Raw genomic sequence first — 143,092 nt, 5'->3', positions numbered from 1 at the left:
TATGGTTATGCCGCTCCAGAGTATGTTGCCACTGGTAATTTTTTGTGAAACCTCTTGAACTTTCAGTGGCTCAGCAAAATTTGGGCCACTCAACCTTGATCCTTATAGAAGCTGTTGACTGACATTGTCTCGTGCTGCTTAAACAGGGCATCTATATGTAAAAAGTGATGTGTATGGTTTTGGTGTTGTTTTGGTCGAGATACTAACAGGCTTAAGGGCACTTGATACAAATCGTCCAACTGGGAGACATAATCTGGTGGACTGGATCAAACCATATCTATCAGAAAGAAGGAAGTTGAAACAAATTATGGACTCCCGGTTGGAGGGAAAATATCCGTCCAAAGCTGCATTACACATATCTCAGCTTGCTCTAAAATGCCTTGCAGCTGAACCAAAACACCGACCATCAATGAAAGAAGTATTGGAGACATTGGAGCGGATTGAAGCTGCCAATGAAAAACCAAGGGAGCCTCGAATTCGTTCTCATCCTATGGCGCACCGACAAGGCCAATCGCCTATGATTCATCGTTCACCACTTCACCCAAGGCAGGGTGGAAGTCAGACCTACCAGTACCAACACTCCCCACTAGTGAGGTGAATTTGATACAGCTGCTGCATACAAGCACAGGCCTTCGCTCTTATGCAGACGTTTGTTTTTTCCATGAAAAGGATCCCCCCCCCCCTCCCCCCCCGCGTTTTGTTTTTTTCCTCGATTAATTTGATCTCTTGTAAATTACATTGAGTATTGCCATTGTAATGTGACTTGTATCAACTGAATGAGTATGTTAGCAGCAAGACTGTAATTATACAGTCGGTCCGGTGAGTAGTGCTTGGGTATGTTAATAGAGTCATTACTAATGTTCTTGTAGTTGGGGAAGTAATGGTTGTCAATTCTGGAGCCTGGGAACCGAACTGGGGGGATATCATATTGGTAGCCAATAGTTTGGTTATCAAGAATTATTTCCTATAATCTATAGAGCACCCTGTCACTGTGCCTGTCTATCTATATTGAACATTGGGCATGGAATGGAATACTTTCGAAGAAGTTGATAGGGCATTGTTTGAACAATGATGTTTATGATAGATTTTTCATATTTGTTCTTCAAGATGCCAGGGGGTGCAATTTTATATTGAGGGTGTGGTTTAAAAGTAAAAGTCTTTGTTTATGTTTAAGTTGTCATATTTTGCTGGCAGGCATATCTACCATTGTAGAAACTGAATCATATTTATTTATTGGTAATTCATGATGTCTTGATGTAGATTCCATTTACTTGGTCATTCATATCATATTTATTTAATTTTTTAAAAGCTTATTGAATTTAAAAAAGAAGCATGAAGAACACCTGTTCCTTATCCAACAGAATCGCTTTCTACGTTCAAACCCTTCTAATAAAAGGAAGTTGGCTGAGAACTAGATCAATTAGATCATGACACGTGTCCCCTAATAAGACAAAATACATTTGTTGGTAAATACTAGAAGAAAATTTTACACCGTATAATTCTATATAACTAACATGTGATTTTTTATTTTTGTCTTTTTATTTAAATATTCACATATTTAAACATTAAGATAGGATGATAAAAATGTTAAATCACATATTGATCAAGTGAAGATGTGTGGTGTAGGACTTTTATATATAATTACAATGTATATATATAATCAACATATGATTTGTCATCTTCGTCATTCGTTTTTAATGTTTAAATATATGTTTAAATAGAAGAGCAAAAATGAAAATAATTATTCTATTCATCATCTTTACATTATACATCAATAGAGGTGTGCAGTGTAAGACTTATTTGTAGCATTTTTCATTTATCATTATAATTTTTATTTTTTTTTTGTAAATAATCGACATACCAATTCGATTTCAAAAATTCACCACCAAACTCAGAAGAAAATGTGACAACTTGTCTTCATTCCTTGGCCATCTGAGCAACGGGTATCAACTTGTCTTCATTCCTTGGCCATCTGAGTAACAGGTATCAACTTGTCGTCTTCGTTCCGTCGAAACTGCACCGCTGTGTCAGAAGAAACTTCGCCGTTGTGCCATCGAACCCCCATCTGCGCACGAATTTTGGTGGAAGGCATGAATTTTTGTACATTGGCCTTGTATTTTCAGCTTAGAATTTTGGTGGAAGGCTTGAATTTTGGCACTGTTTTAGTTGTATTCCTGGGTTGGGGCTCCCATTGAATCCCAAGTATCTATCAGTACTATCAACTACCAATGGCTTTGTCCCCGTGCCAATGTTGAACACATTGCCCAATCGAGTTGCAAACTTATGCCCAGTGGCATCCTGAATACGAGCACATAGCTCTCTCTTGTAATGTTTGGTTATGAAAGCTACTCTGTCTCTTGGGTGTCCAGTAAAAACAGCACCCCTCCACATACATTAACATATTAGGAAAAAAAAAAGAAAACAACTACACGTTCAGAAAAAACTGAAAAGAAAAAAAAAAAATTCATATATTCAAACTTAGACACACATTCAGAAAAAAAAAAAACCAACTAGGTAAGCACAATATAGTTGATCCGTATACACATGCATATTCTAGCAGGCCTATGTGTAGTTCTGTTTTTTTCTTTTTTATTTTTTTAATAAGAAATAACTTGTGGAATTATGCAGTTCATCTTCTCTCAGCATGGGAAAATGGGAAGAACACCCATATCCGCTAACATCATTTAGCTCAAATTCGTAGCCATATGCTTGCAGATCTTTAAGTCTATTGAATATCTGTTATAAAATGATTACTCATGCAATGGGTTCGAAAAAGCATACTGAGGATGCCACACATAAGTTATAAGCAATGATTGACTTATATTATGAAAATCAAGAACCCCCATCGATGACCCTCGCTGGTTCTAATGTTGGTTGTACGACAAATGATACAACCACAATGGGTAGTTCAAAACAAGTACTCAGTCCACTAGTTGCCAAAGGGAAAGACAGACCCCCATATATGAGGAGAGCATCCAGGATGGAGAAAGACATTCGAAAAGTTAAAAAAAAAGACAAAAAAAACACCAGCAAACCGTAAACGTAAACAGGTGCACATTAATCAATTTAAAATATACATGTTCAGGCCTATTATTTTGTTAATGCAAACACTTACAAATGACCAATGCAACTTGTTTATTAGAGAGATGGAGGAGATACACCAGTGTCGGACACGTGCAGAAATTTATTTGGTCCATCAGAGATAGATATGTCCAATGTTAACTACGTGCAAGTATATTATTTTTGTTATAGGATCATTTGAATTGCTATATTTATTTTTATGTTTGTTATTTATTACCAGCATGTTCAAGACAGCTCAGCTAACATCATTTGTGGAACTCAGCTCTAAGAAACATTGATTGTGAGTCAAGAAAGTGTAATATTTTTGCACTTTTCAGATTAATAGTAATTGATGTAATATTTCTACACTAATATTTGCATATTAATCATTTAAGATGCAATTTGAGTTTGATGGATCACAACCAGTGCAGTTTGGGTTTGATGGATCACAACTGGTTCAATTGTGGTTGGAAGGCCCAGAGAACTAATTTACGATCCAAAGTTGCATGTATAGTTTAGATATGACCAAATGAACTAAAGGCCAATGCCTCGAACTTTATTTTTGCTGTTTTTTCTTTTTATGTTTAAATTGGATATGGGGATGGTGCTCAGGTCTATGATTTTGTCAACTTTGGTGAACTTTATTGCATATATAGTTTAGATATGATGTTTAAATTAGGAACACAAGACTTCCTGTACATAAAGATGCAGAAGTCCCATTGACAGTTTTTTGAAGATGATTGAATAGAAAGCTCATCTCTTCACTCTTTATCGTCATGACAGGATAAGCATAGAGAGATGTTAGTGTAATCCAGTGAAAAAAGCCAACTCGATATCCCAAAAGGAAATGATAATATTGTTATGCACAGCTCTTATTTCTTGCTTCCCAAGCTTCTATATATTGTGCTCGATCGATGAGACGAGAAGTTAAGAACTTCGGACCTGGTGAATTCAATATTACAAATATTTGAGAGTTGGGATCTCAAACATAGAGTTCTCCAATCGTTTGGAGAAAGAATGACAGTATAACCACTCATTTTGCACAAAATTTAATCAACACCTAGCAATGGGGAACTATCTTTTGTAGCAGCTATGACTTTATATATGAATTTTTATTTGGGGGTAAATATGATGACTTTAACATTGCAAAGACCTAAAAGACAAAAAATGATGACTATCAAAAGTTGAAAGATCAGAAAAAGATAGATTCTTTGAGATCCATGGTGTTAGTTACCATTGGGAATGCATTCATCGAAGCACAGACTTGTTGCATTTGAGGATTACCATAAAAAACCGAAAGGGCTTTAAAATTGAACTTGTAAATGTTATACTCGATCGTGTGACAGAGTCTATATCAGCCAGCATCTATATCAACCTCTTCCATGTATATGGGATTGGGAACCCATTCCACACTACCATGTAAAATAAATTCTGAGTAGACTAAGTGAGTAACTTCTAACACTAATCCGAAATCACTTATGTACTACCAAGTAAGTAACATGCTACGACAAATGCAAAAGTCCAATACATCCAGAGTAGTGTGTGTAAACGTTTTATTTCAGCTTCGCGTACAACAAGCACTAGCTCCTAGTTCAGATTCTCCTCATTTCTATTGGATAGCACCATCTCTCTCGTCTCGATCTCATCCGCTCTCTTACGGAGATCAATCTTGCTCTTTTCGATATCATCGAGTATCTTCTCCAGCTCTTTCTTAGTTCTTAACAGTTCATTGTGAGTTTCTCGAAGATTAGACTTTCTGTATTGATCCCCCCTACCCATTTGAAATACTTGTAGTATGGTAATCCCTAATCATTTTAAATATATTTTGGAAATATGTTAGATGCACATAATATTGCAAATTTTATTAAACATGAATGTAATTACCTTTGTGTTGTACTTTGGACACTCTAAGAAGGATCGTCCTGGATTTTTTGTAGTAGATGAGTATCTCAGTTGGATGTGCAGTTTTGTCACCTTATTACAAGTAACGTTTTTCAATAGTATTTGGGTACAGTGCATTTTCATGAAACTTATAGATTATGATAAACTTGAATAGGAATACAAATGAAGTCAGATATTATTTGTGCCTGGTTACAGGCCAGCATCAAGACCCCAATGGAATTTAAAAGTGCAACTTTGAAAATAATAATGAAAGCAAATTGCAACAAGTTAGGTTCTTCCTGATCTTTGATTTGGGTCCTGCCATTTCTATTATCTGAGATGGCGTTGAGTTTTCTTATAGTTGTATAATTCATCGAAGGACCAAGTCTTACATAAAATCAATGTTTAATATTTTATGAAATCTGTGATGAATTTTAATGTGCACTGTGTATATTGTTCACCGATACTTTAAAGTCTTAAAAAAGGCTGATTGACTAATGATATCTTCATACTCTAACAAAACCGTTAAAGCAAAACAAAGAGGAACCCTAATGGTTTCCAGAAATTCGAAATCAGTTAATAGTGGAAAGCACTCTGTTTATGCACTCTGTTTATGCACAGGAAGTCAGATCATCTTTGCGTGAAATTGCTAAGCATGCAAACGCCTTGTTGTTCACAGAGAAGCTGTCGATCTTTTCTTGTGTTATTTAATCTCATTTACGTTAAGTTGACTTTTTTTTTTGTGAGTTGACTTCAAAACATTGCATAATTTTATGATTTATCTCAGAAGTTGTCAGTGTTGATTGCCTTAGCCATCTATAATATATGATATATATATATATATATATATAAAATATTGTCTACATATAACACCTTCCCCTTTGTGCGTCCCCAATTCCCCTCTTACACAGTCTACAGGTGTTCGGAGCAAAGGAAAAGGTTTGAAGATGATCAAGTTCAAGGAAACTGATCTAGCTAGTGTTGTGTCGTTTTTTTTTTTTACCCCAAACTGCCAGTGTTCTCGATTATCATGTGTCGCCCACCTTACTAGTCCTCGAATATCATTGCCTGCCATGGGTTAGTTACCATCATAATAATGTCTACGCAGTGAAATGAGCTATAGTTCGGTAGTTCCTGCATAGAGTTGTGGACGTAACGTTAAAATGCAAAACTACGTCCTCCTGCATGGAATCTGAAAACTCACCAAGTTTTTAGAAAGTATTTGCATTGGCTTCTTGTCAATGCGCTCCCCAACCATTCAGTCGGTATCAAAGGTCCCTAATTGGCTATCAAGAATCGAAGTGTCATCATCTGATGGGAAATGGGAAAGAGTACTTTTCCACTATCGTGAAATGAAGAACTCCGGCGTTAGCATAGCTGACCCTTCGATTTTCCCTTCCATTCTTAAAGCATGTTCATTCCTCTCCTTTAGACGTGGAAAGTCCATCCATGCAGGTCTGATCAAGCAGGGCTTTGAATGGTTCACTTCGGTTGGCAACTCCACCTTGGATTTCTACCTGAAATGTGGAGACCTGGGTTCTTCATTGGGCGTGTTTAACCGCCTGAGGAGCAGAGATTCAGTTTCTTGGAACATAATGGTACATGGGTTTTTAGTTCAGGGATCTTTACAAGAAGGGTTGCAGTGGTTTTTGAATGCAAGGGTTGCTGGGTTTGAGCCTAATACTTCCACCTTGGTGCTTGTTATACAGGCTTGTCAAAGACTTAGAGCTAAACTTGAGATAATGAAAGTACATGGGTACATAATTCAGGCTGGATTTCTGACCATTGGTTCAGTTCAGAACTCAATGTTGAGTGCGTATGCGGAGGATGACATGGAGAGTGCGCAGAGAATGTTTGACGAAATGTGTGACAAAGATGTTATCTCTTGGAGCGTGATGATTGGTGGTTATGTTAGAAGTGAGGAAGCTGAGATTGGCTTGCAGGTATTTTTGGAGATGGTATCTGAGGTTGGCATTGAGCTTGACGGTATGGTTATGGTGAGTGTCCTTAAAGCCTGCACTAGTTTGGGGGACTGGATTATGGGAACTGTGATTCACGGGTTAGTGATCAGTAGAGGTTTTGGGTTTGATCTTTATATTGGGAATTCTTTAATCGATATGTATTCAAAGTGTTATGATGCTGATTCTGCCTTCAAAGTCTTCAATGAGATATCTCAGAGAAACAACGTCTCATGGAATTCTATTTTGTCTGGATTTGTCCTAAATAAGAAGCATTTGGAAGCTCTATCGCTGGTTTATTCGATGGTGAAGGAAGGAATCGAGGCAGATGAGGTGACTCTTGTCAATATTCTTCAGGCATGCAAGTTTTTTGTGCAACCATTTCTGTGCAAGTCCGTCCACTGTGTAATAATGCGGCGGGGATATGAATCAAATGAACTGGTCCTAAATTCTCTAATTGATGCTTATGCAAAATGCAATCTTGTTGAGCTGGCGTGGGAACTTTTTGATGGGATGGAGAGAAGAGACGTGGTTTCTTGGAGTACCATGATTGCGGGGTTCAACTATTGTGGCAGAACTGATGAAGCAATAGCTGTTTTCCATCAGATGACCCTTGCACAAGAGAAGCTCAATGTTGTTACCATCATCAATCTTCTCGAGGCCTGTTCAACTTCAGCTGAACTGAGAAGGTCGAGGTGGGCTCATGGAATCTCAATTCGAAGTGGCTTGAACGCACAAGTGGCAGTTGGGACTGCAATTGTCGAGATGTACTCAAAGTGCGGTGCGATAGAAGACTCAAGGAAGGCCTTTGAACAAATTTCTGAAAGGAATGTTGTTTCATGGAGCGCCATGATAGCGGCATGTGGCATGAATGGTTTTGCTCGTGAAGCCTTAGCTTTGCTCACTGAAATGAAACAAGAGGGAGTGGAGCCAAATGCTGTGACAGCTCTTTCGGTGCTATCTGCTTGTAGTCATGGCGGGTTAGTTGAAGAGGGGCTCTCTTTCTTCAGTTCGATGGTTCAAGATCACGGGGTTGAGCCTGGGTTGGAACATTATTCATGCATGGTCGACATGTTGGGTCGGGCAGGAAAACTTGATATTGCAATGGATTTAATCAGCAAGATTCCTGAAGGTTTTGAGGCTGGTGCAAGTGTTTGGGGGGCACTTTTGAGTGCTTGTCGAAGCCATGGGAACAGTGAGCTTGGTGCGGGAGCTATCTCCCATCTTCTTGAGCTGGAGCCATTGAATTCCTCAGGTTATTTGCTTGCATCGAACATGTTTGCATCAAATGGATTATGGATGAATGCGGCGAGGATGAGAAGGTTGGTGAAGGAGAGAGAGGTGAGGGTTGTTGCTGGTTACAGCTTGGTGCATGTTAACAACAGGGCATGTAAATTTTTAGCTGGGGAAAGGTACCACCCACAAGCCGGTGAAATACGTAGTTTAGTTGACCATCTGCATTGTTGTATGAAGATTGATGAGAATTTACCAATCATTGAATGCTGCAGTTAAGGTCTAACAAAGAATTAAGGGCTATTGTCTTCAATGAAGGCTATGCATTAATAAAATTATATTGCACTGCCCTCTTGAAAAAAGAAAAGAAAAGAAAGGTGTGCAACTTGAATTAAAAAGGAAGGAACAAGTAAATAGTCGAACTTGAATTGAGCAATATCATGTGTCAATAATAATCTCTGCATTCCATTGATACTGACCAAAGAAACACATCCGGTTTGATGTCAAGGGTAAAAGAAGGTGGTGCTGAATTTAGTTGTTGAGGCGACATCAATTTCTCACGCAAGTGCGACGTATCATTCATAGATTCTTTTGGTAACGCATGCAAGGAAAGTCATTGCCAAATGTGTTTTGGGTCGATGCTTGTTGTGAAGGCGACGATGGAATTGGTAAGCAGCACAGTACCATTTAGGCGTTCCGAATTGTGTTTATTAAGGCGACTAGTACGTTAAGGCATCAGTTTTCACTTTTGGAAAAGCTACAAGTCGTCTGCGGTACACACTCTAATATACTATACAAAATACAAATACTTCAATCAGAAGATTTAGAACAGCAACGGTGCGTTTGGAGATAACATTAATGTTGCTTGTCGGTTTCTCATTAATCTGCATTAAAAACGGAGCTTGTTCTCTGTGCGTTTGGACTATCCGTCACTCATTTTCTTCAACACGAAAGCACCCGCAAACTCAGTAAAGCAGTGCTAGTAACCCACCAAAATCTCATTTCCCATTTGCTCTTTCCACCTCTTTTAGTTTGCTTCTCATGAATTGAACCGTACGAGGACCACCGTTCTGGTTTTCTCAGAAACAACACGATTTGAAAAAAATATATAACAAAAAGAAAAGAGTCATGGTCTCATCTTCAGGTTTGCTTGTTGTTATCGCTCTATTCCGGGTAAGAAATCTTTCTTTTTTCATTCTTTTTTTATTTATCATTTATGTTTTGGTTATGTTTAATTTTCACGAAGAAAAGAATCTGTCTTTTGGATTTCAAGGTGAGATCTTGAGTTCTTTGAGGTTTGATGGGTTCGCGTTGTCAAACATGAAGTGTTGAATAAAGGATTGGTTCATTGATTTTTGTTTTGAAATTTTTGGTCATCTGTGGTGGGATAGCGAAACTCTGTTTTACGTTCTTGTTTGTTAATTTCGCTAAGAAAAGTGGTTATCTAGGGATATCTAGTTGATCGGAAACTCTACAAAATATTTGTTAGTGTGGGTGTATTTGGAGAAAAAAATGAGAATCCATCTGTGTGCTTGGATTGTGGGTAATAGTTGAACATGTAGCTTTGCTTCATGACTTCAAACATATTCATTTTTTTTGGTGCTGCTGAAAAAGTTATTATACATACATGCCGTAGCTTTGCTTCTTCCTTATAAAAAAGTTACCTACATGCTATAGTTGGCCAAAGTTGCGCGCTTTATGCTTGTAATTCAGTGAGTAATTCTTGTTCTTGTAGGTGATTGTTTTCACTTCTTTGCTGAGTGCTGAGAAGACTGATTCAGGGATTCTTTTGGTCTCAGACGTAAAGTCTGGGTAAGGCAACTTTGCTCCGCCTAACTTATGCAAATGGAACTCACCTATTAAAAAAAATATGCAAATGGTTTTCAGTTTTGCATTATTGAATGACATTTTTTTTAAGATGAATGTATTTGGCCCGTTATCTTCTTTATTGATATATTCTCGATTGCTCACTGAGCAAGGTGTTTATTAATTTCTGTGTAACTTCCAAGTTTTCCCACTTCTCTTTCTTTTACACTAGGATTAAGATGGCTCTGGTTTGGTGGTCAGGGAAAGGCATGCTAGAGAATACTGTGCAATGTATGATATATGTGGCGAACGCAGTGATGGGAAAGTTTTGAACTGTCCTTATGGCTCCCCATCTGTTAAGGTATATGATTCCTATCTAGTCTGTTAGACGCCAACACGTGCATCAGGAGTGAAAAATCTCTCTTCCTCTGTTTTCTTTGAAAGTAATTCAACAATATGAATGCACTGTTTTGGTGGGTGTCATAACTCATTATATGCTTTGCAGCCGGATGATTTACTTTCTTCCAAGATTCAAAGCTTGTGTCCAACAATAAGTGGAAATGTTTGTTGTACAGAGGCTCAGTTTGATACATTGAGGGCACAAGTTCAACAGGTAAGACTTCACCACACATACCCATTTACACAAACACACACGCACAGATATATATATATTTATGAAAATAACTTAATTATTAACATTCATTTTAGTTAATTTGTAATTAAAATGACTTTATCCCTTATAATCAATGGCCAACCTGCACTCTTATCTGCTTATTATACGGGAGTGGAAGTTGCATATACTTTTAACTATTGCAAGATATAGGTTAAATTGATCTATCTCATAATATGGCTATCATATAAGGCCGTTTTGTAAATGGATGTATATCTCTTAGATTGAGTTTCTTGCTTGTGCTTTAGGGATGGTCAATCTGTTTGCTTCACTTTTTACCTCTTAGATTTAAAGGTTTTACTTTTTATGCTGTCCTCCTAAAGTTAAATTTCTTAGTTCATCAATTTCTATTTTAAAATAGATAACGCGGTCCAATATATCTGTCTAAAACTTGTGTTATTTAATTTACTTTTTTAGTGTTATTCTTGAAGCTGAGAATGCTTGTTGATTTTTTTTGCTTGTTGACAAGGAAAATCTGGTCATTTTGAGAGCATTAAAATCTGGAAAGTTTATTTCTGTTCCTACATGGATAATTTTGAGCGAAAGAAACAGTCAAATCTTTTGAAGGGGCTGAACACGTGAACTTTCATTGATTTGTTCAAATCTTTATTTTTGCTGCATGATTCGATGTCTGCGCTTCCCCTTCTTTTGTGGAATTTGTTGGTCTTTTAATTCAGGTTGTAGGTAAATTAACTTTTTTTTTTTGAACTCACACTAACTTTTATTAGGTAAATTTCTGGCTGGATCTTTAGGAGTTCTTTAGCATTCTTATCTATTTATTAAAATAATATTTACTTATCAAAGAAGGTTATTCTTGAAGGAATTTCAGTTAGGCTTGCTTGTCCAAGATCATTGTACCTTTTTCTATATAAACCTGCGTTACAAGTAATTTGTGCACCTGGTAGTTGTAATGTATGCTTCTTTGCAGGCAATACCATTTCTTGTGGGCTGTCCAGCATGCTTGAGGAACTTTTTGAATCTTTTCTGTGAGCTTTCATGTTCTCCAGATCAGAGTCTATTCATCAATGTTACTTCTACCTCTGAGGTCAGGAATACTGATAAATGCTATCCTGAGCTTTAGATTTACTAATTGTAGGAAACTTTTATTTTTCCCATAAAATGCTTTCGAACATATTTTATTCTTACATGCCTTAAAAATTCCTTCAAATAGTTGCATTTTGTTGTGATGTTTCGAGCATTATACATGGTTTGATGGATTCCCACCCTCCCCGAACCCCAATACCTCTTTGCAAACAACAATCACCTATATAAAAAATAATGGAATGCCTACCGCTCATAAATTCATTAGCATTTTCCATGCAAGTTCAGTGTGAGACCAGATTTATATTTAATTATGATCGTAGCGCCACCTTTTGATTTTTGGCAAATCACATCCTTCATAGATGCCATGCAAGTAGACCATGCTGTCCTATGACTCACTAATGCAGGCTGGTGTCAAGCTATCCTGTAATTGTGATGGTTGCCTTTCATAATTTGATATAGTCTTTTTTTATATGTATAATTTGATATTTTTTTTTATAGTCTTTATGGAACTTCCATGCATATCATTCTCATGGTTCATCACTATTTTGCTTCAGGTTAAAGGTAACATGACGGTTGATGGCATTGATTTTTTTGTAACTGATACCTTTGGTGAAGGGCTTTATGACTCCTGCAAGGATGTAAAGTTTGGCACAATGAACACACGGGCCATAGACTTTATTGGTGCTGGTGCTAAAAATTTTAAAGGTGAGATACTTGGGCATGTTTGGTTTCAATATTTTTGAAAACATTTAGAGAATTTTTGAGATTTGTTGTTCATTGGGTTTTGTGCAAGGAGACGGAGGAAATTTTGAATATTTTTTTTTTGAAATATATTTTGTATTGGGGTTTGTGAAAGTGGATGGTAGAGTTGAAAAGCTGTTTGAATTTAATTTTTTAAATGTGGTTTTTGTTTGATTTTTGTGTATGAGTAATGATTGGATGACGAGTTGAAATAGTGTATTTTTTGAGATTTTAAGATGTTTGGTTGATTTGAAATTTTTTTTATAGAAATTTTATAAGTGGAGGTTTGGATAGTGAGTTGAGATGAGATGAGATGAGTTAAGATGAAAGTTGAATAAAATATTGTTATAATATTATTTTGTTAATATTATTATTGTTTTGAGATTTGAAAAAGTTGAATTGTTTATTATATTTTGTATGAGAATTTGGGAAAGTTGTAATGATTAAATGAGATAAGTTGAGATGAGTTGGGGGGGACTTTTGTATCCAAACCGGACCTAAAACTTTTGAAATAATCCCCTAACCAAACAGGGCATAGGATTTGGAGGGTTTATCAGCATGCAATGAACAGAGTCGCAATCTGATTGTTTTTGGCTGTTATATGTTATTTTTAATCCCTATTAGATACAATGAGTTTGCGATGATATTTGTTTAGACATAGTTGGGTTGGGCTATTATTAATCAGTAAGGGTGATTACCTAACTTCATCTGGCCTGTTGTCCTGAGGCAGAGTCGCAGAGTATAGACCTATGGGTTAGGGGTACAATTAATTTAAAAGACTAATCCATAACTATGGGTTTTTTAACTACTTTGTGTGAGGGGTCATGTGTGGGGTTTCAACTATTGCTTTAAACTGGGGATATTAATCTGTAACAAGCCTTGTTTTTATTTATTTATTTTGCTGTTTAAGGTTACAAAATTATGAAAATGGTATACTTGATAATCTACCCACCTGTGTGGACCATCCGGATCTTGTGCAGTTACTTCAACAATTGTAGGGAACCCGAGTCCATTTACATATAGATAAAGCATCAAGAACTCAGCCCATGACTACCCAACTATATATATATTTTTTTATAAAAAAAATCTTAATACCAACTTCATTATCAAACTTAAAGAAAACCTTTGCATCCTTTTTACTTGAATAAGGTGTCCATTAGGGAGCTCCAATTTTCCATTTTTGTATGTATGCTTGAAACTGAATTCAAGTTGCTGCTGCTTATCTTATGGCCAAGTGATGTGTACAAATTAGAGTGTGCATCTCTGTTGCACTTTGTTATTATTTACTTGCTCCAGTTTTAATGCATTTATTTGCAATGATTTTTGCCAGAATGGTTTGCATTTATTGGTCAGAAAGCAGCCCCTGGTTTTCCTGGTTCACCTTATGCCATTAATTTTAAGTCAAGTGTTCCTGAATTGTCTGCTATGGAGATAATGAATGTGTCTGTATTAGCATGTGGTGACACTTCACTGGGTTGCTCTTGTGGTGATTGCCCTTTATCACCCGCGTGCTCCAGTTCAGAACCTCCTTCTCCACATAAAAAAGATCCCTGCTCGTTTAGAATTGGATCGCTTAAGGTAGATGCAATAAAGATTGGTTCATTTTCTTTAACTTTTTTGTTTCTCTCTTTCTATTTGTACATAGGACGTTGAGATTTTGTATTTTTAATGACTAAATAATGAACGAAGTACCAATTTACCGATCAAGAAAAAAGAAGAAGAATGAAGTACCAATTTTGATGATTAAATAATGAATGAAGCACCCAACTCATAGGTAATGAATTTTATGCAAATGCAGCCTTCTAATGCATTGCATCAACTTGATTTGATGATGCTTGCAGGTCACCTGTGTTGAACTTTCTTTAGTGATCCTGTATATCATTTTAGTCTCTGCTTTTCTTGGATGGGGTTTGTTTAATCAGACGAGAGAAAGGAGGAGGCATGCACCAACAACGGAACCATTGTTGAATGTTGCAGATGATGGTGAAATTAATATTGTTGACCTACAGAAGAATGGGAAGCTTGCTCCAAAGGTAGATTTTAATAACTATTTCTGTATATCTTATGATGCAATGATTTTATGATCTCCTTTCTATTTGCATTGCTTTTATGTTCAGTATTATATTTTATGTAGTGTTTCAGCTTCACCAAGCATGCACCTTGAAAAAGGAATCCGTTACCTGACATCTGTCAGTTAAGATTAAGGCCTAAGTGAATGGAGAAAAGGGTTATTCTAGTTGCAGCGGAATTGACCTTGATGTGTGATTACATTCCTTTTAGCAATCATATTTAGGATTCTTTGATTCAACTTGTGATTTTATTCTTTACATTGCGTAATACAACATGATCATCAGGTGCAAGGGATGGTCTCTCAAGCGTCACATGATGTGCAAATTTCTGTTATTCAAGGGTATATGTCGAGCTTTTACAGGTCAGCAGCTCTACCATTCTCTAGCATATGTAGTCTGTATTCTGTGGTCAGAAGCTCTACTATTGCTTATAGCATGAATAATAAGACCACTAAATCATTTTTTCTGTCGTTTCCAGGAGATATGGAATTTGGGTTGCTAGAAATCCTACTCTTGTGCTCTGTTCCTCATTGGCAGTTGTTCTTCTGCTTTGCTTAGGTCTAATGCGTTTCAGGGTGGAGACCCAGCCAGAGAAGGTATCTTATTGTCATCTCAATTATTCCATAGAACACAGAAGGGATGCTTATTTGTGACTCCAACTCTTTTGAATCTGGGGTCTATTTAATGTGTGTTTCGATTGGTTAATTAGGATAAAATATAGCCTCTAGCATAAAAGCCTCAAGTCTTCATTTCTTGGGAGATGTAGAAGAAGTTTTAAGTCCAATACTTGAGATTGTAGGTGTAGGGGCATTTCTACGCTTACTATGTTTCTAGTCTATGTTCTGCATGTTGTCAGGGGCCTGTTCCATGATCTTTTTCTTACAATCAACTGTATATTCATTTGAGCTTGGCCTTGCTCTAGTCTCTTTAGAGATTGTTGCTTCCCTAAGATTTCAGCAATGGACCATTTACCTGTGTAAGTATCCACAGTGTTGGTCCTTACTAACTAGGCTGCTTTATATGCTTACCACCAATATATTGTAGGATTATCATTAGTCATGACATGAACGTTTGCTTATGAATTACTGATAATTATCCAGAAGAACACGAGGATGGTGTATTTGCAAATATTAGTAAGTAGGGAGCTATCCATTTATGTTTGGTCAGTCTTATGGGTCTATACCCTGGGACTTTGTGATCATATTGATGGCATGCATGCTTTAGTGCCCCAGAGAAATAAATCTTGGTTGAGCTTATGTTTGCCAATGATGGTTCTATTCTTATAACATGAAGATTTAAGAACCAAGTTTCTTAGTTGTCGTTTTAGCTGATGATTTATTTTCAGAATTTTGTCAGGATTGAACTTTTTGTGTGTAATTCTTATAAAAAAAAAAACTTTTTGTGTGTAATTTTGAACAAAAGTTTCTGCACACTGCAGTTGTGGGTTGGCCCTGGAAGTAAGGCAGCAGAAGAGAAACAATTTTTCGACAGTCACCTTGCCCCCTTTTACAGAATTGAACAGGTCTTAGCATTTCGTGCTTACTTTCTTTAACCATGACCTATTGCTATTTCTTATGAGATACTTGCTAATGTGTATTCTTTCTCATTTATTTTAAACAGAAAGAAAATCTTCTTTACCCAATTCTCATTTATGTATTTTTTTTTATCGATAAACAAAATTTTATTGAGAATAAAGTAGACAAAGGCCCGTGTATACGGGATATATACTAGAGCGTCGCTTATATATGCGAGTTTAGCGATACAAGGAAGTCATGAAAAGACATTCCATTAAAATCATTTACAATCGACCAATGGAGCAAGGTATTGAAAAATAAACTTCTGAGCGCTTCCATTGACCGCTCTCGATCTTCAACACTTCTTGCATTCCTCTCCCTCCAAATACATCACCATAGACAAATTGGTACCATCTTCCTCACTTTTACGATCTGAGGGTTACTCCGGATGCCTCGCCAAGAAGCTAGGAGGTCGATTATCCTTTTTGGCATCACCCAAGCTAGTCCCACCTGAGCAAAGAAATCATTCCACAGGGTTGTTGCAATCTCACAATGAATTAATAGATGATCTATGGATTCTCCTCTCATTTTGCACATACAACACCAATCCATGAGTATGATGTGGCGTTTTCATAGATTGTCTGTTGTGAGTATCTTCCCTAATGAGGCTGTCCACACAAAGAAATTTGCCTTCATGGGTGCTTTTGTCTTCCAAATACTCTTCCATGGGAATGGTGTTGTATTATGCATGATCATGGCATGATAGTAGGAGCAAATTGTGAACTTCCCTTTCTTAGAAGGGTGCCAAAAGATCGTCTTTAGCTCCCCTCTTTATACGGGTAGATCACACTAGATCATAGAACTCCGAGAAAGCGTCAACTTCCCAATCTTGTGCGTCTCTAAAAAATGTAATGTTCCATTGGGGAGTACCATTAGAAATAATTAAGAGGTCTACCATTAGAAATAATTAAGAGGTCTGCAATTGAGGCTTCTTTCATTCGTGCTAAGCCATAGAATTCTGGGTAAGCTTCCTTGAGTGTTCTATCGCTACACCATACATCATGCCAAAATTTGATTTTGGACCCATCACCTACCTCAAAACGGATATTTATTGAATATTTGTTCCATCCTCTTCTTATGTGTTTCCATAAACCAACCCCATATGTCCCATTTACCTCATTTGAACACCATCCTCCCCATGGTTCACCATACTTCGATTCTATAACGACTCTCCATAATGCTCCCTTTTTTTTTTGATAAGTTAAAACTTTATTAAGCACAATGTAATAGACGGAGCCCGAGTATACATGAAGTATACACAAGAAACAACTAATTACATTCTAAAACTTAGAAAAACGAAGACAAGAACTCGTTTACAGCCCCACCCTTGAGTACAATAGCAGAGAACCAGCTAAGTAGAGTGCTTATAAAAAACTTCCAAAATGCATCTCTATTGCGTCCCCGATCATTAAAGCACCTCTCATTTCTCTCCAACCAAATACACCACATAATATACAAAGGCATCATTTTCCATGCAGCTGCCACTTGGGAACAAACATGCATTTGAAAGTTGGTCCAGCTTGTTAGGAAATCGATCATTGCTTCTGGCATAACCCAGCACAGTCCAACCCTTCCAAACACACCATCCCACAGCACTTTAGCCATTTCACAATGAAGTAGTAGATGGTTCACTGATTCCGCTTCTTTTTTGCACATAAAACACCAATCCAAAACAATCATTCCGCGCTTCCTCAAGTTATCTATAGTCTGAATATTCCCTATTGCTGCTGTCCATACAAAAAAAGCCACCCTTGACGGAACATGAGCCTTCCAAATCCTCTTCCAAAGAAAGTCAATATGGTGCTGATTTAGTAACACCTTATAAAATGACCGAACTGTAAATTTTTTAGAGGCTGTTTGTCTCCAACATAGTTGGTCCCTGCCCTGTCTTCTTATCTCCACTGAATACAACTGTCTAAAAAAATCAGTAACCTCCTCTACTTCCCAATCCTGGGCAGATCTGGAGAAGCCTACATCCCAAAGCATCCCTCCATGGGAAAAACCCATCACCTCGGAAACTGAAGCTTGCTTATTAGTCGCCAATCTGAAAACAACTGGAAATGCTCGAGACAATTCAATATCCCCACACCAAACATCAGACCAAAATCTGATTTTTGAACCATCACCAACCGAGAAGTTTACTTGTTTCAGGAAGCGACCCCAACCTTTCCTAATAAACTTCCATAGACTCACTCCATACGAATCCCTGCACTCCTTGGTACACCATCCTCCCCAATCACTACCATACTTACGATCAATCACCCCTCTCCACAATGCTTCCTCTTCCCCATGGTATCTCCATAGCCACTTCCCCAACAACGCCTTATTAAAACTACATAGACTATGAATATCCAGACCTCCATCAGCAATCGGGCAACAAATTTTTTTCCAACTCACTAAGGGAGTTTTAGTCTCCTCTCCCAGGCCTCCCCATAAAAAATCTCTATACAATTTTTCAATACGGTTGGCCACACCAATTGGTAAAGGGAATAAAGAAAGGAAGTAGGTAGGGATATTAGAGGTTCACTTTTAATCCCGAGATAGCTTGAAAACATAGTAGGACAGCCCTCAAAATTTGAATTTGTTCCCCAACAGCCTCACAAAAAATGAGGGTATCATCAGCAAAAAGCAAGTGTGATATAGTAGAAGGGCCACTATAATTAGTTCCCACTGAAAAACCTGAGATAAATCCTGCTCCTACCACTGCCTCCACTATGCGACTCAAGGCTTCCATAACAATATAAAATAAGAAGGGAGATAAGGGATCCCCCTGCCTCAAACCTCTAGAACTCGGAAAATACCCACAAGGCTGCCCATTAACAAGTACAGAAAAGCGGACAGTTGAAATGCAGTGACTTATCCAGCCACACCACTTATCTCCAAAACCGCATCTTCCAAGCATATACAAAAGAAAATTCCAGGTTTACATGATCATATGCTTTTTTCATGTCCAGCTTACAAAGGACCCCCGGAGCCCCTTCCCACATGCGGCTATCTACACATTCATTTGCAATCAACACCGAATCTATAATTTGTCGTCCTTACAAATGCATTTTGAGATTTAGAAATGATCTTCCCCATCACTTTGCTTATTCTATTTGCTAACACCTTTGAAATAATCTTATAGACACTACTTACCAAACTAATTGGGCGAAACTCCTTCAACTCCGAAGCACCCACTCTCTTTGGAATCAAGGCAATAAAAGTGGCACTCAAACTCTTCTCAAACTTTTGAAACTCATAAAATTCATGAAAAGCCTTCATCAAATCGTTCCGCACAATCTCCCAACAATCCTGAAAAAATGCCATAGAAAAGCCATCCGGCCTGGGAGCTTTGTCTCTCCTCATCCACACACCACCCGATGCACCTCAAGCTCTTCGAACGGCCTTTCCAGCCAACTTGTTGAAGAAGCATCCACCGCTGCGAAGTTCAATCCATCTATCTTAGGTCTCCAATCTTCCGTCTCACTAAGGAGGGAACTAAAATACTGCACAACATGCTCTTGGATCTCGGCAGGTAAGGTAAGCAGATTATTTTCAGTTCTTAACATCTCAATAGCATTGTTACGTCTATGAGAATTGGCCATTTTGTGGAAGAAGCTAGTACACTTATCATCCTCTTTAAGCCAAAGAACTCTCGACTTTTGCCTCCATGATATTTCTTCCCTCAAAAGAACCCTCTCAAGTTCTATTTTTACTTCGTTCATCCTAGACAAGCTCTCCTCGCTATCCCCATCAGCTTCCAAGGATTGAAGCTCTTCTCAAAGGGCTTTTTTCTGCTGCTCAACATTCCCAAAAATCTCCTTATTCCATATCTTCAAATCAGTTTTTAAAGCCTTGAGTTTACTAGCCAAAACAAAACTAGGAGTCCCCTCAAACTGGTACGACAGCCACCAACTTTTTACCTTATCAACGAAGCCCTCCACTTCTAGCCGCATATTCTTGAACTTAAAGTACCGTTTGCCCTCATGAATACCCCCACACTCAAGAATAATGGGGAAATGGTCCGATCCTATCCTTGGAAAACGTTTTTGGCACAACTTCGGATAATGAGCTTCCCATGACGATGATACTAAAAATCTGTCCAATCTAGAACTACCTCTAGAATTGGACCACGTATACTCACTCCCCACCAACGGCAAATCCAGCAGTTCCAAGTCAAAAATCAGCTGTGAGAAAACCTCCATTGCTGTAGTTATTGATAAAAGACCCACCCGCTCACTTGGGAATCGAACTATATTGAAATCCACATATGCACCAAGGAAGATCCCACATAGAATACAACCCTGATACTTCATCCCACAACAAGTGCCTATCCCGATCCCTATTGGGACCATAGACACTTGCTAATGCCCACGACCACCCATCTTCCACGTTCCTTAATACACATGCCACCGAGTAATTTCCAATGCACTATTCTACCATCTCGACAACTCTACTATCCCACATGACTAGTACTCCACCAGAAGCACCAGAAGAGGCTAAATAAGTCTAGCCTACAAACGAACCTCTCCACAAGCTACTAATAACATTCCTGTCAATACTTTCCAATTTTGTTTCTTGGAGGCATACAACATCGATCTTCCAACTATGTATAATGGACCTAATGCGAAGGCGTTTATTGACATTATTGATCCCCCTTACAGTCCAAGACATAATTTTATGCTTCATTAACTGATATAGCTTCCCTCCCCTTAGATCTATTCCTCCCCGAAGTGCCCTCCTTATTGTCATAATTAATAGAACAATGTAATCTTCTCAACTCCTGCTTCTTTTTCACAGATGACTGCTCGGCTGTGGATCGACCAGCTTCAATAGCAACTAAAAGTGCCCTCAATTGTTCTTCATAACCTTTATAAAAGAGACCCACACAGTTTTGAATTTTCTCCACTTGTTTAAAAACCCAATCTGAGGTTTCCTCCGACACAATCTGAAGATGAGTCATCTGTAATGGAGATGAACTATCCATCTCCTCCTCATAAACAGCTACTTCGAGCTCTGGATCCGAGACCATCCTATCCTGCTCTTCCATTTCAGACCGTACAAACTCAACCTGCTTGCTTCCTTCTAAATTTAAGAATTGTGACAATAAACAATTACCCCCTTCCACCATAGAGGTCAGAACCTCATTTTGTCCCTCAGCAGCCTCGACAATTTCCCCTGCCTCCCTTGTGTGGGTGACCACAGAGGTCAGAACCTCATTTTGTCCCTCAGCAACCTCGACAATTTCCCCTGCCTCCCTTTCCAGAACATGGTGGACCAACATAAGCTCACCCGAAGCTTCCATTGTGCCTATCGACTCTTTCTGTACCATTGGTGGAAGCATCTGTGCTAATATCGGCTCCGTTACATTGTCTCGGGACTGAGCCGAAACTGTCTTGCCTTTGCTCACGAGAAAATCACCTTTACTCCTCATGATTGACGTCGGGATCTCCTTATCTACTACATTTGACCAAGTCTGTGCAAGAGCCGAGACGTTTGTTTTTGATCTTACGGAAAAACTGCCTGAGTTCACCCCTCCATGATTCACGGACCCTGCTGCCAGCGGCTGTTCTTCCATCGAAGCTTCGAGGACCTTTGACGTCACTGTCTGAGGCTTCGCCGGCGACGGTGGCACTGACCCACCCACCTCTGAGTCTGCCCCGACCTGCGACTTCTTCCTCCATGCTAAACCTTTCAGCTGGTTGGGCTCGGATCCGATATTCTGTTTGGACTGGGCCTTACCTTTAGGTCCCCTTTCCTGGCCCACACCCAAAGCCTCAATCCCCTTCTTCATAAGATCAGGCTCTGGTCCACTCCCCAGGCCTAAATTCGACCCCATAACTTCTTTACCCAAAACGCACCGTATCCCTTTGACTTTAACGGCCATCTCTTCCAAAGCAACCTGCATATCCTGCAAATCCTTCAAAATACTTACGTCATTTTGCTTAGACGCGCCTCTGCCATCACCCTCCCAACTCCTACCAAAACAGGAACTTCACCTACTCTATTCAGGTCTGTCGAAGCAAAATTTCTCCCTTCTCGAGGTGTCTGCACAACCTCCATGTACGACCGAGCCAATGGGAGTGCCACTGTCGACGAAGGTGGTAGACCTCTCCCCTGAGCACATTTGTTACCCACCTCCCTCACGACCACTGCAAGCTTCCTCCACCCCATTCCATCATTTTCCCCAGGGATAAAGATAAAACTCCGGCGCCCCCCTCCACTATACTCCACTAGGGCCAAGAAACTGCCCCGGGAGTTGGAGCCCTTCTGCGCGATGTATCCCCTGTTACCATCCTTGTAAGCAGAGTAGTACACCTTTCTTCCATGCTTAGAACATTCCTCCAAAGCCCTTAAGACCCAGCGTGTTGTGTCCCAACCCAACCTCAAAGTTTGCGATCCTTTCCAACCCCTCTCCGTGATAAGCACTTCACGCCCCTCCGTCCATATATCAAACACCTTTGATTCTTTGATTCAATTGCTAAATTTCTCATGGAGGACATTCTTCCAATGATGCAACAGACACCCCACTGTCAAGAGCCCACAACCACCATGTACTACGTGAACTTTAAACAACATAAAATATAATGAAGTTACCCTTAATCTCTTCTCAAGCTGCAAACGCCATGTCAGTTCTTCCACGTGCTTTTCTAGTTTGTCTTTTGCTTCTTTAAGGGCCCCCAGTTTCTCTTGAAGCCTGAATAGATTTACAGAAATGGTTACCTACCACCTAAATTTTATTCCTCATAGACAATGTATGATGTAATACATCGTACTGGAGAAAAAGAAGCAGATTGTGGTATCTCCATAGCCATTTGCCAAGCAAGACTTTGTTAAAAGATAGCAAGTGTCAGATTCCCAATCCTTCTTTTGGGATAGGGGAGCATGCCATGGCCCATTTTACCTGGTGGAATTTAAATTCCTCATTCATTCTCCCCAAAAAAAAAAAAAAAGAAATCCTGTTGAAGTTTCTCCATGCATAGAGCCACCTTTGTGGGAAGCAGAAATAGTGAGAGGAAATAGGTTGGCAAGTTGGATAGGGTACTTTTGATTAAAGTGACCCTACCACCTTTGGATAGATATATCATCTTCCAATTAGCTAGTTTTTGCTCCATTTTTTCTAGTACTTCATCTCAAATAGATTTTGTTTTGAACGGGGCACCCAAATGAAGATCCAAATATTTCATCGGCAGTTGGGATATCTTGCATTCCAAATTGTTAGCAATACTCTCCACATTCGGAATGTTCCCCACTGAGACTACTTCTGATTTAGTCAAGTTCTTATTCAACTCTGAAACAGCTTCAAAGCATAAAAGGAGTGCCCTCAAAGCTCTGGTTTGACCATGACTAGGGCCAATTTGTGTATTTTGCCAATTTGTTTTTGGAAAAACGGCTATTTTGGTTCCTGAAATTTACAAAAATTCCATTTTGGTTCCTAACATTTAAAACATGGCTTTTATCAAGTTCATGATATATTTAAATAATGTGGAAATTACACCTTTTGCCCACAAACTACTTCCTATTTTCGCTTCACCCTACACCACAAAATGGTTCGACTTGCACACTAAACTTCCAATAGGTTTCATTCATCTTAATTCTCTCATATTACCCGAGCGTGCAAATTGAAAAATATAGGTATTTTAGGATTCAAATTGAAACCTTTTGTAGTTTAGGGGACAGATAAAAATAGGTGGTAGTTTGTGGGTGCAAATGTAGTTACCTTTCAAATACTTCAAGGGCTTGATCGTGAATTTTGGATGTTTATAACCAAATTGGGACTTTCTGTAAACTTTTTGCACCGTCTTTTGGTGGATACCTAGTGAGAGTCTGAATTACAAGGACGTAGGGCCAGTTTAGGATTACTGTCGGTAATATAGCTTTTAATTGTAGAGCTTTGGTCTATAGAGCTTTTGTTAAAAAGTTCTACAATTGAAAAACTGTTTGCTGTTTAGTAAAGATGTCTAAAGTACTTTTGTCACGGTTGTTATCAGCATCTCCCGTAATCTCTGTAGGAGCTATTCAACAAAAGCTTCAGTTTGGGGCTTTTTTAAAAAGTGGGGTTTTGGCCTTTTTTTAATGATTAAAGCACTTTTTATAAATTTACCAAACATACAATTTTTCTTCAGAAGAGCTTTTAACTTCTAAAAGTACTTTTCAAGCTCAAACTTAAAGCCCAAACAGGTACATAGTAAATAGAAAATAGCATTATAGTTAACTAGTGAATTTTGACTTGACTTGAGTTTCTTGTGTGGACCATGAATATTCTTCCCCTTGCAATATAAATGGATGTGTCTTGTTGTTATTTTCTTTGAATACTTGACATGCAGTTGGTGTTTGATAGTATGTGTATGTTTCAGCTCATAATAGCGACGATGCCTGATCCACAACATGGCAAGTTGCCTAGCATTGTGACGGAGGATAATATTCAGTTACTCTTTGAAGTTCAAAAGAAGGTAAATGATTTGGTTCTACTTTTCAATGAGAATCTATATTTGTGTAACTTGAGTTGATTTATATTGCATTGTCCCATTGTCCCCAAAACCAAAACAAAAAGAAAAGGTTCTTATCTGTTTTATACAGTGTAGACGATAACCTCTTTGTTCATTGCTTTATTTTGATAGGTTGATGGAATCTCTGCCAACTATTCAGGTTCAGTGGTGTCTCTAAGTGACATTTGCTTGAAACCTCTTGGCCAGGATTGTGCCACTCAAAGTATTTTGCAGGTTTTCTCATGTTCTCTTTGCATGTATAGTGTTTTGTGTGTGGAATGCCTATGTATATATGTAACCCCTAGGAGTTGACTTGTGGTAAAGGCCTTGGTCTTGGTGGTATGCTCCCTCCAAGGTCCAAGGTTCGAATCCCATTGGGTGCAACCAATCTCAAGGGGCCATTGGACTGGGGATTTTCCCATTGAATTACCTGAGGTGCATTTGTGAAAAACTCCTTGTCGAGGGCCTGTGCACTATCGGGATTAGTCTGCCAATAAGAAAAAATATATATGTCCATGATACATTTTGGTTTCTTTTCATTTTTCCCTGAGATATTGACTTTGTAATATGTGTTTTAAGTAGATATGGCCACCTGTATACTTGGGCTATGCCTAATTATGAGGATCAATAAATTTTCTTACCTATCTCCAAAAAAAAAAAAAAAAAGTAGATATGGCCAATTCATATTGTTTACTTTTCAACCATTACTTTTTTTTTCCTCTCATTTTGCTTACCTTTTTTTTTTTTTTTTTTTCCCTGATAGTATTATAAAATGGATCCTGATAACTACGACAGTTTTGGTGGAGTACAACATGTGGAGTATTGCTTTCAGGTAACATAGCTACCTTTGTTTTATAATTATATCACATAAATATTTGAGATTCTAAAAGCTTTTTGTCTGTTGACGCTGGATTTATTTGAGTGGTTACATGTTCTGTCAGGGAACTGTAAGTTTTTACTTTTTGGGATGGGAACTAAATGGCCCATGTCTTTGGAAATCATTGACTAATGACGTGGCCTTATGTTGGACTGGATTTGTGAGGAAGATAGGAAGAAATAAGATGAAGAATAAGAGAGCAATGTGGGATCAAATTGTCAGCCTGACCCGTATTAATTTTTAAGAGGAAAGTTTTGCATATATGGAATTAGGGCTGCAAATGAACAGAGCAGCTCGAGCTCGGCTCGTGTATACTCAGTTCGAACTCGGTTCATTTAATAAATGAGATGTTTGTAAACACTAATATAGGTTCGAATATTAAAAGAGCAAAACTCGTATAAACTTGGCTCGACTTGGTTTAGACTCGTGAAAAAAACTCGTATAAGCTCTACTTGACTCGTTTGAGCTTGTTTTGAAGCTCGTAATATGTTTTATATATGTATGTGTTATATATATACTTGGCTCTTGCCTACTCTGAAGGATTTTTTTCTCTCCATACAACTTTTCTCTCTGATGAGCTTTATGTGTGGTTAGTGAGTTTAGGTGAGTTTGAGTATAATGGGAGTCTCAAAAAGTTAGTTATTGAATCAAAAGACTTTGTTTTGATTCGCGAGGGAGGCTCCTTGATCATTATTGAGAGGAGTTGGAAGGTTTTGAAGGAGATACGTCTGGGGAAAACAATGGTACACTGGTTTATTAGAGTATTGGAGGAATGTCTGAGGGGTGGGATGAAGGAGATGTACGCTACGACAAGGGAAGGTGACAGAAGCTTCATAGCATAGAGGTGCTCTAATACTCGAGGCAGATGTATGGCACTGGTGGAATATGGTGGGGGTGGAAGGCGTAACTTTATCTTCATTCTAGAACATGTGGAGGGGAGGGGCTAGAGGTGTTTGGTTGATGTGATGAAAAACCTTATCTCAGAGGAAAAATGTGTGAAACATTATGGAGGTGGGATTCTGCAGAGGTTACCGGTGATGAAGTTTAATACGCAGCATCAGTCGTATAGGGAGGCGTTGGTGCAGTCTAGGGAACAACTTAGGGGTGGAGGCAGTGGCGGTAGGGTACCTTACCAGAAGTTAGTAATGGTTCCTAAGCTCACGGATACCGTACGTATGCAGAGGGAAGGAGATGATGGTAGGTCCTCTGATGGCTTGTCGAAGAGAGGCGTGCACGCTACCTTACAAAAAATGCAAACACAGGTGGAGGCACTACAGGAGCAAATCAGTTTATTGATACGGTGCGTGGAGGAACATGAGGAGGTGGGCTTGGGCTTGGGGGCACAGGGATGTGGGCAACCTGAAGCTGTGGACTTATCAGATGGAAAGGGCCAAATGGAAGGGCCTAAGGGCCAGTTTTGTTGGCCATTGCCCACGGGGCTCGACAAGGGCAAATCCAAAGTAGGAGCCCAACTTGTTTGGAGAATCAGGAAGGGAGGAAAGGCTGGCCCATCTACCGGCGGGAGGCTGCAGGGTGCACCGGTGGAGAAGATCCCGATAGTTTCGTCCTCGACCGAGAAGCTGTCGATGGTGAGTAACCAGGTGGAGACGACGGCGCTGGAAGAGGTCAAATATGTTCCTACGACTGTTGCATAGTTGACTGTTGATGCTCAGTCCCAACAAGGACAGACAAGGCCGACAAACAGAGGTGGAGAGCCCCCTCTTGAGATTCAATCGGCAGCTTCGCCGCAAGTGACTTTTACTCACTGGATGTAGCCTGTGTGCTATTTTAAGAGTCTGGTGATATAGCACGAATGAGTGTCGATACTCAGTCCCAACAAGGACAAATAAGGCCGACGGACAGAGGTGGCGAGACTTTTACCCACTGGATGTAGCCCGTGTGCCATTTTCAGAGTCCATGGGGCCTTCAAGGATGCTAGTTGTTACAAGGGACTCCTCTGAGTGGGGGGAAAGGCCTATCTGTATAAAGAAAATCTAGAAGTGCCAATGAAGACACATTGGGCACCTAGGGATGCGATTGACATGAGGGGGGACTCGATTCCGCTACAATACCTGCTTCCAAATCAGTCTAGTGTTTCCGACTGGGTGTTGCATAAGGTAAAGGAAATCCAGCATTGTGTAGGAATTGAGTGTGAAGGTTTTGAGGAACAATTTATGGCTTTACTAACAGCCATTGAAGTGGGACATGGTCAGTTAAAGAAATCAGATTCCAAAAAACAGCGGGAACTAAAAAGGCTAACATGGTCTCTAAATTATGAAGGCAGTTCAAGCTCAAGCAGAGAAAGAGCTAAGGGGAGGGGACACGATCCACATTTATGAAGCCCAAAATAGTATCTTGGAATGTCCGAAGGCTTAACGCGGCAAGTAAGCGCCTTCAGGTGTAAAACCTATTTCGTGAGTAGAAGGCGAACTTTGTGTGTTTACAAGAAACTAAACTGAAATTTATCCCAAGGAAGACTTCGGAGTTTATGGAGCTGAACATATGTGGATTGGGTCTATCTTGCTTCTGATGGGGCATCAAGAGGTGTTTTGGTGATGTGAGATAGAAGGGTGGTGGAGAAGTTGGAGGAGTTTATAGGGGAGTATACAATGGCATGTTTTTTTAAGAGTGTAGATGATAATTTTGTATGGGCCTTTGCTGGCATTTACGGGCCAAACCTGGACTACAGTAGAAGATTATTGTGGGAAGAACTTGATGGAATCCATAGCTGGTGATTTCAACGTTATACATTTCCCAAGCGAACGTTCAATAGACAGCAAGATGCGACCAGCTAATGACAGAAGTCTCAGAGTGTATTCTTGACTTGGGTTTGGTGGATATCCCCCTCATGAGAGGTGCTTATACATGGTCCAATAATAACACTAGTCTAGATTAGACAAATTCTTAGGCTTCGTTTGGAATCACAACTTCTCTCAACTCATCTCAACTCATCATTACAACTTTTTCAAATCCCAACACAAAATATAATAAACAATTCAACTTTTTCAAATCCCAAAATAATAATAATAATAATAAATAATATTCTAACAATATTTTATTATCTCAACTCAACTCAACTCAACTCACTTCAACATCCAAACGCAACCTTAGTCTCATCGGAGTGGGAAACACACTATCCGGACCTTTGCCAAAAGAGGTTGCCTCACCTTTGCTTGGATCATTTTCCACTATTACTAAATTGTGGGGGCATTCAACGAGGGCATCAGTATTTTAATTTTGAGAATATGTGGCTGAAAACCGAAGGTTTCGTGGAAAAGGTACGACAATGGTGGTCTTTGTATCAGATCCATGGTACCCGAAGTTTTATTTTTGCAGGTAAAATGAAAGCTCTAAAGCATGATTTAAAATTGTGGAACACTCAATCATTTGGTGATGTAGGTGACTGTAAAAAGACCACGTTGGAGGAGCTTCAGGAGATAGAGAAGACACAAGAGGGTCGGGCTCTCTCCCTGGAGGAAGTTTCTCGGAAGTTTGAATTAGTGGCAGAGCTAGATAGGGTTACTCTATTGGAGGAGATCTCGTCGCCAAAAATCAAGAGCATTGTGGTTGAAAGAAGGAGACCGAAGTACAAAGTTCTTCCATAGAGTGGCCAACTCTCATAGGAGAACTAACATCATTAAGATGCTGAAAATAGATGGCAGGGACTGTGTGGAGGCTCCTGTGATTAGGGAGCATGTTACTGACTTTTTTGAACATCTGCTCTGTGAGCAAGTGGGATGGCGGCCAAAACTTGATGAACTAGCTTTTGAGTCTATTGATACACAACAAGCCTCGTGGTTGGAGAGGCCCTTTGAGAGACGGAGGTTCACAACGTGGTAAGGAGAATGGTCAAAGATAAAGCACCTGGCCAATATGGTTTTTCCATGGGATTTTTTCAGACTTGTTGGGATGTGGTGAGGGACGATCTAATGAGAGTGTTCCATGAACTCTGTTGGAAAGTCGCCAAAAATCTGCCTAGTCGACTAGTGTATTCTAGGAGATATTGGCTGTAAATGTGTGAATATTCTAGGAGATTGGTAGGTTTGGAGATTGAGATGAGAATTTTTGGTTTTAAATGAAAGTTTATAATATTATTTTTAAATATTATTATTGTTTTGAGATTTGAAGAAGTTGAATTGAGATTTGAAAAAGTTGAATTGTTTATTATATTTTGTGTGAGAGTTTGAGAAAGTTGTAATGATGAGATGAGATGAGATGAGAATTTTATGTCTCATCCCATCCCCCAAACATACCAGTTTCCTTATAAGTTAGCATTTAATTTATTCTTTTCTACTTTATTCTTTCCTTTTTTTTCTTCAGCTGTAATCTATATATACTGCCTTGTACCTATATTATGAATTTAATGAGAATAATTCCTACAAATTACTCTCTCATTCTAGATGGTATCAGAGCAAGGTTCATTTTCTGATTCATCTAAAAACCCTATTCCCTCTGGCAGCTCAAATCAGCCACTAATATCTTGGGTTTTTTTTTTTTTTCCTTCCTTCTTCATCTTTGCCTCTCTTCTGTTGTTGTCATTTACCATGGCTGATACTTCAAACGAGGCCAAATCCAAAAACAAACCAGAACCAAAACCTACTCATTCTGAACCCTACTCTGTCCAAACCACAAACATACGACTAAATGAGGCTAACTTCCTACAATGGTCACAATCAGTCAGGATGTATATTCGAGGGAGAGGGAAGATAGGGTACTTGATTGGTAAAACCAAGGAGCCCGAGAAAACAGATCCATCCTATGCTGTATGGGATGCAGAAAATTCCATGGTGATGGTGTGGCTTGTGAATGCTATGGATGAAGAAATTACTGCCCACTACATGTGCTATTCGACTACAAAGGTGCTCTGGGACAATGTTAGTCAGATGTATTCTGAACTTGGAAATTACTCAGATATATGAATTGCAGCAGAAAATCAGCAATACTCACCATGGAGAAGGTAGTGTGACCAGGTATTTCAATATTCTTAAGGGACTTTGGCAGGATTTAGACTTATTCAATGATTATGAATGGAAAATTTCTTATGATTGCAATCATAATAAGAAGATGGTGGAGAATGCTAGAATTTTTAAACTCTTGGCTGGACTTATGATGAATTTGATGAAGTTAGGGGAAGGATTCTAGGGAGACAACCATTACCTCCACTTGGAGAGGTATTTTTTGAGGTGCGAAGAGAAGATTGTCTTCGGATTGTCATGATGAAACTGTGGAAAACTCGGCATTTGTTGCTACCAACCTTGCTCCTTATTGTGCTACTAGCACAGATCTGTCCATTGCCAATATTTTTGCATAGCGATCCTATTCTAACCAAAGGAGGTTTGAAGATAAGCCTCAGGTATGGTGTGATTATTGCAGTAAACCATGCCACACTAGAGAGACTTGCTGGAAACTCCATGGAAAGCCTGCAAACTGGAAGAACGGCAAATTTGGAACCTCTGGCAGCAACTATATAGCCCCTAGAACTATTGAAGCAAAGGCTAATTTCCTAAGTGCTGAGCAGGTGGATCATCTTCTTCAATTGCTGAAATCCACTCCTACATCCAGTCCTCCTACTGGTTCCTTGGCCCAAACAGTTGATACCCCTAGTACCTACTCTTGTGGATTAACTCTTGCACCATGGATTATTGATTCTGGTGCATCCGACCATATGACTAGTACTTTACAATTTTTTCAATCTTATTACCCTTGTCCTGGTAATAAAAAAGTCAGAATTGCAGATGGAAGTTTCTCATCCATTGCAAGAACAGGTTCTGTCCAAATCTCTGACAAAATTGAACTAAAATTTATCTTTCATGTTCCTAAACTTGCTTGTAATTTGCTGAATGTTAGTAAACTCTCAAGGGGTTCTAATTGTCGTGTCATATTCTTTGATTCTCATTGTGAATTTTAGTACCAACTCTCGGGGAGGATGATTGGCAGTGCTAGGATGATTGATGGACTCTATTATTTTGATGAGACCCAATTCAGCATTAAACAAGCTCAGGGTTTGAGTAGTAGTAGTACTAGTTCAATGCAACAAATTATGCTTTGGCATCTTAGACTTGGACATCCTAGTTTTCTCTATCTAAAACATTTGTTTCCCAGCTTATTTAAAATTGTTGATTGCAACTCTCTTCATTGTGATACTTGTCATTTGTCCAGGAGTTATTGGAACACTTATCAATCAAAAGGTTATCGTGCTTCAAAACCTTTTTATATAATTCATAGTGATGTTTGGGGTCCCTAAAAAATCACTAATGCATCTGAAAAAAATTGGTTTGTGATGTTTATTGATGATCATACACGGTTGTGTTGGGTGTATTTGATGAGTGATAAATCCGAAGTTGAAAAATTATTCAAGGATTTTTATCATATGGTTGAAAATCAGTTCCAAACACAAATCAGTATTCTTAGAACTGATAATGGTATTGAATACTTTAACAAATGTTTAGGAATTTTTTTGTTAGCAAAAAGTGTTTAACATCAATCTACTTGTTGTGACACCCCACAACAAAATGGTATTGCGGAGATGAAAAATCGTCATTTATTAGAGGTTGCACGTGCCCTAATGTTTTATATGCATGTTTCTAAATATTTATGGGGTGGTGCTATTTTGACTACCTGTTATCTCATTAATAGGATGCCTGCTCGTGTTTTAAAATACATCACTCCTTTAGCCTGCCTAAAGGAGCTTGTCCCTACTTGTTGAGTAACATAAGATTTATAACTAAAAGTTTTTGGGTGCATTGTTTTTGTTCATATACCAAACTTGACCCTAGAGCAGAAAAATGTGTCTTCCTCGGATATGCTCCTAATAAGAGATGGTACAAATGTTTTAACCCTATTACAAAGAAAACTCACATCAGTATGGATGTCTTTTTCCTTGAAAAACAACCTTACTTTAGCCATAACTATCTTCAGGGGGAGAAAGAGAAAAGTGAAGATGAGTTCTGGTGAACTTCTAATCTTTTTCCTAATGTTTTCATTGATATTGACACGAACATCCATACCCCTTTAAAAGGTCAGGAAACGTAAAATTTATCTAGTGAAAATAATGGAATTTCGAGTCTACCTGTATAAGGCATAAGTGATTCACAACCAGGGAGAGAAATACTACCAGATATTACCTCATCTGAACTTTGTGTTTATACTAGAAGAAGAGATCGTTAGAATAATAGAAATCCTTCTTCCAATCCGGAGCAAAGCCAATCATCATCACCTCTAAAAGTTGGTCCTTCCAATACACCAGGTAACTCTTCCACTCCTGCTCCTTTTAAAGACAATTCTGCTGATCTAGACTTACCTATAGCCCTTAGGAAAGGAGTTAGAGCCTGCACCACACATCCTATTGCCAAACATCTTTCCTATCATAGACTCTTTGATATTCATAAGGCCTTTACATCCTATATTTCTCACTTGTTTATTCCAAGAACCATTCAGGAAGCCTTGGATCACCCGGAATGGAGATTGGCTGTTCAAGAAGAGATGAATGCACTAATTGCTAATGACACTTGGGAAATTGGTGATCTACCAAAGGGCTGTAAATGGGTATTTACAGTCAAATTCGAGGCTGATGGTAGTGTAGAGAGGTACAAAGCAAGACTTGTGGCAAAGGGGTTCACTCAAACATATGAAATTGACTACCAGGAAACTTTTGCTCCTATAGCCAAGATGAACTCAATCCGTGTGTTACTATCCCTAGCAGTCCATTCCAACTGGCCCTTGTATCAATTAGATGTGAAGAATGCCTTCTTAAATGGAGACCTAGAGGAAAGTGTGCAGATTTGAAGGCAAGGGGAAAGTGTGCAGATTGAGGAAGTCTTTGTATGGACTCAAGTAATCTCCTAGAGCTTGGTTTGAACGCTTTGGGAAGGTGATAAAGAGTCACGGCTATTTTGAAGGTCAAGCTGACCACACTATGTTCTATAGACACACTGGTGGAGGCAAAGTAGCTATACTTATTGTCTATGTTGATGATATTATTCTGATAGGGGATGACAACAATGAAATTTTCAGATTAAAGAAGATTCTTGCTAAGGAGTTTGAAATCAAAGACTTAGGTAACTTGAAATATTTTCTTGGCATGGAGTTTGCAAGGTCAAAGAAAGGTAGATTTGTTTCCCAACAAAAATATGTTCTTGATTTACTTGGAGAAACAAGTTTATTAGGGTGTAAAGCTGCAGAAACACCTATAGAGCCAAATCTAAGACTCCAACCAGCTAAACCTAAAGAAGTAATCAATAGAGAACAATACCAAAGATTGGTAGGGAAACTCCTGTATCTCTCTCACACACGGCCTGACATAGCCTTTGCAACAAGTGTGGTAAGCCAGTTTATGCACTCACCAGGACCTGAACATTTTGATGTTGTATACAAAATCCTAACATACCTAAAGGGGACTCTTGGTAAAGGCTTATTGTTTGGAGGTCATGGGAGTTTACAAGTTGAAATATACACTAATGCAGATTGGGCTGGAAGTGTCACTGATAGAGGATCAACTTCTGGCTATTGCACATTTGTTGGAGGAAATTTAGTAACATGGCGCAGCAAGAAACATAATGTGGTGGCAAGGAGTAGTGCATAGGCTGAGTTTAGGGCTGTTGCTGATGGAATTTGTGAAGCATTGTGGATTAAAAGATTGCTGGAAGAGTTGAAAGTTACTAGTTCATTACCAATGAAATTGTATTGTGATAATAAAGTTGCAATAGCTATTGCTCACAATCCAGTTCTTCATGACAGAACAAAACATGTGGAGGTGGACAATCATTTTATCAAGGAAAAAATAGATAGTGGGGTAATCTATTTGCCCTATATTTCTACAGCTGAGCAAGTAGCAGGCATACTTACAAAGGGACTGCCTAAGAAACAGTTTGAAAACTTAATCAACAAGCTAGCTATGGAAGACATCTTCAAACCAGCTTGAGGGGGAATGTTGGAAAGTTTCCAAAAATCTGCCTAGTCAACTCTATTGTATTCTAGGAGATATTGACTGTAAATGTGTGAATATTTTAGGAGATTTAGTTTCCTTAGTAGTTAGCATTTAATTTATACTTTCCTACTTTATTCTTTCCTTTTTTTTCTTCAGCTTTAATCTATATATACTGCCTTGTACCTATATTATGAATTTAATGAGAATAATTCCTGCAAATTACTCTCTCATTCTAGAAACTCTTTTTGGTTGGGAAGTTTGAGAAAAGCCTCAACGCCACATTTATCGTACTTATTCCCAAGAAACTTGGGGCATTGGAGGTGAAGGATTACAGGCCCATTGGCTTCGTGAATGGGGTGTATAAAATCTTATCGAAGGTGCTCGCAAATCGCCTAGGGGAGGCCCTAGGGAGAATCATTACAAAATCCCAAAATGCATTTGTGAAAGGTAGACAAATTCTGCACTCAGTTCTCATTGCCAGTGAATTTCTGGACAGTAGACTAAAATATGAATAGTCGGGGATTCTATGCAAATTAGATATGGAGAAGGCGTATGATCTTATTAATTGGGAGTTCTTACTTTATTTGCTTGGGAGGTGTGGGTTTGGGGAGAAATAGTGTTCGTGGATTAGATGATGTATCTCAACGGCAAAGTTTTCAGTCTTGGTGAAAGGCAGCCTAAATGGTTTCTTTAACAGCTCCCGAGGTCTAAGACAAGGAGATCCTTTATCCCCACTTCTATTTGTCATTGTTATGGAGGTGCTTAGCAGAATGATTCTAGCCTTGGTGAACAGTGGATTTATTGATGGCTTCTCAGTTGGTAATTCGACTAGGGCTCCATTATTATATCTCACTTATTGTTTGCAAATGATACATTGATTTTTTGTGAGGCAGAACAAAACCAAATTCAAGCATTGAAGGCATTATTACTCTGTTTTGAAGCGGTATTTGGGTTGACAGTGAATTATCATAAATTAGAGTTGGTACCAATGGGTAATGTATGCAATATCCAGTAGTTGGCTAATACCCTTGCATGTAAGGTTTCCTCTCTCCCCATGAATTACCTTGGTCTTCCTTTGGGGGTAGTTGCAAGGTCTATATCGATTTGGGATACAGTGATTGAGAAGATTGAACGCAGACTGGCAGGTTGGAAAAGATTGTATCTTTCGAAAGGTGGCAGGATTACTCTAATCAAAAGTACTCTTTCCAATCTGCCAACTTATTTTTTATCTGTATTCTCAATCCCAAAAAGTGTGGCGAAACGCATCTAGAAACTTTATTGTGCTTTTCTGTGGAGTGGGTTAGGAGATGAATTCAAGTTTCACCTAGTCAAGTGGGATAAGGTTTGCTCTTCAGTCTCCTCCGGTGGGTTAGGTATCAGAAAGTTGAAGACCTTCAATCGAGCCTTACTTGAGAAGTGGATGTGGAGATACATCATGGAACTGAAGGTTCTATGGAAGTCGGTGATTGATCTTAAATTTGGAGGTATGTCGGGGGGTAGTGCACTAGAGAAGTTCATGGGGCTTATGGAGTTGGAATTTGGAAACACATTGAGGAGGGTGAGGGATTTTTGTTAGGCACACTTGGCTTGTGTTGGGTAATGGGTTAGAATAAAATTTTGGATTAACCAGTGGTGTGGAGATCATGCTCTAAAGGATTCTTTCCCTTCAATTTTTAGAATTGCACATGAGAAAGATGCATCAGTGGCTGATTGTATGGAGTTCTCTGAGGACCTAGTCCAATGGAACGTGAATTTCACCAGAGTGGCCCAAGATTGGGAAGTTGGCAGCATTGAGGAGTTTTTTGGTCTTCTATACACAGTGATACCGAGAACACAAGGCGCCGACACGATATGGTGGATACCCACCGGTAGAGGTATATTTTCAGTTCGCTCTTTTTACAAGACCCTCACACAACCACAGACCGAGTTCCCATGGAGAAGGATTTGACGAAATAAGGCACCTCCTAAAGTGGCATTTTCTATATGGGTAGCAACATTGGGTAAGATCTTGACTTTGGAAAATTTACGGAAACGAATGCTGATCATGGTAGAATGGTGTTGCATGTGTAGGAAAAATGGTGAAACTGTGGATCACTTGCTGTTGCATTGTGAGGTCGCTAGAACGTTATGGAATGAAGTGTTCAACAGGTTAGATCTTGCTTGGGTGATGCCTGTCACAGTTGTTGAGCTCATGGCCAACTGGACCAATTTACAAGGTCTCCCACAAATCTCAGCGGTGGAAAATGGTTCTGATATGTATTCTGTGGTGCCTATGGAAGGAGTGAAATGACCGGACGTTTGAAGACAAGTAGCGTTCTTTGGAAGAACTTAGATTATTTTTTGTCAGCACTCTGTTTCTATGGGCCACAGCTATGGATTTTCGTGGCCTAAATTTTCATGATTTTCTAGTTTCTATTTCCTCTTCCTAAATAGGTGTTACCTTTTGTATACCATCTTGTGTACTTAGGCTATGCCTATTCATATCAATATAATCGTTTACTTATAATATATATATATATTACATGTTAGTTATATTTTATATACTTAATTATATATTATTAATTTATTTATATTTTACCTTATTTAATATATATGTTATGTTCCCAAAATGTGTATAAGATAATTTGTATAATAATATATCATATAACTACAACTATCTATTGATTTATTATATTATCTATATGTATTACACTGATAAAAAAAATTTATCTATATGTATTAAATAGTTTAGTATATTACATTTATCTTGTGTGTTATTCTTTTAATTAATAACTATAAGTTATTTTTATAAAAAAGTTATACCATAAGAATTTTGAATCAAAATTATTTGGTTGAATAGTTAAATGGTCTGAGTTTTTTTGTAAAATTTTTAAAAAAATTATTAATCAAAAGATAAGATTAAAAGATTTCAAAATAAAAAATCAAGTTTGAGCTCGAGCTACTCGAGTTTGAGTCGTTTGTTTATTTTTAGTCGAGCTTGAATCGAATTCGAACAACATTAATGGTTAACGAACCGAGTTCAAACAAGGATATTCGAGTTTGAGCCGAGTTCGAGCAAGCAAACATGTTAATCGAGCTTGATTACCCTTGTTTGAATATGACTCAACTCGATTCGTTTGCAGCCCTATATGGAATCACTCGCTATGAAAAGTGAAGAAGCCAATACATAAGATGAGTTGGTGTTGTGGAATTATACTCTTTTTGGCAAAAAAGTTACTCAATACACTTTTTTTTTTATAAGTAGTTACTCGATACACTATTTTTTTTTTATAAGTAGTTACTTAATACACTATTTGTTGAAGAATAAGATTCATGACTTGGATGCTATTGTTGTTGAAAAATGCAAAATGGACTCTCTTGCTAAGATTCGGTTATGAGAAGAAATATTATCAATTAGAATGCACCAAGGTTTCTATCTAAAGGGCAGGGGAGGCCTAGCCAATTTTTTCCCTGGTTTTAAAGGACAATGCCCTTGCGGGGTTAAGGAGGTTTTGAAAGTGAAAAATCACTCTCTCTCTCTCTCTCTCTCTCTCTCTCTATTGATGTGAATAGATAAGGCATACATGCAAATAAACTTGAATCCAACATGGTGAGTAGAAGCTCACTAAAGCCCGTACTTATCAAAAAAGAAAAAGGATGCTTGCTAAAGCCCTTTGGTATACATTTCATTGGCTGATCATTTGTTTCTCCATGTTGCTCTAGTCTTCCAGTTTCCACATTTACTCCCACTTATCAGAAAAAAGAGAATCAAGATTTATTCCAAGGAATTTATTGGATTTGGACTACTCGGTTTCTTCTATTTTTGATAGGTAAAATTAGGTTTTAGAGAATGAAGTAAATGGGCATGGCCCAAGTATGCGATTGAGAATGCCTAGTTACAAGTTAGGAGCTAGAAAGTGATACAAAAATGACATGAAAGCTGGACTACTCGGTTTCTTTGATGGCATATTGATTTTTTTTATGAGTTAAAAAACTTTATTAATACGAATGAAATGGGCAATGCCCATGTACACAGGGAATATAAATTCTAGGAACCTGAAAAAGAAACAAGAAAATCATAAACACTAGTTCCATTGAGCACAATGGTAGAAAAGCAAAGCAATAAGGAGTGCACAAAAAGATTTCGAAGTTCATCCAGCGCACCGATCAATGGGATCATTCCTTTCCATCCATATTTTATGTTTCTAAAGGCTTCTATGTCTGGACTCCTTTGTTCTTTTTGAGATATTAAAGGAGACGTAGTCATTAAGAATAGTGCCTGCCTGGGGCTCATTATGATTGACAATGACCGGTAATTTAATTTGTAAGTTGAAGACTTAAATACCTCATTTTGTGGCATATCTAGAGCGTGTTATTATTACACTGCTGTCGTGATTTTTGCTTCGTTTATGTATTGGCATTGAATGTCTGTACTTTCTGCTGTCAGCATTACACTTCTGCAGACACATGCTTGAGTGCATTTAAGGCCCCACTTGATCCAAGTACTGCCTTAGGAGGATTTTCTGGGAACAATTACTCTGAGGTAAAATATTCATCTTTGCTTAGTTATCTGGGTATATACTAATCTTATGATGACATTGCAATTTCAGGCTTCTGCATTTGTTGTTACCTACCCAGTCAATAATGCAGTTGATGAAGTAGGCAACGAGAATGGGAAAGCAGTGGCTTGGGAAAAAGCTTTCATACAGTTAGCAGAGGTTTGAGTTTGTCATGTAGATTTTACGTGTTATTGATATGTTATTGTCTCCCTGTACATTGTTCTTCTGTTCTTTAGCTTCTTTTAATTATGTGTTATTGGAGTCCCATTTTTCATGCTTCATTTTAGTTAGTGAAATGTTTGGTATAGAAGAAGCTTTTCTTCCATCTAGTTGAACGAGGATATATAATGTGCTATTTAAAGAGGAATATCAAAGAGGTAGAAGTTTGTGAAAATGATGTATTAAACAGAGAAATGAGAGAATATGGTTTTACATAAAATATTTATGCAGAAGAGAAATGCGAATCAGCTGATTAGTTGATGAGATTTTTTAAAGCCAAACATAGTGTAATTGGGATTGAAGCTTAGTTGAGTGAAATTGAGTTATCTAAGGAGGAATGCTCCTTTGCAATTCTTATACATCTTAGGGCTACTATATTGTGGTGTTGAAACGAAAACTAGATGTAACTACTATATATTGCCAGTGAGTTGGATCTTTCCCACCGTGTATGCGGGTATGTCTTGGTTTGGATGGGGCTGGGGGAGGGGTTGGGGAGAGCTGAGTTGATTCTGTAGCCCATGCCAAGTGCAGGAGGAGGAGGTGCTCATAACATACTGAACTAAGAAGCTGATCTTGTTAAAAGAACCACATACAAAGATGCGTGACAATCTAAGACAAAAGTTACATGGTTCTCCATCTTACTTAGAACAGGACATGCTCTGGTTTCTTGTCACACTGCTATTTGCTGGTCTGGGAAGTTTCCCCAGCACTTTAATGGTTAAATTTATTAGCACGCAATTGTTGTTATTGCTTACGAAAAATGATCAATGAGAAAACAAAAGTGGTAATGGATTCTATTATCTCCAGTGTGTTTTATTCTCATTTATTTAATTTACTAATTAAGCATTTAATCTAGGCATTTTTTCCTTGGTTTAAGATTCATTACTTCTCTCTCTCTTTTTTTTAATAGTTTGATTATTACAAACTGCATTCTCTTGTGCCTGCAATCATATATACACTCAAGGTGTCCTCTGATTAGAGGAAGCCCTGCTAAAGGCACATACACGTATTGTCCCGTATACCTGGGCCTTTGCCTATTCTTATGTTCAGTAAATTTTTTTTTATAGATAAAAAAAAAGGTTCATCCATGTATTGCTTTTTTAATGCAAATTGTCTTTTTATTAATTTATTGTGACAGATTATATATTCTCGAAATGGTTGCATCAATGTTAACATTTGTACCAAACACATTGACAGGAGGAGCTGCTGATGATGGTGCAGTCTAGCAATCTCACTCTTTCCTTTTCATCTGAAAGCTCAATTGAGGAAGAACTGAAAAGAGAAAGTACTGCAGATGTTATAACAATCATAGTAAGTGATTAGAGAATTGGCATTATCATATTAAGCAAGCGAGTGTGTAGAGTGAGATACAATGATAGTGACTATTTGTTTAAACAAGTGAGTTTATTTAACTGTTTTTTCTGTTCTTGTACTACTTTGTATCAGATAAGCTATCTCGTAATGTTTGCTTACATATCAGTGACCTTGGGAGATGCTCCTCGTTTATCCTCCTTTTACCTCTCATCCAAGGTATATTTTAAAATATGAAGTTTTTGATCCATTTATGTTTAAGCACAAGTGTGTTTATGTGTGCCAGCGTGCACACATTACTTTAATAAGCACTAGCATGTGGCTAATTAAGTTATTGTTATTATTAACTATTGTGATAGTTATTACTGCTATTGTTACTGTTGCTGGTGATAGTTTGACCTCTCATTGCCCCTTGAGTTTTCTCAGTTCAAAACTGTATTGATTAATTTCCATCCCATGTGGTGGCAAATATTTTGCTATTTTGAACTTTAAAGTCTTAGGCCTTGTTTGGGAATACATGCATTCTCAGGTATTATCAGATATTTTCAGATATTTCATTCCCAAACATTACTCAAACACAAAACACTTTCCAATTTCAAATCTTCAACTTTTTCATCTAATCATTACTACTTTCCCAAACTCCCAAACAAAACACAAAAAATAATACAACTTTTTCAAATTTCAAAACAAAAATAATATTAAAAATTATTTTTTCTAACTTTATAATATTTTTATTCAGATTTTTCTCTCTCTTTTCTCAAAATCCAATAGAACATCTTAACTCAAATCATTTTACTACTATTAACAGATATTCTGAGATATTCTAATAACTTGTTTGGACACTTCGAATATTGTCACTGTTTTTTTTTGTTTGTCCGGATTCTTGGTTTTTTTTCCCCTTTCAGTTGAAGTTTTAAAGTTTGCTATCCTTCTTACTTGTTTATTCTTGCTAAAGTAAATACATGGATTCTTTCTCTTTTTGATGGAATACGTGGGATCTGCATTTACATCCTGTATAGACCCTTGTACTAAGTCATTCAGTAAATTATAATTTAGTTCTTGGAGTAGGAATTATGGTAATTCAAGGTTACTCACTTTTTTTCTCTAACGGTTTCCAGGTGTTGCTTGGCCTTTCAGGCGTTTTGCTTGTTATGCTTTCTGTCTTTGCATCTGTTGGTTTTTTCAGTGCCGTTGGAGTTAAATCCACGTTAATCATCATGGAAGTCATCCCTTTCCTAGTTTTGGCTGTAAGTCCCTTGTCTAATTATTTGTGGATGATAGTTCTCTGTTAATAGTATTGTTTTAAGGGGCCCTGTCTTATATGATTTAGTTGCTATCATAGAAGGATCGTACAACACTTGCCTAGTTGTGTTTTTTAGTTAATGTATGTAACATCCCTAAGATGGTTTATATCTGTAAGATAGGATTAACTGTTGGTGGGGAATATATGTACTGATAAAAGACCTGACATAAACTGACTCGAGTGAAATCTTCAGCCCATAGTAGGACAAGAATTAGGTGAATGTGCATAAATTCATGTCAAACATATTCTGGCAGTTTCCCACGGATAATATACCACAAAATAGCTCTTGCCACTTGAAAGAATTGCTACACCTCTAGACGTAAAAGAAGGCCTTGATACGGATTCACAATGAGAATAAGGGTCTCAGAGATGAAAAACTTGGCAAACACATGAAAGGAGGATACACATGCTGATCCATTAGTTTGATCTTGATCTCTACAGATCATTCGGTTTGGGCCTAGACAAACCTCTAACTTGCAGCCTAAAACTCAGGCAGCTGGTTTGCAGAAAGTTAATTACACTTACTAACTTGTAACCATTTAGTCGGGTACACTGCAGTTTCTGGTGGCTTTTTATGCCTGGGCCTACATTCTTTTCTTTCTATTCTTTAGGTTTGTAAGAACTTGTTCCTTTGATTTATTTTTTCTGTTCCTTATATTTTTCCTCCTGGAACATATCATCCCAAAATCTGTTTTACCTGTTAACAAAAGAAAGATGATGCAGGTGGCATTCGTCCTTTTTTTGGTCTTCTCCTGTATGTCTCCTTTTAATATGACTTGTATCACCAAGGGACGGTCCTTATTTTGTTTCCAATTAGAAATTTGAAAACTGTGATACACTTCTGCTGCTGTTGGAAAATGATCCAATCGATTTGATGAAACATTTTCCACCAAGGTTGCACTGTGATGACTATCAAACCAGCCTTTCCAGCACCCTAATATATTTACCACCCATCTCAGCATCACCCAATCTAAACCAAACAGACTAAAAACAGCTTGCCAAAAATTGCTAGCTGCCTCACAATGGAGTAAGAGATGATCCATGGTTTCCTCGTTCCTCTTGCACATACAATACCATTCTATCACTATAACATGTCTCTTTAATTCAGTTATCTAAGATCAGGATCTTCTCTAATGCAGCTGGCCAAACAAAGAAGGCAGTTCCCTTGAAGGCCGCTCTCAAGGGAGCTTTGCTCCTCCATATGTTCTTCCATGGAAAAGTATTCCTGTTGTGAAGAACTAATACGTTATAAAATGATATAACTTCTCACATCCCCTCTTAGATATAGTCCAATGTACCTTATTTTTACTGCTCTATCTCACTCAAATAGAATATAACAGCATAAAATGAGGTAAAGAGGTCTACCTCATAGTCCTCTGCCACTCTAATAAAATCTACTTCCCATCGAGGAGAGCCATTTGAAAGACATAATTTGTTTGCCATCAATGCATCCTTAATGTGAGCAACGCTGAATAGATCAAGAATAAATTTTTATGATTAGGAATTTTGTAGACTGTGCAAACGCAACATGTCTTTCATCCTGTCAAATCCCGGATTCTTATTTGTCCTCATCACATGGATCAAGGATTCAAGTATATCATTGGCTTCTCACCGATATGACATGGCCCCTAGATGTTGTTTGCACCAAAGGGTTTGAACCTTAGACCTAGGAGGGAGCATACTACCAAGACCAAGGCCCTTACCACTGAGCCTACCCCTAGACCATAACTTTATATATTAGATCCATCTCCCACCTAGTATCCGATGTATCAGTAAAACTCCCCACCCTTCGGATATTCTTCTGCTGTAGCCCAACCCCATAGGTCCCATTCACCTCATTGGAAAATTCTTCCATATCCCACCTCATATCTACTGCTGCCATTGTTGCTGAAGTATGTTTCTTGCATATGCAAAATTCTTATATAGCATATGCAAAATTCTTACATACAAGTAGTGCTTTTTTTTGGTGTCAACTTGATCATTCATTACTATGCTAGATGATCTTTTTGCTGTGTCACTACTGATTTTGTGTGTTTAGAACGCATTTCCAATGGAACATACCCTTTTTTATACAGGCACAATCGCCTGATCCACCCACAAATTTTAGCATGACATGGGCATCCCCATCCCCCCTCCACTGGGATCCCTCTTGTCCTACAGGTCGAGCTAGAAGTCCCATCTTTAATCAGGGGGGAAATTTATAGTTTTATGGGTCCTGTGTACTTGGGCTAGGCCTACCGTGTTATTATCAATAAAGTCTTGTTCTCCTAATAAAAGCAAGTTTTATGGTCATGCAATCTTGAAATTCTCTCCTCTTTTGCATCTGTTTTTGTGAGCATTAGCATTCATGTTTTTTTCTTGTTTGATGAATTCTTTTTTCAATGACAATTCTGATACTTCTTGAGAATTTCTTCCCTAAAACTAGGTTGGAGTGGATAACATGTGTATAATGGTACATGCCGTGAAAAGGCAATCATTGGAGTTACCTATAGAAGAACGAATAAGTAATGCACTTGTTGAAGTTGGTCCATCAATAACACTGGCCAGTTTATCCGAGGTTCTGGCATTTGCTGTTGGTAGTTTCATTCCTATGCCAGCTTGTCGTGTCTTCTCCATGTTTGCAGGTTGAAAATTTCTCTCTTATATCCTAATGGAGCTGTTTTGAAATTTTAGTTTTGTAATACTTACTTTTAACTACCTATTTTCCTGTAGCTTTGGCTGTTCTACTAGACTTCCTTCTGCAAGTTACTGCCTTTGTTGCATTGATAGTTTTCGACTTTTTGAGAGCTGAGGATAACAGGGTTGACTGCTTTCCCTGCATAAAAATTCCTTCATCTTCTATTGACCCTAATGAAGGTATTTACATAAGATTGATTTCATTATATATGCTACTTATAAAAAAAGTATTTCATTATATAAGCTGGTCGGTTTTCTTATCATCGAATCAACTTTATCTTCTGCCTCAAAATGTTAAATCTACATCCCCCTCCCCCTCCAAACAAGTTTTTTATTGGCATTGACGGAATCAGTTCAATGAAGTGTAGGCATCAATGAGAACAGAGCTGGTCTGCTTTCTAGATATATGAAGGTAATTTTTTGGGGCATTCAATCGATAAAAATCATGTGTTGGTGGACTTATTCATCTTAACTTTTCTGGAGGCTGTTGGGGTATGCGTGAGAATTCCCATATTTCTGTCGTTAAGTGTCCAAATCACATATACTGTGCTTTTGTTCACTAGATAAATTTGATATTATTTTTCTTGTAGGAAGTTCATGCACCCATTCTTGAACTCTGGGGAGTTAAATTTGGCGTCATTGCTATTTTTTTTGGTTTTACTCTAGCAAGCATTGTAAGTAACTTATCATCATACCTCTAATTACTGTTACAAACTGGTGGTTTTTTTTGCCCCTGCCCACTGATGACTACCAATTACTAAATAGCAATCTTTCCCCATATGCTTTATCATTGTAGGCATTATGTACACGGATTCAACCTGGTTTGGAGCAGCAGATTGTTCTTCCCCGGGATTCTTACCTTCAGGTTTAAGTTTGTCATACTGAAACCCTATTAGTTTGAGAAGTGTTTCATTAAAATTCTTACTTCTAGTCCGGCCTTTTATTCTTTTATTTTTACATGACAGGGTTATTTTAGTAACGTCTCTGAGTATCTCAGAATTGGACCACCATTGTACTTTGTTGTAAAGGATTACAATTATAGGTACCTGTTCAAACACCGTCTTATATCCCCCTTGTTTGCTCTTTGGGTTTTTCAAGCTTATTTATTAGCCTGAATCATTGCGATACTTACAATGCATGACAGAACTTAGGCATAGAAGAAATAGCATTATAATGTCCATGTTGGTAGTCAGGGGTTATTGAACTTGTCCCCAAAGAGATTGTTATTTAAACATTACAATGCTAATTTATTTTTTAGGTCGGACTCATTACAGAAATAAAAGGATTCATTGCATAACAGGAAATGAAGTGATTGGAAGACATTGCTTTCTTGTGGAATGCTGCTATGCCCACGAATTGATTTTAGATAATATGAGAATGATTGCAATGTCATTTAGGGTATGCTTAGGGAGTGAGATGAGATGAGAATTTTGTGAATGGTAGTAAGATAGTTTGTGAATAGTAGTAAGATAGTTTGAGTTGAGTATTTTTTGGGTGTTGGGAAAGGAGAGAGAAAAATTTGAATAAAAAATATTATAAAGTAAAAATATTGTTAGAATATAATTTTATAATATATATATTTTTTTATTATTTGAAAAAGTTGAATTGTCTTTAATTTCTTGTTTGAAAGTTTGAGATTTTTTTTTTTATTAAGATAAACATTATTGATATGAATGAAATAAGCATAGCCCGTGTACATAGGAAGTATACAAAAGAACACATAAATATATTCTAAGAGTGATAAATTACACAAGAAATCATGAACAATGTCCCAATTTAGTACAATAGCGGAAAACCAAAGCAGTAAAGTGTGGAGAAAAGAATTCTTCAGCTCCGCCATTGTGTGTTCCTTGTCTTCAAAGCAATGCGATTTCTCTGACCAAATACACCTCATGATACACAACGGGATCATTTTCCACACTGCTACCACTTGATGACAGCGTTGCATCTTCCTCCAACAGCCCAACAAATCCACCACCCTCAAAGGCATAACCCAAGCAACGTCAACCCTTGGAAAGATTTCATCCCACAACACCCTTGTTACCTCACAATGCAGTAAGAGATGATCCACAGATTCTCCATTCTTTTTACACATAACACCAATCCATCACTACACATTCCCTCTTCCTCAGATTGTCCGTGGTCAAGATCTTCCTAAGAGCGACATTTCATATAAAAAAAAACTAATTTAGAAGGCATACGAGACCTCCAAATATTCTTCCAAGGGAACGGAGTATGATCCCATGTTGACAAAATTTTATAGTATGCCTTAATTGTACATTTCTTGTGATTATTAGACCTCCACTTCAATCTATCACACTGTGACGTAGGAGTCCCCATGGAGTATAGAAGGCTGAAAAAACTGATACTTTTTAATAGGGATTTTCATGAAAGTTTGAGAAAATTATAATGATTAGTTTGAAAAAGTTGTAATGATTAGTTTGAAAATGTTTGTATTTAAATTATGTTTGGGAAGGAGAGGAGATGAGACTTTTGGGATGAGATTTTTTTCTAAACAAGCCCTTAGTCTTTTCAAGTTGCTTCCTTGGTTAATTTGTGAAATATTTTGGTGCTCCTGTAGATGATTTTAATCATGAGATTTTCTCTTGTATTTGCTTGGGAGATATGGTTTTGGAGAGAAATGGTGTTTGTGGATCAAACATTGCATTTTGATGTCGAGATTTTCCATTTTGGTGAATGGCACTCCGGTTGGGTTTTTCAATAGTTCACGTGGTTTGAGACAAGGAGATCTGCTATCTCCTTTTCTCTTCATCCTTGTCGTGGATGCATTGAGTAGAATGTTGGAAGCGGCGGTAGAAGGAAGGTACTTGTCGGGTTTTGAGGTGGGCAAGGAGGAACGGAAAAGCATGAAATTATCTCATCTTCTTGTTGGCGATGACACATTGATTTTCCGTAAGCCCAATCAAGAACATATTTGATCTTTGAGAGCATTGTTGTTAACTTGTTATGTTTTGAAGTTGTCTTAGGTCTCAGGGTTAACCTAAACAAGTCTGAAATTGTACCAGTGGGTGCCGTAGGTAATATTTCAGATTTGGCTATTATTTTGGAGTGTAAGATTGTTTCACTGCCGCTGAAGTATCTTGGTCTTCCCTTGGGGGCTCCTCACAAATCTGTTTTGATATGGGATGAGGTTATTGAGAAGATTGAGAGAAGGTTGGCTGGATGGAAAAAGTTATATTTGTCGAAAGAGGGAAGAATTACTTTGATTAAGAGTACGTTGTCTAATCTTCCTACGTATTTTCTTTCACTTTTCCTTTTGCTGGCTGGGTTGCTAGTAGAATTGAGAATATTTATTGTAATTTCTTATGGGGAGGAATATGAGAGAAAAAAAGTTTCATTTGGTTAGTTGAAATAAGGTTTGTCAACCGGTTTCTTGTGGAGGATTGGGGGTGAGAAATTTGAGATTGTTTAATAAAGCACTCCTTGGAAAATGGCTTTGGAGATATCATGAGGAGAGAGATGCTTTATGGAAGAATGTTGTTGCTGTTAAATATGGGAGTGGGTGGGGGGATTGGTGTTCTAATGAAGTTAGAGAAGCGTATGAGGTGAGTTTATGGTAGGGTATTAGGAAAGGTTGGGGGGAGTTTTCTAAACATATTAAATTTAAGGTGGGGGAAGGGAAGAAGATTCTCTTTTGGCATGACATTTGGTGTGGGGAATCAGCTCTTAAATAAGAGTTTCCATCTCTTTACAGGATTGCAAGGGATCAAAATGTTGTTGTGGCAGATCACCTTCAATGTACGGATAATAATATTATATGGAATGTTGACTTTATTAGAGATGCAAATGACTGGGAAGTGAATGTTGTTTCAGATTTTCTGGGAAGAATTTTTAACTCAAAAGTGATGCAGGGAAAAGAGGACAGGCTATTGTGGGATCATGATGGAAATTTCAGGTTTTCAGTCAGTTCTTTTTATAAGGTGCTTAATTATCATTCTGGCTGTGTATTCCGTTGGAAAAGCATTTGGAGGGTGAAGGTACCTACTAAGGTGGCGTTCTTCAGTTGAGTGATTGCTCTAGGGAAAGTATTGACTACGGATAACCTTAGAAAACGTGGTTTGTGTATAGCTGGTTGGTGTGTCATGTGCAAGAAGGATGGTGAATCTGTAAATCATCTTTTTTTACATTGTGAGGTGGCAAAGTCTTTGTGGAATGAGGTTATTGTTCAGACAGGTTTATATTGGGAGATGTCCAAGGAAATTGTGGATCTCCTTGCATGTTGGCGTGGTTTTGAGGCAAGGAAATGTGCTGCTGCCAGATGGAGAATGATTCCTATGTGTTTAATGTGGTGTTTATGGCTGGAAAGGAATGAGAGATATTTTGAAAACAAAGCGTTCTTTTGAAGATTTTCTTTAGTTTTTCTTTTCTACTTTGAGTTTGTGGGCTAGGATCTTTGTAAGGAATGATGATGGTGTACTGAATCTGTTTCTGTCGTAGTTTCCTGTTTTTTAGTGTGTAGTAGGTATTTCCTTTGTATACTTCCTGTGTACTTGGGTTGTACCTATTCTTGGTAATAAAATTCTTATTAATTATAAAAAAAAATAAAAAATAATCATGAGGCTTTTAGCTTGTATCTTCTGGTACTGAGGTCAATAGAGTTACGTGGTATGAACGTACATTGAGACAATTGTATTTTGACTTGAGATTGATGGTGAGGAGACTGTAGCATGATTCTCGTTTGGAGGCTTTCTTCAGAGAGGAGGAAGGCCAAGGGATGTGGGTCAAGATGTTCTGAAGGATATTGGTCTGAAGTATAAGTCCTGACTGTGGATATAGTTTAATGAAGAAAATAGAGATCTATTGCTAGATAATAAAAATACTTCGGTGTTGAGAAATTACAATCTTTCAAGTTGAACAATTAGAAATATTCTTGTCCCATTTTTTAATGAACATCATTCTTATTCTGATGTGTAATGATTCTCTTACTCAGCTTGGAATCGAGACATACAAACTTGTTATGCTCCATCAGCCAGTGTGATTCAAACTCTCTTTTGAATGAGGTAGTACAATATGGGTTTTCTTTTTGAAATTTAATTTCTACAATTGTTGTCACCTTTTCTAGATGCTGTCAAAATTTGCAATATGTAAATTGCAAATTCATCTGTAACGAATTTATTATTTGTTACTTGGCTTGTATCTATTCTCGAGCTATTTTCTCTTTTTATGCAGGACAATAATCTGTGTATGTATATGTATTGATATTCTTTTTTCTCTTATTAATTATAAAAAAAAAATATTGATATTCTTTTCTGTGTAAGACAATACAATTGTGTTGCTGACCTTGCTTTCTCTCTGCTGTTACACAGATATCAAAGGCATCTTTAGCACCAGAATCAACCTACATTGCTAAGCCAGCTGCCTCATGGCTTGATGACTTTCTTGTATGGTTATCACCAGAGGCTTTTGGTTGTTGTCGGAAGTTTGTAAACGGCTCTTACTGTCCACCTGATGATCAGGTTGGTGCTTGTTCATGTCAGATTGTTTGATACTTATTACTCTGTATTGCTGGGTATAAACGTCTATCCTATTCATATTTCTCCCTCCCCCACCCCAAATTTTCCTGTGTTTCTGATTGAGTTGAGTCTTAAATACTGTTTACTGAACTATGATGCACCATTAGATTAATAAGGTAGATATATTTCTTTCTCCAGCCACCTTGTTGTGCACCTGATGAAGGTACTTGTGGCTTTGGAGGAGCTTGCCAAGACTGTACAACGGTAATGCCCCAATTCTTTGTACAGCTAAGAAATGTTATCACTAGTTTCCCGTATTTGAATAGGAGGGATGTACTTTTTGGTTGTTTATATAGTAAATCAAGGCAGTGCAGTGTGTAGACATGAAAAGAAAGGTGGAAATCTTATCTTTTATGTTGGTTGCAGTGCTTCCGCCATTTGGATTTGGTCAATGATCGTCCATCTACAGCGCAATTCAAGGAGAAGCTTCCATGGTTCCTCAATGCACTGCCATCTGCTGATTGTGCAAAGGGTGGCCATGGGGCATATACCAATAGCGTGGATCTGAATGGTTTGAGACTTGACATTCAAAAAGTTATTTTGTTATTTTAAACGCATCAACCTACCCAATTGGCTGAGTATCTTAAAGTCATTTTATTGCTTCTAAACTACTTCCAGGTTATGAGAGAGGTGTTATACTAGCAGCCGAGTTTCGTACCTATCACACCCCACTTAACAAACAAGTATGGCAGCCACTTTTTGTCCTTCAATTCTCAGAATAAACTTTTTTGAGAGGCACCCCTCTTTTGTTCAATCTGACCATCATTTTCCTCAGGGTGACTATGTGAACTCAATGCGAGCCGCACGGGAGTTCAGCTCTAGAATTTCTAGTTCATTAAAGGTATGCACTCAACCGTGTGGTGTTATTACCTTTCAACCTCTTTTGAGAATGTTTGACTTTCACATGTAGAGCTTGGAATTAGATGTTACTGTACATGTTGTGAATATGCTGTTAGATTGAGAAAATAAAAAGGAGAAGGAAAATAGAAAGAGCCTTTAGGTTAGTTTTGGACTCTGTTGCTTTGATATCATATGATGGTGATGACTTGAGAGAGAGAATGTGAAAAGGTTGTGGAGGTCAAGGATATTTGACTTTTCTATGCATATTTCACCAAATATGTAAATGTACAAAATACTCCCACTCTTTAACTAGGCAGTTTGTCACTTTGGGAATGGATTTATGGTTTGAGATGTCTGATCATGTGCATGTAATACTGTGAGTATTTTGGCTGTAAGCTTATACACCGCTTATATTTTGCTATCATAGACTGGCAATTTAAGCTAATTCTAAGGCCTTTGCTGCTTCGGAAAATGACAAATATTGATGCTGATAGCTAAAATGATTTCAATTTGTTGCTTTATTTTATAAACGTAAAACTATTCCTGGAGGTCTATCTATGCAACATGTTATTTGGTTACCTTTGTCCAGCCACCAATGACACTCAGTTCCCACACAGATAGATAGCATGCCTTTAGGCTGGGTGATTATTTAGTCTCTGTTTGTTTTCTTAGGAAATATCTCTCACAAAATGTTCTCTATATTTTCCATGTTTAGTCTTTATACTTGGAGAATTAACTTGACAAAACACGGCTTACGCTTTTCGGAAGTGTAACCCATTTTTCCGGACCAAGCTCGTCTATGTTGCCGCACCACCTCCCTAACCCCTCCCAACGCCTGGCACTACCACTACCCTTTCCTCTCCCCCATGTTGCCATCACCAGCTCCCCTCCCCCTCCTCTCAATGTCATCACCACCTTCCCACCCTCACCTTGTCATCCGTACCACCTTCTGCTCCTTACTCCTTAGGCACAACACAACGAAATGTTCGGCCAAATATATATTCTCGGTTCTGACTGGAATTGGCTATGAATCTTTTTCATGTGTCCTGAATATATGTGTGCACGCTGCATGCTTTGCCATCCAATGGAAACTTTTTTTTTTTTATTTACCTGCCAATATCTTTTTATTTTTCAAGTTTTTTATTTACGTACGTAATTGCCTATTTGGTTAGCCATGCCAAGTTATTCATTTACACGGTAGAATAATGGACCAAAACTTAAAAAGCATAATGGACCAAACCTTTCTACTTTTGGGGAAACTTCTCATAGATTGGCATCCGTTTTTAGTTTCCGTCATGTTGGCTGGTTCAAATGTCAATGGAAGTGGTTCTTCACTTCTCTCTTGGGGTAATGCTACGCACCAAGCATATTGAAGAGTGGTGTAAAAAACTGGAAAATTTAACCTTGCTTAAACTTTCTAATTAGAGAACTTGTGAATTGGGGAGCGAGACACAGAGATACCAGTATAAGAAAGGTGTATTTTTTATGGTGTTGGAAATATCACCGGATGGTGAGATGAATAGTCACAATCATCAGTGCCCTTTGAATCAGTTCTCTCGGCCAAAAGCAGTCAGACATGGTTATTATGACGAGAGGGACCGATCATTGTAGCCCCAAGGCTTCAAAAGGCACTGTCATCTCCCTCCCCCACACCCATGTACCGCTATTTCCATGACCTCCTTGCCCCATACACTGAAACGCCCCCTCCCCACACCACCTCCATTCCCTTCCCTCCTCCCACCACTACCATTCTCCTTCCTCCATAAGATCACCACTATCTTCTGCCTTTTTGTGGCTTTTCCTTTGTTTAATTATAAAGATGTTTAAATGCCAAAAACCTACTTTCAGGGTCATAATCAAACAACAACAAAAAATCGTTTTCCATGAAAATAATTTTGTTAGGAAAGTGTTTTACTTTGACAAACAGAGCTTAGCATCCTATGTCCTGTTAAGTAGATGACTAAGTTCAATCAATCATCTCAATTGAGTTTAGACCAGGGCTCCATTCGGAACATCTTGTGGGGCGTAAGAAGTAGCTTCAACTTAGAGTACCTCACCATGTAAAAAAAATTTTCGAATTACATTAATCAAGTGGGTTATACAAGTACTTTTATCCTCTCAAATGTAAGTAAATGGCTTACTCTGAAGGAAGTGTTGAGACGGTTTTTGCTTTGAAGCTTCTTCCTTGTTGCTGTGTTGTTGTTTAGCTAGTTTTCTCTTTAATTTGATCTGGAGATGGTCACTGCAACATTCCTTCTCTGATGTGGATCCATATCTTGTGCTAACATTTGACCTCGTTGCTGACATTATTTCTCATGTTGCAGATGGATATCTTCCCATACTCGGTGTTTTATATCTTCTTTGAGCAATATCTGGATATATGGAAGATAGCTTTGATAAACATTGCAATAGCACTTGGTTGGTATTCCGGAGCATCACATTAACCAATGCGTAACATGTATTGGCACATGTATCAAAGGTTATGCATGTGTGAATAACACATGCAGACACGTGTTTCTATGTGTTTGTTGTGGATATTTGCACATTTTTCATTGTTAGACTTTGCTTTCCCTGATTAGATTATAGAAACAGTCACAAGAGGTTTACTTCTATTCCTTGCTCTGTGCTCTAATTAAAGGCTCTAATTCCCTAGTGATGTAATTAAATGCTGTGAAAATAGTCTAATCTGTCACTGTGCACTTGATTATGAAGATAACTTGATGAAATTAAAGACCATATGTTTGTAGCCATGTTACTGCCATGGAAGACAGCTTTCACCTTACTTTTGTTTGTATACTTGTATAAGTTCTAAACCTAAGTTCACGAATCACTAGTGTTTCTGTTTCATGGCAGTTTTCGCCGTTGATATGTCGGTATTATACTTGTGTCTTTATCTACAACATTGATTTTTTTCTTACTAGGTTTCTTATTATATTCACTTATTTATAACATAAAATCATTACTTGTAGTTTGTATTAGTGGGTTTCATGTGAATCTAAAACTACGTGTGTGGTGTGTTTCATTTTGTTAATTGAATTTCTCTCTATCAAAGCACTTATTGAATTTCTCATTTGATGATGGAACAGGTGCGATATTTATTGTTTGTTCTGTAATCACAGCCAGGTGTTGATTTATTGGAGCCCAGCTTGTCACTACTAGCTTTGTTAAATTTCAGACTGTTGAAGTCACTAATTTCTTCCTTTCTGACTTACAGAACTCTTTCTGTTTTTCATTGATATTTGAATGCAGTTTATGGAGTTCAGCAATCATTTTACTTGTTTTGGCGATGATTGTTGTTGATCTCTTGGTAAATATCTGCTAATGACTTCATACTTTGTTTTTGTCTTTTTTTTTCCTATATAACTTTTGGCTTAATTGAATTCTGCAGGGTGTAATGGCGATTTTAGACATCCAACTAAATGCAGTCTCTGTTGTAAATCTTATAATGTCGATAGGGATTGCTGTCGAGTTCTGTGTGCATATAGCACATGCCTTCTTGGTCAGTGCTCACCCTAATCCCTCTGAAAGTTTTAAGTCTCTTATTTATGATTGGTGTGGATGCACGGCTCATAGTTGTGTGAGAATCTATGCGTAGTTTTATACACTGTATATAGCCTCCTATGGTTCTACCCCTGGTCCCTAGAGATTGATTGCTCCCCCCCAGGTCTAAGGTTCAAATCCCCTTGGGTGCAAACAATCTCTAGGGGCCATCAGACTGGGGGATTTTCCCCTTGAATTACCCGAGGTGCACTCACGGGATACTCCTTGCTGAGGGCTTGTGCACCCTTGGGATTAGTTGGGACGCTGTTTTCGGACACCTGGTGCCAATAAAAAAACAAATGCTTTGTGAAACGGGAACAACCAACCCAACTGTGATGTCCCCAGGAAGCCCTCCATATGCCATTGCTCCTGCTGACTATGAACAAATTTTTGCTTTGTTTTTATTTTTTTATTTTTATAATTTGCTAATTTATTATAATTCTATGATGCTCATAACAGTTAAGCCCTGGGCATAGAAGCCAACGTGCAAAGGAGGCATTGAGTACCATGGGCGCTTCTGTCTTCAGGTTGAGTCTATACTTCTCTTTTTCCTGTTGACGCATGGAGGCATAAGTAGCACGGTAGATTGAATTGGATCACTAGGAACTTTGTTTGTCAGTAAATAAGAATTTTTTTAATGAGAATTAGGCACAGTTTAGGTACACAGGACATATACAAGAGTAACACCTAGGGATGATGGACTAGGGATACAAGGAATTCATGGATATTCAGACCATTGAAGTTTAATACAATCGACCAATGGAATAAAATTTGAAAAAAAAATATATATCTAAGCTCCATTGACTGCTCGCTATCTTCAAAGCAAATGGGGAACCATCTTCCATATTGCTATGATTTGCACTCATAAAAACAATATTGGTATGATTTGCGAGTTACCACACAATCCTCTCCAATTTGCTAGGAAATCAACACCAGGAACTGATCAGAAAAAGGATTTGATCACAAGGCTGAATCTGTCTCTGAGCAGGAGTAGCAACAGTGGCATTAATCGCAGACTGATAGTTATGTATGATGCAATAATTCTATGAAGTACCTAATTTTCTAATGTGTGGGCTTGTCGATTAATCTACAGGAACAATAATAATAATAATCAAACATAGAAAGATGATCTTTGTCCATTTGTACATGGGGAAATAAACATTACAAGTGTGATCAGACTTGATTAGAATACCCTTTTGTCCAGGATTTCTATTCTAAGTTACCCAATACCTAGAAATCTGGTGCAGAGCCTTCCTAGGATGAATTTTGGCTTTGTAATTTCTTCAACTTATTCCTTTGGGACAGTTAGTTGGGCTCCACTTTCAGGATTCATAGAAGCACTTTTGGCAAAGTGGTAATTATATTTGTGTTGCCACAATAATGGGTTAATTATATTTTTCTATTTGCTTGTGTTTGGCAGCGGAATTACACTTACCAAGCTAGTTGGAGTGCTTGTCCTTTGTTTCTCAAGATCAGAAATTTTTGTGGTCTGTGATTTCTTCCTCTTGACTTTCAAATAGTTTTGCTACTCAGTTCAGATAATGTAAAAGTTATTCTGTGGGTTTTGCAGGTTTATTACTTCCAAATGTACCTGGCATTAGTCGTTATTGGCTTCTTGCATGGGCTTGTATTTTTACCGGCAAGTTCACTAATTTTTCTAATACCTTAATAGCTAATCAATACGAAATTGGAGTCATAAGTGCAAGATGCCTTTGTGTGTTATTTGCCAAGTTTCAAGAGGATTGTAGTTTATGCTAGCAGATGATGGTGCTACCTCCATATTTTGGCGTGAATGACATGAATGTGATTGCCCCTGTTTGCAGGTGGTGTTGAGTTTATTTGGTCCACCGGCAAGAATAATCATCGAGAACCAGCAAGTAGATGAACCTCCTGCTTCATCACTCGCAAACTGATCTATACAGCCTGTGTTTTCTTGAGGCTGTCTTCAGCGCTTGATGTACAATGATCGGAAAACACTACTGTAAATTGAAGTTTAAATGTCTGTTCACTGCCATGAGACAATTCATTTAAAGGAAATTGGAAAAAGAAGACCAAGTGCATAGGAATTAAACCTCATCAAAAGACAAAAAAAAAAAAAAAAAAATGTAAAGAAAGAGCAGACTACAAGTTGTAATGTTACTGTTGACGTTTACATGTATCACAACACATTTATGCATGTAGATATGACAAAAAAATGTAGAACGTCTGTCGCACTTCTCATTGGAAGACATAGGTGGTGGCCAGAATCCTCTGTTTTGTATGGGCAATCGTTTCTGCTTAAGTTCTTGGCTCCTTTTTTATTCAAACATTGAATGAACATTTAAATCCGTTTGATGATATCAAATTTGATTAGACAATAATGTAGGGTTCATTCTATGCATATATTAAAATTTAGATATAAATTACTCAAAAAAAAGTAGATATAAGTTTTAAGTAATCTTCATCCAACCCCTAGAGGAGAAGAATTAAATAAAGGAAAAACCTTGAGGCCGGTAGGGTATAACTAAGACTGTTATACCCGGCCCGGAATCCGGGCTCCAAACCCGGACCGGGTTTTGGCCCGGGTACACCCGGGTTATGACCCGGGCCGGAACCCGGATGAACCCGGGTTTCTACAACTCGGAAATTCGGGTTTCAGCTTCAACCCGCTTTTTTTTTTTTTTTAAATAAAAGCCTACATTATCTATTTTTTTCAGAAAAAAATATAAAGCTCAAAAAGTTAGTAATATATATATTTAATTAGAAATTAGATGATCATGTACATGTAATATATTCCTCAACTACTTTTAACCTTCCAAAACATTAAAATGCATTATCATGTAAAATGCATGCAATAATACAATTCACTACATATTAAATTAAATTACATTACATTATATTACAAAACACAAAATTATAATATATGAAAATTACAAAATGCTTCAATTTAAAGTTTGAAACTGCCATCTATTCAGCTGAATACAAGAGGGTAAATTAAAGGCAATGGGGGCAATTGTTTGTGTAGCAGGAGTACTAATTGCTAGTCTTTGTGATGGAAAAGCTTTCCATATCAGGCATCTTAGTCCTCACTCTAGCTGGGCTCATCATGCGAAGTCATCCAAGGATCATTGGGTTCGTGGCAATCTCCTGCTGACCGGCTTTTGCTTGTCCATGGGTGCTTGGTTCATTGTTCAGATATCTATCTATCTAGGATTCAACCAATTAATTAAAGATATGGGGAACCTGCAGCTTTGAGATTGAATATCCTTGCAAATCTGATCATTCTTTTAACTGTGAAATATATATATATATATATATGCGTGTAATCATAATCATCATGATGTGCCTGTGAGTTTTGGTAAATTGTGCAGATCAATATTGTGTATTAGAATTATATTTAGGAGTACAGTAAGCTAGTTATTTAGTTTATTTATGCGTTGATTTTGTATCAGATTTAGCTATTGTGCAGAGCTTGGTACGCATCATATATAAATATAGACTCTCTGTAAAAAAATCATTCATTCAGTGTATATAAGGTTCTGTACACCTTTTTTCTTCCATATAGCTTTTACTTTCCTGTTGTGTGTTACTCTACTCACTGAACAACACAGATCTATTGCGGATCTATTTCTCTAATATGTTATCAAAGCCTTTGATACCATTGTGTTGTGTGCATCCCAATTAGTTGTCTTTATTACTAAAGTTTTTTTATGCATCGTGTTCATATGTCCATCATCTGGGATTATAGCAGACAACATGCATTGGAGAAAAGCAGGGGCCATTATTTATTTGCTGTTGCGTGAAAAATAATAAAGTTAGTGCTCTTACCTATTAATGGTATCACCCATTTCCTTGCCTTTTCTGCAAAAAAGATACAACAACTGCCAGTAATCATATTAGTTTACAAAAATGTTAATGGCATTTGAAATTATAAGAAACGACGACTTAAGCTTGCTGTACATGAATTTGGTATAACTAAAACTTCCAAAAATTAAAGAAATCTACATTCATTTTCCACACTTGTGTTGTGTGCATCGCAAATTAAAAAAGCATCAATGGGAAGAGAGACTCACAACATCTTCTGTTGAAAATGAAGCTAGATGATCATCTAAAAAAATATTAAAAAATGAGCTTCGACAGTTTCTGGAGACAATGAACTCCTAAAAGGATCCAATATTCGTCCTCCAGTACTGAATGCAAACTCCGAGGCAATAGTGGAAATGAGGGTTGCTAACACATCACGTGCTACCTCAGCAAGGACAGGATAATTGGCGGCATTAACTCTCCACCAATCTAAGAGAACAAAACCGAACAAGTTATTTATACATGCCTCAGACAAATACTTATCTAGCTCCGATCTAAACGCCATAACACCCTGCTCCTCAAGGAATTTGGTGAACATGATCTGAAATTTAGTCGGAGGCAGTGTTGGCTCATTAAAACTCCCCCCACTACTAGTGTTTGGCCTCCCTTGAGCCACATTAGAACTCCCTCCACTAGTCACACGAAATGTGTTATACTGCTCGATCAAGCGGCCTAAAATGAGTTTAACCTTGTCCTCTATCTTATCTGCCAACTCATACCCTTTGCACTTTTGCAACCAAAACTTCATTGCCATCATTTTGTATTGTGGATCAAGCACAAAAGCGACATATATCATTAAGTTGAACCTATTTGTGTTACCCCAATACTTGTCATATTTACTTCTCATATTTATGCCCATAGTACAAGTGATAATATCACTACTCAAGCACATATCATTTAATACATCTTCAATTGTACAAAGTTGTTCAAAATATACATTAGCAGTCACATACAAAGAACCAGAAATGTTCAATGTAACATCATAAAAAATTTTCAGCAACTCTACAAAAATCCTTGCATTTTTCCAATCATCACTAGTGGGGTTCACAAAATGTTCATCCACAAAAATAAATTGATCAAATGCTTGTTTATATTTTTCAGCGGTACTCAACATCAAATATGTGGAGTTCCATCTAGTAGGAACATCCAAGCAAATCATTCTCCCAATGATCTTTTCCTTTGCCGCACAAACCTTGAACTTCGCAAATCTTGATGGCGAAGATTTCACATACCTGACGGCATCCCTAATCTTTGTTACAAATTCATAAACATCCTTCAAGTCATCCATAACAATCAGATTCAATATATGGCAGCACACCGCATGTGAAGAAATTCACCACCCAATATAGTACAATCATTGTCTTTTATTCTCCTTTTCATGTAATCAACAGCAACATCATTTGAGAAGGCATTGTCAACTGTGATGGTCAAAATTTTATCAACACCTCATTCATGCAATCCCAAGTCTAACACACTCCCAATAGTTTCACCCCTATGGTCAGGAATTTGGCAAAACTTAAATATTTTTTTATGCAATCTCCAATTGCAATTAATAAAATGTGCGGTAATGCACATGTAGTTCATATTTTACACCGACGTCCAGGTATCGGTGGTAAGACAAATTCTTTGATCATCCAACAATTTCTTTAATTGTATCTTCTATTCGTTATACAATTTAATACAATCCATTTTTAAAGTAATTCAGGATGGCAAAGTAAATCGAGACTCTAAATCAGTCACGAACTCAACAAACCCTTCATGCTCCACTAGCCTAAAAGGTAATTCACACCTAATAAAAAATTTAGCGGTTGACACATTAAGTTTTTCTGCATCATACTTCACTATACCTTGTGGGCTACACACTCTTCCCTCTGCATCCCTCTTAACACTAGATTGACTTTTTCCAACTCCTTTAAGTCTAAGAGGGGAAGTTTCACATGCATTCTGGAGGTGATGCAGCATAGATGAAGTGTCATTCTTGTAGTGGCAACTGTATAGCTTAGCGCAATAATTGTACTGAGCTTTTGGGTTATCGTGGTCAATAGGTTGCACTTTAGTAAATTATTCACAAACCACCGATTGGTTACTAGGTGTTTTTTTTTATTTGGTAAAGGTGGAATGGAATGGGAAGTCTGTTGTGTATATGTGGATGAATGAGTTGGAAGACTCCCATGCTCCTCCATATCCACTGGAATAGACGATGAGTCACCACCAATCCCTTGAGTCGTACCAATATTACAACTCACAGAATTTTCTTCCATCTGTTATTGAGTAATAAAAAATACCAAACACAATATAATAAATAATCAAACACTAATATAATCTGGATTATTCTAACGATTAACACTCAACAGTCAACATAATGAACTCTAGTCTCAATAGGTTGCATGTACACAAAATATGAATCTATGTGAACAACTTCTGTTGGTAAGACAAACAAAGCAGGACAACTAATAAACACAATGCCCAGAAAATAAATATTTAAGCATCTTTTGTTTTTCAATTACTATTTACATGCATAAATCTCATCAATGTTGTGTCTCAGGCATCAAATCTTGCCCAGCCAACATTATTGTGATGGCTCCTCTCCAACTTTCCTTTCTAGTCATTTAGATATCATATCACTCAAAAGCTTCCAAAATATGCATGAAAGAACAGAATAGAAAGTAACATTTTAAAAATTTCTAGTCATCAAAGATTTCCTCTTCTTCTTCTTCTTCTTCTTCTTCTTGATAAAAAAAATAAAAAAAAATAAATAAAGTCCAAAGATTTCAACCCATTTTATTGATCCTTGGATTTGACAAAAAGCAGACTTAACCCACCAAAAAAAATCTCAACATTCCATATATGGTAGTGGCACCAGGCCCCTACTACCCAAATTGGTAATATGTGTCTAATACCATCAACATAAAACTTATTAGTCTTCAGATTGTTTTATGTCTCCCGTATGATTAACACAAAATGCCATGTAAAACAGACTAAAACAGAGGCTGTCTATTACATTGTTAAGCAAACTATTTTTAACTTCAGTATTTTGTTTTGAGCTTAAGTATTTGTTTAGGGTTCAAACTCAAGAAGAAGAAATAATCTAACTTAATATGCTTATTATTACAAACTTCCTTTTCTGGTTTTAGTTTTTCAATAAGGTAAATTGCACTTAAATATCTGAGTACATGAACATAATAGAACTTCTTACTTTTAATTTATTTTTCTTTAATGCCATATTGGAACTTTGATTCGGTATTGATGGTCCAAAGAATGATTAGGGTCCTTAATTTTATAAATCTAGTTAAATAACTTTGATTCGGTACAACTCAGTCCAATGAAAATGTTTTGGAGGTGCTTTTTATCAAGTTTTATGAAAATGGGTAGGTAGGAAATTGTGATTTAATACATTTTAATATTACATATATTTTTTTGTGAAGTTTAGATCCTTGCCAGAACTCTCTCTGACAAAGGAGACTTCAATTAGAGGTTTCAGTTATTCTTCATCAAGACCAAATTCGTTGCCTGACATTTCAATTTGTGCTTCATATCAAGGAGAACTTATTATGGTACAAGACAGAATGAACATTCTGTCTCTAGCTCTCCCTATCATTTTAGAAATTATATAAAAAATAAAAAATAAGTTGCTCCTTCTTATATTAATGGTTGACTGGTTCTATTTTTGAGAGATTCCAACAAAACAAAATTCCAGCGTTTGACCCTCCCTCATAGAGAATGAAAATGCAGCGAATCTTAACGCCTCGTTTGTTCTTACAGATAAGATAAGAATTAAGAAAAAAGTTAAAAAGTTAAAAAGTTGAATAAAATATTATTAGAATATATTTTTTTAATTTTATTCTTATTTTGAGAGTTGAAAAAATTGAATTGTTTATTTTATTTTGTGTAAGAATTTTAAAAAATTATAATAATTAAATGAGATGAGATGAATTAAAATTTTTTATGAAAACAAACGAAGTCAGTTATCTCATAAATTAATATAAGGAATGAATACGTATAAAATGAATGTACAAAGAGATGCCTAAAGAAGCGTGAAAGGTGTAAACTCTTTTTGCATATGCTAAGAAAGAAAGTGCCAAGTCTAGAAAAATCTTAGAAATAAAAAATTTACAAACTAATATGGTTTAATGCCTTGCATCATATTTGCTTTACAATAAAAAGACATTACAATCTAATATATCACATTAACAAGACAAGTAAATTATTATAATTTGTTTTGGCATTCGACATTTCTCTATGAATTAAGTAACTTCATGGTAAAGTTTTTAAATTTTAACCGTAATTCTTAATTCAGATTTTGTATAGAGAGAGTTCTCGGTCTCTCTCCTTAATTCATTGTATTTATTAAATTGTATGTTGAGGTTACAATACCTAAGTCGTTGAAACGAAAATCATGGCTTTAAGTTTTACGAACTTAACACTGAAGTTACCCTAAGAAAGTTAAAAGGTCAAACTCAAGTATCATCTTATCTTTATTGTTAAGAAAATAAGAATGATATGGAGTGTATGTAATTCAAAAACATTGTCTCAATTGTTTTCTTTTCTTTTATTCTGATTTTTTTTTTTTGATTCAGCGGTTTTTTAAAAGAATTCATTGGTTACAATTTTAGGGGCTTTTATCCGGAACAGGCATTTACATGAGTTTCAGGATAATTCACCTATAAATTTTCCTATTGAACGGATGAGAGAAGTCGAAGAATTATATGAAAAATATACTATCATTCAAAATAAAAAAAATAAAAAAAATCCTATTCAAAGGATTAGTAACTAGAGGAGACTATCCTTCACATTTCCATCAATGAGCAAGCTGAAAAATGGATCTGCGTTGTCCTCACCTTTAAAGCCAGGTACTGGCAGATCTTTCACATTACCCGTTAATGCTGGAGGATTTTTCACAGAGACGAATGCTACTTTTCTTGACCCGGATTTGAGTATCGAAGTGTTTGAACTTGGAGAGGGCTTTGAGGCTGTAAGCAAACTCACTTCCTGCAGTAGTTTCTTGCAAGGTGTGGCTGCAGTTCCTGAAACATCTCCAACTTCCCTACAATCTTCAACTGCCTTCCTATTGTCACTCTCCATGGGAGGGCTTGCGAGCAAATCAGTCCTCAGTGCCTTGACGTGAGATGGACCTTTTTCACCCATTTGATCTGAATCCACCTTCTTGGGAACAAGTTCATCGTCTACAAAAGAGACATTCAGGAGTTGCTAGAAAGTAAAAGCATCAAGACTCCTTAATAATGGTACACAGTTTACATGCATCATAATGTAGTCTATCATGCACATAGTAATGTACTTTTAATGTATCATAAATCCTGGGTATATGGGATTCCTTCGACGCTTGTACTCTACTCATCTTGACTCTGATAAATGAAGTCACTCTTTGGCAATAAATGTCATTAGAGTTCATCTTATGGGGATTGCTAGTCTTGGTCTCTGATTTAAAAGTATAAATCTAATGCAACAAATGAAAAACTATGCAAGCAAGCCACATTTCAGCTGATCAATAGCAGAAAAAGCCACCGTTTACTGATGACTTGCACAAAATAGGAAGCAATCTTAAAACTTATTACATCAGAATAAGAAAAGCATAAGGTGTAAAGAAACATGTGAATGAATAAGGGATATTCTTGCTCCATAAGCAGTAAGATGTAGGGAAAATGTAATTACAACCGAAGCTGGCTTTTAAAGAAAAGAAAGAAAGAAGAAAAAGTGAATGATCAAGCGGAGGGGGGGATCAGAAGAAAACACGAGATATGCTTACCTCCAAGAAAAGACTCGACATTTAGATACTTTACAGCTGATGCTCCCAAAGATGCATCTTCTATAAGATCCTCATCTGGGCTTCCAGTATTGCTCTTACACATCCTCTCAAGTAATACAAACTTATCTGATTTCCATACACACTCTAAGGTAACAACTTCCTCATTGGTAGGATAAAACTCCCTGAAGACCTGAACGGGTCATAGCAGGACAAGAAAAAGTAACTTATAAAAACTTTTATAAGTAAAAAGGCGTTAAAAAGAGAAATTGACCAAAGGAATTAAGAGGTGTGGACCAACCTCAATTCCTTCCTGGTTTATCTTCACAGATTGCTTCTTCTGGGAGATAGAATAAACCATGTTGAATATTGAAACTACATCATGTAGTATCTGTACAAGGAACATAAATAGAAGTTTAATTGGAAGACTAGCTTAGTTGCATACTGATAGCAGGCAGCTCCAATACAAATATAAGAATTAAGAGGTCAAGACTCCACAATGCTAACCCATCAATATAAGCGTTTATACACTTATTCCTAAAGGACAGTCACAAGGAGACTACTATCTTTTCTGCAGATTGCTAACGTTTATGCCCAAAATAATAAATACTTTTTGTTAGTCGGGCAGGTGAGATTGTTGCCTGAAACCAAAGCTAGTTCAATTTATTTCAATTTCTAAATGCTGCCAGTAAATAACCTCTGTAACCATGCCATACATCTATAACTTTATTCTTCTCATATAATATCCAAATTTACTAATAAAAAAATCCAAATTTCATCCTCCAGGAATATGGTTATTCAAGATGGGATTGTTACATAGATAAACAGGATCAACGAGTTGACATGCCTAAAACTAACTAAAAATTTAAAAGTGCAAAGGTCGACTCTCAAAAAGTTCAAGAACAAGACCCGAAACATACGTACTTGCTGAACCAAAACTCGAAGGCGTGCGAGCAGAGCCAACATAGTCATAGAAAATCCCATGAAAAAGGATCGAGCAAGCAAGATAGATATCTCACTGCGGAGTGGTCAAGGATGAAAATGATACTTTTTTTGCTTGTTTGGAAAAAAAGAAAAGAAAAGATGTATCACATGAAGCAAGTTCCGAAAATCTATTTAAAAAAAAGCTTGAAAAACTATTCTTGCATTAACTGGCAAATAATCTGTTGGCAAGTTTTAAAGCCACAGAGTACACCAACATAACAACAGCACAAGAAAAGGTGGTAAAATATAAGAAATGTAAATATTTCTCTTTTGCGATAATTATAAGAAAGGGAAATTTTGTGTTTGTGTAGATGCTTGATAACAGAAAATAAGGAGTCATAGGAGTTGAAGTACAGCCAAAAGCTCTAACATGTATATGAAAAAAGGACAACTTTCAAAAACAAATATTCGATCTTATAAACAATATGGACAAGTAACTCTTTAACCAATAAATAGGATACGCAGCTGCCATCAATATTGGCTCAACAATCTGCATGAAAAACAAGGCACATATGATTACAAAATTCAAGAAATCCACACAAAACTGCTCCTTGATGAAGAAAAAACATCTGGATGAAATCTCTACTTCAGTAGCTTAAATACGAGAGAGAGAGAGATGTCCATGTTTAGTCAAAACAACCTTGGAATAGAAAAGGCAGCAGCGAGAACAAGTAATAACTTCAGTGACCAAGGTGGGCAAAGAAGATGGGAAGCATAAGAGAAAAGCATGACCGTACCAGTGAGAGTAGTCGTGCAGCTCCCAGAAGTCGTTCCATGAAATTATGTTTTCCACCATCACATTTTCTCCTCTTTAAACTGGGACAAAATGAATCAATAAGTAGAAACTAACCACATAGCCCATATAAAGATGAGGTTATCTCATAAATATTGGGAAATGAGGTCATGCATGACATATCTAGATAGAAAGAGTCAAAGCTCATCTTTTTTATTCCCAAAACTGATTTTAAGATGCCATAATAAACTAAAAAGGCAATTACAGTTCAGACGGTAGAGAAGGTACTTTGATCCAATTACAATACTAACAAATTGGATTAATTTTGTTCATTCCAGTTTATATAATAGCATGGGGATAGGAAGGTAGATGGTAGGCCAAGGAGTAGGCAAAACAATATAGGACAAGTGCATTTAAGATTTTTAAACCTAATCTACATCCAACAGATTTTATCTCTACATGGTAAAACCCGATCCTATGCATCCATGCCTTAGACCTCCATCTCTAAAGCATCCCTCTTCTTTTAAAATGGAAAGTGTCCAACTTTCGTCCCTCTATTGAAACCCGTTAATAAAAGTACAGAAGTCATCATGACTACTCTAAATGTGTGATCGGTGACTCAACCCTTTTTGTCACCTGATAATGCTCTCTTATATGCAGACAAATCCATTATGTTTAATTGTTTGCAATCTAAGATATGTATTGTGTTTCTCATCCATGAACTATCGTGCTTATCCTTACCAGAGCCAACATTCATACATGCTCATCAAAATCCGTATGAGCATTTATGGACATTTTCTTACCAAGTTGTACCAAATTCAAAAGGAACTCCCAAATACATTTTTTTTATAAGTAGGAACTCCCAAATACATGATGCTGATTTAGTTTCAGTAAACTACAAATACCATTCCCTACTATGAAAGGCATTAAAAAACTATGGTTTAGCATAAGCATAAACAAACTAAGGCTTAGCGGAAAGCCTTAGTTTTTTTACAACAATCCCAATTCTAAGGTGAAGACAACCATAATATACAGTTACATATACATGCATTGTGTTTCACAGGAAATAAACACTAATCAAAGTATTTGCAAGCTCATGATACTCATGATACAACCCACCTATTAATTAGAGGTTTAATATAAGATAACGAAAATTTTACCTTTCTAAAAGGTGCAGCTTTTGTTTAGGTCTCTTTCCAGTGATAACCAAAAAGCAAGAATCTACTAACTCCTCCAATTTAGTTGATTTCAGCAGCCTTAGATCCCTCCTAACCTAACATCACAAAAGAAGTAAGGAAAAGTGCCCAAATCAATAAGAATTCCATAACAAGTAGAATCCAGTGCCCTATTTGGCTGCTAAAGTAGGGAAAAAAAACTCATTGTATGCTACCCAACTAAATCTCACCGGCGAACTTGGCCAATTTAAAGCTATTTGGCAAACTTGAAGTGAGATTTTTGCATATTTAGCACATACTAGTAACAAATCCCTTCTCTTTTTTAATATTTTCATCAGCAGAAACCGAAAAAGGGTAAGCATCTTTAAAGGAAAGAATAAGAACCTTCAAAATATACTGGAAATACGAGCAACGGCGATGCTGGTTCTTGTTCTTGTACGCCATTCTTTCAAGAATGCCACACTCTGTTTGGAGTTGACCAAGCATGGATGTTAACCTCTCCTTGAGAGTATCAATTTCTGAACCCATGGAGTCTCCTGTACATCTAGGTTGCTTAAGCAGCCTAAGACTTTCCTGGAGAAAAACAAAACATAAATAATTTACTTAAAGATATACAAATGAAAATGATTAACCTCCCTAACATAAAATTAATTATATGCAGAAAAAAGGAAATGAAAGACAGTCACCACGATCTTGGTAAAGATCCAACAGTATATTTCCGTTGTTTGAAATCATTCAAAGGAGAAACAGCAACGTTGAAAAACTAAGCAATGACAATTTCTAGCCCTAAAAGGTTTTAAAACAGAAAAATCGTAAGAAATAACAGGCGTTTAAGCTTTAGACTGTAGAGACCAGAGTGGCATGCTTTTTTTTGTCTGATCTTAACATGTATCTGATATGCTAGGTAGATTCGTAAATCCTAATCACTGCTTTTAAATTCAATAGCAAGGATATTTTGCCAAAGCAACTGACTTATTGCTTTAAAATTCAATCAGAGAAAATTTAGAGATAATAGTGTTTTTATTTTTATTTTTTATTGTGCAATGTAAATACGAGGTACGAAATGATCCAAATCAGGAACTTAACTACGAAATCCTTCATTTCCAAAATTATATTGATAAAAATTAACATGGTAATTTACCAACTTAATAATTTGCTGATAACTAAGCTAACTTAATTCATTCACACGTATTTATATGCAGTTGGAAATTTTATTAAAACATCCGATACTTTTTCAGTCATGAATGTTTTTCAAACAATTCAAAGTCAAACGAATCATGAAACCAAATTGATAATTCATAAATAATGAGGTGTATGGTTTAGGACCAACATTTTCTTTTAATGAGGTCTTTTAGTGCACTGTTCCCTTTTATTTCATGGGGTATATTGTTTCTTATGGATCATTTATGAGCTTTTCTTCTTGAGCTTGGGTAACCTATGCATAAAACGGGCTATTTCCGTAAAGGTTTGTGTATAGACCTTCACATAAAGGTTTATGCACAAACAAATAGAGTTTTTTTCCTTCTTTTTTCTCTTTTTATGCAGACCATTAGAACTGCATTGGGTGATTGTGGTGAAACTTAGATGGTTGTATGTGCTGTTATGCTCGGACAATTAAACATTGTAATGCAGTAATGTTTGTTTCAATATGCAGGTGTTGTCTTTTTATGACCAAGCTGTTATACTTGAAGTACTTTTGGACCAAAACTAGCTAATCCAAGAGTAAGACCATTTTTGCTTGCTATCTTATTTGATCATTCAATGGTAACCTTTGTTTGTTTTTCTCACTTTCTGTGTCTTTCATTTGTGATATTTTGATTTATTAATAATCCTTTTGATAGTATGTGTGTTTAAGGTGTTGTGCCGAGGAAACATTCATAGGTGAATTTATAGGTGAATTTATAGGTGAATTATCCTGAAACTCATATAAATTGCCTGTTCCGGATAAAAGCCCCTAAAATTGTAATTTTTGAATTACATACACTCCATATCATTCTTATTTTCTTAACAATAAAGATAAGATGATACTTGAGTTTGACCTTTTAGGGTAACTTCAGTGTGAAGTTCGTAAAACTTAACATACAATTTAATAAATACAATGAATTTGCTGATAACTAAGCTAACTTAATTCATTCACAGGTATTTATATGCAGTTGGAAATTTTATTAAAACATCCAATGCTTTTTCAGTCATGAATGTTTTTCAAACAATTCAAAGTCAAACGAATCATGAAACCAAACAGATAATTCATAAATAATGAGGTGTATGGTTTAGGACCAACATTTTCTTTTAATGAGGTCTTTTAGTGCACTGTTCCCTTTTATTTCATGGGGTATATTGTTTCTTATGGATCATTTATGAGCTTTTCTTCTTGAGCTTGGGTAACCTATGCATAAAACGGGCTATTTCCGTAAAGGTTTGTGTATAGACCTTCACATAAAGGTTTATGCACAAACAAATAGAGTTTTTTTCCTTCTTTTTTCTCTTTTGATGCAGACCATTAGAACTGCATTGGGTGATTGTGGTGAAACTTAGATGGTTGTATGTGCTGTTATGCTCGGACAATTAAACATTGTAATGCAGTAATGTTTGTTTCAATATGCAGGTGTTGTCTTTTTATGACCAAGCTGTTATACTTGAAGTACTTTTGGACCAAAACTAGCTAATCCAAGAGTAAGACCATTTTTGCTTGCTATCTTATTTGATCATTCAATGGTAACCTTTGTTTGTTTTTCTCACTTTCTGTGTCTTTCATTTGTGATATTTTGATTTATTAATAATCCTTTTGATAGTATGTGTGTTTAAGGTGTTGTGCCGAGGAAACATTCATAGGTGAATTTATAGGTGAATTTATAGGTGAATTATCCTGAAACTCATATAAATTGCCTGTTCCGGATAAAAGCCCCTAAAATTGTAATTTTTGAATTACATACACTCCATATCATTCTTATTTTCTTAACAATAAAGATAAGATGATACTTGAGTTTGACCTTTTAGGGTAACTTCAGTGTGAAGTTCGTAAAACTTAACATACAATTTAATAAATACAATGAATTTGCTGATAACTAAGCTAACTTAATTCATTCACAGGTATTTATATGCAGTTGGAAATTTTATTAAAACATCCAATGCTTTTTCAGTCATGAATGTTTTTCAAACAATTCAAAGTCAAACGAATCATGAAACCAAACAGATAATTCATAAATAATGAGGTGTATGGTTTAGGACCAACATTTTCTTTTAATGAGGTCTTTTAGTGCACTGTTCCCTTTTATTTCATGGGATATATTGTTTCTTATGGATCATTTATGAGCTTTTCTTCTTGAGCTTGGGTAACCTATGCATAAAACGGGCTATTTCCGTAAAGAACACCACATTACAAAACATCTCACTTGACTTTCTAATAGTGTACTTTTTACAAACAATTGTCCTACAGTTCCAAATAGAACGACAATCAGACTTGGCTATTTCATAAAGAACACCACATTACAAACAGTCAAACACTATGAAAATTCCGTAATATATTCTTAAATTCCTCGATCTCTCTTATTGGGAACCCTTAGCAGTTATATAAGTTGTAATGCTTCTAATGAATGGATTTTCTTGACAGTATGATCTCAACTTTCGAATTTACAACTAGTTTTGCTTTGCTTTGGAGATACCAAACTACGTTAGGTAGTCTCGTCTCCACGTACCATGTTGTCTGCTCCATTACCAAACGGAGGGGTCTAGATTGCCAACATGAGGCAACACTGGCCATTGAATTTTATAAACAGGAGATGTCCTGTTGCAAATTAAACTTCAGAAATGTAAAGCCCAACAAAAGTGCAAACCTACTCTCCCGATATAATAAATAAAATTAACCTTGTTCAAAACCTCATTTATAAAAAAAGAGAGGCAACAAAACAATGCAACAGAATCATAGTTACAAGCAAGTTAGAACAACCAAACCCAACAAATAAAATCAAGTTGGATATTCCCCTAACAATTAAAACCAAACCCAGTACTCTACCCAGTACAAGCAAGCAAGACGCACAGAATCATAGTTACACAGAGAGAGAGAGAGAGAGTACCCAAACAAGTGAACAATGCCCTAGAGGGAAAGGCCGACGGTGACCGAGATGCAGCGACCGAGATGCGGCGAGGACGAGCGGCGGACGGTTATGGGGTCACGGCTCACGGCGTCACGGGCTCAAGGGGGGTTTCTGTGTTTGGTTTTCGCAGCGTAACGAGAGAGCGAGCGAGAGAGACGCGGGGGGTGGAGATGAATATAACCGGTATCAAAACGGCTTTTTAAAAATAAAAAAAAATCCGGGTACCGGGTTTCAAACCCGGTTTCTGGGTTCCGGACCGGGCCGGGAAAAAATCCGGCCCGGATGAACAGTCCTAGTCCTAGGTATAACTTTCATTTTCACACCCACCAGAGAAAAATAAACACGTCGCCAGCTTATACAGATTACAATAAGTACAGATCCAAGTAAACTCTTCTCTCTTTTCCCTCTTTCCTCTTCTCCCCCTATAACCTTTTTCCTCCCGTAACCCTTCTTCTCCCCCGAAACCCTCTTCCTCACGTCTTCGATACAGATGAGTATAATGCAACTCTGATACAGATGCGAGGCACCTGATAGATATCACTTGCCTGAGCTAGTCTAAACCTCAATAATTCTTTCAAAAGCTCGTGTGGTGAAACAAAACAGAACGAGATGGACAGGTTGGAATAAAATCTTGAATCAATTAGTGTGAGCCACCTTTTTCAAGCTTCTCAATTTCTCCTTGGTGTCTGCTTTCTCCCTCCTGGCGTTCTCTTTCAGCATCTCCCCCTTCTTCAATTTGGTCAAGATCATCAAACTCTGCTTGCTGCCATCGCCTTCGCAACTGTATCTCGTAGCTTAGATATTAGTCCACCACCAACCTTATACTCTGCATCGCCAATAAAAAATAATCATTGGTATCGCGTAAAGCATGTTGCCTTCCTATCCTTTTCAGAGTCGTTGGGGCACACTGCAAGCAAAACGAGTTGCTAGAACCTAACTGATCCATATATGTATAAGGATGAGTTAAGAACAAAGTTATTAGATTATTTTTGCTTAATCGAGGGTTTGAGTTCTGTTAAAATGCAGCTTAAATTCTGCTGAAGATACACATTGAGAAATTTTCTTTAGAAACTGGATCACTTTTAATAATGTTTTTTTATAAGAACAATTAATTTTCATAAATTTACGTGTGTAAGATAATAAACTTATACTGTATCAGGTACTTCTGACTTTAATCTAAATGGTTAGTTTCCTACCACCAATACTTTTAGCAGCATCTTTTAGGCTCCATGCAAAGTGTTGCTGGAGAACAAGGCAAGCTGATAGTCTTCTCAATCTTGGTCCTCCTCTCGCCTGATTTTCTACCACATGATGAGCTATGCCCGCGTGAAGAATAAGAATCTCCATCACCATCAACACTACCTTTGGATCTAGAACATTGCTGAAGTTGCCCAAATTCTGAAAAGACCTGCCCATTGCGTGAAACTACCCCCTGAGTGTCAGCCGGGGGGTTATCACCTTGAATTCTTCATTAAGTTCTTCCTTTTGATACTCCAAGGAGATGGACACGCCTTTGCCTTTCTGCTGGGCCTCTATCATATAGGCAATCCGCGCTGACTCTTGCTGAGAGGTCTCTTTCAGAGAAGATCATGATTTCTGAACTTCTTCTTTCTTATTTCTAACATCTGAAGCAACTACCATTACCTTAACTGGGTATATGATTTCTTCCTCATCAAGTGGTTCTTTGTCAATGACAGCATGTAAACTCCGGCAAGCCTATTGAAGTACGAAGGATAAGGAGTTGAGCATCTGCTTTTGTTCTTCTGGGTCTTGGAAATTCTTTGGCAACATATTCACCTTTTCTAATTTTCCACCCTCAGTTATAAAAGATAGGAACTTCAGTAGGAATATTAACAACATATATAAAAATATATGACGAATCAAACGTCACAGTTGGTTCACAATACCATTAGGGCGTGCTCTAGTGTATGGCAGGTAAAGAAAGTTTATAAGATTTGAAGGGTAGGATCACTTTTCAAAGCAAGTAATGATTTTCTGCAGATCAACTGCTAACTATTAACCATGCTCGCAAATTAGGAAGAAATGGAACTTTTGACTGCTCTTTTGAGAGAAACAGGTTGGTATAAAATAGAGAGAATTGGTGGAAATAGGCAATCAACATTCTCAATACCAAAGAGAACGATAAGTTTAATGATTAGAGATGGGAAGGGAATAACTTATTTTATTCTCGGTAGAGAAACTGAAAGTTGAATGACGTTCCCAGAACTTCCATACAGAGGATCTGGCCAAAACTTCACACAATCGCTATCAATAATCATTTTGGGCATATAAAAGAGAGTTTCTTTTCAAGCCATGGAGAAATGAAGTAGATTGTATTAGTCATAATGCAAAAATGTGTTCAACGGTGAATGGTGACTCCATTCTTTTGCCATGTTGAATTCAGTTTTTAATGGGAAGACTGATCTAAAGTAGGTGGTACTAAAAAAAAATCGAGTTGCTGAGTTCATTAAAAATGAGCTACCGAGATCAATGAGTACAACCCTTTTTTTTTTTCTCCGAGACATAAATAATATAACAAGTTCTTTAACTGGTCCTTAAAATCTGAAATCATAAATAATGGTAAAACGTGGATTAATGGGAAGCCACTAAAGCGTAAAAGGTAGCAAATGATCCTGTGTTCTTAATTTCTCATTACAACACTTGTAAGAGATTGATGGATGGGTTCAATGTTTCATATACACGTTGCAAAGACAAAAAAATTTAAGTAGAGAGGAAAGGCATAAAGAATGGAGACAAACATATAATTATACATTTTGATTGTCAAAATGGTTTCAATGCCCCTCAATGGAGGTTTCCTTCTCATTAAATGGCCAAGAAACCCCTTAATTACAGCCTACAAATAATCAGTTAATAAGGTAATGATTTAAGGAAATTGTACAGCAGCCTAGTACCTAACAAAATGATATCCTATACATATATACATTGACTGCCATATATACATGACTGTCATATATACATCGTTGACATCCCCCCTCAAATTGATGTTGGTAGATCAAAAAGCATCAATTTGTCAATCATGAATTGGCGGCGATGGCGAGATAGAGCCTTGGTAAAGACATCAGCAGTCTGGTGTTCGGTGGAAATGTGAGGAAGTGTAATCGCAAGTTGATCAAGTGCTTCACAAATGGAATGACAATCTACTTCAATGTGCTTGGTGCACTCATGAAATACTGAATTGGCAGCAATCTGAATAACACTTGTGTTATCCGCATGAAGAGGAGTAGGAGTAAGCTGCGAGATACCAAGTTCTCCTAACAAACCCCGAAGCCACACAATCTCTGAACATGCTAACAACACAGCACGATACTCAAATTTGGTAGAAGACTTCAAGACGCAATCTTGCTTCTTACTCTTTCAAGCAATAAGAGCATCACCAAGGAACATGCACCAACCAGTAACTGAACAGCGAGTATCCACATAATCGGCCCAATTAGCATCACTATAACCCATTAACTGTATGAAGTTCCCAGTAGAAAATAATAACCCTTTAATAGACGTACCCTTGAGATATCGAAGAATCCGTCGTACTGCTGCTAAATGAGAGTGACGAGGAGCCTACATAAACTTACTGACCTACTGTATAGCAAATGAAATATTTGATTGAGTAATTGTCAAATAATTCAAACTCCATACTAGCTGTTGATACAAGGATGGATCAGATAATAGTTCATCCTCCTCTTTACAAATCTTCAAATTGACCTCCAGAAGTGTAAGTACTAAGTTCCCAGACTGAAGACCAGCCAAGGTGAGAATCTCTTAGGTATACTTGTGCTGATGCAAAAGCATACCACTGGGACAAGAATGCACCTCAAGACTAAGAAAATACCGAAGTGGGCCAAGATCTTTCATATGACAGGTAGTTTTGAGATGTTGCTCTAATTGCTCAATCAACTGAGGATTAGACCCTGTGATAATAATATCATCCACATATACTAAAAGTGCAACAAGTCCAATGGCAGTCCTCTTAAGAAAGAGAGAAGAATCAAACCGACTCTAAGTAAAATAAAAATCAAGAAGAGTGGCACGAAACTTCTCAAACCATGCACGCGGTGCTTGCTTTAATCCATACAGAGACCGCTTCAACCAAAAAACCTCAGAAGAGGAGTGAGTGAACATACAAGGATGAGTCATATATATTTCTTCCTTCAAATCCCCATGTAAGAATGTATTTTTCACGTTCATCTACTGAAAAGACCATCCTTTAGAAGCAGCGATAGACATAATAGTTTGTACAGTAGTCATCTAGGCCACGGGTTTAAAGGTCTCCTCATAATCAAGGCCATACTCCTAACAATTCCCAAGAGCCACCAATCAAGCTTTATACCTCTCTATAGTGCCATTAGGTCGTAGCTTGATGGTATATGTAGTCGACCGAGAGAGAGAATGAATTCGTATTTTCATTTACATTCAACATCCTATACATACTACATACAAATGACCATTGTATACTCATGAACTATACTAATTACAACCATGTCCTCTAACACTCCCCCTCAAGCTGGGGCATATATATCATATAAACCTAGCTTGGAACAAATAAACTTTAACCGACTACAACACAATGGTTTGGTAAACATATCTGCAAGTTGATCAGCAGACTTCACAAAGGGTGTAGAAATGTCACCACTTAGTATCTTATCCCGAATGAAGTGACAATCAATCTCAATGTGTTTAGTCCTCTCATGGAATACAGGATTAGATGCAATATGCACTGCAGCTTGGTTATCACAAAATAACTGAAGAGGGACAGGAGCTGGAAACCCAATCTCTTGAAGAAAGTGTTGCAACCATGTTAGCTCACTAGTAGTGTGAGCCATTGCTCTGTATTCGGCTTCTGCACTAGACCGAGCTACTACTGTTTGCTTCTTACTCTTCCATGTAACCAAGTTACCTCCTACAAAGGTACAATATCCAGTAGTCGATCTTCTATCTGAAGGAGATCCAGCCCAATCAGCATCTGAAAAAGCTTCAATTCTAAGGTGTCCATTTGGTCTATACAATAGTCCAAGGCCAGGAGCTCGCTTAAGATAACGAAGAATATGGATTACAGCATCCCAATGTGAGACCCTGGGCGCTTGTAGAAATTGACTCACTACACTCACTGCATAAGAGATATCAGGTCTAGTGATAGTAAGATAATTCAATTTTCCAACAAGTCTTTGATACCGACCCAGATCTCCAAACAACTCACCTTCATCTTTCAAGAGTTTACGATTTAGGTCCATAGGAGTGTCAATAGGTCGTGCACCTAACATGCCAGTTTCTTCCAGAAGATCAAGTACATATTTTCTTTGAGATAGGTTAATACCTTTTTTAGATCTACCGACTTCAATTCCAAGAAAGTACCTAAGTTTGCCCAAGTCTTTTGTCTGAAACTGATCATGTAAAAATTGTTTCAGCCTAGCAATTCCAGCTGAGTCACTCCCAGTAATTACAATGTCATCAACATATACAACCAACAAAATATGACCTGCATCACTGTGTAGGTGAAAGACCGAGTGGTCTGTTTGGCATCTATGAAGACCAAATGCTAATACAGCATCAGAGAACCTCCCAAACCATGCTCGAGGAGATTGTTTCAAACCATATAATGCCTTTTTTAATTTGCACACAGTACCTCGATACTCCCCCTGAGCAACAAACCCAGGTGGTTGCTCCATATACACTTCCTCATTTAAGTCGCCATGGAGGAATGCATTTTTAACATCCAACTGAAATAAGGGCCAATCCAAGTTAGCAGCAAGAGAGATCAATACCCGAATAGAAGAAATTTTGGCAACTGGGGAAAAAGTCTCATCATAATCAATGCCATAAGTTTGAGTGTAACCCTTAGCAACCAAGCGGGCTTTCAGACGTTCAACAGACCCATCAGAATGAAATTTGATTGTATATACCCATCTACAACCAACAAGGTGTTTACCAGGTGGTAGAGGAACAAGATCCCATGTCCCATTATGGTGAAGAGCATTCATTTCATTTTTCATAGCTGTCCTCCATTCCGAATCAGATAAAGCATCATGAACTGTCTTAGGAACAGAAAGTTTTGAAAGTTGAGAAGTAAAGCATGAAAAAGATGGAGATAAGGCATGACAAGAGACATATTTGGCAATCGGATGTTGAGTAACACAAGAACGAGTACCTTTTCGGAGAGCAATAGGTGGAGAGTCTGAAGCAGTAGGTAACTCAGGATCTGAAGATAGAGACAAGATTGGTGGAGGCATGGGAGCCGGGGGCCGCACACGACGCGAGTACACCTGTAAAGGAACAAGGGAAGGAATAGAGGAGGATTGGGTAAAAGTGGGTGAGTGTGCAGGAGAAAGGGTAAGAGTAGGTAATGGTAGAGGATCACACTCAACAACTGAAGATGTTGTCGAGAAATAGGGTATGGACTCAAAAAAGGTGACATCAGCACTAGTAAAGTAACGTCTAAGAGTAGGACTATAGCAGCGATATCCTTTTTGAGTCCGAGAATAACCAACAAAGAAACACTTGGTAGCACGTGGATCAAGCTTATCAAAGCCTGGGCCAAGGTTATGAACATAGCAAACACACCCAAAGATTTTGGGAGGGAGAGAAAAAGGTGGAGACAAAGGGAACAAGATGGAGAATGGGGAGGAACCATCGAGGACTGACGAAGGCATACGATTAATAAGGTGACACGCAGTAAGAACACCATCACTCCAAAAACGTTTAGGAACATGCATGTGCAATAAAAGTGCTCTGGTTACATCTAACAAATGTCGATTTTTGCGTTCAGCCACCCCATTCTGTTGGGGTGTATAAGCGCATGAAGTTTGATGAACAATTCCTTTATTACTTAAGTAAGTATCAAAGGCACTAGATTTGTATTCTTTAGCATTGTCAGAACGCAAAACTTGAACTTTTTGTCTAAATTGAGTTTTAATTTCTTTCCGAAAGACTTTGAATATGGAAAGAAGTTCAGATCGTGCCTTCATTAAAAACAACCATGTCATACGAGAATAGTCATCAACAAATGTAACAAAATACTGAAACTTGTTTGATACAATGTTGATTGGTCCCCATATATCAGAGTGAACCAATTCAAAAGAACTAGATGCTCGATTATCAACTCGAGGTACAAAAGACACACGATGGTGTTTGCTAAGCTGACATGCTTCACAAGGAAAGGAAGATGCATTTTCAAGATTCCTAACTTGACGTTTCAAAAGAGTAAGAGATGGGTGTCCAAGGCGACAATGCCATTCAAAAGCAGATGATGAGGATGTGAGGGCTCGAGTGGGTGACTGTTTGACATCAAGGTAATACAGACCACCAGCTTCATGCCCCGTACCAATCTTCTTCCCCGTCTTGAGATCCTGAAAGATACATACAGAGGGATAAAATGTCACAGAACATTGAAGAGTTTGAGTAATTTGACTAATGGACAACAAACTAAAGGGAAAACTAGGAGCATATAGAACAGATGACAAGGATATAGAATCGGTGAGCTTAGTGGATCCAATGCCTGTAACTTTAGCAAGAGAACCATTAGCAAGAGTAACACTCTTTGGAGATGTCAAAGTATCTAACTTAGATAAGGAATAAGACAAACCGGTCAAATGTTCATTAGCTCCTGAATCGATGATCCATGGATCTTGAGTAGATGAGACAAGACAGGCAGACGCTGTACCTGAATGGGCATGAGTAGCTATGGAAGATGAAGTCGCTCGTGTGCGAGCCAAAAACTGATCATACTCATCCTTCGATATGCTAATCATCTCTGGAGTCGGGTCGGAACTCGTTGACGGTGATGTAGCATTTTGGCAAATAGCTTGATTAACGGATCCAGATGGTCTACCATGGAGATCCCAACAATAGTCCACCGAGTGGTTAGTGCGACCACAATGAGTGCACTTACGAGATTCACGACCTCGAGTGCGATTACCTCTGGTATCACGCCCCCCACGTGCACCTCTACCACTCCGGCCTCCACGCCCACCGGGAGCAACATAGGAGGCAGCTAAAGCGGATCTCTCATTACTCTGATCTGAAGAAAACTGAGATCCTTGTCCAGATAATGTGGCTCGCTGAAGTCGAGAGAACACATCAGGAAATGGAGGAAGTTGTGGACTTGCCAAAATTTGAGAACGCACTGACTCATACTCAGGTTTTAATCCAACAAGGAACCGAACAACATTAAAATCTTCCCGTTGTTTTAGCATACTTGAAACATCAGAAGTGATAGGTTGATACATTCTGAGTTCTTCACATATGCTTATCACTTGAGAATAATATTCTTCTAGGCCCAAAGCACCCTGTTCCAACCCAAAGAATTGCTGACACAACTCATAAATACGGGTTATGTTCCCAGCACCTGAATACATCTGTTTGAGATGCTTCCACACCTCTTGAGCAGTGTCAAAATGTATTAAGCTGGTGCAAATATTAGGCTCAATACTGGTCAACATTAGGGACAGTATTTGAGCATCTTCTTGCTCCCATTGAGCAAATGTAGAACTAGCTGAGTTAGGCATTGGATCAATCAAGTGAGTACGACAAAGACCCTTGCCTTTCAAAAACACTTCAACAGATTTTGACCACAACATATAGTTTTTTCCATTTAACTTCACCGAAGTCATAGGCATACTAATGTTTGGTGCAAGAGACATTGACTCAAATTTAGTTGTCATGGAGAAAAGTATCACAACAATTCAACTTGGAGTCAAGAATACACAACATATGAAATATGGATGAAAAATTGGGATTAAAAACCCAAATTTCGGATCTGTATTGGTCAAAACAAGCCTGTACCGGCCGAAACAAGCAAGTATCGGTTCAAAATCGGCCTGTTTCGGGTCTGAACCGGCCTGTATCGGGTCTGAACCGCTCTGTTTCGGGTATATACCGGGTTGTTTCGGCCTGTATCGGGTGCGTTTCGGGTATCTCCGGAACCGGCTTAAAAACTAACCCTAAACTGGAATAGCTTATCCCGAATGAGGATAACTTATCCTAAACAGGAATAAGTTTACCGTATACATGTTACCAAACATACGTTATACTGGATAGAAATAAGACCTTACTCCGGATTAGGGGCAAACGTAGTCGAGGACAGGATAGTAGAGACCTGCCACCAACCACTCGGAGACGTCGACGTCGCCGGCGATAAACAGGGATTCCGGCAGCCAATGACGACGGGAGACACACCGGTGTGCACAGAAAACGCCGGCGATCTTGATTCTGGTGTCCAGTACCGGAGACGGCACCTGAGGTCACCGGAAAAACTTGAAACAGATACCAGCCACCAACGACAACGACGTCGCCGGCGATAACCACCACAGACAACGACGGTGATACCACTGCGCCGTCGCACAACCACCACTAACTCCGTCGCACAACCACAAGCACCACTAGCTCCGTCGCACAACCACCACTAACTGACTACACTTTGCTCTGATACCATGTAGTCGACCGAGAGAGAGAATGAATTCGTATTTTCATTTACATTCAACATCCTATACATACTACATACAAATGACCATTGTATACTCATGAACTATACTAATTACAACCATGTCCTCTAACAGTATATATCTATTTGCATCCAATGAGTTTTACTCTATCAGGACAGGGGACGATATCCCAGGTGTGGTTGTCCTGAAGAGCTTGAAGTTTTTCTTGCATAACTTGCCGCCATCAAGCTTGAGTAGAAGCCTAAAAGTAAGATTTGGGCACAGAGGTAGTTCAAGAGTAGCCTGATGAGCAGTATGTGAGAACCCATACCTATCCGGGGGACATGAAACTCGAGAGGACCATTGAGGTTTAGGTGGGATGAGATCAGACGCTTGTTCAGTGTTAGGAAGGGGCAGTGGAGACTGTGGGTGACATCTTTGGTACACAACCCCAAGCTTAAAGAGTTCAAGAGGACAAAACATATCATCAAAAATAGGAAGCTGAACACAAGCAGAATCATTAAGAACACAAGACTAGAAGAAATATTGGTTTTCAAAGAAAACCACATTTCAAGAGATACGGAGTTTGTTAGCATCTGCATCATAACACGCAAACCCTTTATATGCTAACCTATACCTGAGGAAGACACACCAAACAGCCTGAGCAGTAAGCTTGTGACGTTCGATAGATGACAAGTGAACAAAACAAACAGCCAAATATATGAAGAGAATAATATTCAAGAGCAACACCAAACAAACGAGAATACAGAGAGTCAAATTGTAAACTTTGAGAGTGTAGAAGATTAATTGAATAAACAACTGTAGATAAGTCTTCTACCCAAAACCTAGGAGGCACAGAAGATTCAATCAACAAAGTACAAACAACATCTAAAAGATGATGATTCATACACTCAACGACCCCATTCTGTTAGGGAGTGTAAGGAAAAGATCTTTGGGAGACAATACCCTTGGTTTTGAGATAATTTTGAAACTCATTGGACATGTATTCCCCCCAAAGTCAAAGCATAGTATCTTAATACAAACAAAAAATTGGGTCTCAACAAAAGCAACAAAAGCCTAAAAAGTGGAGAACACATCAGTTTAGATCGAATGAAATATCTCCAAGTGAAACGACTATATTCATCAATGAAGATCACGAAATACTTGTACTGAGCATGAGAAATTACAAGACTCACATCCCATACATCAGTATGAATAATTTTAAAACATGTGGAAGCCTGACTACCTTGTAAAGGAAAATGTAAAGATTTACTCTTACCAGGTTTACAAGAACTACAATCAGAAGTCATATTAGAAAATGAATCTTTATTCCCCAAATAACCATATTTCATAAGATGAGTCAAAATAATAGAATTGGGATGCCCCAATTTCTTGTGCCAGACATTACTATCATTAGCAACAACAGTACAAGCAAAGGAATCAAAATTATGAATGAAAAACTGTAAAGGAAATAAACGTCCCACTTTAGGCCTTTTCACGATCACTTTTCCCAACGCTTGATCCTGCACACAACAACCATTACGAGTAAAGTGAATTTCACAATTATTATTTACCAACTGTCCAACAAAAATTAAATTCGTAGATAATTCTGGTGATTCAAATACATTGTTGAAAGAAGATCCCAACTTTCCAATTACAATGATAGGAAGAGTACTACCATTGGCTATTTGAATATGCTGGTCACCCTTATACTTACGAACATCATGTAAAGCATTTGTACTGCCAGTCATATGATTGGAAGCCACAGAGTCAACCAACTAAGGAGAGATGAGTAGATTCTCTTACCTTGAAGGCCAAAGGTAGAGAAAGCGGAGACAATCATCTGTTGGACCATCTCAGGTGTAAGAGTAAATGAAGAATCGAGTGTAGGTTGCTGTCTTGGAGTAGGAACAGAGGGGACAACAGCTAAATTGGATTGGATAGCAGTGTGAAATGCTTGACCTTGTCTATTATGAGGTCGCACGCGATAGTCTTTAATGATATGCCCTTCCTTTTTGCAGTAATTGCATAATTTCTTAATGCAATGCTTTGCAATATGCCCGAACTCCTTGCCACTGTAGCACTCTATGTATGTCTTGAATCTTCCTCTCCATTGAGTAGCATATGCCACATTAACCATCTCAGTAGTCACAGTGTCTTGAGTTAGGCCAAGTTGAGTGGCAAGACATTGTTATTCTCGTAATAATTCCCCCAAGCACACATCCAAGGGAAGAACATGATTACAGTTTATCAAACTAGTCCGCGCAGTCTCAAATTCTGGTCTTAGCTTCATCACAAATTGGTCTCTTTGACTCTCAGCATGGACAACTTGCAGCCTTGCTAAGGCTTCCTTTGGAACTTTAGAATAAACTATCCTAGAATATTCACTCCACAGATTAAGAAATCCAGCATAGAATTGTCCAATAGAAAGATTACCTTGTCTGTAGTTGGCAATTTCTAACTCTATTTGAAACTTCCGAGCAGTGTTGTCTACATGATAAACTCGCCTGAAATAATCCCACATCTCCTTAGAAGTAGTGAACAAACGAAGATTGTTGACCATATGTGGTTCAACAAAACTTAATAGCTAGGAAACAATCTTGGCATCCTTGCTGGCCCATGAACTAAGTTTTTTGGAATTAGTAAGAGCCGTAGAAGACCCATCCAAATGACCCCATGGTTCCTTCCTTTTTACAAACATCCTAAACTGAAATTCCCAACTTGCATAATTCTTTTCATTAAAGCGAACATTTGAGTTTTCGCCTGACATGACTACCACAGAAAACTCTGATCACCAAAAATACCAACACCAAAAGGCGTCGATAGCTCAAGAGTACCAAAAAATGCCAACCACCAAGAACAGAAACTTCTGACAGCACTAGAAAACACCAACAACCAAGGCAGAAACTTTCGACAACACTAGAAACGCCGTCAAAGGGAAAGCACCTCAGAAACCAGAACAGAGAAGACCAACTAGGTTAGTGCCCTAAACCAAGAATGAGTCTCACAAGAGAAACCCAACCAAAAAAAAAAAAAATCAATAGCCCGAATCACCCATAAATACCAAGGATTGACTTTAGATTGAGGGCTCTAATACGATGTCAAAATGGTTTCAATGGCCCTCAATGGAGGGTTTCCTTTTCATTAAATAGCCAAGAAACCCCTTAATTACAACCTACAAATAATCAGTAAATAAGGTAATGATCTAAGTAAGTAAACTGTACAGTAGCCTAGTGCCTAACAAGATGATATCCCATACATATATACATTGACTGTCATGTATACATCGTTGACATTGATTTCAATTGGAAAAGAAGACGCATAAAATGGAACAGACCTCTTCTCTTCATCTGGACACCATTTCAGTTCAATGTTGTTTCCTACCTCGTCCTTCTAATATTGAATCATTTAGTGGGGCTGGGCTGAGATCATTTCTAGTCGAAGTGGTTTCCTTAAAGTTAATGTAATATTTTGTTACTAAGATAAGATCAATGTTGATCTAGCAGTGCCAGCTAAAACTTGGGGACTTTCAATGTAAATAGTACATGATCACTTGTTCTAACTAGAAAACCGTCCAAAGTTATGTTTTAGGTAAGTATTGGGAGAATTGGATAAGTCTTGGAAAATAAGATGAGGTTAGTAGTGTCGCTTCTGACCCATGAGGAGAAGTGCCTTCTGAATCTGTTCATAGATTATTGTTCACAGATGCAGTGTAAACATTTAGCTATTTCTTCTAAAATGATTTCCACTGCAGTGAAGAAAGTTACAGATTATGTATTTCATGAATATGCATGATATGGTGACTTCCCCCTGCCAATCTCCGAAGAATATGAACAGTCCTTTTTAGATAGGTGATGCTTGCTTTAAGTTCCACCCAGCTCGCTCTTACAAACAGTGAAAAATAATTCTATCCCAAAGTTCCCATTTTTCAAATATGTTTCATGTTTGTGCTCATTCATGATTCTTCAATATCGATAAGGATGTCATACGTGATACGAGATTCAATTCCGAACCAGGTAAAAGTGCTGGGGCCTATATGAAGTAATGAATGTTCTGGTGTTTGTTATCTTAAGAAAATAATAACGAATTGACTTGCGTTTTCATTTTCTACTTTTATAAATTCTTTCATCTCAATTTTGTTTTACCCCCGGTTCACAATCAGTAATCAGAATAGTCTACCACCATTGATTCGACATTTTACAATCACAAATCAGTACTTCGTCTGAAATATGTGGCCTGCAAACTCCACCACCAGTTTCAAAATAGAACCTAACCACAAAACCTTTATTAACAACTTTTTCACCAAAAGTCAAGGCCTCAATATTAAACTAATCAAACAGTTGCACTACATTCAGATGGCTTCTAATTCAACATACTTCAGATGGAGAGCTGCACGGCAATATGAGACCTCACAAATCGAACCATCATATGACTCACTAGAGATCCATAAGGTCGAACTGCTAGTTGCATATCACTGTCCCCCCCAGTGGACCTGAATACCAAACCAAAGAAAAGCTATTGTCTGCAAAAAGCTTGTAACTCAAAATCTATCAGATGGATCAGTAGCCGCAATCCAATGTCAAAACAGGACCTTACTACTTGGTGGACTGCGACGCTAAAATTGAAGCTCAATATCCAAGAGATGGATCGAATAGCAGCAGTTGAAACTCAAAACCCAGGAGATCTTCATACCCAACTATCATATTCAGTCAGGACCCAGCTGTTGAACTATATCCACACAATTACAACTCCATTATACTGGGAGTGGAACTTACAATACCCAAAACATAGAGTGAACATAGAGGTTAAGGACCCTGTTGATTAAATTACTGATGACAAGGTTGTGGACAATCCCCCATGATCGAGCAAAGGCCAACGAAATCCTAACATAGGTGCAGCGACAAGACATGTTCAAAGCCATCTTGCTAAAAAACAGAAATGTAACTTACGCAAGGACCAGTAAATGTTTCAAACACATGCCCAATCAAAGTACAAGAAAAACAAAAATACGTGCCATAAGCTAGAAAGATTCACCCACATCAATCTAATAACCTCTGTAAATTTATTGTAAAGAAATTTATTTCCATATGTTGTCTATATATGAAACAAATAATGTCTGTCTCCCAGTTGTGGAGCCAAAACAAACAACACCCTTTCTCCGTCAAGTCAAACACCATCAATGTTACAGAATACTAGATTACAATATAGATCAGTTTAGCAAGTAACCTAATTGACAAAAGAACCTAACTTTTATAGTCCCAACCTTAAATCCAAAGTCAATTCTGAAGAAAAATTAGAAGAGGAGGAGCCATCTTCCACTGGGGCAGGCATATTCAAGTCCAGCCCAAAACCCTCCTTTGTTCCACAATGGCTGAGCCCTTGATGGCTTAGCATTGATGGGTCATCCCCTTTCTCCCAGTGGCACCTCTTATGCCCACCCAAAGCTTGCCCACTAGAAAACACCCTCAAACAAATACTGCATTTATGCCCTGATCCCAAAACCATCAACACCTTGTCCTCCACGCTATCCCTCTCATCAGCACCGCTGTGATCCTCAACCTGATCACCATCACTCCTCGTTATAGCGAAGCACCCTTTCACATTCTTGTGGCTGGCCCTGTGCCCTCCTAAAGCCTGGTGCGACCCAAACACCTTCTTACAACTCGAACACTCAAACCTGAAACTCGCCTCCTCAGCCGCCTCCTCTCGAAATAAACCTTCTGAATCTGGAATCTCTTGATGATAACTGTCAGCAACACTCTTGCTCTTACCCTCATTCTCATTGCCCCCATTGGCCATCATCAACAAACACGCTGCAACTTCGTGATCCTCTTGACTCATCATCACCAGACCATCGAAACTACTAAGCGCTAGCGCTACGGGTCTGCGCAGATTCGGCGGGGGATTAATCCCACGCCACTGTCGTTCCGGGTGGCACCGCATGTGCCCGAACAAGGCCTTCCACGACCAGAACTTCTTGCCGCACTCGCTGCAGGGCCGCGTGATCTTGGGAGCACTTGGGTCTGGTTTCTTCGCGTGTTTCGGCTTCGAAACCACGCCGCTCGAACTCAGCTCCATCATTCCATCGATCCTAATCGGTTTCGAACGCTTCTTGCGGCGAGCTTTCTCTTCGTGAAGAGACGGAGAAGAGGGTAAGCAGAGATCGGAGCCAGTGGTGGTGGTCGTCATAGAGATTGGTTAAGAAACTGAAAAAAGGATAGGGGAAAAAAAAAGCTTTCAAGTGTTTGAAGTGTTGTATATGTAGGGGTGCTGGCGGTTACTATAGTCCGTGAGGGAGAGGGAGAGGAAGAATCGCTTCCAATCGGGCAGTTATTTTCAGTTGGGGATTGTTTGGGGTTGGGGGTGGTTATTTGGGTGTCAATTACTGGGATACCCCTGTGGGAGTATATTGCTGTTTGGAAGGTTCGAAACAAGTACGGGTGAAATAGTAAATCGATAACGCTTCGTTGGAGGTAAAGGAAGTTCAAAGTCTGTACGGTCCTTTTGGGATCAGGAGCGAGAAAAGGAAAAAAAAAATCTGCCAATATCGCAAGCATTAGAAATATTTACATTATGAATAATGATAGTAAGACCTCTTCTACTACCCTTCTATTATTTTTTTTATTTTTTTTAAATTTTTTTTTTTACTTAATAGTTCAGAAAGAGACTATTAATAAAATTATATATTTTTTAAATTTTTTCTTAATGATTAAATATATTAAAAAAATACTTAAAAAATAAATAAATACATTAAAAATAGTAAAGTGGTGGTAAAATGGTTGTAACTTGTAAGTCTATCATTACTCTTACATTATTTGCAAATGCGGCTCACTTTCTTTAAAAAATAGTAGTCTATCATTAAAAATAGGTTTTTTCATGTAGATTTTAATTTGTCCTTCTTTATTCTCTAAAACTATATAAATCGAGTAACGGTAGGTACAAGTCCCAAATGTACAAACATTATACAAGTCTTTTATAAAAATGTGAGCCCTATCAAGAAAAAGTAAATTTTTCTTACTTTTTCATAGTATGGTCTATTTTTTTATAAAGAGTATGCGCGAGACTTATACATTTATGACTTATATATATCATTTCTCGTATAATCATTTCTCTAGAAATAATGCTGCATTGGATTTAGTCACATATTGGCTAAATTAACTTTAGGTTAAACTATCCAACATATATGCTGGAATATGTTGGGTTTATTCCTTTCAGGACGCCCGGTTCCTTTGATTTTAATGGTGGCATGGCTATTAAGCTACGGAATCAGTTTACATTTATTTCAAATAGAGGACCTAGAGCACATCTCAAAAACTAATATCAACCCAAAGGAGAATCACATATCTTTCCGGGTTTTGCTACATACAAGCGAGTTCATGCACCATATCGCGTACCAATAATTTTTTTTATTTAAAAAAAAATGAAAACAAAAATTTAAGAAAAGAAGAAAATCTCATATATCATAAAAATTATTTTCATCTTTAATTTACATCATTTCGTTAAACATATATATTATATATCAATATTGGTGCACGAATTGGTGCACAAACTTGCTTGCAATAAGATTTTTCCTATCTTTCCCGTGTGAGTATAGGTGCTATTGAGTTGCAGCCGAAGGTAATAGTGATTGTTATGGTGGAGGAAGGATAATTAAATACTAATATCATATTACATGAAGTGTAGAATAGATAATTCAATGTGGGGTTCATTTTATATATGCACTATCAAGTATGACTTGTAGTAATGTGGTTTTATCGATTGACCATTGAATATTACTTTTTATTTTTTAAAATATAAGCACTAATCGAATAATTGTCAATTGACCGCCGAAATATTACTTTCTTTTTAAAAAAATAAGCGGAATAATTTTCGATTGACCGCTGAATATTACTTTTTCTTTTTTAAAAAATAATCGTTAATCGAATAATTATCATCCTTGGATTGCATTCCTACAATGGGTCAGAGGAAGATTCAAGAAACCTATCAATGGCAGGTCAGAGAGCTGGCATTCACATTTGGCACCGTAGCTATATCTTTTGTTATGTCTCAGAATCACTGCCGCATCCACATTGAGGGGAATACATATACAAGTTTAACCCCTTGATATAGGAACTTTTGCACAACAAAACCAAAAAGAATCTCCAATTATAGCCCCTCGCCTCTTTTTTTCACCATGCCAACTTCAAAAAATAATCAATTTGTCTCGATTAAAAAGAAAAATTACAAGCAATGACTTACTCTGAACTTGCATTTATATACAAAAGATACGGCCCCCAGTGGAAACAGAAGCAATGCATCACAGTTAAACACTTGTTTTTCTATATCCTTCTCTCTAAACACTAATGCAGTAACAATTTCATATTGTCCACAGCATCTCACTACTAGACATGGAAAATTACAGTGGCAATCACAATATTACAGTGAGTACCAACCAAAGTGGGAGGATGAGCACAGCAGAGAAGCCTGGGAAAAGGGAGAAAAAAGAGAGTTAAGCACGGGTTGTCTGCAAACTATCTTTGCCCAACACATATATAGTGTTCACCCTGTCCTCTCACTTCTCTAAACGGTCTTGATGAGTTGAGGCTGCTTTAAAATCCATTATACATTTTCCCAGGACATTCAAAGCAGTTACCCGCTGCAACTCTTTTGCTGTAATAATGAAAAAACAAATAAGAATGGGATAGAAGGGCTTCCCATTGCCTTAAGAGTATTCATACGTCACTTCAGTTAGTCAAGGTATAGTAAGCAAAACAAAATTCCCGGAAAATGGAATTCCACAACTAGAATAATAACTGACATTGCCGTCTAAAACTACTACTCAATTATATTGTCTTGCCCCTACAAGAGGTATGTCTAATCGTTATGACACACTTAATGCTCAATGTCATGGCCGTGTTTAACAAATAATTATAGGTCTCAAGGAGAAAGCATGATGAAGTTTCAAACAACTCTGTAGTTGGATCCTAAATCATCAATGGTCATATATGAAGTTGTTAATGATTCCCCACAATATTAATAATTTTGATAGCACGAAGCACAAAATGCCTTCAACTACCTAATCAACAGTACTAGCAGACGGAAAGCGGTGGGAACGAGCAGAGGATTATCAAATTCATTCACGATATCTAGCATATAAATAGCCATAAAAATGCACAAGGGTTTATTCAAGCAATTAATAAATCTCCAAAATGTGCACTTCCCTAAACTATCCCCATGGAAGTTGAATAGGGAGTTCACGGGTAGAGGGAGGGGGCTAGTAGGTCATGGCCCCAAAAAAATGACAAAACATCCTTTAGCCCTTAATTGAGTCCCATATGCACCGCAGTTTAATCTCTCATTTTATCCTTTTTAATGAGGGCAGCTAAATGAGACAGAGACCCTTGACCTGGGAGCTGACTCTTTGCTCATATTGAACAAACGAAATCCCCTAGGCCCCCTTCCTCCCCGAAAAATTTCTAAAAGACCCCCGGCTGTCCTCAAAGATCCTCCTCATCCCTAAAACAAGTGACAAAAAGGTATATGGTTTTTTTTTCTATCCAAGAATTTGGCCTAAAAAAAAAAAACATATATATACTTTTTTAACTCAAAACTTTGATCCTAAAAAGTTTCTAGAAATCTAAAAGACATTATTTTTAAACCCATGTCGGTCTTTTCTCCATCCTCCCTCAAGTCTCTTCAATTCCTTCCTCTTTTACCAATGTGGAATAGAAAAAAGTATATATTGGGTGAAAGTTTTGATGGGGTTTTTTCTTAATTCAAACTAGAATGCTTAACTTGACTAATTATCTAGTTCAATAAATATCTTTTGGAATCTATTTAATGGGTTATCAAATATTTCATTTGATAACTCACAACAATGATCAGAATATGTATCGAGAAAAAAAATGACCGGATAATAAACGAGAGAAAAATACCCGTCCAATTTATGAAAGTTCTGTTTAAAACCGTTGAAAAGTCAAAAGGCAATAAATCCATAATTTCATATTACCTTCCTCCAGTGAAAGCTGAATCGATCTCTTTTCCACCTCAACAGCATATCTGCTGAGTTCAACTGGAGAGAACGAGCGAAGCACTAAAGATCACATAAATAAAAAAGGAACAATATATTAGAATTTAAGTGGCAAATAAAGCATCTTAAGCTGACTTCTTTGAGATTGAAGGGCATACTCTGGAGATATTCCTCTTGATCAGCTTCGTCCAATTTTCTTAAGAACATCTTCAGTTGATGATATCGCTCTTCCCATGATCCCTTTGGATTACTTAACAACGGGGCAGCAGAAGCAACATGATGGTTATTGGGCTCTACTGGTGCTAACGCCATACCAGGCTTCCCAAGATTACAAGGAACTGAAGGTTTTCCAGATGAGCTCATGGATGCCACCATTGGAAGAGGAGCAAATGCCGGAAAGCAAGAGACCTTTGGCTCCATCTGGGATTTGGGTCGGGTGGTCTCCTCCTGGTGATTGAGTTTCCTTGACTGCAGGCATTCGGCATTAATGCTTGAGCTATCACCAGTGCTGCTCTTGCCTAGTTCTGCTTCAGATTTTCTACGTACATAGACAAGATGCCCATTTGCAGCATTGCTGCTTGGAGATTGGTATTGAGGGGGGCTTTCAGGGCACTCAAGTGAGGGCTTCTTGGCACCAGAAACTTCAAGGGCATCACTAATTGGATTTCTATCCTTCAGAAGTGGAGAGTTTTCAGTAGAGTTGGGCATCATAATTCTATTATCATTCTGCAGATCTCTCAAAGCCGTCTTCTTTACAGCAACAGACAGTTGCTTATCACGAGTAGGCAAGTCATTTTCAGTACTTCCCATCCCATATTCACTGAATTTAGAGTCTATTGTTTGTTGAACCATCTGAATCAACATGAGTTCCAAAGAAGAAACTTAGAAATTCAGAATATACATAGTTAGAAAACTATGGTTCAAAATGGCAGAGCTTGAAATATCAGAAGAAGAAACTTATATCAAATATAGAGACTGAATACCATGAAAACCCAAATGTGTCCTTGATATTGGTCCCAGTATATATGAGCATCAATTGATACGTGTTACTCCCACAAGGCTTGGCACATAAAGATGTCTCACAAGTTAACTCTTGAGAGTCCCGCAAGATTTGGCACATAAAAATGTCTCGCAAGTCAACTCTTGTCTTCTATTTAAGATATCAGTACATTGACAAGACTCTATGTGCCAAAAAGAGAAAAGCCAAGCTTCAATCAAAGCTCAAAAAGAAGATGAACTGACCATAATTTAGCAAACATTAACATAACAAGACAAAAAAATGCACATCACCAAAACAAATTGAAAAGGAAAAAAATTGGAGAAGAAAATAAGACACTCGAAAACTAAGTGTCAGTGTCTTTAATGTGAAGTGTTTTGGAATAATTATAAGAACTTGCAGAATTAGATATACAAAACAAGATCAAGTTTTATTAAGAAATGGGAATGATAAGAAAGAAAATATATTCAACTTTTAACCTAAGAGAAATGCTTGGTCCACAAAAGAATTACAAAAAACTACTTTACAAACTAACATGACTTGATGTGGTATGTTAGATTTTGAAGCTCTTTTTATTGTGAAGTAAATTTGATGTTCCGCATCAAGCCACATCAATATGTATCGTAATTTTTCGTAATTTTCTTTGTTGACCTAACACTTCTCTTAACTAATGTTTCGGGGACAAATATGTTTTAAACCAAAGGCCAATGCCTAAACATGAGATGTACACCTCACTCACCTAAGGTGCAAGGTTCAAGGTTAGCCAAGACATTTTCTTCAAGCCTCCTTTTGCAACAACCCTGGATGTATAAGATCGTGACCGTATACAGATCAGAAAGTAATGATATTCAGTCGAGATTGATACAAAATAGTAAATAATGGTTCCATCAAGTACAACCAACTGCACTCACCAAGATCAACCATAGACCAAAGAAGCTTCTAGATCATTTTGACTTGTGATTAAGCAATGAAAAATGTTCTCATCAACCCATACCTATTGCCAATTAGCAATAAGTATAGTTTTTCTGTATAATAGTATGTAAGTCAGATTTAAACTATGGTCACCAACAATGATACAGAAAAAGTATACATAATTACAACATAAAAATAAAGGATGAAGTATTTCATCATTTTTAAAATTCAAAATAACCACAAAATTACTTCATCCTAAAACCTTCTAGTCCTTGGCATCATTGTACCAAACTTCTACCTTTATTCTCTTAATATATCTGGAACTTTGTTAGGGCATATGGTGGCGGATAACTGGAAGAGGCAACTATTTAGGAATTAGCAAAATAAAAACATATAGCCTTACAGCTTTGCTTTATAATACTACATAAGCACCATATTTTAATGCCGGATAAAAAGCAAGTAATTTTCAATAAGTGTCCATCGCTTTCTTCTTTAATCTTTCAATTGCCTAATTATGTAGTTCAAAAATCTAAAGTGCTAACTCCATCTTTGATCATTTGCTATTCCGCACAGTCAAGGTAATTGCACCTATAAACTATTAACACTTTCTGAACACAATAAGCGTATTACTAGTGCAATTAAGGCAACACAGCAACCAGCATCTGTCTAAAGTGTGAACATTAAGTTGTACATAATAGAATGGAAATATAGCAAAGATATCTCACCCCCATCCGCAAGAAAATCCCCATCCAACTACGTGAAAGATTGGAACACATGATGATTGAACCATCATACGGTCCAATCCATCAATGTAATACTATTTTCATGAAAGTCAATTCAATGAATAACAAAATATCAGACCAATTTGCTCAAATCATGGGTAATTTATTTCTTGAGCTTTCATCCTATCCAATACAACAATGCAGAAAAGAGAATACCATCATTCAGAACACTTACATAACCATAAAACCCAATTAGGGAATATGGGTTCCCTTAAAATAAAGAATAAACGAGGCGCATTGAAATCAATTTGCAAAAAGAGCTTCCCACACTGAAATTCGCATGCAATCAAGATTTTCCGTCACTTTACACAAAAACACCTAAAACATGCATACCAACAAAATGAAACAACAATCCAACGGAGTAAACCTCTACCCAGAAAGGAAGACCCGGATTCAAGAAGATTTGGAATCAACGGAGAGAAGGAAGAGCATTGTGATTACCTTGGCTAATTGGAAGCGCCTCTGCGAGAGAAATAGAAGAGCAGGCTTCAAAAGCTGGTGGCTTTCGCTCTAACTACAGAAAGAATTTATCATTTTAGTCCCTTGGACTGCGTGTCTAGGAAGTTTGAGACTGGTCCCGAGGTTCTCGAGGATTGGGAAATTGGCCTCAAAATTTTGGGTTATGTACACTTGAGCCCTAAACTTTTTACAACAGTGTCAAACGTTTAGCCACAAAAATTTTGTGGGACATGACCCAAGCGTGAAGGGGCCATGTGTTCGTATTGAATGAGACATTATGGCAGTTTGAAGCATCGAGTATTTTCATTTTAATCATTCGTTCAATTTCTTTTAGCCATCCGGCAATTTTTTTGATACATTGGGAGGGTCAACCATAATCTCTATTTCGAAGATGTGGGTCTCGTGCAATCAGGCGACAGGTCGTTAGCTTAGCCATCCGGTAATTAGATGCTATACAATTCATTGCTATTATTATTATTATTATTATTATTATTATTATTATTATTATTATAAAAGTTTCTCGCTATAATCTCATTTATGTAATAAAAAGAACAGAAGTACCAATTTTTTTAAAAGAATTGTATTGAAAATTTGAAACACTGATAATCTATTTAATCATCATAAGCCGGTGTGTTAATTTGAGTTTGAGTTTTACTACACATAGTTCGGCATATTAATATATTATTTATAGTGAGATTTATTATAATTTAAAAAAAAAATCAAAATACTAATTATTTTTTAAGATAGCTTATGAGAATGTAAAAAACTCTCACATTAGCAATGCGTTAGGCGTATAAAAAAATAATTTTGCTTCTTCAAAAAAAAAAAAATTTTGCTATGCACAACCAGCTAGTGCAACTGCCAGGTAATCGGCTGACGTAGCATTATCTAACAGAATAAAAAAGAAAACCGAAAAGATGAATGAAAAGCATAAAAAAGACATGTGAGAAGAGAGAAACCCAAATACCAAACTCATAGTGAAGGGAAGATGCCGCACAATTGGAAACCCATTTTATCACATCTTCAACATTCTTTTAGAGTGAAGTTGTAGCTCGTGTTACCAAATCAACGCCATAGGATTTTCTTCCTAATCTCCTTCATTTGTTTGGACTTCAAAACCCTCTCTGTCTTTCTCTCTCTTGTACGCACTACACCTCATTTTCTCTTGAGAACATTTTCTCAGATTTTGACTCGAGCACTTGGTGTCTACAATTCACAATCTCTCTCCATTTTGTTCAAGATCGTGTTGACGATGTGTGACCTTGTCTTCTCTCTTATGTTTCATTTTCCTGCTTGAATCTCTGCACTCGTTCTATTATTGCTGATTTTAATTTAGAAAGGGACGAAATTTTATGTTTTTTTTTTGTCAGATTTTTCTGACATTTACTTGCCCCTCTTATATCCTATCCGTCTTAATTTAAAATATCCACATCTCATTTTTGCTATGAAGTCGTTTACTACATTTCCTTCCATCTTGGTTCATATGCCTCTCGTGGTGTGCAATTCTCTATAGCCCAGAACCAGGTAGAAGCAAAACAAGAGCACACCAAGGCGAAATCAATACATAAATGCAGCTCATCCATAGTCACCAAGTACAGTACATAAAACACAAGCTTCAAATTCACAACTTTCCTTCACTTTACAAAAGCCAATATAGATAACTAAATATACAAACAGAGCTCGGATTGGGAAACTTTCATCTCCTTCCATTTTGCTCCAAACCCAAACCCAAACACGCACAAGCACATAAAACAGATAAATGCGTATTTGCATAAACAGAGAGAGAGAGAGAGAGAGAGAGAGAGAGAGAGAGAGAGAGAGAGAGAGACCTGTGCACAGACTCTAAAACCCAAACCACCACAAAAAGCTCCCAACGAGACAAGACTACAAATTCCCGCAGAAATAACACACGAAATCAAACCCAAATCACAACACTTCCAGTCCCAATCCAAAATCACAAATGTTCAAACAACTGCAGAGTCTTCGAAAATTATGCTTGTTCCAAGGTTTCCACAAGAAATACGATGATACTAGTGACGTAGCCAGCTTGGAGTGACAGGCATTTTTAGTTTGAAGAACGAAAACCGTCGAATGAGGAAGTCGACTTCGAGCAAGGGGTTGTGGCAATCTAAAGGAGTCATCGTCGTCCAAACCTCGTCGTCGAACGGAGGGTGAGATCAGAGTTCTGTTTTGAGAAATCAAGAAGTTTCTATCTCTCTGGCTGCTCCGAACTTTAAATAAAACACACCGTTTCATTATGATGTGGCGACTACCCGACAGTTACCCAGCCGATTATAAATAGCATTTTACTAAAAAAATAAGACTTATAATTTTTTTTTTATTAATTTTACGTATTTATCCATCATTTAATGTGACGTAAAAAATGATTATTAAAATGATGATAAATGATTTTTCTTTCATAAGAAATGTGCGTATGGGAAAAGTGAAAGACCAGTAAATAGATAGGAAGGGTACCAAAATGATCTAGTAATGCACATGCTTGTATAAACCATAAATAAGCTCACCGCTGTATAAAAGTGTCTCCTCCCTTATTAACACGCCCAAAATAGAATGTTCCTCTGGACATCGCGTGCCTTTACATGACACCAGTGCAAATTAACTATTCTTGCAACTCCAAATCACTGTTCCCCAAGAAACTACATAAAAATAGAATATGAGAAGAAAAAAAATGGAAACCCACAGTAATATTATTGCCCGGGATTCCCCAAAAGTCGCTCTACTGCGGCGTGGACATTCCCAGAAGTAGCGCGCAGTGCCCTGATATTCTCCTGAGCATCAAAGAAACCCATTTCTTGGAGCTGTGAAAGTTGAGTTGCATACAGTTCTTCTGGGGGTACTACAGAAGAAGCAAAAGATAAATATCAATGTCAAACAAACAGTTACAGTTCGTAAAAATTGTGATCAATGAAAGAATTCTAACCATCTGGATTATTTGGAACAGCCAAGCTGCCAGCTCCAAGACCACCAAACATGTTCATCATCAATTCCATTGCTGCGGCATTATTAGGTGTTCCTGTTGGCAAGAACATCAAATCAATGGAAATTTAATTGGGAAGGAAAAACGTGACAACAGAATTAACTATAATATGAGATTAGCTGCTAAATCATTGTCTTCTGAACTACCTGTAGTCCCACCAGTCTGAGCTTGATCCCTGTAAGAGAGCGGTAATGGTAGTAAGAGCCAACATCATGAATTGACGAATGCCGATCAATATGATGCAAAGAAAATCTCTATGAAGACCACAGGCTAAAAAGCTATATCGTGCATTTACATACAGTATGTTTGACAAGTCACGGAGGATTGAATCACACCAAGGTGATTAGAGTAGAGCAGTGGCGCTATAATCTAGAATTCAGATAAAAAGGATGGCCATTTATCAAAGTCAAAACGGTAAAAATCTTTTACAACAAGTATCCATAACAACGGTGTTTGAGAAGCCTGAGAAACTGAAATCAGTCCATGGGGACGTGAATAGAGATAGTGGCACTGAAAGCGATATGATTAAGGAGTGGCCACTTCCTAAAATCCAAGAATAATTATTTTTTACAACAAGGATAAAACAATACTTACAATACTCAGCGAGGGCATGAGTTTTCCGGAAAAATTAATTCTTTAAATTTTTAGTAGGAAAGCCCAGATGTCGAACTAATCATCCGGAAAATGTTTATGATTACTCATGAGCTCATTTACATGAATGAGCACAAAACTACATGAACCCACCACAACCTTGCTGCAAGCAAACTAATGGCACCACTCAAGTAACAAAGAATTATACATCCCACTTACTGGCTTGATTGCTGTTGATTAAGCCGGGAGAGAAGCGATTGCTGTAAAGCTAGCATTTGCTGCAAGAAGCAGCACAGAGCAGAGCAAAAGATATGTCAAGCATAGATGAATCACAATGCAACTTCATGGTGAAAATATTGCAAGCATGGTCACCAAATACAATCAATCTCAAATTTATTAGCAGCCAAAACATCTTATGGAGTAAAACATGATTGTTGCCAACCATGACCATGACTTAAAACTCAAACTAAATAGTGAATGGCATCAACTGGTGTCAATGAATATTACAGCATAAAAACAACATGAATATATCGCGCACACATAGAGAGAGAGAGAGAGAGATTGGGACCATGCGTGCAAAGATGAACCTGAATTGTATCGGGATTAGTTAACTGACGTAGAAGGTCTGGATTTTGCATCATTTCTCTTAATTGAGGATTCATATCGACCATGCCACGCAGTTGAGGGTTGAGGTTTAGAATCTAACATTCAGAAAAAGAAGCTATTAAATACATGGAAAAGCCCAAATCTCGGGAAATATGATATATTCAACTAAGATAGTAATCCTAGTTGTAGTAACCTGATTCATATAATGGGGATTAGAAAGTAAGCTTTGCATCATCTGTGACACAGCTGGATTTTGCAAAAACTGATTCAGTAGAGCAGCATCTGGGATGCCATTCAACGTGTGTTCCATATCGGGGAGACCGAACCCTCCAAGACCAGTAATACCGGGCATTCTTGCATCCCCAGTAGGATTTGGACGCATAGTTGTTGTCTGAGTACCACCTGACATATCATATATTAACACATATGATGATTATAATTAGTAAAGTTTACAATTAACAAAGTCTGACATCGTCTCTAATGAAAAAAAAAACAGAAAAAAAGCAGCAATTTTCAGCTAGGAAAGTAAGATGTTCTGTTCTACATAATTATGCAGCTTGATCCCAACAAATAAACCTCAAGAAAGAGAGGCATGACAGTTGATCAGGAAATCACAAGTTCTTGCTGCTTGTTTTTCTCTTCTATGATGCCAATGAATACATATGAATACCAAAGCCGGAACATAAAAGCTTAGAAAGAGCAAAGAAGGGCCAAGATTACCAGCAATATTGCTCCAAGGGTTAGGGAGTGGATTTGTATTTGGAGAACTAATCCTGCTAGTAGTTTCAGAACCAGTAGTCGAAGGGTTATTAGCACCATCCCTGACTTGGGCCCCACCTTGGTTTCCCAAAAGTGCTGCAAATGGGTTTGAACTCAAATCATTTCCAGTGTTTCCACCCATTGTTGTGGCATTCAGAAACGGCTCCTGAACATTTTCGTACATACGTCTGAGCATGTTAAATCCCTCGGGGGAAGATTCAATGTTGCTCATTGCCCGGTCAGTGTTTCGCATCATCTCACGCATGAGCTCAGGGTTCCTTGCCGCTTCTATTGTCTGTCGAAGAATCCCAGGGTCATTAAGTACATGAGCAAGCTCTGGATTCCGGTCAATGATCTCTTGCATCTGAGGATTGCTTGTGATCAAGCTGCGCATTAAGTCAGGATTGTTCATTAGGCCCTGAATGGCAGGCATATTCATTATTTCCCTCATCATGTTTGGGTTCTGAGTCAGCTGTTGCTGCACTTGTTCAAACTCCGGCAGACCATCTCCAAACAATCCAGATGTGAAACCTAATCCAGGAAATAAAGAGCCACCAAGACCAGCACTTCCCAAGCCCCCACCTTCATTTGAGCCAACACCCCTTGTAACTCCTGGTGTATTGTCGGGACTTCCAGAATTACCAGTAGCAGTAGCATTTACAGTAGCAGGTGTTGATGCAGCTGAAGCAAACCCACGAACCATGTGAATGGTGTGCTCCGCCTGCAAACCTTAACAAAAGAGAAGTACAAAATATAAGAAAGAGAAGGGAAAACAAGATCAACCACATGAGAAGAAAGACCTCTATAAAGCAAACTCTTCTAATGACTCCACGTGTATAAGCTACGGCAAATAAGGCTCAAATAAACCACTAAAGATACCCAATTATCTGTTGCACAAATCAACACACAAATAAAGATGTCTGCAGAAGTAAAAAAAATATATATATAATACAAACAATGGTGACTTCACCTAATGTTCCCCTCACGCTGCCACCAAGAGGAAAATCGGTACCATCAATTCTATTACCTGAAATGACTGGAAATATCCTCAACAAAAAACACGCTTCTATCAGTCACTCTTCTAGTCAAAATACCCCGAACCACATATATTTGAAGACTTCCAAGCATCAGTACAAGTTGGATAACCCGGTACCCTTCTTTACAATAGTCTACAAATACAAATAAATAAAGCCACACATTTCAATCAACTCTAAAATCTCCAAGAGTTTCACAATGCCCATTTGCCCGACCCAAAGAAAACAGGCATTGGCGACTTAAAATCTCAAGAAACCCAGTTTCACTTTTCTATCAATATGAATATTCAACAGATAACAGGTGATTTAAACTAAAAATTATATATGATAGAATCCTCAGCGAACTAAAACATAAATGAATATCCCATAATATAAATTAAACCCAAACGATAAAATTAAATTAAAATTAAAACTTTCATGGACAAAGTGAGGAATCGAGACACGTACCATAGCTATCTAGGGTTTGATCATCCTTCAAGATGCGACCTTTGTAAATTAATCTCTGCTGATCAGCTGGGACATCACAATTCTGAGCCAATACCGTTTTGAATGCGCTAACCGAGGACTTGAGGCTGGTCCTCACAGTAAATTTCGAGCCATTGGAGCACCGGATATTAATCATCACCACTTGTTCTTCTTCAACACCATCGGGATTGACCCTCAACTCGCTCGAATCACCCTCAGCGCCCATTGAAATTGGTTGTTCAAGAAGCGAAAGCAAAAAATAAAATAAAAAACCCTACACCAAAAGAAGGACCCAAAGTAAATCAAAACCCCCCAAAATGTGTGTGTGTGTGTGGGCAGGCGCGCAGAAGGAAGGGATTGGTATTCTGGTAAGAAAATTGATTTATATGCTAACGATTGTAGGAGAACAAAATCGATGGAAAATATTAAAAGAATGATACAAAATAAATCTAAAATTGAATTTCTTTTTACAAAAATAGACTCGGGACGAATTGAATTATTGAACGGATACAGATCTTCTGTGTGCCCAATGCGAGCGACTGCTTTTTTTCCCTTGCTCTTTATTTTTTGTTTTATAGAGAAAATTGAGATTCTGTACGGTTTGGTTCGCATATTCTTTGAGCCAACTGATACTGTTTTATGTAGTGTTACTTCAGTTAGCAATCGGATTGATCGGACAGTTGGAATTAGCACTAAGCAAACGGAAAATAAAATCCAACCATGCGCATGTCTCATGTTTTTCTCGACTTTGGGTCAAGAAAAAAGTCCACCTGAAATAGATAAAGTTATTATCTATTCCTATCTATTTATTTTTATTTTTTTATTTTATATAATAGTTAAGAAAATATCTATTAATCAAATTTAAATTTTTTTAAATTTTTTTTTTAATAATTAAAAAAGTTAAAAAAATACTTTAAAAAATAAAAAACTATAAATACCTTATAAATAATAAATAAGTAATAATAAAATAATAACCTATCACTACCCTAAAAAGAGACCCATAAATGTTAGGTCATGCACTTAAAGCTAACCGTGTTGAAAGATAAAAGATGTAGCTTTCCGTGAAAGAAATTCTTTCTATTCTCGAGTCAATGTGTTAACATATTATTTATTGTTTAATCAGTGTTAAAATATTATTTATTGTGGATCGATATCTTTTTTAAAATAAATGACGTGGAAATATTTCACATCAATCACATGTTGACTGTTTAAAAAATAGAATTGAAGATAGATTTTTTTATAAAAAAAAAAAAATGCATACTATCCCCCCCCCCCCCTGCAAGTATGATAAAGAGGAGTTTCGTATACAGTTGTCTACTGTTCGTGCAATTTTTGCACTCCAATCTACGTGGTTTTCATTTTTGTTTTAAAAAATAAAAACAATAAACGTGTGTTTGGTCCTTCCCCCCCCTCCTGGCAGCGCGGGGGCATGTTATTCTTCACTTCTTCAAAAATCTTTAGAGAGAAAATACTAGAAATCAGCCAGCTCCTGTTAGATTGGGACGTGTGGATTTGTTTTAGCCTCGTGTAATTTTTTTTTGCAAATCAGTTGTATACTAGAAATCATAAAAATAAAAAAAAATAAAAAAACCAAATAAATCAACAGAACCAGTCGTAATTTTTAGAAATTGTAATCCTTTATTCTTTTTAATTGTTGGCTTATGAACAGATAAATCCTTTGTTCTTCAGTTTGTGGAACGATTTGATACTATAAATTGTTGGGATGAATCTAGGTCCATTGTCGTCTCCTTTGTAAATCCTCAATCAGAAGTCATCTTTTTTTCCAAGACCTCCATCAAAACTCTGCTTCAAGAACGACTTCCTCTTGCTTTTGGCCCCCACCTAAAAAAAAGAAGAAGCAGGCTTCCTTACAGCTTTTGCACCTTCATACTTGCAAAAATCAACATTTTCAGACAGTATACCATGTGATCTGGGTTGGTGACTTGGTGTCCATGCGGGAGATCTAGCTTGGCCCGCAATGTCTGGAGGCAGATCTGGATTGAGGGAGAGAGAACTGTAGTTGGGGTGAGGGGCGTCAGCTTGCTGAAGAGCTTCGTTGGCTGGGGTGAGTGGCATCGGCATGCTAAGGGGCGTCACTAGCTGGGGTGAGGGTAGAGCTCGTTTTTGGGGTGATGGAGAAGGGGAGAAGAGTAGGGAGAAGTGATTGGGGTGCTCATTTTCGAGGTGATGGAGAGGGGGAGAAGGGGAGAAGTGAGTAGTGGGAGAGAAGTCAAAATCATGAAGAAATTAATGAATCGGTAAGGAACCGGGTTTGCCACGTCAAGAGTGTGGAGTGCGATCCAAGAACTGGAGACTAAGTAGAGTTTTTGAATAAAAAGAGAGCATCGAAAGCTCTAGACATAGGAAGCACTAGAAGTTGTAGTGCATAAGATTAGTGCCTCCAATTTTGGTATGTTTGGTGGCATTTTTGTAAGAATATGGGTATTGATGTCGTGTTTCGTATCTTGGGCAACTTAGCAGTTCCTCTTGATGACCTACGAGGTTACAAGATCCACTAAGATAAGGGTTTGGAGTGGTGAGGGACACCTTCAATGCCTAAATCAGAATAATCTTTTTGTGAGGAGGGCGCTGGGAGAAAGTATTCAAGAGAGTGAGTAAATGCAAAGATCAAAGCTTCTGATCCTTTTACGTAAGCCCAGGACATGCCTATATACCTTATCGTGGTGGTCCCCACTCATTGCTAGCAGATCGTGCAAAGGCGTACTGAGCATTGCACTAGTGGCAGGATTCTCCTCTGTCTTGTCAGTCGTCGCCTTGTCGTATTGTACGTGGGTTACTCTTTCTTTCCTTGTTTGTCTCTTGTGGCAGGTGAGGGAGAGGTGTGCACACTGTCTTAGTTATAGGAGTGAGTGGACGTCCTCCGATTCTGATGTTGCATGTTGGTTCCTCCGACCATTTAATGGGGTGTGCTTGTTGTTTGATAGTGTGGTTTGTGGTTAGGGCGGGTGACGTGACTAGTCACCATATCTAATGGGCCTTCGTGGACCCAGCCTGGCCCTCCTTCCTTCGTAACTTTTGTGTTGGGGCTACCCATTATCGACTTGGGCCCCGAGAGGAATGAACTTTACATTGCCCTAGGTCGGAAATAAACCAACTCTCAATGGGAGTGTTAGATGTAGAAGTGAGGCGCCTACATGACATGTGTGAACAAACTCCAACAACGCAAAAGAAACAAATGTGAAAAAAATAAAGGTTGAATTAAGGGAAGAAGATCAATCCTAGAAGAGGTCTCGGTTTGGAGCTACATAGAAAATGCCACCAAGTGCATAAAACTCACATCATGTCGACTGTGACAGAACTAGGACGTCGGATGCTAGTGATATCAGACATGGTGAAGGGGAAATGAAGTTCAATGGGTCAATGGTGGTGGTTGTGTGTGGTAGATGGATGGGAAATGCTATTCAGAAAAGGAACTTGTATATATATACACACATATCTATCTATGCAAATTAAAAATATGAAAGGAAGGTGAATGAAGGCTACCTTAATTGGGTCGTTGTTGTGGTGAACCCCAGTGCAACCTCCATAGTGGTTGTCCTTTTTTTTAAAAAAAAATCTACACAACCTCCTACTATTCACATAACCTCCACACACCATATTTTTAAATTTTTTTTTTCTTTTATCAAATATTTAATATATGAATAATGAATAGAAAAATTGAATTAGTTTAAAAAAATAAACTCCAAAAAAATTTAAAAAAAATGTAGTGTGTGAAGGTTGGGAGGTTATGTAGCATTGCTTTTTTTTATTAGTGCTATCTGTTCTATTATTTTAATGTTTATGTTTTATTTTCAATATTGAGCAAGTGCATTTTAGACATTTCACTCTGAAAAATTATTTCACCAGATTTAATTGGGAAGATGGATGTTGGGTGAAAAATTGAAGGAAATGAAGCAAGGCTCACAAGAGCAAGTCTCAAACTAGGATTTGTTTTACTTGTTAACAATTGACAGCACTTACAACATAATCAGATCTAAATAATGTACAGAGAAAGTTATACTTTTCTCAGTATATTTGAAGCCAAATCATAATTACATAAAAAGAAAGCACACAACTTGAAATTTAATGTATGCTCCCCCCATAAGCATAACTTGGTGCCACCCACAAAGAAGAAGAAGAAGAAGAAGAAGAAGAATTCTTATTGATGAAATATCAGGGGATGTGTTCGCACTTGCTCATGTGATTCAAAAGTGAATTTGCTTTTCTTTGCGCTCTATTTGTTCCGCTTGTTGCAATCTCTACCAAATGCTCATACACACCATATTGGAGTGCAGCCAAGACCAAAGAAGAGTTATTTAAACCCAGCACAAGCAGAACTGATGTAGCACATTCCTTGTTTTTCGGGGTACCGCTTCTAATAATTTCAACAAGAATTTCAATAAAAGACAGCTTTCCAATCTCATTCCGGCCCTCCGGATGCGACGTAAGGAGTAACAAGATCGAGAGGGCCTCATCAATCATACCCAAGTTCTTATCATCCTCAAGCAAATGTAGTAGTGGGGGTATAATACCTGCCTTAATGGCCCTGGACTTGTTAGCTTGGTTTAAAGACAAGTTAAATAGTGCAGTAGCAGCATCCTTTTTACCTCTGATTGTCCCATGCTGCAAAAGATCTACCAAGGGAGGGATTCCCTTCAATGTGCCCACCAGTTCTCTGTTCTCCTCAATGATGGACAAGCTAAATAAGGCTGCAGCAGAATTCTCCCTAGCCTTATCAGTTCCATTCTGCAGGATTTCAATTATAGCAGGAATAGCTCCTTCTCTTGCTATGAGTCTTTTGTTTGTTTCATCAATTGACAGGTTCAAAAGAGCTGTCACAGTGTGTTCTTGAATCTTGGAATCCGGATGGCATAGGAGCCGAACCAATGGAGGAATTCCACCACTGTCTGCGATTAAAATTCTGTTGTCGGGGTTATCTTTGGAGAGCATACGAATCTTCCCAATAGCCTCTCTTTGCACATCCAGCTGACAAGAGGATAGATTTTGGACCAGGAAGGAGATTTCCTTCATGAGTACAGTAGAAGACCCATGAGGGCAAAAATAAGGATCTTTCTTGGGCAGTTCAAAATTGTTCTTCTCACACCATTGCTGGATAAGGTTCTTGAGGGCGAAATTTGGTGCTAGTGACAAATGATTCAAAGTTTGTCCAGTCTTTGGGCAGGTCCGATTATTAGAATCCAGCCATTTACGGATGCTTTCTCTTTCAAATGTCTATCAAACACAGCAGGAAAAACTGTCAGTCCCAGAGCATGCATGCATGATAAGGGATTAAGTTTTTCATATACGTCAATGTTGGCATCTTACTGTGCAAAATGTGAATATTTCCATAAGAGTATCCTGTTCGGAACCAGGGGGGAAGTTGATGCTACAACCAGGTTTGATAACATATAGATATGGAGGGACTGTGTCACTGGAACCGACTTTTTTGGTTTTTTGACAGAATATTTGTACAATTCCATTCAAACATGTCTCGCTGCCTCCTAAAGGATAGAAGATGCTGGATGTGTTCATAAAGGGTAAAGTTTTATTGAAATAGAACAGTATAACGCATCCTCGACATGATGTATGACTTAAGAGTAAGAATTAAAACAATAAAAACTGATGTATTGGTGCGAAGCAGTTCCTTCTACTTGTGATAAAGCATGCTGGAGACTCGTACCCTAGACCTACTAGAACAAACCGATCCACTATGCATATGACCTATTACATTTATCTCCGAAACTAAAATGTTGGGCCCAGAATAAAGGAGAATTGCTCGGTAGTTTTATAAAGAAGTCTCTCTTTATATATTACAAAGACAGAAAACTATTCTAATATATCTTATGCATGTAATTGAAACGTAATATCGAGGCCACAATACCTGTCCAGTTGCCACAATAACTGGATCCGTCATGATCTCTAGTGTAATTGGACAGAGGAATTCATGAGGGATTGATAAGGACTCACACCTCTGCAAACTTTTAGAGGAAACAGGACCATCAAATGCAATTTTCTCTTCAATTCCTGTAATTTGTTTAAATTTTCTCAAAAGATCTATGATTTGCTGGATGTTCTCAGCATTGTGCCCACCTCTTCCTTTAACAAGTTTTCTAACAGCCAGTGTCTCCTCATTCAAGTCTGTAACAGTATGTAGTTCCAACTTGATTGCCAGTCTTTCCAGTATGGCACTGTCTGCATTCCTGTCATCGTTTTTAGAGAACACGACCATCATATCCATTGCCAGTTCTATATCTTGTGTATCCGTTCTTCTTTTTGCTCTTTTAAGTTGCATCCGCATTAGCTCAACCTAAAGCAGATATGAGTAATGCAAAAATGATGAAAAAGGGAAATTTCCTAGGGAAAAAAAAAAAAAAAAACAACGGAAGAGGTTTAAGTACGTTTTCCCTCAAGGGAAATCAAAGGCAACCCTTTCTCCAAGACTTCTCGGTCATCCAATTCCAACCACAAAGTGTCCATTTGATGTTTAAGACAAAATCCTATTGTTGTGTTCTAAAGCATTTTATCCAACCATCCCCAAGAGCCAATCTGCAAACCATACTGAATTCCCTTTTGTTTATACAAATTGGTCTCTTTTCATGTAGTCAGCGTGATCTTCGGACACAATCAACAGACAGTTTCTGAGGATAAATATTGCATCTCTCAGAGGACAAACAATATTCATCCCAAAATAGTATCCTATCCAAGCATCATCGTCTCAACCCCACTGCAGTTAAATCACTAGGTTACACAGCAACTATTATAGTACTTATTATCAACTCACTTTCTTCGTGAAAGAAGAAAGAATAACAAAAATGTGAGGACTTCAATTATCAATCCAGATTGAGTTCATGAAGTCAAGCGCACGTACATATATATTGAGCAGTCTTAACTCTTAAGCATTAAGGGCTCGTTTGTTTTAGCAGATAAAATGAATGAAGCTTAAAATTAAAAGTTGAATAAAATATTATTAGAATTTTTTTTTTAATATTTTTTTTTATTTTGAGATTTAAAAAAATAGAATTGTTTATTTAATTTTATGTGGAAATTTGAAAAAATTATAATAATTAGATGAGATAAATTGAGTTGTGATAATTAAATGTTTCCACAGTAGTCACCACATTGTAGAAATCTAACTCCTAAATCCAGTGGATCTAACGAAAATGAACTTCAGTAAAAGTAAAGGTGGCCCCAAAATACAATGAGGAAAAACATGAAGAAAAAGTAAACAAGTTGGCAGAGGAATTACTTGCTCTTTCACTTCAACCGAGATCCCGACCTCATCGTAAGGCAAACCATCTAGGGCTTGATTTAACTTGTCGTAAACAGCATGGAATCTGCTCATTACCGCCTCCCCTTCCAATGCCTAAAGATTCGATACGGCTACATGTAAATTACACTAGCTAAAAAACAAAATTGAGAAATAAAAAGAAAGGGAAGGTGAGTGAATGAGTGAGAGACCAAATAAATCTTGCTTCCATAGTTGCAATGCTTCAGCAACTTCTTTGCTGCAAGAAGTGCTTTCCTCAAATCAGCCAAACAATTCAACACCTCACCGGAAACGGAAATGCCGAGCTCCCTGAACTCCTCCAAAAGAGGCACCAACAGTTTCAATCTCCTAACCAAACTCAAGCATTCCTTCCTCTGCGTTTTTCTGTACCCCGCGTACGATCCCACGGTCTCAATCAATTCCATCGATTCCTTAACCACGTCGCTTTCATCTCCACCTTTAGATGAAACCGAAACATTCATCTGCCTCTCCATTACTTCCCCCACAAAGCCAAAAGTAAAAACTAACTAGCTTCCTAAAGCTGTCTTAAAAGGGTCGACTGGGAAGTTAACTCTAAAAAATCCCCCGGAAAAAAGCGGTTTTCCCGAGAAAACAAGATGGTGGGGTTAGCATTAAAAGAACATTGATGGAGGGTTTTGTCACATTCTGGGTTTCTAACCAAGTGAGGGGGGGATTCAATAGTTAACTGTGCTTGGCGGGTTTTGTGGTTCGCTAAAAATAGCAAGGTATTTGAAAAGCAGTTGCTGCTGCATTGCGTATTTCCTGGGTCTGGGAGCTAGGCGGGCTCACGCGGTTGTCTTTGACAAACACGGACGCGTCTTCCCGTGCTGTCTCCTCTCTGTGTCTGTCCTACATTGTGCTGTACCTAGTACCAATTGCCCCCACAACCCACTATTTCCTTTGTTCTTTGTTTCTTAATTTTTACTCTTAAGTTAATTATCTATCTTTGATCTCTCCTCCTTAATTAGTGCCTAATCACTTTAATTTGTTTTCGGATAATGGGTCCCATTCTTTGTATCTTTGCTCTACTTTTTCTTTTAAAGCTTATTGGGAATGATTTTTTAGGACCAGCAAATCTAAGCAGGAGCCTCTGCTTTTCGTATCGAAATTGGTTCATCCCAACTATCTTCTTGAGAAAGTATGCTAAAGTATATTTACGTTACGTTAATTTGTAAATTTATTTTTTAATTTTTTTAATTAAAATATTTTTTTAATAATAAAGAACTCACGTAAAATATTCCAATAATAATCTTCTTTTTTTAATAAATAAGGGTATAATTTTTTCAAAACCTTTGATTTATCAAATTTTTAAGAAGATGAGAACCTGATTTTACCAGTTTTGATGGAAATTAAATTCTTAAATGATCTTATAAATGTAAAAAAAATAATTAAGACGTTCCACATGAATCAAAAGGTCATTAATTTGACAAGAAAGATGACTAATATATACATATAAGTAATGCTACATACAGTCGTAAAATGCATAAACGTCATACAGTCGTTTTGAAAAAAAGTTGAGTTTATTATTAAAAAATTAATTTATTTTCAAATAAGTCTCATATTTATTCACTTTTTTCAAAGTAATTGTACGATATTTGCACATTCACGATTATAAATATCATTTCTCTATACGTATTGACCGACTAATGTAAGTATTTACAATTATGAAAATCAATAATCTATTTATATTTATTGGTATGCTAGTCAAACATGCGTAATTTGCTAGATATATCTCTCATCTCTTTCGGCTGCAAGTAGGTTTATAAAAATTTGAAGCAAGACTTTTTATTCTTGTTATTCATTTTTATGACAGAGAATATAATATAAAAAAATAAATTCACGACCATAACAGAAAAATCTTTGACAATATGCATATTTCATGCATACGATTCAAAACATTTTTCATGACCAATTAAACCATTAACAAAACTATCATAAATTTTACAAAAAAGTGTTACCGTCGTAAAGAAATCACGAATAAATAAATTTATAAACTAACATAACTTTATATGATACATTATATTTACTTTATAATAAAAGTAATTTTATAATCTTTGTGACTAAAGAATTTCTCAACTTTGTATTTGGTCATCAATCAATTTTAACAACTCTCCTTGTGAACTTACTTGGTTTGGTTCATAAACTCATTTCAATTTATCATTATAATTTTTTTAAATTTTAATATAAAATATAATAAACAATTCAACTTTTTTAAATCTTAAAATAATAATAATATTAAAAAATAATATTATAACAATATTTATCTTCTCAACTTAACTCAATTTAACATCTAAATGTAATTTTTACAGAAATATAAGTTAACACTAATACTGGGTCAATTCTAAACTTACATGGAATTTCTAAGAAATATATTCTTTGACGTGTAGCCGGCGGTAGCCTAGCCTAGCCTAGCCTAGCCTTAATTATATATGAAAAATTATATTCATCACGATTCTCACACTACATATTATATATATATTTTATTTCACATATTATATATATAAATTTGTATCAAATATATAATGTATAGATTATAAATATAATAATTTAATTAATTTAAAAAAATAAAATTAATTTTTTTAAAAAATAAAATAAAAAAATAAAAACTATATGTATAATACGTGAATATGATGAATAGTAAAATTCGTTATACATACAAATCCATTTATCCCTAGAGCTACATTGACAAAGGGGTCTCAAATGTACCGTCCAAGCTGCATGGGGTCTGGCCATTGACAATATGTAGTCATTAATGCCTGACAACTCAGGTCAATTTGTAAGCATGCATGCACCCACTAAAGTTGGTGTTTCCCAATGTCCTCTGAGGACAACCCGTCAATTACGTTTTTGCCGTCCGTCCAAAGTGGAAAACATGCATGCTGAACCAGTCGCATTTCCATGATCACCCTCTCCCAACTATCCCAATGCCATAAAATAAAATATAAATTTTAAGTGAATGTCTTATATCATATATTTTTATTTAATTAATATATAATTTATTATTTTATTTAAATATTTAAATATATATATTTAAATAAAAATATAAAAATAATAAATCATATTTTGATTATTGGTTAAATAAAGGTATATAGAAAAATACAATTATAGATATGAGATCAAAATATTTATCCCTATCTATTTCCATACATTTTTAGAAAATTAAGTCATCGTTTGTTTTCGTATATGAGATAAAATGAGTAAGATAAAAATTGAAAGTTTAATAAAATATTGTTATAATATATTTTTTAATATTATTTTTATTTTAGAATTTAAAAAAATTGAATTATTTATTTTATTTTGTGTGAAAATTTGATAAAATTGTAATAATTAAATGAAATGAGATGAAAATTTTTATAAAAGTGAACCAGACCTTGAGCTGCTTTAAACCGCTAATACACGTCAAAAATCCACAACAAAGAAATACCAATTTCCCTGATAACAAGTCATCAATAATTATCAAGATAAATTATTATAGGGTATGCTATATATTTTTTTTTGAAAAAAAGTTGAGTTTTATACACAAATTGTGCACCTCCAATAGTTTGAGATAAAAATATATGAGTTATGGTATTATATATTACACTCTAATTATATTCTTATCATATTATATTGATATTTTACCATCTATCAATCATTGAATTATTTTTTAATGAAATATTGATAGAAAGCACCACATTAATATGACAATATAGGCAAAAAAAAAAAAAAACATATATCATTTCCAAAAATCTATACTTTGAATTACCACTTTGTATAGTATTACACTGATACAATGGGATGCTATTATAGTTTATAATGTTTCTCTTTTCCAATGTATATTATGTATCTATGCATTAATTTATATCTATGCATTAATTTATATACCATAACTTAATCTCATTCTTTTTTTTAATCAAATTTGTCTCATTTAGATAGTAAAAGTATTTAATCTCATCTCATCTCATCAATACAAATTTTTAAAATTTTCATATAAGATATAATAAACAATTTAACTTTTTCAAATCTCAAAACAATAATAATCTTAAAAAATAATATTTTATTCAACTTTCAACTATCATCTAAATTTATATCATGTCATTTCACTATCCAAACAACCTCTTGAAGTCAATTATCTTATTATGATTAATGTTAATATATTTTAGGTCAAGATTAATGCTAAATATAAGTTTTAAATAAACAAATTTCGTGTAAGTTTTTTATAAAAATGTAGTTCTATTAAAAAAAAATTATACATTTTTTCATGATGCAATCTATTTTTTTATAAAAATTCTACCCAAAACTTATATACTGAACTTGTACAAATGATTTTTCTTTAGGTCAATAATATTACAAAAAATCTTCACAACCTCCTAACACTCCACACTCCACATTATTTTTAATTATTATTATTTTTTTCTTTTATTAAATATTTATTATATGAATAATAAATAAAAAATTTAAAATAATTTAAAAAGAATAAACTCAAAAAAAAATATTAAAAAAATATTAAAAATTTAAAAAATTTAAAAAAGTGTGGAGTGTGGAGTGTGGTGGAGGTTGTGTAGCAATGCTCATAATATTAAGCCGGCGTTGTACTTGATGTGTCACGAGTAGCAAGACGGTCTATATTACGTTTATTTCTTTAAAAAATATATAAAAGGTGCCACGTGGCAAAAGAGGTTTCCCGAAACCTTCCTGAACTCTCAGTGCCGTGGTGCGTACTCTGGCATAGATGGGCTTCAAGCCCAACCCCACAGAAAAGACTCAGAGATTTATATATGTTCGCTTTTTTTGGGCCATTGAAATATTTGAATCAAAGCAACGTGCCGCTAGACTAACCATTGCGACCTTTCGTTATTATTTAGATCGGACGGCCATTGTTTACTAGCCGTTAAACTTCAAAAATAAAGAAGAAGAAGAAGAAGAAAGAAGAATTAATCGTACGTGGCAACAAGCTCCGCTTCTCAGTTCCGCTTTCCATCATTCCATGTCGTTTCCTTTTATTCTCAGGAATACTCACTCTTGCACACGTACACAACCCTCTACTGAGTTTTACTCTCTCTCTCTCTCTCTCTCTCTGAGAGATTTAAAGAGCTGAAAGACACAGGAAACTTCCTTCTTTAAGGTTGTTTGTTTATATTGTCAAAACCTTATGGTATTGTTTCTGTTGATCTTCTTGTTCTTGTTTTTCTTCTTCTTCTTCTTCTAGACCATGGGGTTTTCATGTTTTTCGAATTGGGGCATCTCATTCCATTGATTGCTTTAAGGGTGTGTGGAAATCGGGTTTGTTGTTCTCGTGGGTTAATCTTGAAGGTGATTAAAATGGGTGGATCAAAGGAGAACTATCCTTGTCCCATTAGGCCCTCAAGTTTTCAAGGTAAAGATCAAATGGTATTTCTACATTTCTTGTAATCTGGCTTGCTGCTTGGACCAATCAATTCTTTAAACAACAGTTATCTGTTTTAGTATGTTATTGGAATTCATATTTATAAGCTCTCATCTTTCTTTTTTTCCTTCCTAATTCAAAAGAAGGTCCAAGAATGGGGGATGCCAAGTTTGTGCAGGAAATGGGACACAATCATCGGCTGGTTCTAGGCGATATCGATCAGAATGTTGTTGGGGTTACCTTAAACCCTTTCGTGGTCAACGAGGCAGAATTCAAAGGGTATAAATCATATCAGATTAAATTTTTTTCCTGACAGTAAGCTTCATCTTAGTTAACCTTGCTACACTATCTTTCTAGTTGATCTCACTGCAATACGTTAGGGAAAGACGTAATGTGCAGTAAGATCTCATCTATTTTGGCAGAAAACCAATTACTTGGTCAAGCACACACTTCTATTGAATTTCCCTTTTACATTTGATTTAATAATAAAAATAATAACTCATCGTTAGCATTGAATTGTTTTCCTTGATGTTGTATAGGAAGCTTGCAGCACAAATGGTCCGGCAATGCCCTGGAGGACTTTGTGTATAATTCAAGAAGAATATGTTTAGTTTCCTTTTGTTTTTATTCTATTTAAACCAAACTGAATTGGTACTTATTAGAATGATTGTTCGGTCAGGAAGCTAAGAAACATACCTCGTTGGCTCCGAACCCTTGTAGCTTGGACGATACGTGCGAGGATGCAAGTGATGGTGGAGTTCCGATGTTTGTGAAGCACACTGAAGACATGCTGGATGAAATTGATCGAATGGTATGTGCTCCTGTAATTCTAACGCTTTCTCTGTTGAAATGGGTTTAGACATATATCTTTGGTTGGGCAGCATCACTAGATAACTTGCATTTGAATTTCCATTGGAAGAGATCGAAATGGAAGATGTGGAGGACCCAGTTATTGATGTCGATAGCAGCGATTTGAAAGATCCACTCGCAGTTGTTGAATACATAGATGACATAATGGCTTACTGCCGGAGAACTGAGGTAAGTTTTATCAGTTGAAACTCATATTTGTAGCGGGTAGCGCTCATTCAGATTATCTGTACCCGTTCAAGTTCAAATTGTGTAATCAACAATTAAATTCTGTTTGCACTGTTTACTACTATAAATGTGATCTTCATAGTAAAGGGTAGGTGGGTGTAGAGGAGGGATCCCCCACCCTGTGCCTCCTTGCAACAGGGGGTGACATCAATCTGCTCCTCTCGTCAGATTAGCTAAAACTCTTGAATCTATTTGAGGCTTCTTAACCATATTCTCATGTGAATCTTGATGTACAATTATCCTGTCTCTACAATGTGCATCTTTTATTAGGTTTAAGTTCTATTTATTGGTTGTAACCATGCCAATCACCCATGTTTATGAAGAAGTCTATCCTTGAGAGTTAACAACTTATGAAAAAGTTATTATCTGCTATGGGAATGTCATTAATCGGTTAACATCATCCATTGTGTAACATTATCTATATCTCATTCACTTAATAACGATCATGCAGTATTCTAGCTGTGTTTCTCCAAATTACATGACCCATCAATTCGACATCAATGAGAAAATGAGGGCTATCCTTATTGATTGGCTTATCGAGGTAAATTATTATGACCTTGATTTGTTTCTTTGAAACTAGTTATAGAGGATGCACTCGGTCATCATGTGGAAATACCACTATTTGTGTTTTTTTTCCCAATAGAAGACTTGAAAAGCCTTTTCATTGCCATTACTAAAGATTTAAATTCCCTGCATGTATGGGATTTGATATTTGTGTTCTTTGAAACTGCATGATATTAATTTCACCATATATTCTTTTGGAGATGAAATCATTTCCAGTGATAATGCCACTTTGAGATATCTAAGCGATGCTGAAAAGTTTTGTTATTTATTTTTTCTAGAAGTCCGAACCTTTGGACATGATAGATGAGATTGATTGCATTAACAGGTTCACTACAAATTTGAGCTTATGGATGAGACATTATTCCTCACTGTGAGCCTCATAGACAGATTTTTAGAGATCAAAAGAAGCTTCAATTGGTTGGACTGACAGCAATTTTATTAGCCTGTGTTAGATGGAGGGGCGCCCACGTGGGGCTGACCCCTCCTGTGGGCGCCCCTCCTGCAGTGTAACGCAATGGCTTTAAGCCATGCGTTATTTGCTTGTAACGCATGGTTTAAAAGTCATGCGTTACTGCTGTTTAAAAATACAATTGAAGGCTAGCCTTAAAGGCCAGCCTCAATTGTGTTTTGGCATTATCTGATATACAAAAAAACTCTGTCTCTTTTTGTTCTCTCTTGATAAATTATTTAGGCTGTAGATTTGTTAAGTGTTACTCTACTTTCATACTATGTAGTACACTTCGCCACTAAGAGGAAACGTTTGGGATTTATCAATCTGGAGAAACTTGTGGAGCAATTTTATAAGCTGAGTTTGAGGTACTTTTCAACTATGCTTTCTAACATTGGTATCAGAGCTTTTTTTTTTTTAATTTCTTCCAATTTATAACTTTTTCTCGCATATGCTTGAGATTTGTATGGTGTCTTTTTTATCCCCCCCTTTTTTTTTTATCTAGATTAAAAAAGAAAAATGGCCGCGCACCAGGAGGTGCTGTGCGCACCAAGGAGGTGTTGCGCGCACCACGGAGGTGCAGCTCGCACTAGCGAGGTGGTGCGGCAGCACCCAGCTGCCTGGATCGAATTTTTCCAGCGTCTGCGGTGCTGCGTGGTAGTCTTCAGCGGCGTCTCTGCTGCTGCTGTGGAACGGAAACAATAGCCGACTGGGGAAAGAAGATGACTAGGTCATCTTTTTTTTATGGGCCTGGGCCGTGAGGCCCATTAGTTTTTTTTAAAACCCAATAAAAATGGGCTGGGCTGGTTTGGCCTTCTGAAGTTTAAAAAAAAAAAAACTGTTTGAGCCTTTTCAAAGCCTAACCTTGTTTAAGCCCATTTTTTAACAGAAAATAAAAAGAAGGGGATGCAATTGGCATCCCTAGGACTTGAACCCAGGACCACTAGTCAAAGGCTGCGCGCACCACTGGGTTGTGACTTACCTTTGGTTTAAGTGGGATTTTTTAAATGTATTTATTATACATTTATTTCGTTTCTTTTAAAAAAAAGATTATTTTTGCATGATTAAATATATGCTTAGATATATTGTTATATTACACGTGATCTTTTATTTAATGTTTTAGATTAAATGTTATTACATGTAAATATATAGTTATATTCATGCTATTTTTTTTTATTATTCCATTATATTATTTTACATGTGATCTTTTATTTAATTTGTTATATTAAATGTGATTACATGTATATGTGAATTGAACATGTGGATATGTGATTCTTTTATCATCTATGACTGTTAGGTTTGAATGTTTATACATTAGTCTTTATTGATAAAATAGAAAAATTTCCACTAACTAGTCTTAGTTAGAATTGTCAGTGTAAATGATATACTGAAAAAAAAAATTGCAATGACCCCAGTAAGAACTATAAATGCACTGTGTAGCCAAAAGACCACAATAACCCCAGTAAGAACTGTAAATGCACTGATGGAACAAAAAAATAGACTGTAATGGTCTTATATGAACCATCTTTGTAGACTGGCCCAACAGGTTACTATGGTTGGAGTAGCTGTCCTTGTAGACTGGCCCAAAAGATTACTGCAATTTTAATAGGTTATGACTTTACATGTGACTAGGACTAGATGACTACTTAAGATAGTGGGAGTATGGTTGAGATTTATGATTAATTCTCCCATATTTATTTTCTGAATTTGCGTGGGAATTAGGTTAGAAATTTAATAATTGGATATTGTGGCACAAGAGATGATTCTTAAGCCTAGCGATTTTTCGATCTTGCGACATGTCTAAATTATTTTTTTTCTAGCTTGGATAGACGAGACAGATTTCTTAGGTGTGTTTGTAATATCCATTCTTTGCGTATTGTAGTGAAATGACATCCAAGAGTATAGTTACCGATTTAAACAAATGGGAGAAATTGGATGGAAAAAACTACGACATTTGGCATCGCAAGATCCAATATGTGAGCAAGAGGTCTTGGAGGCCTTATCTCACTCCAGCCCAAGAAAGGAACCTCGGAACAACACAAGATAGATCAACTAGCCTATACTCAATGGGCTAAGAAAAGTCGGTGCGCACACATAATAATAATGTTAAGCAGCATGCACAATGATCTAATGTGTGAGTTCGAGATCTATGACACTGCCCAAAGCATGGGTTAACTGTGAGGTTTGACTCCTATAAGATGCGCTCTGACCACACGATGAAGCCATGATCAGCGAACTTAAGTCGGTAGGAAACAACCTGACTGATGAATAGCAAGTCCAGGCAATGATAAGATCGCTGCCGAATTCTTAGGAGAATATGAGCCAGAACCTGATGCATAACGAGAATATCAAAGACTTTGATGATGTCTTGCGTCACTTGGAATTGGAGGCTGAGCGCCTATAGGCTGCCAAGCCCAATCACACGGCCTATGTGGCTGATTCTAGTTTGCGTAAGGCATCAAGGCCTAAGCGCAAGAAGTCCAAGAATGGGGTAACTGCTTGACAAATTAAGAAGGTGTCAGGAACTTCTCAGCGCAGTAAGAGAGGCAAGCGCGGGAAGAACAAGTCAAAATTAGAGTGCTTCAACTGTGGAAAGAATGACCACTGAGCCGAAGAAGGTACACTCTGACTTTTCTCGCATTGTTTTTGTAACTAGCCATGTGATGGATGTTCACTTCTATCATGTGTGGACTGTTGATTCAGGAGCGACCGAACACAGCGCGAGACAGAGTCAGATTTGTGGAGTATCGCCGGATTCCAGCTGGGAGCCGTGAAATCAAGGTGGGGAATGGAGCTAGCGTGGAGGTACTAAGACTTGGCACCTATAAGCTGGACTTGCGGGGTAGCCGCACTCTTTTCCTCCACAATGTGCTATACGCTTCCGAGATCCGACGAAACTTACTTTCTGTAGTCACTCTATTAAGACTTGGTTTTCGAATTGTATTTAAAAACAATTATGTTTCCTTTTATTTAGGTCATGTGTTTTATGGCAATGCTTTTCTTCAAGACGGTTTTATGATTTTGAATTTGGATTATTCAAATATAAATGAGTCTATTACTTTTCTTTCTACATCTGATAATTTGGAATCATATAAATAGCATGCTAGGCTTGGCCATACAGGGCAAGATAGAATGACTATGTTAGCTAGAGAAGACCTAATAGACAATCTCGCTAAGGTCATCTTGCCCACATGTGAACATTGTCTAATGGAAAAAATTAAGAGAAAACCGTTTGGAAAAGCCACTAGGGCATCTTTTCCACTGCAATTAGTCCACTCAGACATCTGTGGTCCAATGAGTGTGAGGGCAAGACACGGAGGTGTCTACTTCATCACATTTATAGATTATTTTTTATGTTACGGTCATGTCTACTTAATCTCTCATAAGTCTGAGAATTGGAATGCTTTAGGTGATATCTAAGAATGGTTGAGAATTAATATCTCTCTAAGAACTGACCGAGGACGAGAATATCTCTCTTAGCAATTTAAAAGGCTCTGCGATGAAAAAGGAATCAAAAGACAGTTGAAGATGTCGAGTATGCCACAGCAAAATGGCGTGGCGGAAAGGAGAAATCGAACACTGCTTGAGATGGTTAGGTCAATGATGGCGCAAGCAAACCTACCAATTTCTTTTTGGAGGGATGAACTTTTAACTGCTGCCTACATTCTTAACCGAGTGCCTTCCAAATCAGTAACTTCCACCCCATATGAACTATGGACCGGCGAGAAATCCAATTTGAGTAACTTGCGGCCATGGGGATCAACGAGTTTTGTTCACGATCTTTCTCATAAGTATGGGAAGTTAGGCCTTAGAGGGAAGAAGTGTATCTTTATAAGGTACTCAGAACACTCTAAAGAATATATATTAATAGGTGAACAATATGATGGAAGTGTGACTGAGATTGAGTCACGAGATGTGGATTTCATTGAATATGAGTTTCCAAGTAGAGGTGAGGTTGATAGGAGTTTAGAAATTTATGAGATTGTGGAACAAGAAGAAAGTGCTCCAAGGAATTTAGTTGAGTTTAGAATTTTATGAGATTGTGGAATAAGAGGAAAGTGCTCAAAGGAATTTAGTTGAAAATGAGGAAGAAATTCTTCAAGCTCATATAAATTATTTGAATCCAAGTAGGAGCACATCACTTGTCAATCAATCACAACAACCTCAGCCACGTAGAAGCATACATGAAAGTATTCCCCATCGTCGTTTTGAGATTAAAGGGGAAGCTTTTATGGTAGCTCCGCATGATGATGACGAGCCTAGGACAATTTATGAGGCTCTCTCATCTTCTACTAAAGATGAGTGGATGAAAGCTCTTAATGATGAGATTAAGTCTATGAAGACTAACCAGGTCTGAGATTTGGTTGATCTATCAATAGGGCGTAAGACTATTGGGAACAAATGGGTGAACTTAAGGTCAAACGCAAGTCGGATGGATCAATAGATAAGTACAAAGCTCGCTTAATGGCGAAAGGATATACCTAACATGAAGGTACAGACTATGAGGAGACTTTTTCACCAATAGTGAGGTTTGCCTCAATTCGCTTGATTCTAGCTATAGTAGCAAACATGGATTTGGCACTCTACCAGATGAATGTTAAGACAGCATTTCTCAATAGAGAACTAGATGAGGAGATCTATATGGATCAACTAACGGGTTTTGTGGTCAAATGTCAAGAGCGCAAAGTGTGCAAGATCAAACGATCTATATATGGCAAAGTGTGCAACCTCAGATTCCATCGAGCCATTCTCTCGAATGGATTTACGATGATCATAGATGATCATTGTGTCTATGTCAAAAGGTCTAAAAAGAGTTTCATTATGTTGTCATTATATGTTGACGACATACTACTAGCTGAAAATGATAAAGGGTTGATAGTTGCCACAAAAGAGTGATTATCCTTCAATTTTGAGATAAAGGATATGAGTGAGGCAGAATACATTCTAGGAGTTAAAATCTACAGAGATCGTTCAAAGAGACTTTTGTGTTTGTCCCAACAGACTTACATAAAGAAAGTCCTTGAACGCTTTCTAATGAATGGATGTAAACCCATTGACATCCCTGTTGCAAGAAGCGAGAACTTGTCTAAAGTGATGTGTCCTAAGACTCCAAAAGAAAATGAAAAGATGACCCATGTCTCTTATGCTAATGCTGTGGGTAGTTTAATGTACGCAATGATGTGTACTCAGCCTGACATATGCTATGCAGTTGGCTTATTATATTCCAATCTAACCACGGACTAGATCACTGGAAAGTGGTCAAAAGGATTATGCGATATCTCAAAGGAACTGCGGACTATGTGTTGTGCTATCAGGGTTCAGATTTGCAGTTAAGAGGTTACAATGATGCCGATTGGGGCAGCGACCTAGATGAACCACTGGGTATGTCTTTCTGCTCAACCAAGGTACCATTACATGGAGCAGTAAGAAACAACTCTGTATAGCTTTATCCACCATGGATGTGGAATACATAGCTTGTTCTGCAGCAGTTCAAGAAGTTGTTTGGTTACGAAGGTTCCTCAAGCATTTAGACATTGGCACGGATACATCAGATCCGGTGACGATATTCTGCGATAGCATGGTAGCTCTGGCATATGCTAAGGACTTAAAGTATCATGGAAGAACCAAACACATAGATATCAGATATCACTACATCAGAGACATGATAGCGCAAAAGGAAGTAGTTCTGAAACATCTTTCTATCGAGTCGCATGGTTGCTGATCCCTTAACGAAGCCTATAGCAAGAGATGTCTTCGAGGCTCCTGTTAGGAATCTAGGACTGCGTAGATTATAAATGTAATTTGTGTTTCAAATGACATAAAGATGTAAAATTTCCTTTGGGATATTAATACAATATGATTCAGTTCTTGTCTTTATCGTGTTTTTAATACACACACAAGATATATCAATAGGCTTAGATCGGCTCATTCACACGAGCGATCGCCTCTAGCACTTAAGTAGCGAGTAGAGATGAGACATTGTGTCCCTAGGTACTTGTTCAAAGGGATAAGTTGATTGACATAAAGTTATGTCGCCTTAGTGGGAGCTAAGATGAGGTCCATTGATAGGACTATGCATGGGTTACCCCACCATCCATGTAGCTTGTAGTAAGCCAAATGCGAGTTCCTCTTTGACGCCTTGGAAGCGTGCAAATAGAGGAATTCGAGTTAGACGCTTAAGGAGCGGCTAGACTAAGATCTGTACGGTGTTGATACAAACATATGCTCTTTAAGAAAGAGAAATCCACCGTAGCATGTGTTTCATACTATATGTGCTTATACAACCATATGAGTAAGTGAGTAAAATATTTCCCTCTTTCTCACTATGTGAGTCTCATTTTTTAAATGTCTTTTACTTTTGACTATGTCACGAGATGAAGACTGTGATGTCTGCTATTTTGGCATGCCGTCTATGACCATGATTGATATGGTCTAAAGAGGCATTGTTGGGAAAGCGGTTCGACCAAAATTGAGTGATATAAGTGTAAATGGAAGACTATTCGATATCGTATCTTTGATAGTATTTGCTGACGTCAAATAATGACGCTACATCTTGGTAGCGGCTAAAGGTTTTGAACACATTGAAATGATTTGGAGGTAGTCAAGCATTGTTCTGAGTTTTTTTTAAACTCAAGAGGGTTCGAAAATGCTTGATCTTGATGCGATCAAATGACTCTAGGACATGACCAGACACTTTAGGGATGTTACTATGCTGGTCTTCTCTGTGAGAGATTTGGTGTATGTACTCCCTCCTTTCTACATATGTGCTTAGTGGTCGCATGACCTATTTATTTTTATGAACAAGATTGAGAACATTAGAGAGATGCTGACCTGTGGTTTAAAAATACAATTGAAGGTTGTCCTTTAAGGCCAGCTGTGTATATAGTCCTCCTATATTGTGTTTTGGCATTATCTGATATACAAAAAAACTCTCTTTTTTTGTTCTCTCTTGATAAAATATTTAGGTTGTAGATTTGTTAAGTGTTACTCTAGTTTCATACTACATAGTACACTTCGCCACTAAGAGGAAACGCTTGGGATTTATCAATCTGGAGAAAATTGTGGAGCAATTTTATAAGCTGAGTTAGAGGTACTTTTCCATTATGCTTTCTAACAGCCTGCAAGTATGAAGAAGTTTATGTCCCTCTTGTGGAGGATCTTGTTCTGTTATCAAATAAGGCATATATAAGGAAAGAAGTTATTGATATGGTAAACATCATATATCCCTCAATGGTTCTCACTACTACTTTCCTCCCTCACTGTTAAAAACTAACAGTGTTTAATGATTTCCCTTGCCCATATGAAAGATTAATGGTGAATAAATTACAATTCAATTTGTCGGTGCCCACCCCATATGTGTTCATGAGGAGATTCCTTAAGGCAGCCTAATCCAATAAAAAGGTCAATCATTGGATGTCAATGAATCATATGGATTTGAATTAGTTTTTTTGTTGTTGTTAAAATGAAGTTGAAAAGTATATTCCATTCATGAAATTGAATCAGCTGGAGCTCCTATCCTTCTTCATCATTGAATTATGCCTCATGGAATATGAAATGCTCAAGTTTCCACCATCTTTGCTAGCTGCTGCAGCAATTTACACTGCTCAATGTAGTCTTTACCACTCCTTTAAGCAATGGAGTAGAACTAGCGAGTGGTATACTAGATACTCACAAGATCAGCTTCTGTGAGTTGTTTATATACTTTGTTTTTTTTTTCCCGAACTTTCTTCGAGTTTGAACACATTGTCATCGAACTAACTATAATTTATTTACTAAAACAATCAATGATGTTCACTTTCAAAATGTGCCAACAGAGAATGCTCAAAACTGATGATTACTTTCCATCAGAAGGCTGGAATTGGGAAACTCACTAGAGTGCATAGGAAGTACAGCACATGGAAGTTCAGCCATGTGGCAAAAACTGAACCGACACGCTTTCTCCTAGATCTTTGACACAGCTGAAGAGATTGACAAAAAGCTTGTAAGGTTGAGCTTTCATGTGTGTGTAGCAACCGAGAGCAACAGAAGTTGCCCATAGGAAGTCAGCCATGTTGGGTTTCTTTTGTCTTGATAATTTTGTTTTCAAAATGGTTTTATTGATGCTGGAAAAATTACACAACATGACGAAAGGAGAGAGAAATAGTTATTCCCGGCCCACTGGGTGGACTTGAGCCGTGATCGATGTTGTTTGGTGCCCCCAACAGTGTTCCGGTGAGGCTGTTCAGTGTCAATACGTACGTCTATGGCGGTAAGAGTAAAGGACATACAAATTTACGTAATTCGGCATGTTGCCTACATCCACGGGCATTTGGGGAGGAAAAAGCCACTATAATATAATTGTTTACAATCTTTTTTTTTATAAGTATACTTGTTTACAATCTCTCATGGCCTTTCATTTCTCACTGTACAAAGAAAGCTGGAATTCTTCCTATTGGAGACGATGTCTTCCTCGAGAGGTTGCTGAAGAAGATCCCATTTGGTCATCCGGTCCTTGCTTTTATCTCATTCTCTATTGCGCGTGCCTTCCTACCTTGATGTGATCGATCCCTTTGCATGTCTGTTAGCGGAGGTAAGGCCCTTGGTGTGTCTGAGCATCCATTCTTTTCCCAACTCTTTCTTGACACCTTTCTTTTACTCTTCTAACTCATGGTCCTCTCTTGTCTCCCACTCCCCTCCTCTCCATTTTGTCCTCTAGTGTGGTTTGGTGGGCTATTCCTAACCTTCAGCAGGCCCGGTATTTTATCCTTCACAAATGCCTGCAATTCTTAAGGGCAACTCGTTCCAACAAAAGATCTTGAGAATCTTTAAGATAAAATATGTAACATAGGTCGTCAGTAAGAAAACAAATCTCAAAAACGGGTTCTTCATTCTCCACTCCGCTTGTGTTAAGCGATAAATGCCTCCAGGGACGAATTTAGGCAGGAGGTGTACTCGACTGCGTGAGATGTAAGCGCGGAGCTCGGATGTGGCAAGAGGTGTACTCGACCACGTATGACCCGAGTATGGAGCTCGGATGTGGTAGGAGGTGTACTCGACCGCGTATGATGCATAGTTTGGCAGTGCATCGTTCGTATGTTTATCGTCATTGAAAAGTGTATGTTCGTTAGATGTTTTTGTTTTCAATTTACTATTAGTGATGGAGTTTGTGTGAAGTTACCCATACAAAGCAGTCAAAGGGCCCATCAACCCCCTGGATCCACCTTAGGCGGTTGTCGAGCCCGTCGGCTCGTTCCTGAAGGTAACCTGCGCTAGGTGGTTTTGGAGCTCAAAGGCCCGTTAACTCTGAAGGCTCATTCCCGAAGGTAACCCGCTGGCAGCAGTTATGCGTGGCTAGTCTAAAGACTCAGCTTGTAGCACGAAAATCAGCAAGTCAAGAGACTTGTGTCTGACTGGCTGTCAATGGGGTAGAGCTTGGAAAGCCCTGGCCCTAGCCGATGCATCGTGGCGAATCCAAAGACTTGGTTTGTAGTACGAAGGTTGGACAATGGGACAGAGCTCGGAAGGCCCTAGCCCTAGCCAATGCATTGTGGCAAATCCAGAGACTCAGTTTGTAGCACGAAAGTCGGCAAGTTAAAGGACTTGTGTTCGACTGGCTGTCGATGGGGTAGAGCTCGGAAGGCCCTAGCCCTAGCCAATGTATCGTTGTGAGTCTAGAGACTCCACTTGTAGCATGAAGGTGCATCGTTTGTATGTTTATTGTCATTGAAAAGTGTACGTTCGTTCGATGTTTTTGTTTTTGATTTACTGTTAACGTTGGAGTTTGTGTGAAGTAACCTATGCAAAGCGGTCAAAAGGCCCATCAACCCCCTGGATCCACCTTAGGGGGTTGTTGAGCCCGTCGGCTCGTTTCCGATAGTAACCCTCGCTAGGCGGTTTTGGAGTTCGGAGGCCCGTTAACTCTGAATGCTCATTTGCGGAGGTAACCCGCTGGCAGCGATTATGTATAGTGGCAAATCTAGAGACTCAGCTTGTAGCACAAAGATCGGTAATTCAAAAGACTTGTGTTCGACTGTCTGTTGATGGGCAATGCTCGGAAGGCCCTGACCCTAGCTAATGCATCGTGGCGAATCTAGAGACTTGGCTTGTAGTACGAAGGTTAGCAAGTTAAAGGACTTGTGTCTGACTGGTTGTCAATAGGGTAGAGCTCAAAAGGCCATGACCCTAGCCAATGCATCGTGGCGAATCCAGAGACTCAGCTTGTAGCACGAAGGTCGGCAAGTTAAGGGACTTGTGTCTGATTAGCTATCGATGGGGCAGAACTCAGAAGGCCCTAGCTCTAACTAATGCATCGTGGTGAGTCTAGAGACTCCAATTGTAGCACGAAGGTCAGCAAGTTTAGGGACTTGTGTCCGACTGGCTGTCGATGGGGGCAGAGCTCAGAAGGCCCTAGCCCTAGCCAATATATCGTGGCAAATCTAGAGACTCAACTTGTAGCACGAAGGTTAGCAAGTCAAGAGACTTGTGTCCGACTGGCTGTCGAAGGGGCAGAGCTCTCCTGGCCCTAGCCAATGCATCGTGGGAAATCTAGAGACTCAACTTGTAGCACGAAGGTCGGTAAGTCAAGGGACTTGTGACTGGTTGTCGATGGGGTAGAGTTCGGAAGGCCCGTGCCCTAGCCAATACATCGTAGAGAATACAGAGACTCGACTTGTAGTGCCAGGGTTGACAAGTCGAGGGACTTGTGTTCGATCGTTTGGTTGTGGCGAGTTCAGTGACTCGGCTTTAATGGAGCGTGGGTACTGCGCCTGATCAAATGGGTCCCATGCAATGGAGATCCCGAGATGGTACAACCACGTGCAATTTAGTCCTAAGCATATGAGATCCTGTGCAGTTCAATCCCGAGTGGAGGAGAGCCCGCTGTCGGGTGGCGAGCTGAGTGCCTGCCATGGTGGTCGGTTGAGGAGAGCCTGGAGTAGAGGAGAATCCCTAGCAGAGGAGAGCCCCGAGCAGAGGAGAACCTGTGCACTTGAGTTCCGAGTAGAGGAGCAGATGAGATCCCATGCAGTTGAGAGCCTATGCACTTGAGTTTCGAACAGTGCAAGTGGGAACTGTGTCCGTGCCCCATGTAGGAGAGGACTGTGCCTGAGCCCTGCAAGTGGGCACTGTTCGAGCCCAGTTAGTGGTGCCTGAGTCCCATGCAAGTGAGCGAGGGGCTGCTCTAAGCTCATGCCTGCCCGCCGGTCTGTGTGAGATGATTCTTCGAGCTAGAGTCCAAGCCTTGTGTCAAGTGTGTCCGAGTCCCGTGCGGTTGAGGTCTTGCCTGGTGCACCGTGCTCAATCCTCGGTGGCGAGGATGAGCTGGTGCGAGACAAAAACTGCCAGGCAGCCACCACATGGCCCGCTGGCAGGCTCGTTGCTCTCTACGCACCTCAGCTCTCGTGCCTATGCAAGCATGGCACAACACCATGCTGGCATGCTGCCCATTCACGAGAGCTGTCTGGTTGGGAACAGAAACCTCCGACAACCCAAGTGGTGGCCGCCTGAGGATCAGACGGGCTCACGGTTGTTCGTTGTGAGCCTCTTGGTTGCGTTGGGCAACATCCAACCGTTGTCCGTCGTGCATGATGTGCATGGACTTTGTGACCACTGCAGCCACGACAGAGAATGTTGGTGGCCCAAGTCGTGGCCGCCAACAGGGACTCTAGGGTGCATGTTGGCTTGTACTCGTTTAAGGGCATTGTGCTCGGTTTCCAGTGACGGGGGTGGCCCGGTCGGAGGCAAAACCACCCGACAACCCAAGTGGTGGCTGCTGGTAGGTTTCTGAGCTCGCGACAAGCCACGTACCTATCTTTGCATGAGCACTATGCAAGTGTCTTGCACTGTACTTGTAAGTGTATGGATGCTGTGTACTTAAGTACACAATGTTTGCCTTCCTATTTGTGCCTGTACACTGTGTATTTGGAATGCATGAGCCGGTGTGCATGTACAACTCAAGTGTCCTAGAAGTTTGGATTCCCAGGCCTACATACTAATGGTAATATTTTTCATAAAAATAAAACTCGAGAGTTCAAGAACACTTATCTAGAAGAATTCCCTCTATTCGCTCGGCGAGTACTTAGCACATGGGAAAATCGTCCTTCTCCTACCTCCGACTTAGAAAGTGAAACGAATCCCACAGAAGGCGTTATTGTTGATGCTGAAAAAATTGCACAATAGGCTGGAAGGAGAGAAATATTCATTCCCGGCCCACTGGGTCGACTTGGGCCTTGATCAGTGTTATTTGGAGCCCCCGACAGTGTTTCGCTGCAGCTGTATGGTGTCGATGCGTACGTGCATGTCGATGAATGAAAAATAAGTGTAGAAAAAGTTAGAGTAAGAGACATACAGATTTACGTGGTTCAACATGTTGCATACGTCCATGAGTGTTTGAAGAGAAAAAATCCACTGTAATATACTTGTTTACAGTCTCTCATGACTTCTCATTTCTTATTGTACAAAGAAAGCTATAGGTCTTCCTATTAGAGACGATGTCTTCCTCGGGAGGTTGCTGAAGAAGAAGAAGAAGGTCCCATTTGGTCATCTGATCCCTTACTTTTATCTCATTATCTATTGCGCATGCCTGCCTGCTATGATGTGACCGATCCCTTTGCATGTCTGTCAGCGGAGGTGAGGCCCGACCATTGGCGTGTCTGAGTATCTCTTCTTTTCCCCACTCTTTCCTGACACCCTTTTTCTTACTCTCTTGACCAATGGTCCTCTATTGTCTCTCACTCCCCTCCTCTCTATTTTGTCCTCTAGTGTGGCTTGGTCTGCTGGGTCTAGACTTCATTAGACCTTGGTGTTTTATCCTTCACAAGTTTGCTTCAATGTTCGTCAAGATCCAATTACCTCATGGTGGTATTATGATCTGTTTCCCGTTGAGTCTGAATATCCATGAAAGTCATTTCTACGTGCCATTTCATAATGGATGGACGGAGAAGTAAAATTCCTCTGGTTGAACCCAGGTTGCTGTCAACGGATCCATTGGCATAGAAATTGATAACTGAAATAATTTCGTAAAGAAGCACAAGCTAGAGGTTTGGTGACATTTTACTTGGAATTTTACCATGCAAAAACCTCTTTCATTTTATCAGTGAGTTTTTCCATAAAAAAAATAAACTGATGCAGATAGATCCAATCTAAAATAGTAAAATGCAAGAACAAGAAGTGAAAATCGTCCAGTTTAAACACAGATTCATGGGAAAACAAAATAATTTTTTCAGACACAACTGCAATAGGCATCTGTACATTTAAACGGGCAAATGGCCACTGGGCATTGGGCGGATGAAACGACGTCGTTGGTATAATGCAAGATTAAATAGTCAAAAAACGACGCTGTTCTGTACTGTTCTTTTACTTTTTTTCAATTATCGAGCAGAGAGAGAGAGAGAGAGAGAGAGAGATGGAGAACACGGCGATCCTGAGGGAGTGGTTCGAGAGAGTGGACTCGGAGAATACTGGAAGCATCACTGCTCCTCTGCTCAAGGTTCTTCTTCTTCTTCTTCGTCGTCGTAGCAATCTGTACTACTAATTGATCTCAATTTTAATTGAAACGATCACTTTTCCCCATGACCAGAGAGCTCTCGCTGTTGGGAACCTCGAATTCCCTCTCTCTGTCGTTCAGCAGATGATCAGGTCTTTATTTCATCATCTCTTTGTCATTCTCATATCCCGAATATAATAAATTGAACTTGTATGACGCTTGTTGCAGGATGTACGATTTTGATAGGAACGGCACCATGAGCTTCGATGGTGAGCGGATTTTTAGTTTCTTTATCGATTTCATATTTTCGGTGATTTCCTCACTTATATTTACTTTGGTGCTTGCTTAAACTTGATTGTCTTTCTAATTTTGGTTTAAACCTGTCTTTTTTCTCAGAATTCGCTGCGCTCAACAAGTTCCTTCTCAAGGTGTTCGACCTTTCCATGAAATCACTCCACCTTTTTTTAAATTTGTCATGAAAACTTTAGTATTAATGGCCAACACTAGCTATAAGTCTCAACGGCACGTAATTGATTACCATTTTCAATGGCCACTCGCTTTATACTGCTGATTCCTTTGCTTTGCAGGTTCAACAAGCTTTCTCTGACCTAGAGAGGTGATTTTCTTGCTTTCTGTTTCAGAAGCTTATTCGGTTACATGTGATTGTAATGTGAAGTAACATAACCTTAGTATTGTCTTTTGCCATATCGGATCATTTTTTGCAGAGCTCGCGGATACATTGTTCCGGATGAAGTGTACGAGGTATTTTTTTGTTGTAGATGTATACCCCCGTTTTTTATTTTTTATGAATGTACGCGGTCCCCTTGTATCTATTTTTTATACTATTAATGAGAAACCTTGTGATTCCCCTCCTCTTTTTTGCCCAAATATGTTTTTTCCTCAACTGCTGAGGTATTGGTTGCAGGCGTTGGTGAAGATTGGTTTCTCATTGGACACTCCTGCTTTTTACACAGTTTGCGAGGTATGGCTTATACCTTGATAAACAAGACTAGAAACTTTTGTTATGAAAAATTATGTGTAGAACTCTGAGTCTTCAGGGTTTGATTAAGAGTCTTGTTTTTTGTGTTCTCTATTCCCCACGGTTGTTCAAGTACATGTTTGAAAATTTTGATCTGTTTAATGACATAAATTTTACGTTTGATCCAAGTGTTCAACTGGTTTGATCATGTTGAGAATGCTTATAAGTTTTTTTCTTGATTGCTCAGAGCTTTGATCAAAAGAAGAATGGGAGATTTCGGCTGGATGACTTCATATCTCTTTGTATATTTTTACAGTCTGCTCGGTAAGTATCCATTATATTCCAGAAAACTGCATGTTTGATGTTACACCTTTCATACTTTGGGTAATATGAGCAATAATGTAAGGTAATGGTGCCATTAATGGTGCAGTGGGTGTACATGGTCACCATGGGGTGATTTTGGTCTTAAGTTTGATTGGGCTCATTTTAGTCTTGTAGCTTAGTTCTACCAAATGGTCCACAGTAGCACAGTAAACTCATTTTCCATTAGAGGCGATTCACACGAAGTGAGACCCATTGAGTCTAGAGTGAATAATACTTCTAAATCGAACCAGGAATTCTAATCTTTAAATATTATTATTCTCATTGTGGTTATGTTCTAATTTTGTTTCCTGCAGGAATTTATTCAATTCATTTGATACAGCAAAGCAAGGCAGGGTGACTCTTGATCTCAACCAATTTGTCTACTGCAGTGAGTACTCTGATTCTCCCTAAGAAAAACTAAAAAGCTTATGGTTTAAAGTTAACTTTTAGTGTATTGCGACCTTTCATGGCATTTTTAGTCTTCTGGACCACTTCAGATCTTTGAGGCAATCAACCAAATATAATTTCAGTGCCCAAAATGCTATCCTTTTAAACTTTTTACCTAAATATGTCTGCCATTTTCGTTGTAAAAACAGTGATCTTGCAGTGAGGGAGGCTGGTTAATTTGGGGCTCCACATTCCCGTGGACCCCATCCGAGATCCGCTTGATTTTGAAATACTTTTGATCTTTGTAATTAATGTAGTCCACAGAGGGCACTCTCCCTAACCGTCAAAGAGTTCAAACCACCGATTTTATGGGTGCCAGTTTTGTCAAACAACTGTTGTCAAGTACCATATTTTAACAAGTTAATGCATTCTTTTCTTGTTCAGCTGCGAATTGTAGAATATGAATTCAACTTCAGAGTACCAGGCAAAGTTGACCAGATGCTGTACAATGTCTTTGTACATTTTGTCGGATGTTCATGAATATATTTCATTTTTCCTGGAATTGAGTAGATTGTTTTATATGTGGCTCATACTGAAAAATGCTTATTTGAATAATGTTACCGTAATATTTTAGATGGTGAAATTCTTTTCTGTATGTGTGTCATGAACATATACAAGGCCAACCTGGAGCTTGGTCTTTCTCAAACTGATGTGTCTTGAAAAGCCAATCTTCAATGACAATTCAGATTGTTTTGAGTTCGTCGACCCTGAATACCCGAAGCACAAAAAGAGAAAACAGATTTCTTTGCAACCATTTGGGTCGATGATTGCTATAAGAAGAGTGCTCTTTGCAATCTCCATAATTTGTGATTTAGCCTTAATGTCAAGTGGGCATTGGTTTCTAATCTTCAATTTTCTTTTATGCTCCATATATGGTAATGGTATATCATAAGTATGTCCTGATTTTTGGCGTTTGTTCTCTCACGACTTTAACATTAGTCTTTTCTGTAATAACACCATGACCAAGAGTAAACTGAGTTTTTCCTTTACTTAAAACATGGCAAAAATTCATCCAAAACATCATACGTTTCTCACAAGAGTTAATTAGAATTTCGTCCTTAATTTTTGTACGGTCAGTGCAGAATGGGTTTCTCGTTCTAACCAAAACAACAGTTTGTCTGCTCCACATTTTTTTTTTTTGGCTATTTTTACACCAAAGCTATCAGACTGAAATTAATTTTTAAATATTATCCATTCGGTTTTATAATCTGCTTCTAAATTTACAAAACTGACTCTATTTCACGTGCACAAATCTAAAAAGAATAAAGATATCAAAATTCCTTCAAAAGGCATAACAAGTGCACGTAGTTGGTTCTGTCCTAAAGCAATTGAACACGATCCCGAGCTTTGGCATGTTGCCAAAGAAGTGAGAGTAAAGCCTTCTCTAGATCTTCTGGCATGTGTACTTGAACTAAATAAATCACATACTCCGAGAAAGTACCATCACAAGGCAATGTGATGCCGATGGGTTCATTGCTAGGCAGTCCAAACTCCTCAGACATTCTCAAGAGCTCCCCGAAGATCATTTTGCTGACATATTCTAAGGGAACCACAAACCGTTTTTTGTCATCGGTGTATACAACAAAATGACCTTTACTGGCCATTAAAGATTGCAAACCCACATCACTTTGTATGGATGAAATCCTCTAAGGCTTATTAGCAGCCATACTCTGCCACTCCTTTGACATTACGATGAGCCGTGTGGGGTTTAGAATGAGGTTTCTTAACAAGCAATAAGTAGGAAAGAGCCCTAGAGGTGCGATATTTCAGATGCTGGATCTTGTGTTCTGTATAAAGCTATATATCCACAAGGTTAGACAGCACCAAACACTGCTGTCATCTTTTGTGTTAGGCTGATGGCTATGTGATTATCAAACCAAACCAATAATTGGGATAGTGGGCATGGCATGTCTGTTCTCTGTTTGGCCATCAACAACACTTCAGGGTCGGCCATTGATGTTTCTTGTTATTTATGCAGAGGCTCTCTGTTTCAATTTTCCATCTTTTTACTGCCCCCGTTTCTTGCACCTAAGAAGGTCCTTAATTTAGGACTTGAGTGTCGAGAAGTCCATATTCCTGACTTGGGAATGGGTCATCCAGAAGCCCAATAGACCTTTCGTTGGAGCCCGAGCCCAAAATAATCCCCTTGAAAACTTCGAATTAGCTCCAAAAATGTGAACCTCTCAAAAGCGGCTTATCCCCTCCATATACACCAACGTATATAAACTATAAACCACCCTTTTGAAAATCAAGACAAGCCACGGGTAGACTCAACCATGGAGACCCTGAAGCTCCCACACTCTCTACACTGCGGCAATGGAGGCAAAAAGGCTCTCTTCCCATTCCCCTCTTCGAGCTTGTCTCCCAGATCACACTTTCCAATCTGCCCGAACCGCAAATTCGCGCTTTTCACTGGTACTTTCTTTCAAAACTCTACCTTTTGTTTTTTTCCGGTTCTCTCGTTAGAAACCGTTCCAGCATAGCTTTTTAAGTGTAATTACCGAAGCTGAAGGTTTGAGAGCTTCCCTAATTTCCTGCTCGTCAGGGATAGCACATAGAAGATTATTGTCCTCCTCCGTGATTACTGGTATAATTTCCCCCCGGAGGTCCTGTGGAAATTGGGGGTTCGTAGAGGAGTATATCTGTTTAAAGTACTTAACCATATATATTATTCTCAATATCCTCTCTTGAATTCAGCCAAACCCCGTCCCTGGTTTTTAGAAATTCAATGGGATAAAATTTCTTTTACCCACTATACTGGGAAGTAGAAGATTAATAAATTCATAAAAACCCAGACTCATAGATTGGTGAAAGAATGAAAACCCAAAAAGAATCTGAAAGAGAGATTGAATAAAAGTTTAATATATTTTTGGACACTATGTTACTGCTTTTTGGAAGCTATTGTCATCAAGAAGTCTAATAAAAGAAAGAAATGAAGTTTTTAAAATGATTACACTTGTTTGTAGGACTTTTGAGATATGAAGTACGGTTCTTTATGTTGTGCTCGGGTTTTTGACATATGATCAATTGCTAATATTTCGGAAGAAGTTTTGTAATTTTTTCGGATCACATTAGATAGGTAAAGCCATCCTTAGAAAGAAATAAAATATATTTGGTCAAAATGGGGTTTCCTTTATCTCTTTGATTTTAATGAAATATTCTTTATTACGGGACCTTAATGAGACACTTTTATCCTGGAGGGAATTACACAAGCACTTTAATTGCTTGCCTTTTAAGCTGGTCCTAATTATTAACAATCTACTTTTACACTATAATTATCTCCCTTGAATAATTATTCTTTTGTGGCACTTTATAATAGATTGATGTGCTTTCAAAGCATTGTACTAGGTTCTTAGGGTTGATGCACGAGTTTTCTGAATATTGATCTTTGGGATTATGCAGGTCTTTTTATGAGAACCATTACCATGGTTTCTCCTAATATTTTCCCGCGTGGTCATTGTGATCTAAAAGAAGCACAACATGCGCATTTTAGCAAAACCAGTACATCAGGTTGCTGTATTTAGGTGTATAAGTTTTTTATTACAAGCTTATAAATTTTCCTTCAGCTTCTGTCATCAAGGGATATGAAATTTACTGCATGAATTTTCAGCATCGATGCAGACCATGACTGAGGAACTGATGGAAGATACATCAAAGGATGACCCTGTAAGTGGGGATTCTATTCGCCGTCAGTTTCTTAATTTTTATGCTTCCCGTGGTCACAAGGTTCTTCCAAGTGCTTCTTTGGTACCAGATGATCCGACAGTTCTACTGACAATTGCAGGAATGCTTCAATTCAAGCCTATATTCCTTGGCAAGGTATAACGAAACTTCTTGTTAAACTAATGTCAGGTTCCTAGAATATTGTCTTTGAACTTAAAAAAAAATGTCTTTTTTATAAGGTAACTCTCAGAATCAAATGGTCTAATTAGCATGAAAGACTCTTGAAGATATGTTTATTATATTTTTCTGATGGTGTTAACGTATCCTGTTCAGGTTCCCAGACAGGTACCTTGTGCGACAACTGCGCAAAGATGCATACGTACCAACGATGTGGAGAATGTAGGTCGAACAGCTCGACATCACACATTTTTTGAGATGCTTGGAAACTTCAGTTTTGGAGATTACTTCAAGAAGGAAGCAATTAGATGGGCATGGGAGCTGTCGACCATGGAGTATGCATGAATTATTTTGCTGCTAATGGGTCATTAACTTATATGTATATGTTCGTAGAAAAAATAGTTATATATATTGTGCTCTTTTCCTGATGAATGATTTCTTGTTATTGCACTGAAGGCTTCATTGCTAGTTAGTATATTATCCAGGCTGCTTGTGCAAGCAAGTTTATGTGTGTATGCGAGCAAAAATTTCATATGTTACGAATGAAGCGAGGGCAATATTGATGTTCTATGACACAGACATCTGAGTCTCAACCAAAAATCGATTCCTCATAAGGCGAATGCCCTCTAAGGACAGAAATGTTGTGTTTCTTTTTCAAGGATATAAGCAATTTCTTTCTAAGATTCAATATGTTGATATTTGTATTTGATTGAGTGTGCTCTTGATATATGTTTTTTTAAATCTATCAAAACAAAAAAACAAAAATGAACAGTTAGTATATTGTTTCAGCATATTTTATTTTGCTAGGTAAGAAACTTATTAACTGACCACATACTTATTTTTCCTACAGATTTGGATTGCCAGCTGAGAGACTATGGATCAGTATTTATGAAGATGATGACGAAGCTTTTAAAATCTGGCATGATGAGGTCAGTCAAACAGAGTTCATAATTAGTTATATGTTAAACTTTATGTATGACTATTTTGCATTTGGAACTACATATACTCTTCCACGTTTGTGGGATTGCATCTGGTTTTTAATTTTTAATTTTTTATTATTGTTATTTGTCTTATATTTTTTAGTCATGGACTTGTATGCTGGAGTTTATGACTTTTCACATAAATATCAACGTATCGGTATAAATTTTAGTCCTGGACTTGCATCCTGGAGTTTATGATCATCGTCATCATTATTACTTGTGTGAACTTATTGGCTGTATGTGTCTGTTTCCCATAAATCACATTATAACCTGGAAAAGAAAAAATATAACCAAGTGCTATTTATGGTTATGTACACTCTATAAACAAGGCTTTTGCTTCAGGTGGGGGTTCCTGTGGAGCGTATAAAGAGGATGGGTGAAGATGACAACTTTTGGACTAGTGGAGTTACCGGTCCCTGTGGTCCCTGCTCAGAGATTTATTATGATTTCCATCCTGAGAGGGGAATTTTAGACACTGTATGTATTGTATGAGTTCAAGTGACCATTCTTCATTTCCTAGGCTCTTCATCTTTGTTTGAAGGTGCAAACTGATGATTAGTTTATGCTGGTGCTTTTTGTTTGTTTTACATTATTTTATGAATGATATACAGGATCTTGGAGATGATACTAGGTTCATAGAGTTCTACAATCTGGTTTTCATGCAATACAACAAAACAGAGGATGGTACTCTTGAACCCTTAAAACAGAAGAATATAGACACTGGGCTTGGTCTAGAGCGTATGGCTCGTATCCTCCAGAAGGTGTATGTTGGTTTGCCACAATACAGAAATAATGAAATGAACATTCTTTCTTTCTTTCCTTTTTTACCATTGGGAGAGGAAATTGAATTATTGGAACATGGATAGCAAACCAAGCATGATATTCTATGCTTCAAAACTTCTAATCACGTAAATCATATTTCGCATGCAGGTTCCAAACAACTATGAGACTGACTTGATTTATCCCATTATAGAGAAGGCCTCAGAGTTGGCCAATGTGTCATATGTTCTTGCTGATGATCATACCAAGATGAACCTTAAAGTACACCATCTTTTATGAAGCTGAAAATACTTTTTAAGTTTCTGTTTCAACATATATTTTCTCTTTCATAATAAATGTGCATGACTCCTCTATTAATTTAGTTATTATTTTCATTATCAGATTATAGGAGATCATGTGCGTGCAATTGTATATCTCATATCAGACGGAGTGTTCCCCTCAAACATTGGGAGAGGTTATGTAGTTCGGCGGCTTATCAGAAGGGCTGTCCGTACTGGCAGGTTGCTTGGTATAAAGGGGGACGGTAGGGGTAATGTAGAAGGAGCATTTTTGCCAATAGTTGCAGAAAAAGTAATAGAATTAAGCACTCATATTGATATGGATGTAAAGGACAGAGCATCACGAATTCTCGAGGAGTTGAAAAGGGAAGAACTTCGCTTTGTACAAACATTGGAGAGAGGAGAAAAACTGCTGGAAGAAATGCTAGCTGATGCATTCTTACATGCAAAAGAAAATGGAACTGCACCTTGTTTGTCCGGCAAAGATGCTTTTCTTTTGTATGACACATATGGGTTTCCTGTAGAGATAACAAAAGAAGTGGCTGAAGAACGTGGTGCAAGTGTAGATGTGAATGGTTTTGATGTTGAAATGGAGAACCAAAGACGTCAATCTCAGGCTGCACACAGTGCTGTTAAACTTGCAGTTGGAAATGGTGCAGATATTACGGAAGATGTACCTGACACTGAATTTCTTGGATATGACACCCTTTATGCTAGAGCATTAGTGGAGAGCCTTCTGGTGAATGGGAACCCAGTGATACAGGTTTCAGAAGGAAGTGAAGTAGAAGTTCTGCTGAACAGAACACCATTTTATGCAGAATCAGGTGGTCAAATTGCTGATCATGGCTTTCTATATTTTAGTGATGGTGAAAGCCGCGAGAAAGCTGTTGTCGAGATAAAAGATGTCCAAAAATCTTTTGGTAACATATTTGTTCATAAGGGTACTATCAGAGAGGGAGTTCTAGAGGTTGGTAGAGAAGTGGAAGCAACGGTAGATGCAAAACTGAGGCAGCGGGCAAAGGTACATGCTTAACTGCTGGTTCAACTTTATTTTTCCCAAATTGTGAAGTCTAGAACACAATCTTCAGATGAGAAGAGGTTAAAACAAATATAGTTGTTATTAACTCGAGCTTATGTCCAAGCTCAAAATGATTTGGAAGGTAGAAAAGTCAAATATTAAGTGGTACTTCCTGTTCACCAAGAGATACGTCATACCTTGTGGAATGTATATCTTTCTATTTTCAGCACTTTTTAGCTTGCTGCCTAAATTTAGTTTGGTATTTTGCAGGTTCATCATACTGCTACGCATTTGCTACAAGCTGCACTAAAGAAAGTTGTAGGCCAGGAAACATCACAAGCAGGTTCATTGGTTGCTTTTGATCGTCTCAGGTTTGATTTCAACTTCCACCGACCACTTCATGAGAATGAGATTGTGGAAATCGAAGGAATTATCAACAGATGGATTGGCAACGCAACACTTCTTCAAACTAAAGTTATGCCTCTTGTTGATGCAAAAAGAGCCGGGGCTATTGCAATGTTTGGGGAAAAATATGGAGAACAGGTTTGAAGCTTCTAAGTTTTAATAACAAATTTTTGCGGACATTAATAATGGCTTACCTTTATACTCATTCTGCTGAGCTTCTTCAAAGTTGATCAGTCTTACCATTATATGGTTTATGGTGAGCATGATGAGAGAGTGATCAAAAGTAGGATTCTAAAGCATAACTAACTTCTTGGCCAGGAGGACCATATTTTATTGTCTCTCCTCTTTAATTATTGTGTTTCTTACTCTCAAGTGATTGCCTTTGTAGTATCTGTTTGGTACAAATGTTCTACTCCAAACAATCTCAGAGGTCATATTGTCAGGACAGGACATGTACTTATTTCAACATTCAACAGGACACCTTGGATATCCATAGTGTCTGATACAAAACCTGTTCATTCATTTCTGTTTTCTAATAGTTTGATTGTTATAGGTACGTGTTGTAGAGGTCCCAGGTGTATCGATGGAACTATGTGGCGGGACCCATGTCAGCAATACATCTGAGATACGTGGCTTCAAAATAATCTCAGAGCAGGGTATAGCATCTGGAATCAGACGAATAGAAGCTGTGGCTGGTGAACCTTTCATTGAATATGTCAATGCGAGAGATTACCATATGAAAAACCTCTGTTCCACTCTCAAAGTATGTTTTTTTTTTCCTTTTACAATTGTTATTAATTGCAAAACTTATGTGAGTCCTTTCTTTGTTTTGCTGTATCCTTGAAAAGAATCATGTGTGTTTTTAGAGAACCATTTATTTAACGTTCATCCCTCTGCTAGTAACACCAGTTTTATCGTTTGTGTCTAACCGTGAGTTTAAACTTTTTATAGAATCCCCAAGTCAGTGAGAATTTCTGACTGTGGGAAATTAAAAAATAGAACTATCATCATCAACCTCCCTCCAGCTCCAGCACTTCTATAATTTTAATTTGTTTATTGTACTATTCATTCTATAGGATTGGCTCTCTCTTCTTTTTGGTCCTCAGTTTTTGAATGCTGTATGGTGCCTTAGACATCCATTCATGACTAGAACAAGAATCTCTAATATGTTTTAGAGTTTCCTTTTATAGGTGAAGGCTGAAGAAGTAACAATCAGGGTAGAAAATCTCTTAGAGGAGTTACGGGTGGTAAGAAATGAAGTTTCTGCTTTGCGAGCGAAGGCAGCAGAATACAAAGCAGCAACTGTTGCGAGCAAGGCATTCCCAGTGGGCAGTTCAAAAAAAATCATGTACGTATCTGCCTCCATACATACATGGTTACAGTTGTTCATATACATATGGATCCCTCAAATCTGCCCTCTGTCCCACCAGCACCCAAAAAATAAAAAAAATAAAACCTTAAAAATAGAAAAAAAAAATCACGAAGAGAAAAACTTAGATATGCAAAATAGGAACGGTGAGAAAATTATTCATTAAGATATGCACATTATTGCCCAAGATACACCAAATTATTCTTGATATCGTATTGATTGCATCATCCTCATTTGTAGTCCTTGAAACCTGTGTGAACTTGTGAAGTAGCCAGATGCACCAAATTTTTCCTTGTCTTCTGCTCTTTCAGTATTTTCAAGACGAGATATAATCTCAAAAGTATCACATAACACTTCCATGTAGAAAGCGTTATGATGTTTAGCATTTTTTTTTTTGGTCTCTGAAAAACTTCCGTTTCAGGATATTAGTTGAGTGCATGGATGATATTGACGCTGATTCACTGAAAAGTGCGGCTGAATATCTGGTGGATGTACTACAAGACCCAGCAGCTGTGGTATTGGGTTCATGTCCAGGTGAAGGGAAGGTTAGTTTGGTTGCCGCATTCACTCCTGGAGTTGTGGATTTAGGAGTACAGGCAGGGAAGTTCATAGGACCTATAGCTAAGTTGTGTGGTGGGGGAGGGGGTGGCAGGCCCAATTTTGCTCAGGCAGGCGGGAGGAAACCTGAGAATTTGTCAAGTGCCCTAGACAAAGCCCAATCAGAGCTTGTCTCAATCCTGACTGAGAAGGCAAGCTGACATCTACGCTTATTTGATTGAATTTCCCTGTGGAAAGTTTACACAAGCACAACTTTTGCACCTCAAGGCCGCTGTGCAATTCTTTGTTTACAACTGCTAAAGTTGTGCGCATTTGCGTCTTTTCCTCACACAGGAATGGCTGTAGATTGTGACAATACCCTTGGAGTAGGGGAAAGAAAGTATAGGATCTAGTCTTTCACTCCATTATAGCTTTATCGCAAAACTCCATTTTGTAGTAGGACCTAAAATCTGGGTCATGAGATTGTCGTGAAGTGTTGAACCTTGGACCTTAAAGGGAGTGATACTCCAAGATCAAGACCTTCATCACTTGGGCCAATCCCTTGGGATTTTTATGCATATATATACAATAGAGGTTTAAATAGTCTTATACAATAATGTGGTTTGATAATATTGCAACTTGGTGCACAAACTCTTTATCTCTATGGACCAAACCGAAAGTTGCTACACATTTGTCATGGGCAGCTGGTTCCTACAGCTTTGATTTAATGATAGCCTTGCTGTGGTATACACCCAAGAGTCCATTGACGAAAGTGATGAATGATGATGCCAGGAACAACCTGTTTTTTTGGGTAAGTATGCAAAACGCCTTCAGTATAAAATTTTTTACTTGAGTGGAAACCACTAGAGAACCGTGTGTGAAAGCCTGGTTGGCTGGTGAAAAAACCAGAACTATTGTTTGTCCACTACCGAGTTGTGTGTTCCAGTCCTTATAGCATACCGATATGGTTTAAATTTCCATAAGTGGAGGTCTTCATGAAGTTGTTCTGTTCTTTCTTTTGTTGAGCCAAAAAAAAAATCTGAAAAAAGGGTTATTTGAGGTTATTGTGCTATTGCCGCTGCTTATAATTTTCCTGAAGAGAATGATATATAAATATGAATAAAAATATCATGGAAGGTTCTCCTCCAAAGCCCTCTATATAGCTGTTTAAATTTTGGCATTATTCTTGATTTATAGGTGGGGTTGGTGTAGACTTTGTTCTTATCTTTGCACCCCCATCGACAAGAATCCTCATATTCAACGAACTTTTATTCCCCACCCTGCATATTGGGGTGTCGGGGGCGGGGTTTTTCCTCTGCCTCCGTCCATACAGGGGTGTGGTACCTCTTCTGTTGGCTGGGGTGCGAGGGTAGACCTCCATCCGTCCCCACCCCCGCATCCCCCTACTGGGCCTTTGGCCTAGTACAGTTTTCTGGACTCTAAATGGCCTATAATCCGTTTTCGGGTCACTTTGAGTCCAGAATTTAACTTAAAAAATATATAGATTTAAAAATTGAAAAAAATAATATATATATATGTATAGAGAGAGAGAGAGATTGAACTATTAAGTAGATATTAAGTTTTAATTATTAACTAAGTAATAATCATCACTAAGACACTAAGCTAAAATAAGTAGTTTACAATTATACAAATTAAGAGAACTAATAAACTATTATACTATTACAAACTCTCCTAAAAAAATTTATATTACAAATTGTACAATTAACTATTGTAGCAACATTACAATTAATTGTAAATTAACAAAAACATAATTTTTCAATTTGATCAATTTGATTTTGGGATGGAGCCGTGGCACTGAGTTCACTGAGTGGTGAGTTGTGTCGACTGCTATGAGACTGAAAATCAAGATCATAAAAGTTAATAAGTTATAAAACCTAAAATATTAATAAGTTAAAAATAAAACAAATTAGAATTAAAAAGTTATAGATATGAAATAAAATTTTAAATGTAAAAAACAATTAAGGAAGAAATTGTGCAAACCATGGCAATGGTAGGTCCAATACAAAGTCATACTGCATTGGAGGTAGTCGTAGACGCCGTCTCATGTATCACTATAAGTATTAAATTTGAAATCAAATTAATGAAAATAAATAAATTAAAATAAGAACATTCGAAATATGAATTGAAGTTTCCTTAGTCCAATTCTGTGTGCAAATCAAAGCCTCCACAGTGGCAGGAGCTAATGAACTCCGAAATGAATCTAATACATGTGCTCCAGTGCTAAAGGCCGACTCTGAGGCTACGGTGCTAACAGGGATGGGCCAAAAGTGTGCCGGCTATGTCTCCAAGGATGAGATACTTCACAACATTCATCTTCCACCAACTTAATATATCAAAATCTCGTGAAAATAGTAGAATTTATGCTGCTAAGTATCTGTCTATCTCTGACTGAGCCTCTAGAGAACCCCAGAGGAAGGGGGTCTGCTCATACCTCCCACCTCACTCCAATTTACGTCTTTTCCCAACCTCGCCTTAGGAAATTGTGAGCCTGAAACTGAGGGGGTAGGTGTAAGTGCCACAATATTACTACCCCGCAGGGTGGAAAACTCATCAAATAATCTATCAAGAGTTTTCCGAACCCTTGATGCAATAAGCTCCACCCATACTTGCCCGTACGCAAGGCCCAATCCAAATAGCATGCCATCTAACTTATATCTCGGGTCAAATACGATAGCTACATATAACAAAATATTAGCCCTAGTTAAATCTCTCCAATACTTGTTGTACTTCGTCCCCATAATCAATGACATCTCCCGCAACCTAATGTGACCACCTGCGATCATGTCATCTAATTCTTCTTTTACCATACATATTTGCTGACATACAATATTGGATGTAGGGTACAAAGTTACAGATAGTCTCGTGGTAACATCGTAAAATAGTCTCAAAAACTCTACAAAATAGCTACAATTTTCCAATCATCATCATTTACGGGTTTCCCCAATCCCCTGTGATCATCAAAATGTTTAACATATTAGATGTTTTCGTCACCCAATAATACAAATGCCAGCTTATATTCTTGGGTCACCTCCAACATAAAAAATGTTGAGTTCCATCGTGTAGGCATATCAGTACAAAGACCCTTCTTAGATGTTAGGCCCGCAGATCTCACAGCAACCTTGAATTTCTCCAACCTTGAAGTAGAAGATCTCACCCATCTCACAGTAGTCCTAACCCAAGCAATCGCGTCATGAAGATCCCTTAAACCATCAGTGACAATCAGATTCAGAATATGTGCCGCACATCTCACATGCAGACACTCACTACCCATGAGTGTCTTATTTGCCTCTCTAAGATAGGTCGTCAGATGTCCCAATGCAACATCGTTAGACGAGGCATTATCGACTGTGACTGTAACAACTCGGGTCAACCTCCACTCCTTTATTACGGCCTCCAAAGCCTTCCCAATTGTCTCATCCTTATGATTAGTGATTTTACAAAATCTTATAATTTTCTTTTGCAATGTCCAATGACAATCAATAAAATGCACAGTCAAAGACATATAATTAAAATTTTGGACCGATGTCTAAGTGTCAGTGGCGAGACAAACAAATTGATCCGCCAATTTACCCCTCAACTTCTCATTTTCAATGTAAAAATATTTTTTTACATCCTTTGTCATCATGTGGCGAGAATGATTATTAAACCTTGGTTCCAAGTAGCGAGAATACACTTAGAACCATTTCCCATCAACAAGTTGAAAATGTAGCTCGTCTATAATGACCATACGAGTTAGGTGTCTTCTACACTCATTGGGATCATACTTAGTATACCTCCTCAAAGTTGCACTCCCACTAGTCTCATTCGCCATTTTTTGAAGTCTAATTTCTAGCCTAAATTGATTTTTCTCTTATAATGATCTTAATATTTGATTTTTTTTGCATTGCTCTTCTAAGTGCACCTTTAATTGTGAGATGTCATGTTTCTTATAGTAACATCCATAAATTTT

The 143,092-nt window shown here is 37.7% G+C and overlaps 11 protein-coding genes and 1 pseudogene across 20 annotated transcripts in view; 6 read left to right on the top strand and 6 right to left on the bottom strand.

Annotated features, from left to right (window-relative positions):
* LOC108997454 (probable serine/threonine-protein kinase PIX13) overlaps positions 1-1,247 on the top strand; it is a 3,983-nt gene extending 2,736 nt beyond the window's left edge. Inside the window, exons 5-6 of the mRNA XM_018973759.2 lie at positions 1-34; positions 147-1,247. The exon at positions 1-34 is cut by the window's left edge and continues 90 nt beyond it. Of these exons, the coding sequence (XP_018829304.1) occupies positions 1-34; positions 147-598 (486 nt within the window). The 3' untranslated portion in view covers positions 599-1,247. The remainder of the gene's footprint in view (positions 35-146) is intronic.
* Positions 1,248-5,960: 4,713 nt separating this feature from the next.
* LOC108997303 (pentatricopeptide repeat-containing protein At2g17210) lies at positions 5,961-8,523 on the top strand. Its single transcript, XM_018973510.2, has one exon. The coding sequence runs from the start codon at positions 6,183-6,185 to the stop codon at positions 8,409-8,411; it is 2,229 nt and encodes a 742-aa protein (XP_018829055.1). The 5' UTR covers positions 5,961-6,182; the 3' UTR covers positions 8,412-8,523.
* A 527-nt stretch (positions 8,524-9,050) lies between these two features.
* LOC108997405 (NPC intracellular cholesterol transporter 1-like) lies at positions 9,051-56,552 on the top strand. Its single transcript, XM_018973655.2, has 39 exons — positions 9,051-9,305; positions 9,868-9,944; positions 10,200-10,299; positions 10,444-10,551; positions 11,537-11,653; positions 12,207-12,357; positions 13,724-13,971; positions 14,235-14,426; positions 14,748-14,824; positions 14,941-15,058; positions 15,901-15,984; positions 24,376-24,471; positions 24,640-24,741; positions 25,271-25,339; positions 38,737-38,832; positions 38,900-39,007; positions 40,265-40,378; positions 40,514-40,597; positions 41,497-41,625; positions 44,107-44,305; positions 44,394-44,537; positions 44,726-44,769; positions 44,948-45,031; positions 45,154-45,222; positions 45,323-45,399; positions 49,309-49,378; positions 49,685-49,834; positions 50,030-50,095; positions 50,258-50,402; positions 50,510-50,574; positions 50,667-50,732; positions 53,056-53,149; positions 53,818-53,854; positions 53,981-54,038; positions 54,120-54,230; positions 54,731-54,798; positions 55,692-55,758; positions 55,842-55,910; positions 56,095-56,552. Exons 1-39 carry the CDS (start codon positions 9,261-9,263, stop codon positions 56,182-56,184), a joined length of 3,888 nt encoding a protein of 1,295 aa, XP_018829200.1. The 5' UTR covers positions 9,051-9,260; the 3' UTR covers positions 56,185-56,552.
* A 6,247-nt stretch (positions 56,553-62,799) lies between these two features.
* Positions 62,800-70,482, bottom strand: LOC108997280. Its single transcript, XM_018973477.2, has 9 exons — positions 70,463-70,482; positions 67,152-67,340; positions 66,753-66,865; positions 65,597-65,675; positions 65,321-65,349; positions 64,800-64,893; positions 64,177-64,266; positions 63,879-64,068; positions 62,800-63,297 (listed from the first exon to the last, which is right to left on the bottom strand). Exons 1-9 carry the CDS (start codon positions 70,463-70,465, stop codon positions 62,885-62,887), a joined length of 1,200 nt encoding a protein of 399 aa, XP_018829022.1. The 5' UTR covers positions 70,466-70,482; the 3' UTR covers positions 62,800-62,884.
* Positions 70,483-85,542: 15,060 nt separating this feature from the next.
* LOC108997351 (zinc finger protein ZAT3-like) lies at positions 85,543-86,481 on the bottom strand. Its single transcript, XM_018973564.2, has one exon. It carries the CDS (start codon positions 86,479-86,481, stop codon positions 85,543-85,545), a length of 939 nt encoding a protein of 312 aa, XP_018829109.1.
* Positions 86,482-88,417: 1,936 nt separating this feature from the next.
* On the bottom strand, positions 88,418-93,578 carry LOC108997388. 10 transcript variants are annotated; one of them, XM_035684709.1, is made up of 7 exons: positions 93,434-93,578; positions 92,210-92,323; positions 92,038-92,098; positions 91,285-91,482; positions 90,460-91,153; positions 90,281-90,364; positions 88,418-88,941 (listed from the first exon to the last, which is right to left on the bottom strand). In XM_035684709.1, exons 4-7 carry the CDS (start codon positions 91,285-91,287, stop codon positions 88,844-88,846), a joined length of 879 nt encoding a protein of 292 aa, XP_035540602.1. In that variant the 5' UTR covers positions 91,288-91,482; positions 92,038-92,098; positions 92,210-92,323; positions 93,434-93,578; the 3' UTR covers positions 88,418-88,843. The 10 variants fall into 10 exon arrangements, with proteins under 10 accessions (XP_035540602.1, XP_035540601.1, XP_035540603.1 ...); XM_035684708.1 differs by lacking the exon at positions 91,285-91,482 and having other exon boundaries at positions 93,434-93,577; XM_035684710.1 differs by having other exon boundaries at positions 88,513-88,941; positions 90,460-91,482.
* Positions 93,579-95,931: 2,353 nt separating this feature from the next.
* On the bottom strand, positions 95,932-100,474 carry LOC108997387 (ubiquitin domain-containing protein DSK2a-like). Its single transcript, XM_018973622.2, has 8 exons — positions 99,887-100,474; positions 98,367-99,134; positions 97,840-98,048; positions 97,628-97,741; positions 97,260-97,318; positions 96,596-96,624; positions 96,393-96,485; positions 95,932-96,308 (listed from the first exon to the last, which is right to left on the bottom strand). Exons 1-8 carry the CDS (start codon positions 100,128-100,130, stop codon positions 96,160-96,162), a joined length of 1,665 nt encoding a protein of 554 aa, XP_018829167.1. The 5' UTR covers positions 100,131-100,474; the 3' UTR covers positions 95,932-96,159.
* A 3,364-nt stretch (positions 100,475-103,838) lies between these two features.
* LOC108997466 (U-box domain-containing protein 15-like) lies at positions 103,839-108,000 on the bottom strand. Its single transcript, XM_018973772.2, has 4 exons — positions 107,363-108,000; positions 107,151-107,267; positions 105,786-106,211; positions 103,839-105,136 (listed from the first exon to the last, which is right to left on the bottom strand). The coding sequence occupies exons 1-4, from the start codon at positions 107,663-107,665 to the stop codon at positions 104,078-104,080; spliced, it is 1,905 nt and encodes a 634-aa protein (XP_018829317.1). The 5' UTR covers positions 107,666-108,000; the 3' UTR covers positions 103,839-104,077.
* Positions 108,001-112,175: 4,175 nt separating this feature from the next.
* On the top strand, positions 112,176-122,617 carry LOC109012147 (annotated as a pseudogene).
* Positions 122,618-127,990: 5,373 nt separating this feature from the next.
* LOC109012137 (sorcin-like) lies at positions 127,991-130,506 on the top strand. Its single transcript, XM_018993643.2, has 10 exons — positions 127,991-128,129; positions 128,220-128,278; positions 128,355-128,395; positions 128,523-128,554; positions 128,714-128,742; positions 128,852-128,888; positions 129,052-129,108; positions 129,353-129,429; positions 129,783-129,856; positions 130,300-130,506. The coding sequence occupies exons 1-10, from the start codon at positions 128,046-128,048 to the stop codon at positions 130,317-130,319; spliced, it is 510 nt and encodes a 169-aa protein (XP_018849188.1). The 5' UTR covers positions 127,991-128,045; the 3' UTR covers positions 130,320-130,506.
* A 728-nt stretch (positions 130,507-131,234) lies between these two features.
* LOC109012148 (auxin-responsive protein SAUR62-like) lies at positions 131,235-131,519 on the bottom strand. The gene has a single exon (XM_018993654.2). The coding sequence runs from the start codon at positions 131,517-131,519 to the stop codon at positions 131,235-131,237; it is 285 nt and encodes a 94-aa protein (XP_018849199.2).
* Positions 131,520-132,145: 626 nt separating this feature from the next.
* Positions 132,146-139,702, top strand: LOC109012138 (alanine--tRNA ligase, chloroplastic/mitochondrial). Its single transcript, XM_018993644.2, has 13 exons — positions 132,146-132,330; positions 133,318-133,425; positions 133,526-133,734; positions 133,912-134,090; positions 134,606-134,684; positions 135,078-135,212; positions 135,347-135,496; positions 135,666-135,776; positions 135,897-136,814; positions 137,082-137,354; positions 137,770-137,979; positions 138,407-138,564; positions 139,007-139,702. Exons 1-13 carry the CDS (start codon positions 132,192-132,194, stop codon positions 139,341-139,343), a joined length of 3,006 nt encoding a protein of 1,001 aa, XP_018849189.1. The 5' UTR covers positions 132,146-132,191; the 3' UTR covers positions 139,344-139,702.
* Positions 139,703-143,092: the final 3,390 nt, after the last annotated feature.

The sequence above is a fragment of the Juglans regia genome, chromosome 13 (genome assembly GCF_001411555.2).
Source record: "Juglans regia cultivar Chandler chromosome 13, Walnut 2.0, whole genome shotgun sequence".
Taxonomy (NCBI): domain Eukaryota; kingdom Viridiplantae; phylum Streptophyta; class Magnoliopsida; order Fagales; family Juglandaceae; genus Juglans; species Juglans regia.
Note: the sequence above shows the minus strand (reverse complement) of the source record. Positions and strands in the feature narration are given on the sequence as shown.

Excerpts from the sequence above, each read along its gene's own strand:
- LOC108997388 (XM_035684710.1), bottom strand. The coding sequence starts at position 91,165 with ATGTTGATTCAGATGGTTCAACAAACAATAGACTCTAAATTCAGTGAA. Across the intron at positions 90,365-90,459 it reads TCAAGAGGAATATCTCCAGA|TGCTTCGCTCGTTCTCTCCA; the intron begins GTATGCCCTTCA and ends TGTGATCTTTAG. Across the intron at positions 88,942-90,280 it reads TCAGCTTTCACTGGAGGAAG|CAAAAGAGTTGCAGCGGGTA; the intron begins GTAATATGAAAT and ends TCATTATTACAG.
- LOC109012137 (XM_018993643.2), top strand. The coding sequence starts at position 128,046 with ATGGAGAACACGGCGATCCTGAGGGAGTGGTTCGAGAGAGTGGACTCG. Across the intron at positions 128,279-128,354 it reads GTCGTTCAGCAGATGATCAG|GATGTACGATTTTGATAGGA; the intron begins GTCTTTATTTCA and ends CGCTTGTTGCAG. Across the intron at positions 128,555-128,713 it reads TCAACAAGTTCCTTCTCAAG|GTTCAACAAGCTTTCTCTGA; the intron begins GTGTTCGACCTT and ends TTTGCTTTGCAG.
- LOC109012138 (XM_018993644.2), top strand. The coding sequence starts at position 132,192 with ATGGAGACCCTGAAGCTCCCACACTCTCTACACTGCGGCAATGGAGGC. Across the intron at positions 133,735-133,911 it reads AGCCTATATTCCTTGGCAAG|GTTCCCAGACAGGTACCTTG; the intron begins GTATAACGAAAC and ends TATCCTGTTCAG. Across the intron at positions 135,777-135,896 it reads ATACCAAGATGAACCTTAAA|ATTATAGGAGATCATGTGCG; the intron begins GTACACCATCTT and ends TTTCATTATCAG.
- LOC108997351 (XM_018973564.2), bottom strand. The coding sequence starts at position 86,481 with ATGACGACCACCACCACTGGCTCCGATCTCTGCTTACCCTCTTCTCCG.
- LOC108997466 (XM_018973772.2), bottom strand. The coding sequence starts at position 107,665 with ATGGAGAGGCAGATGAATGTTTCGGTTTCATCTAAAGGTGGAGATGAA. Across the intron at positions 107,268-107,362 it reads ATGGAAGCAAGATTTATTTG|GCATTGGAAGGGGAGGCGGT; the intron begins GTCTCTCACTCA and ends TCGAATCTTTAG. Across the intron at positions 106,212-107,150 it reads CGGTTGAAGTGAAAGAGCAA|GTTGAGCTAATGCGGATGCA; the intron begins GTAATTCCTCTG and ends TATCTGCTTTAG.
- LOC109012148 (XM_018993654.2), bottom strand. The coding sequence starts at position 131,519 with ATGGCCAGTAAAGGTCATTTTGTTGTATACACCGATGACAAAAAACGG.
- LOC108997387 (XM_018973622.2), bottom strand. The coding sequence starts at position 100,130 with ATGGGCGCTGAGGGTGATTCGAGCGAGTTGAGGGTCAATCCCGATGGT. Across the intron at positions 98,049-98,366 it reads CCCTTGGAGCAATATTGCTG|GTGGTACTCAGACAACAACT; the intron begins GTAATCTTGGCC and ends ATGATATGTCAG. Across the intron at positions 96,486-96,595 it reads TCAGACTGGTGGGACTACAG|GAACACCTAATAATGCCGCA; the intron begins GTAGTTCAGAAG and ends TCTTGCCAACAG.
- LOC108997303 (XM_018973510.2), top strand. The coding sequence starts at position 6,183 with ATGCGCTCCCCAACCATTCAGTCGGTATCAAAGGTCCCTAATTGGCTA.
- LOC108997405 (XM_018973655.2), top strand. The coding sequence starts at position 9,261 with ATGGTCTCATCTTCAGGTTTGCTTGTTGTTATCGCTCTATTCCGG. Across the intron at positions 10,300-10,443 it reads ATGGCTCCCCATCTGTTAAG|CCGGATGATTTACTTTCTTC; the intron begins GTATATGATTCC and ends TATGCTTTGCAG. Across the intron at positions 53,150-53,817 it reads AAACATTGCAATAGCACTTG|GTGCGATATTTATTGTTTGT; the intron begins GTTGGTATTCCG and ends ATGATGGAACAG.
- LOC108997280 (XM_018973477.2), bottom strand. Across the intron at positions 64,267-64,799 it reads TTCGAGTTTTGGTTCAGCAA|ATACTACATGATGTAGTTTC; the intron begins GTACGTATGTTT and ends TTCCTTGTACAG. Across the intron at positions 64,069-64,176 it reads TAAACCAGGAAGGAATTGAG|GTCTTCAGGGAGTTTTATCC; the intron begins GTTGGTCCACAC and ends TGACCCGTTCAG.